At 41.9% G+C, this 144,179-nt stretch overlaps 1 long non-coding RNA gene across 2 annotated transcripts; it reads left to right on the forward strand.

Annotated features, from left to right (window-relative positions):
- Positions 1 to 6,212: 6,212 nt before the first annotated feature.
- Positions 6,213 to 83,482, forward strand: LOC134356321 (uncharacterized). Of its 2 annotated transcripts, none has more exons than XR_010020342.1 (3): positions 6,213 to 6,374; positions 54,683 to 54,793; positions 82,108 to 83,482. It is a non-coding gene; the product is annotated as an uncharacterized LOC134356321 (long non-coding RNA). The 2 variants fall into 2 exon arrangements; XR_010020339.1 differs by lacking the exon at positions 82,108 to 83,482 and adding an exon at positions 61,295 to 61,420.
- Positions 83,483 to 144,179: the final 60,697 nt, after the last annotated feature.

The raw sequence follows: 144,179 nt of genomic DNA on the forward strand, positions 1-144,179 counted from the left end.
TGCTCCCCATTCCCTACCAGTCAAACATCTCATCACATTTATTACTTTTTTACATTTCTCCTCAACTTTCCTGATATGGTCTGCCCATGTTAATCGTGAATCAAATATAACTCCCAGAAATTTAAATGATGCAACACTTTCTAATTCAACCCCATACATCCTTAACTTCTTCCCTACCTCAACCCTTTTCCTGGTAAAAAATACAGTTTGAGTTTTATCTACTGAAAATCTACATCCCCAATCATAACCCCACTCCATCACTTCATCAATTGCTTCTTGTAGTTTCCTGATTATATAGTCCATGTTCCTGCCTCTTTTCCACAAGGCCCCATCATCCGCAAACAGTGACCTACCTATATCCACTGGTACCTTTGTGAAGACATCATTGATCATAATCATGAAAAGTAATGGGCTAATCACACTACCTTGAGGTGTGCCATTTTCCACTATGTACTGTTTTGATAATTCTGATCCAATCCGAACTTGAATTTTTCTACCAAACAAAAAATCTTTAATCCAATTAAAAACTCTCCCACCAACCCCCATCTTGTGCAGTTTAATTAATAATCCTTCCTTCCACATCATATCATAGGCTTTTTCAATGTCAAAGAACACTGCCACTACTGACTCTCTATTTGCCTGGGCCTTCCTTATTTCAGTCTCTAACATAATCACTGAGTCCATGGAATTCCTTCCCTTTCTAAAACCACTCTGATAACTTGCCAGCATTCCCCTTTTCTCAAGCTCATATGATAACCTTTCTGTTATCATCCTTTCCATTATCTTACATATACTTGATGTTAATGCAATTGGTCTGTAGCTAGTGGGTTTTGACAGATCCTTGCCAGGCTTCCTCATTGGAATTACTACTGCTTCTTTCCATGCACTTGGTAATCTTCCCTCCTCCCACACTCTGTTATAAAAATGCAGCAACTTCAAGAGCGCTCCTTCTCCTAGATTTTTTAGCATCACAGAGCATATCAGATCTTTCCCTGGGGAAGTTGGTCTCGATCTCTTTATTGCTCTCACCATTTCTGCTAATGTAAATGGATCATCAATTATATCATCTGTTCCTTCCCTCCTGCTTAACACACCTGGGTGTTGGCTCATTATTCTTTCCCTCCTTCTTCTCCCTTCTTCAGACAAATTTTCTGAACTGTGTATCAGTACAAATGACTTGGCCGTGACCTCAGCCTTATCCCTACTGGAGACTGCAGTTTCCTCCTCAGATATCATTACTGGATATTCCCATTCCCTTCTATCTCCTCCCATCCTCTTAATCATTCCCCATATCTCTCCCACAGGTGTTGTTCTTCCTACCTTGTCGCAAAAACTCCTCCAACTTGCCCTTTTAGCTTGACGTATAGTTCTTCTCACCGCTGCCTGTGCTTTCTTATATTGAACCAAATGCTGCATATTATGGGTTCTTTTAACTAGCCTGAATGCTCTATTTCTGTTTTTTACAGCCTGACAACATTCCTCTGTCCACCATGGTACCAGTTTTCTATTCATCCTATTTTTACTCCTAGGTATAGACCCTTCTGCTGCCATGATAATTGCTGAAGTCACCTGACTGTTTAACTCATCTACATTTCCAGAAATATCAATCTTTGTCAACCCTTCTTCACTCAACTTCTGGAACTTAGCCCAATCAGCTTTTTCAAACACCCACTTTGGGGTTCCGCCACCTGGTCTTACTTCAACTCTTTCACCCACTGAACACAAAACTGGGTAGTGATCACTGCCTACTGTTGAAGCAGTCCAAACTCCCCAGTTACTAATGCCAGCCAAGGTATTAGACACTAACGTAATATCTAACACTGACTCAGTTCCTGTTGTTATATCTATCCTTGTGCCGCTACCATCATTCATACACACCAAATCCCTTTCTTCCATCAAATCTTCAATTACCTTTCCATTTGGATCTGTAACCTGATCCCCCCATATTGTGCTATGAGCATTGAAATCTGCACACCACACTACTTTATGTCTGTTTTGTCCTTGTATCTTTAATAGGCTGTCCAAATCCAATCTTTTACATGGATTGTTGTAGTTAATTATAACCACTCCCTCCCCTCTCTCCCACACTTCCACCACTATGTATTCCTGATCATCTCCTTTCTCCAGTACTCTATATGGTATACCTTGCTTGATTAACATAGCACAACCCCCTCCTCCCCCTAGATTTCTATCTTTCCTTATCATTGTATACCCATATACCACAAAGTCTAAAGTTGGTTTCAACCAAGTTTCCTGAATACACACTACATCCGGTTTTACAACCATTTCTTTAATAAAGTGCTTGAATTCCTGGCTATTGGCCAGTAAGCTCCTTGCATTCCATTGTAAAAAATCACCACAATTAGTATTAACCAACACATGACACTTCCTGGCTTCACTGATTACTGAGGTTCTCCCTCACTTCCTCCCATGTCAGTCCTACTAACCCTAAATGGTTTACTGCTGCTTTTACCACCAGCTGAATTTTGTCACTTTTTGACTTTACCTCGGCAGTACTATTAATCACTCCTGCAATGAATGTTACTAGAGCCTTTTTGTCTACATAAATCCTGTCATTTGTTCTTTGTTGCATCTCTCGTATCCCTATTGCTCCCTGTTCATTAGGAGCATTATTCTGTTCTCTTGACATTCTTACAGCTTCTGCATAAGTGATCTTTCTTTTCACTCTTATTTCTTGAATTTTAGTGTCCCGTCTCACAACCTCACACCCACTATATGCAACATTATGAGCTCCTCCACAATTGCAGCATTTTGGTTGAACTCCTGTTCCGCACTTTCCATATTCATGATCACCCCCACATCTAGCACATCTCCTCTGCCTTTTACAGTTTTTAGCCACGTGTCCAAACCTTTGACAATTATAGCACCTCAGTGGCTTTGGCACATACACCCTTACTGGGTAACTCATGAAACCCAGGAACACCTTCCTTGGCACTCTTTCTTCTTCAAATTCAATCAATACTGATTCACTTTCCTTTTTCACTCCCTGCTTTGTTGTTTTCAGTCTTTGAACATTCATTACTTTCCCTCCTTTGATATTCCTCTTGATCTCCTCCATATTTATACTCATTGGTATCCCCGTGATCACTCCTTTACAACCACTGTTTTGTGCTCCCACCCTCCCAGTGTATTCCACCTTGCATTTTCCTATCTCTTTTAGCTTGAGTGCTTTCTCAAGTTGTTCCTCACTCGCACATCTTACCAATAAGTTGCCATCATTAAGGACTTTTGCAAATACTATTTCCCCTATCTTATTTGTCAGAGTTGTTGTTAGCACAAACGGGTTAATTTTCTTCATATGTCCCTGAGCCTTCTCATTAAACCTAATTATGGCAACACCTCCTCTCTGAGCTTGTTCATCTTCCTCACTTTCAGAGTTTTCTCCACCATCATTTCTTATTCTTTTATTCCCTTTGTCTTGGTTTTTATTCATCCAACCCCTCACTACCTCCTCATTCCCTTTATTTCTCCCTTCACAATAATCCACCTCTCCCCAGCTGCCTACCTCTGGTCCCAAGTCTCTATCCCTCTCCTTCTCCACTTTCTTTCCCTCAACCCCGCCTCTTATCTTGTCCGCCATTACCAGACCCACACGACCCCCTCCCAGCAATTTCCGTTCCTTCCCCACTCTCTTTCCCAGAAACAGGTTCCAAAACACACTCACGCATCAAGCAAAACACAGCCAGCTTCCAGCAGCAGCCCACACTCCCCTCGACCCCGCCGATTCTCTGCCCACTGAGCCCTCCTCTCCAGATGTTCTTTCTTAAGGTATAATTATCCATGGAGTGGAGGCATTTAAAGGAACCATCCATTACCTAAGGTGATCCAGGGTCAGCTACAGACTGATGAGTAGAGTACCCTAACACTCAAGAGATGGGATAGTGCCTTTAAGAGATTCCAGGTTTAATGATAATTATACTTAGTCAGAACAACTGGAGAGGGAAGAAACCAACCTATTAAGGAGATGTTTTAGAAGCAATTTGATTTGGGATAGTTTAGTTTTGAAAATGCATTTATGCATTTAAAAATGATTGGAGCTGCTAAGTCTGAGCTCAAAACTCAGACCATCAACACACTTTTGCACATTAACTCCGCATAATAGGTGTCCTTGTTAGCACTATCTCCCACTTGTTAGATCGTGGAAGCATCAATCAATAATATATTAAATCCATGAGCTATGATGCCAACTTGTTACAGAAGAGAATTGCAGACAATTGCAGAGAGTTATCAGCAACTCTTTCTAATGAAATCGTACAAAATGACTGCTCCATAAATTATATGTGGACTGACAGAATGTGGAGTAGAACTTCAGTTCTTGCAATAATTCTTCAGCCCTTTTCACCTGTCTTTTCACAACATGTTACTTCTGACTTCATTTCCAATACTATTATGTTTCCTTTTGCAAGGTGCCTAATTATGGTTTCTAAACTAATTCATTTCAATACCTGTTTGCCTTTGATGCGTAAGTGCTGTTAGATGCGTCATTTGCATGTGGTATGGTAGCATATCATACTCCCAGACAGACTAATTGCTTTCTGAGACTCCATTCCCAATCTGAGTAAAAAAAAATACAAATTGACACAGATTTTGCAGTTAGAAGGAAAAGTAATTGGAAGTTAATAGTTGACAACTTAAGAAGTAGGCAAGTCAAAACACAGACGTCACTGAAGATGCAGGAATCTGAAATAAATGTTAAAGATTAGGCAGAATCTGGATTTATTGACATGAAATATTATCCCTATTTAGCAAAAATGCTGCACAAAATTGCTACTTGATAATTCTGATAATTTTTCATTTTTACTTGGGAAATATGTTAATTTAGTCACTTCTACAGGAAACTGCAGTTATTATGCATCATAATAAATCCAGATATTGGAATATGAATAATAAATAAGCCTCCTTTCCACGAATACATAATTGAATTGGTGGAAAACATATCATGAATTATTTGAAAATTTCAGTAGAAAAACAGATGATTTATTAATATCAAACATATTGGCTCAGAATGTCCTCCCAGGACCTGAACTATGCATAAGGAGATCCCAGCATCAACTTGTGCTTCCAAGCTGATAGTCTTCAGTAGTGAGGTGAGGGCCTGTATGGTGGGCTTGTCTTGCAGGCCATTGGACATCATGTGCAGTGGAGTTGGTGATGATGGAGCATGTCCTGCCAACAGAAATGAAGAAAAATCTGACTGGCCCAAGTTGTCAAATGTTCAAAATATCCAAAAACACATAAAAGCTGTGATTTAAATAAAAATTAAATTTAAATTCATTAAACTCTTCATACAGAAGTTATCTTTAAATTCATTAAAGCAATAACAAAAATATGAACCAATTAAAAACTTACCTTATATTGCCTGCAAATTGGGCTGTGCCTTGAAGTGAATGAGCACCTTATTCCTGTGTTTGCTGTAACTTGGCACAGGCTTGTGTGAGAGTGTTGGAAAATAGCAGCAACCTTCCCTTCAGTCTTGAGCTTGACTCTGAGCTGACTCCACAACCCTTTGACTCACTTTCAATAACCCTACAACTCTGTATTACTTATTTACTTTTTTATTATTTGCATGATTTGTCTTCTTTTACACATTGGTTGTTTGTCAGTCTTTGTTATTTATAGTTTTCATAAATTCTATTGCATTTCTTTATTTTCCTGTAAATGCCTGCAAGAAAATGAAGCTCAAAGTAGTATATGGTGACAAATGTTCATGTTCTATGATAATAAATTTACCCTGAACTTTGAACTTCAAAGAGTCCAACATCAGATACAAACAGTTGCTGGAAGTTCTGGCTGTTAACTACTTGGGGAGAATTTAAGGTCTATGGATGACAGCTGGTATTCCCTCAAAATCCAGATTAATAACCAATTTCAGAACAACTAGACTTTTACACACATCACTGCCTGCTAAAAGTGTCCTAGATCCTAATAGCCAGTACATACAGCAGTAATCCTTTCCCAAGTGCTGTTATGGATGTAACGCCCTGGTTAAGATTTTCACTGCTATGCTGTCGTAATTTTATTTTAGCAGTCTGTTCTGCTTTCAGCCTGTTTGGGTTTGAGCTGAGATAAGACGAGGCTTTGTTGATTAACTTGGGAATGTGGTGTCTACCAATCAGTACGGTGTAATTGGGAGAGGGTTCTGGAGAACACTGGTGTAGGGAGGTTTATTTTTACGGGAGCTGGGAGAAGACAGGAGGAGGCTGTCTCTATAGCACAAGGTGCTTTGTGCAGGGGAATAGCTGCAAGAAGGAAGGACCAATTTGTTCAAGGTGAATTTCGACTGATGTTCAGAAGGTTGTGTGTGCTTTCACACGGACCAAGGGTTCAGTGCATGAGTGACAGACGAGTTCAAGGTGAGCTCCAACTTGAGTGCATATTTGACTGTTTAAGAATAATGGACCCTTTTTGCTTTTTTTTTCTTTCTTTTCTCTAATAACTGTTTGCTTAAATTAACATTCTTAAATATATTTCCTTATAATTGAATGCAGTGTATGATCTGCTATTTATTGCCGAAGGGCGATTGCAGGGGGCAGTAAATCACACAGCAATCATACAAACCGGGGTTTGGGTGGGCAAGACATTCAGAGCTCAGAGATTTGGCTGGACCAGAGATGTACACACCCTAGGTGTACGAAGCCTGAGAAGGGTGGGTTTCTCGTCGCGGAGTCCAGTGGCTATTATCGAGGGGTTAACGAAGAGACAACCAATAAAAGTGGGTTTCATGAACCTTGTACTTTCCATAATGATTTGTAAATACAAGCTTCATAGTTGTACACCAAAGGTATATGTCTTGTTAATTTCTTTACTCCTCACAAGAAAAGGTAATTTGTACAACTCAGAATTAAACTATTTGGCACATCGAAATCTGCAAACTCTTAAGAAGAATGACTTGAAGATGGTGATAATACATTATTTTCAGCTAGGCATTTTTCTTTCCTTTATAGATTTTATTTAACTGATGTTTGAAAGGTACTATTAAATCTCCCTTCTGATATGAACTGAATGTTTACAGTGTCAACAAAATTACAATAATCCAAAACAGTACAATATTATTTTATCTTAAGTCTTTGCATATACATTGATATTGATGCAATCACAAAAAAATTAACCATTTAACTACCAGCTAAACTAGGAAGACAAATTGTCAAAGAATGAAATTAAGTTTGGAGGATAGATTTTCTCAGAAGTAGTAGTCCAACCTGAGTTATGTGTTGTGTCACATCTCGCTGGTCTACACTGATAATTATAATATTAGAGCTATAGAATTGTGCAGCATAGAAACTGGCCGACTAATCCACCATGGCCAATGGTTACCCTTCCATACTAATCCCATCTCTCAGCAAATAGCCCATAGGCTTCCATACCTTAATGATACAAGTGATTATCTAGACACTACTTAATGTTGTCAGCAACACTGCTTCAACCACATTTTCAGGCACATCATCCTCTGAGTGAAGACTGACCCTTCACATGCCCTCTAAATCAGAATCAGTTTTATTGTCATTGACCTACGTCATGAAATTCTTTCGTGGCAGCAGTACAGGACAATGCATCAAAAATACTCTGCTATAATAAGAAATAATAGATATAAATACATTGTGCAAAAAGAGAGTGAACTAGTGAGGAAGTTTTCATGGGTTTATGGACCATTCAGAAATCTAAAAGTGGAGGGGTTGAAGCTGCTCCTGAAATATTGAGCGCATGTCTTTAGGCTCCTGTACCTCCTCCCTGGGGCCAGGTGGTGGTGTAGAGCATCAGCACTGGATTTCAAGGCATATGGTCCTGAATTCAAACCCAGACGGGTCCCAAACTGGGCAGCAGCAGTATCTGTGTGGAAGAAAGGCCTGGTGACCTACTTCACTACCTTGCCATGAAAACCCTATGGACCCTACGGTCCATGAGGACACGAAGAGTTGGGCTCGACTGAACAACTGAACAACAACAGCAAGCCTCCACCCTGATGATATTTAAGAGACGAGGTCATATCCTGAACAGTGAGGGTCTTTAATGATGGGATGCCATCATCATGAGCATTGCCTTTTGAAGATGTCCTCAAAGGTACGGTGGCAAGTTCCCGTGATGGAACTGGCTGAGTTTATAACCCTCTGCAGCTTCTTTTGCTCCTGTGTATTGGAGCCTTCCTCCGAGATGGTGATGCAATAGCACATCTTAGAAATATGCTGGAATCTTTGATGACATACCTCCTCAAACTCCTAATGAAATATAGCTGCCTTTTCATTGATTGTAGTAATGTTCAGCCCAGGATAGATCCTCTGGGACAATGACACCAGGAACTTGAAGTTGTTCACCCTTCTCACTGCTGATCCCTCTAAAAGGACTGGTGTGTGCTTTCTGAACTTCCACTTCCTGAAATCCAGAATTAATTTCTAAGTTTTACTGACATTGAGAGCAAAGGTATTGTTGCAACACCACTCAACCAACCGATCTATTTTAGTCCTCCTCAGCACCATCTGAGATTCTTCCAACAAAAGTTGTATCATATGAGAATTTATAGATGGAATTTGAGAACATTTCTTCTCCCTTACTCTCTAGTTTTATCTACCTCCTGATATAAGAAAGTTTCCTGCAGTTTACTCTGTCTATACCCATCATAATCTTATGTTCTTTAATTTCTTCCCCCCTCAACTACCTCTGTTCCATGGAGAATAGACCTAGCTTTTCCAATTTCTCCTCTTAACCATTCTATCCCAGGCCACATCCTCTGCACATATTCAGTGCAAACACATCCCATCTATAACATGTTGACCAGAACTGCATGCAGTACCCCAGCTGAGATCTGGCCGAGGTTTTATAAAGTATGGAGCATAGCTTCCATCCTTCTGTGTTCAAATCCATTATTCACCTGTGATGCCACTTGTTTACTTGTATAAGGCTGTACCTATATTCCAAAATCTCTCTGTTTCTCAATATTCCATTGCTTCTGCCCTAGCCTCATTATTAACTCCAAAATCTTATTGCCTTGTATTGGATTTATCTGGATTAAACTCCATCTGACATTTTTCATCCCACTTCCCCCACACATCAATATCCTTCCTGCAGCCTAAAGATGCCTTCCACATCTACTGTATCTGTTAATGCTTAAACAACAAAGACAAAATTTTCTTTCATTTTAACAAATTTTCTTTCTCCATTCACATTCAATACTCAACGGCTACCATTTTCTCACCCCCAGTCCCTTTCCCTTCCACCTGTTTTGAATATTATTTCCTTAACCTTTTTATACCATTATATTAATGCATCTGCTAGACCATACAGACACTTTTTGTGTTTCCACAGTGTTCCTTCACATCTGGCTTTAGGCGGGGATTGAATGTAAATGTCACATGACAGCTCCAATCCCTGTAACAATGTGGATACTATGTCCAATGCAATGGGGTTGCCAATGCTTTTGATATATTACTGAGAGAAGTACTTGGAGAGACTTTAATGCACACGTTGGTGAACGTTTTTGGAGTTCTTTAATGTTCACTTCCTCAAATCTCTAGCCACCAGGTGTGCTTTTGGTGTAATTCCTGTTGGTGGTACTTTCAGAATGCCCACCCATCTTGTAGATACTATCTTTTGGCCAATGTCTCTGACTTCCTCAAACACTCCATTATTTTTCCAACTACTGATTTCATCCTGTTTTGCAGATTCAGGTGACACCTTCTTAGTTACTAGAACATATTCATCTTGACAATTCTCAGATGGTCCAGCTTGATCTATACTTGGTTCAATATGAAGTCTGTCTACACGTGAAATGTTGTCTGACCCTGCAGTACCTGTGACCATGCCTGGTTCTAGTCAGTTCAAGTTGTATCAATTTATGTTTCTCCTGAACAGTCCTGCCAAAGGGTGTCAGCCCGAAACTTGGACTGTACATTTATCCATAGATGTTGCCTGGTCTGTTGAGTTCTTCCAGCATTTTGTTTGTGTTGCTTTGTTTCTCTCAGTGGCTTTGCCTGTTCATCCTAAGACTTCAGCTTTGTATGAGGTAACAGTGTTTTGATCTACAAATCTTACAGTTTGTCCTGTTTTAAGACCAAAACTTTCATGTTGTTCTTGCACTTGTGATGATTTCTGTTCAAGCAGGTCTGTTGAGTCCCCAGCTGCACTCTCTTCAGGACTGCCAGTGTCACTGTTGAGCAATGTTGCTGGGTCCTCATCTGCACTCTCCTCAGCACTGTCTGTGCTATGTGACACTACCAGGTAAGTGCTTTTCATTTGCTTTGTGTCATTCTCCATGGAGTTCTGATCATCTTCAGTTTGTGCTTTACATAGTCTGGAATGATGCACTCTCACACATATTCCTCCATGTCTCACAAAAGCCACAACTCCATCCTGACCAATGACAACTCCAGGACCTTTCCATTCTGGACAGTCTGCTCTTTTATAATACAGTTTGTTCCCTGTCTCATATATCTCATCTGTGGGATGGAGTTATGCCGTCAGTTTTCTTCGAATTCTCTCGGAACGCTCTGCTTCAATGAAAGCCTTCCTTGATGCACGCAAAGCGGAAGTATGTAGGTGGTCTGTCAATCAGTGCAGAAGGGAAGGTTTGGATTCTGGCTGAACACAAGTCGATACCGGCTATAACCATGTACATTGTGCATGGTATTCTTTGGCATAAGGGCCCAGTCCAGGGCTCGGTTACAATCACAGCCATTGCTTTTCTTTACTTTCAGCATTATTTCATTAAGCATTTGATTTTGTCGCACCAGAAGTCCATTGCTCCAAGAATTGTATGCCACTGTTGTTTTTGTTTCAATGTTAATGTTCTCTGCCATATCTCTGAACTCAAAACAGAATGAAATCTGAATGATGGGCATGTAGAATGCAATGCTGGCAGCGGTGGTGGAAGCAGATACAATTGGGTCTTTTATGAGCTCCTTAGATAGGTACATGCTATAGGGGGCTATGAACTAGGGAAATTCTAGGCAGGCTCTTAGAGTAGGTAATATGGTGGGGCCAAAGGGCCTGTAATGTGTTGTAAACCTCTATATTCTATCTTCATCATTATTAAATTTACTACTCATTATTGCTGAAGCCTTTCTGAAGTGGGCCGTGTGCACCATGAAGTTTTTTACTATTTCTAAGGCTCTCTTTGTAATTACAATGCTATTGGCACAACAACGTGTGAACTCATCAGTGATGTGGAGATACCACACTCCTTGCTCCAGTTCATGTAGGCCTACGACTACTATTTCACTGTATTCAGATACTAGTGGCAGACCAACCTCAGTCTTGGGTTTGGACATTCCAAACGTTTGACATGCCTGACAGCTGTCAACTAGCTGCTTTACAATGGAAAAAATAGTCTGCATCTTTGTTTTCTGAACTCCTGAGCAGTTTCTGAGTCTATCAGTCGAAGCATGTCCAATCTGCTTGTGAAGCTTCAGCAACACTTTGCATTTCTCATCGGGGTTATGTTCTTTGTGACAGTTAGTACTTCATTCTCACATTGATTCTCAGTAATGTCTTTGTAATGTATAGATCTATTCCTATTAGAGCAATGACTCTCCTTAGCACTACATGTGATCTGTTGTCTATGCATGCATATTGATCTGTCGCCTGCGATGGTACGTTGTTCACTCTCCCTCTCTTGCTGCAATGTGAATACACCAGTTTAAACCATCTCCTGCATGAAGGCCTTTATTTAATTGATACACAACAAATTGGAAACAAGTACAGACCTGAATGTCAGAGAATAGCTGCAACGGCACCAACAGTTATGCAACAAAACAGTGAGAGGAAAGAGTTAAATAGTCCGGAGTAGGCCATCACAGATGCTAAAAAAGGCACATGTGAGTAACTGCATAGTGCACAGTGAAAGATGCACAATTAGCAAAGTTAAAGTGAAAATAACCTAGCAATAGCTTTAGTCGAGAAAGTTGATAAATTTGACCGTACTACTGAAGGCGGAGAGTCATATACTGTTAGAGTTGAACTGTATTGTAATGTGAACAACCTGGATGAGCAAAAGAAAGCCCCCACACTTCTTAGCACACTGGGTGCTAGGACACAGTCTCTTATGCAACCTAGTAACTCCTGAAAAACCAGCCAGCAAGATGATCAACAAAATTGCTACAATTTTACAAAATCATTGGGTCCCTAATCTGCTGGTAATAGCTGAGAGATTTAGATTTTACAAAAGGAACCTGTCAAAGGCTGAATGCATTTCTGAGTACATTGCAGAACTGCACAAACTTTCCCAGTACTGTGACTTTAGAGGTGGACTTCCTGGTGCACTAAGGGTCAGACTTGTATGTGGCATGCATAGTTGAAGCAAACAGAATAGGATACTGTCAGAAAAAGACCTAACCTTAGAATGGACATTGTCCATTTCAATATCATTGGAGACTGCAGCCAAGATGCAGCAGAACTACAGAAAGGTTTAGAATGTGAAATACACAAAATTGTCCTGAATGGTGCAAAATGCCAAAGATGTTATGCATGTGGCAAATCGTCCCATGATGCAATTAACTGCTGGTTCAAAGAAAAAGTCTGCAGGAAGTGCCACAGACTAGGTCACATAGAGAGAATAGGCAAGTCAGACAAAAAGCACAACCAAAGGGAAAAAACACACTGAGTGAAAAAGCTTCACACACAACACTAAGCAAATGCACAAAGTGACCGAATGCGAAACAGACAACACAGTGTATGGCAAGCATGAACTGTTGTGGCAAGAACTGCATAGTATTACTGAAGCAGATCACAAAATCATCTGGGTTGCAATAGATGTGTCTGGTGCAAAACTGAAAATGGAGCTGGTTACAGGGTCAGCTTTGTCTATAATATCAGACACTGACTACAACAGACTGCTTTCTAAGATATTATTAAAGAAGACCTCAGTGACGCTAAAGACTTACACCGGCGGAAAAAAAAAGTGTCTCCCAAAGACAGACTGAAAGTGAATGTGATGTATGGAGGCCAAACACTGCAGTGAGAACTTTATTTATTGAAAAGTGGAGGTCCAGTAGTTTTTGGATGTGAATGGTTGAGAAAAATACAACTAGACTGGCATTTAGTCAAAGGTCTCGAATGGGCATCACCAGGCAACTGCAGCCCAAATGGTAGGACTAACCAAAGGCTGTCACAGCTACTTAATGCTAATGAGAAGGTGTTTGAGAAGGGTATTGGTAAACTCAAAGGCACGAAGGCCAGAGTTGAACTGAATGAAGCAGCAACACCAAAATTCCATAAAGTGCGTCCAATACCTTACGCACTATGTCCTAACGTGGATGCTGGACTTCAGAAATTCTCTCTCCAAGGTTGAGTGGAGGAATTGGGCCATGCCCGTTGTCCCAATGATCAAGAAAGGGAAGGCCAGAGCCATTCGCATATGTGGGGAATTCAAAGTGAGCACCAACCCAATGCTGCTTACTGTGCAGTATCCCCTGCCATGAATAGAAGACATTTTGCTTCTTTGGCAGGCAGAGAATGTTTTTCAAAGATTGACTTGTCACAAGCCTATCTGCAAATGGAGATTGAGGTGTCAAGCATGAAGATCCGTACTCACAAGGGACTGTTCCATTATAATCATCTTGTCTTTGGTTTCACATCGTCTCCAGCAATTTGGCAAAGAGCAATGACCAAGCGCTCCAAGACATCCCATGAACACAAAGTCACATTGATGGCATCATTGTGACCAGCAAGGATGATGAAGTGCACCGCCAGAGCCTTGGTAAAGTGCTTACCAGGCTGAGTAAGTATAGCCTGCGTGCAAAGAGAGAGAAATGTGAGTTTTTCAAGAATGTAAAGGCTGGACAGGATGTCCTTGCACATGATTTCTGAGAAGACAAGTGGATACCCAGTAGGATAGCTACAAGAACTGGACCACCGATGTACACAGTGGATTTTGGAGATCACACATGGAGACATCATGTGGACCAGATATTGGATACTGAACCAAAGAACATACCTGAATTGATAGTATCCAACAAGATAGACACATTACAATCACCGAACTTACCTCTCTGAGATGATCATGTTACTGACAGTGATATGACACTGGCAACTAAAGATGTTGTCTTATTCAAGACACCTACCAAATCTTAAACACAAAATAATCTTCAGATGCTGTTGTCAAAGGAACACTCACAATGCACTGGAGGAACTCAGCAGGTCAGTCAGCATCAGTTGAAAAGATTAGTCAACGTTTCGGGCCGAAACCCTTCGTCAGGACTGAAGGAAGAACTTTGGGGAGGGTTTGAAGAATGCTGGTAGTTCAAAACAACAGCAATTTGAAAGACAAAGGGGTGGGGGAGGGGAAGCAGGGAGGTGATTGGCAGGAGAACAATGCGCAGTAGTAGAAAGGGGCGGAACTATGAGGAAGGTGATGTGAAATAGGGATAGAGGAAGGGAGGGGGAGGGAATTACCGGAAGTTGGAGAATTTTATGTTCATACCAAGGGGCTGGAGACTACCTAGACGCTATATGAGGTGTTGCTCCTCCAACTTGAGTTTAGCCTCATCGTGGCAGTAGAGGAGGCCATGTATGGACATATCTGAATGGGAATAGGAAGCAGAGTTGAAGTGTATGGCTACCGGGAGATCCTGTCTGTTGTGGTGGACGGAGTGGAGGTGCTCAACGAAGCGGTCCGCCAATCTGAGTCGGGTTTCACTGATGTAGAGGAGGCCGCACCGGGAGCACCGGATGCAATAGATGACCCCAACAGGTTTGCAAGTGAAGTGTTGCCTCACATGGAATGACTGTTTGGGGCCCTGAATGGTGGCAAGAGAGGAGGTGTAGGGACAGGTGTAGCACTTACGTTTACAGGGATAAGTGCCGGGTGGGAGATCCGTGGGGATGGATGTGCGGATAAGTGAGTCACGGAGGGATCGATCCCTGTGGAAAGCAGAGGGGGGTGGAGAGGGAAAGATGTGCTTAGTGGTGGGGTCCTGTTGAAGGTGGCGGAAGTTGCGGAGGATAATGTGCTGGATCCGGAGGCTGGTGGGGTGGTAGGTGAGGAAAAGGGGAACTCTGTCCCTGTTGTGGTGGCGGGAAGATGGGGTGAGGGCCAAAGTGCGGGAAATGGAGGAGATGCGGGTGAGGGCATCATTGATCACAGTAGAAGGGAAACCACGATCCTTAAAGAAAGAGGACATTTGAGATGTCCTGGAACGGAAAGCCTCATCCTGGGAGCAGATGTGGCAGAGACGGAGGAACTGGGAATACAGAATGGCATTTTTGCATGTGGCGGGGTGGGAAGAGGTATAGTCGAGGTAGTTATGAGAGTCAGTGGGCTTCAAGTCTGCTTCCCATTCCCATTCAGATATGTCCATACGTGGCCTCCTCTACTGCCATGATGAAGCTAAACTCAAGTTGGAGGAGCAACACCTCATATAGCGTCTAGGTAGTCTCCAGCCCCTTGGTATGAACATAAAATTCTCCAACTTCCGGTAATTCCCTCCCCCTCCCTTCCTCTATCCCTATTTCACATCACCTTCCTCATAGTTCCGCCCCTTTCTACTACTGCGCATTGTTCTCCTGCCAATCACCTCCCTGCTTCCCCTCCCCCACCCCTTTGTCTTTGAAATTACTGTTTTTTTTCAACTACCAGCATTCTTCAAACCCTCCCCAAAGTTCTTCCTTCAGTCCTGACGAAGGGTTTCGGCCCGAAACGTTGACTAATCTTTTCAACTGATGCTGACTGACCTGCGGAGTTCCTCCAGTGCATTGTGAGTGGTCCAGCTACCAACTCTGATGCCACTCCATAGCTTCAGAGGTGCTATCCTGAAAGGAAAACAGCGCCATCCAAAAGACTGAAACTTTAGGAGAGTGAGGTTAGTTATGGACTGTTTATTTGAATATGGTTTGTGAAAGGCAAATTGAATGTTCTGTAGATGTACTATTTAATATTACATTAACCTAAAGGGGGAGGAAGTGTAATGTATGGATCTATTTATTTTAGAACAATGATTTCCCTTAGCACTACATGTGATCTGTTGTCTACACATGCACATTGTTGTCTCTCTCTCTCGCTGCAACGTGAATACACCAGTTTAAGCCATCTCCCATATGCAATTTAATCGATATGTAGTTGCACAGACACAACAGTCTTTATCTAGAACGTCCATACAGTAACATCCAGAACAGGTGAGTTCAAGAGAGACCAGCTGTTGCAGTACCATTGCTTGGTCCTTCTCCATATCCTGTACTGTTCCTGCCATCTTTAGGGAAGTTTTGCTTAAGAGTAGTGGAATGTTCACTGGTACCACCTCCGTTTCAATGTAACGATTTGTATGCCTTATTATTGCGGGAATTTTCACTTTTAGTAGAATATACAATCCTTCTATCTCCAACTTCGAATGCTTCGTTACTGTGTGTATCTGTGTACACCAGTTCCTGCACTTCATTCTGGTTTAGTTCGCTTACACATCTTTCAAGCCTTTTTTCTCCACACACTGCACATGCGTGCTGTATCAATAACCAGCAGTTCCTAGAAATTCTATCACCAAGATCACTGCATTGGATGTCTGCATTAGTAAGTGATTCCTTCACAAACAATGTTTTATGGTACTCTTCTACATCTTCAGGTTTGTTATTCTCTTCAGTTTGCCTAACTTGTTCAGTTCTATGCTGTCAGTTTCTTGCCCAACCATACATTTGAACCTCCTGCCATACTTGCTTAGTGGATTTGTGCCAGGTAACGGTACCCTCGGCTGGTCACTCTGGGACCTACGCTTGCTGCACTCTCATTTCTGCTCAGTGAAGTATGTTTGTTGAATCAAACTAATTCCAACTGTCGTCCTGCTAGCTTTTTCTCCAAAATTCTTCTTCAATGCGATTTCACAGATACAAATGTAAGTTCTGTACATGCAGTTAATGCTAGCTGTCTGTCTTTTATGTATAGACATGCAGTATCCAACAATTTAAAAGCTAATACTGTGTCAGGAAGTTCCATTTTGTATTTATACATGTGACTGCACTTTTGTTCAAAATCAATAATATAATCCAGCCATATTTCTACAACTGTCTCTGGACATTTTGTCGAAGTCTGAATATGCTACATAAATCCACTCCTTTTCTTCCTGCAGAAAACTAAGTCAAGTGCATTTATTAGCATAGTCATAGAAACATAGAAAACCTATAGCACAATACTGGCCCTTCAGCCCACAAAGCTGTGCCAAACATGTCTTACCTTAGAACTAGCTAGGCTTCTCCATAGCCCTGTATTTTTCTAAGCTGCATGTACCTCTCGAGGAGTCTCTTAGAAGACCCTATTGCTTCCGCCTCCACCACCACCGCTGACAACCTATTTCATGCACTCACCATTCTCTGCGTAAAAAACTTACCCCTGACATCTCCACTGTACCTACTTCCAAGCACCTTAAAACTATGCCCTCTCTTGCTAACCATTTCACCTCTGGGAAAAAGCCCCTGACTATCCACATGATCAATACCTCTCATCATCTTATACACGTCTATCAGGTCACCTCTCATCCTCCGTCACTCCAAGGAGAAAAACCGAGTTCACTCATGCTATTTTCATAAGGCATGCTCCCCAATCCAGGCAAGATTCTTGTAAATCTCCTTTGCACGCTTTCTATGGTTTCCACGTCCTTCCTGTAGTGAGGCGACTAGAACTGAGCACAATGCTCCAAGTGGGGTCTGATCAGGATCCTATACAGCTGCAACATTACCTCTCGGCTCTTAAACTCAATCACACGGTTGATGAAAGCCAATGCACCATATGCCTTCTTAACCACACAGTCAACCTGCGTAGCAGCTTTGAGCATCCTATGGACTCGGACCCCAAGATCCCTCTGATCCTCCACACTGCCAAGAGTCTTCCCATTAATGCTATATTCTGCCATCAAGGTCGACCTTCCAAAATGAACCGCCTCACGCTTATGTGGGTTGAACTCCATCTGCTACTTCTCAGCCCAGTTTTGTATCCTATCAATGTCCCACTGTAACCTCTGATAGCCCTCCACAATATCCACAACACCCCCAACCATCATCTTCACCGAAATTCCCATTCTTCGCTCTTTCACTCTTCCCAAAAGTGACAGTATAACTGTAAGGGCTTGCTTCTTCTTTTTGAGCTCTATATTCAGTACACAAAGGCTCCCATTTTCTTACCCTTAATACGCTTACCTTCTCCCCTCGCATGCATGCCTTTAACAGGGAAAGTGCACATCCAGACTAAATGCTTACATTGCCTAATTGATGATCAACACCATCATCAATTCTGCAATCTTTTCATCATTTGCAAACTTGCTGATCATGCTGATCTGTGAGGCTTATTTCAGTGGTTGGTAAGTTGATGGAGAAGATCCTGAGAATCAGGATTTATGAACATTTGGAGAGGCATAATATGATCAGGAATAGTCAGCATGGCTTTGTCAAGGGAAGGTCATCCCTTACGAGCCTGATTAAACTTTTGAGGACATGACTAAACACATTGATGAAGGTAGAGCAGTGGATGTAGTGTATATAGATTTCAGCAAGGCATTTGATAAGGTACCCCATGCAAGGCTTATTGAGAAAGTAAGGAGGCATGGGATCCAAGGGGACGTTGCTTTGTGGATCCAGAACTGGCTTGCCCACAAAAGGCAAAGAGTGGTTGTAGACAGGTCATATTCTGCATGAAGGTTGTTGACCAGTGGTGTGCCTCGGGGATATGTTCTGGGACCCCCTCCTCTTTGTGATTTTTATAAATGACCTGGATGAGGAAGTGGAGGGATGGGTTAGTAAACTTGCTGATGACACAAAGGTTGGGGATGTTGTGGATGGTATAGAGGGCTGTCAGAGGTTACAGCAGGACATTGATAGGATGCAAAACTGGGCTGAGAAGTGACAGATGGAGTTCAACACAGATAAGTGTGAGGTTGTTCATTTTGGCGGGTCAAATATGATGGCAGAATATAGTATTAATGGTAAGACTCTTGGCAGTGTGGAGGATCAGAGGGATCTTGGGGTCCGAGTCCATAGGACACTCAAAGCTGCTGCGCAGGTTGGCCCTGTGGTTAAGAATGCATATGGTGCATTGGCCTTCATCAACCGTGGAAATCAGTTCAAGAGCCGAGAGGTAATGTTACAGCTGTATAGGATCCTGGTCAGTTCCCACTTGGAGTACTGTGCTCAGTTCTGATCACTTCACTACAGGAAGGATGTGGAAGCTTTAGAAAAGGTGCAGAGGAGATTTATAAGGATGTTGACTGGATTGGGAAGCATGCCTTATGAGAATAGATTGAGTGAACTCGGCCTTTTCTCTTTGGAGCGATGGAGGATAAGAGGTGACCTGATGGAGGTGTATAAGATGATGAGAGGCATTGATCATGTGGATAGTCAGAGGCTTTTTCCCAGAGCTGAAATGGCTAACTCAAGAGGCCACTGATTGAAGGTGCTTGGAAGTAGGTGCAGAGGAGATGTCAGGGGTATGTTTTTATGAAGAGAGTGGTGAGTGCATGGAATGGGCTGCCGGCGACGGTGGTGGAGACGGATACAATAGGCTCTTTTAAGAAACTCCTGGATCGGTACATGGAGCTTAAGAAAATAGAAGGCTATAGGTAACCCTAGGTAATTTCTAAAGTAAGTACATGTTCGGCACAGCATTGTGGGCTGAAGGGCCTGTATTGTGCTGAAGGTTTTCTATGGTTCTACCTTTCTATGACTCCCACATCCTCATCCAAGTCATTTATATTAGAAATATCAAGGATCTCTGCACATTACAAACACCAAGTCATTCACTTCAAATATCAATGCCAGCACCACTAGTTACGGTAGTTTGATCACAAAAAGAATGTTCCACCATCACTCCCTATCTCCTTTGGCTAACCTGCTTGAGCTCCTATGAACCCTAACCTTTTAAAACAGTCTTCCATGTAGGATCTTTTCAAACACCTTGCTAAAGCACATACAAATCACATCTATTACATTGACCTCACCATACATCTTATCTCTTCAAAGAATTCACTCAATTTTCTCAGGCAGGATCTGCCTTTAACAAACCCTGTTGGCTCTATCTTTCTTTTCAATTGATTATTAATTATTTCCTTTGTTTTTGAAAATTTTTTGCTCTTCCCTCCTGGTGAATTTAGTCTTAGTTATCAAGCTTTTCCCTACCTTTTTTTTGGGAAAGACAAACCACATTTGCTGTTCTCCTGTCATCTGGTACCTCACGTATGTCCAGGAAAACCTTAAAAATCCAGGCCAGAACCCCAGAAATCTCTTCCCTTGCCTCCTGTAGCAGACTGATACAAATCCCACACTGTTCTAGGATTTAACCATCTTCAAACTTCTTTATTCATGGTGATCTGGACTAGACTTTCACCTACCTTTTCACTGAATTCTCTAAATGTAAAGTTTGCTTTCTTTGTGAATACTACTGAAAAATGTTCATATTGGACTTTGCCTATACCTTCCGTCTTGACATGCAGATTAAACCTGTTGTCCCTAATTGGCTCTACTTTTTCTCTGGCTATTCTTTTGCCCGTAATTTAAGCCCTCCTGAAGACCTACCTTAATCTTGTCTGCCAATGATTTTCTTTGCCCCCCCCCCCCCCGCTTAACCATCTTGATTTACAGGTTAAGCACCTCCCTACAGTTACTCTATACTTGACAGGCTTTTCCTCTCATATAGTTCCTTTTCATTGTCCGCATGTGAAATGTCATGGAGAGAGGTCAGGAAAATCGGGTTGGGAGGGACAATAAATCATCTGTGATGGAATGGCGGAACAGACTCAATGGGCCCAATGGTTTAATACTTGTCCAGTTATGCATGCTCTCATATGCATGTCCTCTTTATCAGATCCCCTATATTCCTCAACATCTAGGATCCCAATACTTGTTACCCCTAACTTTTACCCTGACAGGTTACATCTTGGTTTGAAATCTTATTAATTCTCCTTTAAATGCTTTGCACTTTGCAGATATAGACATAACCGTAATAGGTTCATGCCGGTCAAACTTATCCTTTTATATAATCTATTAAAAATATATATTTATGGCCACTATCACTAAAATGCTCCTCCACTGACATTTGCTCCACTTGAGCAGTTACATTCCCCAGGATAAGAAAGAGTGATACCCTTTTCCCCATTGCTCTACCTATATACTGCTTCAAAAGGCTCTTCAGGACATACGTGAAAAGTTCCGCCTCCTTTAAGCCTTTAAACCTAAAGCAATCTCACTTAATAGTTAGAAAATTGAAATCCTTGAGTATGATAACCCTATTTTATCGATTTCCTGATATCTACCATTACATTTGTTCCTCTACTTCCTGTTGACTTTTAGGAGGTTGTAGTATTCTGCCCCTTGCCACCCCTAGCAAAGTGACATATTTTTGCTTTTAATTGAAACCTAGATAACCTCATTTGAGGGCCCCTCTAAAATATCCTCCTTCAGTACTGAAGTAATGAAATCATTGACTAACGTTGCAATATCTTCACTCATTTTTCCCTTTCTCCTTCTCCTCCTCAGTCTTGCCTGAAAATTCTATACACAAGAATACTTTTAACAGTCTTGCCCATCCTTCATCCATGTCATGGTAATAGCATTAATATCATAGACCTCCACTCCTTTTACTTTGAACTTTGCTTTAATCAATTTTACCAATTATACTCCTTGCATTCAAATAAATGCAATTTAGGTTTGAATTCCATTCTTGTTCATTTGTCTTTTTATCCTGCTGACTAGACTTACAGTTATCTAGAGGAAAATATTTAGTATCTCTCCATCTGAACAGCTACTCTCAGTCCTAACTTAATTTCAGTATAACCCAAGAGCACTTGCAAACCTCCAAGCAAGGATGTTGATCCCAAACTGTTCAAGATGCTGCTTGTATAGGTCCCATCTTCCCCAGAAATGGTCCCAATAGTCCGAGAACCTAAAGTCTAGCTTCCAGCACCATCCCCTCAGCCACATATTCATCCGACTTATCTTTCTAATACAGTACTATACTCAGTTCATCATAACATTGGAAGCAATCCAAAGATTAAAATTTTTGAGGTGTTGCTTTATAAATAGCTGCCCAGCTTTCTAAACTCATGTTGCAGGACCTCATTCCCACTCCTATGTAAATTATTGATACCAACATGTGCCACAACCTCTGGTTGTCCACCCTCCCCCTTCAGAATATCTGCAGCCAAAGACAATTTCTTGACTTTGGTACATGTGAAGAAACTTACCAACCTTCCACTTGCTCTGTCCCCTGGTCATATTAGCCAGCCCTCCCTCCCCCATACCTGCCCTTACTGCACACCCTTCATGGTGCCAACAACTGGACTGTTACTGCTTTTCTTCTCTGGGAGGATATCCTTCCCCCAAGTATGTCAGCTGGAGAGGGGGATGACTTACATTATCGCCTTGTCCTGACTTCTCTTCCTGGTGGTGACCTATCTTCACTCTTTCTGTACCTGTGGTGTGACCAGCTTGCAAGGCCTCTTTTCTGCTACATTTTCTATATTCTGCATGCTTCATATCAAGTCCACTGACAGTTCTATCTGCTCTCAGCAGTCAGGACAGAACATGCACCCGACTGATGGCTTAGTCGTCAGCAACACTGGAAATCGGTGAGCTCTAAGTGGAGAAAGCATCTGGAAGTAAAGGCAGACTTGCTATCAGTGGAGAAAATTATTCATTATCAATTATTCTAAAGCTATTACATTTTAGTGGTGCAGACAGAATACATTTTCCATATCCCTAAAGGAAAATTTCAGAAGCGGCAAAGTCTCAAAGACTGGTTTGTTGATAAGACTATTTTTGAATGAAATATCATGAGCAGGGTGTACTTACAGAATGAATATCAGAAGCAGTCAAAATAAGGATCAGAAAGAGGATACCAAACACTAACAACAGTGTTAATGCTCTGTGTACAAGAGACACCACTGAAAACAATTCAGTTGAACTTTACTGGTCTGCTGAAGCAAAAGAAAATCATTCTATAAATCAATGAACTTTTCATCAATACTACTTAAAATCAACACCTTATCGTAATGTCTTTAAGCACTTTCAGAACTTGCCATTAGAGTTCATAGCCTAACCTTCATCTGGACTTTTTCTTTCAATCATCTAATCAGCATTTGGCCTACAATAAATCTCCCAAGTAACGTGGCTTGTTATTGAATATACTTACCACATTCACTGTGGGGTTTCACACCGATAATTGGTTATTGTTGTACAGCATCTTAATAAGTGGAGCTTCTAATGTTTTGTAAAAGAAACAGAATATTTATTGACAACACTGTGTTGCAGTGCTATATGATTCTAAGTATGAAATTGTTCTCCAATTTTGACAGGCCAGGTTTCATCACAGGAAATAACCAACCATCTCCACTTAAGGCAGACATTGTTTTACAAGTAAAGCAGTCAATAAAACAATCCATTATAACCAGAGCTTCATCCTTCTTGACATCTGCCGTTGCACACTTGCACAGCTCTAATGATGTCCAATGAGAACTGAGAGACTGTTATATGCTAAGTCTCACTGAAATGTTGCTTGCACCTTTCAGCTGACTGTGCTATTCAACCTGAGGGCTTCTCAGTTCATTGTATGGACCATATGGCATTCTCAGGTAAAGTTAGAGGCAAAGGGTCTGCTTCTTAATCAACTGCTTATGGTGTTTGGGGGTGACAGTTCAGCCGAGCCCCTGTTCACCCAACTTGGAGTATCTAATGATGACGTGGCATCCACACATATTGTCATTAAAGTTTGTTTCAGCTATCCTGACAGCAGTCTACATCCCACCTCAGATACACATGAACCCTATACTCAATGAACTAAATTATTTTATCAGCAGATTTGAAACTGGAAACCCAGAAGTCCTCTTCATCATTGGCAGTAACTTCAACTAGGCCAACTTCAAGAGTGTGTATCACAATAGAACCAACATGTCTGCTGACCCACCAGGGGCCCAAGTACCTTTTCCCTTTGCTGTCCAACCAGCAAAAATACCGACAGAGCTACTCCCTGCAGATCAGACCACAGGCTGAGCTCCTTCTCCCTGCTTACAAACAGAAACTAAAACAAGAGAATCCAGGACAGGAAGTTGTACAGTTGTGGTCCTGAAGAAACAGATGATATTCGACGTGATTGCTTTGAGTTGGTAGACTGGTCTATGTTTAAAGATTGAGCTGCCAGCCTAGATGAGTAGGTCACTACCATCATTGACTTTATCAGCAAGTATGTTGAGGACTGTGTACAAAAGAGGACAGAAGCCAGAAACTACGGATGACCCGGGAGATCCACTCTCTCTCTCAAGTCCATGTCTGCAACTTTTAAATCAGGTGATGCTGACCTTTATAAGAAATCACAATATGACTTAAAAGGTGTCAGAGTTGCTAAGAGATAGTATCATTCCAAAATTCACTCCCAGTTCATCTGTCAGCTGTGGCAGAACTTACTTGCTATTACAGGCTACAAAAAAATTATCGTGCAACATCATTGACAGCAGCACATCACTTCCTGATGAATTTAACACCTTCCATACATCTCTTGAACAGAAGGGAATGACCTGAATTGATGTAAAATCAGTCTTCTGGAGAAATGAACCTGCAGTAAGCATTGGGCAATAAGATAGTGTCCACGGCTGTGTATTTAACTCCTGTGCAGATCAGCTACCAGGGGTATGTGTGGATGTGTTTCACTCTCCCACTTCAGCTTGTGGTTTCCTCCTGCACAAAGAAGATCACTATCATGACAGTACCCAAGAGAACTAATGTAATGTGCCTTGATGACTACTGCCCAGAGACTGTAACATCTACCATCATGAAGTGTTTTAAGAGGCTGGTCATGGAACACATCAACTCAAACATTCCAGACAATCTCAAGTCATTACAATTTGCCTACCACCGAAACATCATCTCCCTGGCCCTGCTGGAGCAGCTGAACAGTAAAGACACCTATGTCAGGCTACTATTTATTGACTATAGTTCTGTCTTAAATACCATTATTCCAAGCAAACCCATCACTAAACTCTGGATGCTGACAGTTAATGGCTCTCTCTACCACTGGATCCTTGACTTGATGATTAAGAAACACAATTAGTAAGGACAGGCAGCAACATCTCCAGCATGATTATTCTAAACACTAGTGAGGTTGCACCCTCAGCCCCTTACTCTACTCCCTATATACTCAGAAAATGGTTTTAGTCACGTACAGAATCTGTAGGAATCGAGATGTTATGGTGCATATGCACAAGGCATCAGTGAGTCTACATTTGGTATATTGTGTTGCGTTCTGGTCACCCTGCCACATAAAAGATAGATAGATAGATACTTTATTGATCCCAAAGGAAATTACAAGAGTCACAGTAGCATTACAAGTACACAGATATACAAATATTAGAAGAGAAGTAAGAAAGAATGAAAAAAAGCTATCTCAAACAGTCTAACAGGTGGGGGTCATCACTTCCCTGGCTATAGGTTGACTCATTATAGAGCCTAATGGCCGAGGATAAGGACATCTCAGTTCTCAACTCTGCCACAATCTCCTTTTCCACTCCTCAGGGCAGGCTATTCATGGTTATCTCACCACAGAGTACCACTATCGAGGACTGTACCCTGTTGACGGAAGCCTCCCATGCCTCTGATGCATTCTCTTCCTCTCATATTTTTCTAATCAGTTCAACAAACAAGGGAGGGGGACGCATCTTACGAGACAGTTGGAGAGCCCAAGCAACCAGATCTTGGTTTCGGCTAGCAAGGGGCCATTCAGGTGTCTGGTGGATCAGTTAACAATATTCGAAAGATGTAGGTATAAAGCTTCCCCCGCTTCTCCTGATGCATGTTCTGAAACCCCATCATGAGCTCCATTGGGCTTCCTGTCGTGCCAAAAGCATTTTCCAGTGCTCGTAAGTAATTGCCCATAGTTACTAGGGCATACCAGGGTTTGACGGCTCTCATGATGTCAGCAGCCCACCCACTCAAACTCTCAACCAATTTCTGTCACTTTACATCATCAGAGCACTGCCACTCATCTAACAACTGAGAGGTCTGCTCCACCCAAGTCTCATACTCCTCTTTCCCTTTAGGGGTGGGCGACATTCCAGAAAATGGTGGGAACCTACCATAGCTGGGACTTTGGAACTGGGGATTTTTCCATTTATTCACCAGAGCAGTCAGGGCAGATACTAACTTGGAATTCCTACTCTTCCCTCAGAGATGTGGGCTGATTAGACATTCCAAATCCGACCACTCTTTCCCCTTGCTTCTCAGAAATGATAAAACCCTGTCTTTGAAATCTCTACCCCCAGCTACAGGAAATTCGACTTGAGATTTGGTACACTCGGCTACCGTTATGTCAGTGGTAGTCTGCAGTAAAACAAAATCTGCGCCTGCTATTTTCTGCAATTTTTACGGTACTTAACAGGCGAATTAACAATTCATCCGGAGTACAAATAACTACCCAACCCAACACGCATGCATTAGTTACCGGTAACCCCTGTTGAAGAAAACCTCTGCTCCACCCCAGCAGCATCCATATTAGCACAAACTTAAAACACAATTCACTGGTTCAAAGCTCAGGGCAATCACACTGCGTCCAATGAAATCAATCCCGAACGATACCCGCACAATTGTAACAGAGAAACATAAAAACATGGAAAACCTACAGCACATATCCTTATCTTAGAAATTACCCAGGGTTACCCATACCACTCTATTTTGCTAAGCTCCATGTACCTATCCAGGAGTCTCTTAAAAGACCCTATCGTATCTGCCTCCACCACTGCCGCTGGCAGCCTATTCCATGCACTCACCACTCGCTGTGTAAAAATCATATCCCTGATATCTCCTCTGTACCTACTTCCAAGCACCTTAAAATGGTGCACTGTCATGGAACCCATTTCGCCCCTGGGAAAAAGCCTCTGACTATCCACACAATCAATAGCTCTCATCATCTTATATGCCTCTATCAGGTCACTTCTTATCCTCCATCGCTCCAAGGAGAAAAGGCTGAGTTCATTCAACCTATTTTCATAAAGCATACTCCCCAATCCAGGCAACATCCTTGTAAATCTCCTCTGCACCCTTCCTGTGGTTTCCACATCTTTTCTGTAGTGAGACGACCAGAACTGAACACAAGTGGGGTCTGACCAGAGTCCTATATAGCTGCAACATTACCTCTTGGCTCCGAAACTCAATCCCACTATTAATGAAGGCCAATGCACTGTATGCCTTCTTAACCACACAGACAACTTGCACTGCAGTTTTGAGGGTCCTATGGACTCGGACCCCAAGATCCCTCTGATTCTCCACACTGCCAAGAGTCTTACCATTAACATTATGTTCTGCCATCATATTTGACCTACCAAAATGAGCCACCTCACATTTATCTGTGAACTCCATTTGCCACTTCTCAGCCCAGTTTTGCATCCTATCGATATCCCACTCTAACCTCCGATAGCCCTCCACACTAACCACAACATCTCCAACATTTGTGTCAGCAGCAAATACACTAACCCATCCCTCCACTTCCTCATCTAAGTCATTTATAAAAGTCACGAAGAGTAGGGGTCCCAGAAGACAGCCCTGAGGCACACCACTGGTCACCCACCTCCATACAGAATATGACCCATCTATAACCACTCTTTGCCTTCTCTGGGAAAGCTAGTTCTGGATACATAAAGCAATGCCCCCTTGGATCCCATGCCACCTTACTTTCTCAATAAGCCTTGCATGGGGTACCTTATCAAATGCTTTGCTGAAATCTATATACACTACATCTAGTACTCTACCTTCAACAATGTGTTTAGTTACATCCTCAAAAAATTCAATCAGGCTCGTAAGGTACAACTTGCCTTTGACAAAGCCATGCTGACTATTCCTAATCATATTATGCCTCTCCAAATGTTCATACATCCTTCCTCTCAGGATCTTCTCCATCAACTTACCAACCACTGCAATAAGACTCACTGGTCTATAATATCCTGGGCTATCTGTACTCCCTTTCTTGAATAAGGAAGCAACATCTGCAACCTTCCAATCCTCCGGAACCTCTCCCATCCCCATTGATGATGCAAAGATCATTACCAGTGGCTCAGCAATCTCCTCCCTCACCTCCCACAATAGCCTGGGGTACATCTTGTCCGGTCCCGGTGACTTATCCAACTTGATGCTTTCCAACAGGTTTGGCCAACTGTGTTAATCTAAGGGCAGACAGCCTCCGGCTCAGACAAACTTGAGAAATCTTTTTTGGGTGGATGCTGCATGATGTATTCCCCTGTTACAAATCAGTACCATGAAGTAACAAAGTACAGAATATGCAATTAAACAATTGAGCTTTATAATTCTTAATTTGACTATAGGATTAGTAAAGAAAACAAAAAGAAAAATGGCCCATCTGAATGAAGCAGTCTAATGTACACATTGGAATTCATTGTTTTTGTCATGGTCTGGTCTTAAGTCCGCATTCCGGTTCACAGTCCGGTCTGTTTACTCAGGACTCCGGGTCTTCCAGCTGTCCCTTGTTTTGTTTGAGTTAATCATAGGCACCTGATTGCCATCTTGGGGCTCGGAATATAAGTAGCCTTAGGGTCGAGTGTGGGCTGTTGTGGTGGTAATGCACCAATAAGCTGGATGTCAACTGCTGTAAAACAAGATACAGACAGACAGACAGACAGACAGACAGACAGACAGACAGACAGAGTGGGCTGCTGGTTTGTCTTGTCAAGATCTCCTGGGAGCAACCTGCTGGTGGAAGGCTAGAGTGGCCACTTGTCATCTTTAGGCTGTGTTAGAGACCATCACTTCATGGAGCCTTGCTGTCAGTAGTTGGAGCTGTCTTTGCAGTATGGATTTGGCTGTTTCCCAGGACAGCTGAGTGGCTACCAGTCACTCTGAGCTAGGTAGGAATCTGGCTGTTTCTGTAGCCAGCTGAGGTTGCTGGCTGAACTGAGACTCAGAGCTACCCTGAAGCAGAGATGGAAATGTCTGTCATTCTTTAGTGTTTGTCTCTTCTTGTCCTCACCTCTGTGGGGTAAGCCAGGCTGTCTTGCTGTTGCCCTGTGGGGGGTTCTGTCTTGTCTTGTCCTTTCCTCTGCTGGGAAAGTCTGGCCATTCTGCTGTTACCCAACAGGTGGACCTGTTCTACCTTGGTGTGGAGATAAAGTTGAGTCCTGGCTTGTATATGGATGAGTCCTGGCTCTGTCTATGTACTGTCCAGTCTCATGTTAGTGTTGAGTTAAAGATGAGTCCTGACTTTTCGTAGGATAAGTCCTGGCTCTCTGTTGATGTACAGTTCCCAGTCTGTCTCTGAGCTCCACCCTCTGCATTCCAAGACTCAAGATTCCAGCTTGCAACCTCAAGACCCCAAACCTGTCTCCAAGCCTCCAGTCCTGCAGTCAAGTCATGTCCATGCCTGGTTCTGGGGCCCGAGCCCGAGGCAAGACCCAGATTCTAGGTCCTTGTCCAGTCTCTGGCTTGGGGTCCAAGCCCAAGTCTGCATTCTTGTCCCTATTCTAGTCAAGTCCTGTTACTTGTACTTCAGTGTCTGTGTCTTGCATTTGGGTCTGTTCCCAGTGCCTACATTGTGACAGTTTTCCCTTCTGGTCGTTCTCCATCAATTTCCCCTGGGCATCATCGGCTTCTGACCCCACTTGAAGTTCACTCAGTCCTGCAGTCTGTGACTTCCCCATTCTGACATCTCTCTCCATCTTCTCCCAAGCTGAAAGCCTGCAAATTCCCTTCTGTCAGGCACATAAGAAAGAAAAACATCTCACCTCATTGGCCAGCGCACATTCCAAAGCCCCCATTATCTCTAGTCATAACCCAACCTGCAGCTACAGAGAAACCATTACATTAGCAGTGAACCCTTTCCTTGGGTGTTACACTCCAAAGGAATTCAGTCTCCTCTGGAAGTAGAGGTGACTCTGGCCCTTCTGCGCAGCCTCTGTGTTGGTGCTCCACTCAAACTTGGAACCCAGGTGCACCCACAGATACTTGTAGTTCCTCACCATATCCACATCCTCACCTTCAACAGCAGCAGGGAGCAGTTCAGGCTTTGTCTTCCTAAAGTCCATCATCATCTCCTTGTCTTTTTGATGTTGAGCTGCAGATGATTTAACTTGCACCATATGACAAAGTGCTCCATGAGGGCCCTGTATTCACCTTCCTGTCCTCCTTTTATACACCCAATTATTGGTGACTCATCAGAGAATTACTGCAGATGACATGACTCAGTGTTGTGTTTAAAATCCAAGGTATACAGGGTATAAGATACTATTAAACAGGAAATAGCGCAGAGGAGACCTATGAAGATGTTGCCATGACTCACAGGACAGAATTATGGTGCGAGTCTGAACAGTTTGGGACTTTTTCATTGGACAGCAGAAAAATGAGTGAGCTCTCAGAAGTGCATAGAGGTGGCAGAATAGCATAATGGTTAGCACAACGCTTTACAATACCGACAATCTGGGTTCAATCCTCACTGCTGTCTGTAAGGAACTTGTACATTCTCCCTGTGCCCACGTGGGTGTCCTCTGAGTGCTCCAGTTTCCTTCTACAGTGCAAAGTTGTACTGGCTGGTTGGTTAATTGGCCATTGTAAATTGTCCTTTGATTAGGCTAGGGCCAAATTGTATTTTTTAGGTTGTGCGGCTGGAATGCCTGGAAGGACCTGTTCTGCACTGGACCTCAATAGGTATGATCAATGTGCACAGTCTTTTTCCCTGGGTTAGGGAATCAAGGTCATAGGATAAACGGTGAGCGAGGAGAGATTTATTAGGAAATCCTTTCTCCCAGAGGGTGGTCAATATATGAAAGGAATTGCCAGAGGAAATGGTTAAGACAGCTACATTAACACTTAATATGTACTTGGACAAGTACCGTACATGGACAGGAAAAGATTTGGAGTGATAGAAGTAAAACATGGGCAAATGGGTTAGATTCAATGGAAATTTTGGTCAGCACAAACTAATTAGCCAGAAGGGTCTGTTTTTGTGTTGTATAACTCTAATTAACAAAATATTATTACAAGTCTTCTGTATGTGGCTTCTAATCCAGCAAGTCATTTTAGAACAACACAGGCATGCCTAGGAGAGCTGCTGCCACTCATCAAAAGCAAACTGACTTACATCCTGACCTTGGTGGCTGTCTGTGTGTTTACAAGTTCTCTCTGTGACTGTGTAGGTTTCTTTCAGATGCTCTGATTTCCTCCCATTTCCCAAAGTTAAATGGCCTCTATAAATTGCCCCAAGTGTTGGCGTGTGGTACAGTTCAGGAGGAATTGATGGAAATGGTGGGAGAAAATAAGTGGATTTGGTGTAGACAGGTGGTTAATGGCCAGCACAGACATGGTGAAATGCAGGACCTAAGTCCAGCATGGTGTTTTCACATAATCTTCTTTTATAAGTTGTGGTTAACTGTACACCTTTTTAACAAAGAGCTGTTGTCCAAAAATCTGGCAATTATACACTAAAATTGAATGATAGAAATAGACAAAGTTGGTGCTTTCCTACAAGCATAGAGAAATTATAACTTATTGATGTCAAGGGTGTGTAATCATGTATAAAGAAAGCCATTATCATGATTATTTACAAAATTTGAAAGGAGTCTCTACTTCTATTATAAAATAAAATGTGAAAATTAACATATTTGTTAGTTCAACTTTAGTGCATCCATTTTCTAATTATTGCTTCGATGGAGCACAACTGTTGGAACAGGTAGTGCTTTTGGGATTACATTGAATGGAACTCAATTAATTATTAACCATCTATGGTAGTAGATATGATACCATCTTGATGTGTTTTGCGTTGTTTTATAACATCCTTTCAATAAAATCACTAACATGTTAAAGTAAACCTCCTAACACTTTCATTAATATGGTGGACATGAAAATACCATTTGTAAGAATAACATCACCAGCTAATGAATAACATTACCTGTCATTTCTAGGGTAAACGTGTGATCTTTAGAGTGTGTTAGCAGGGCAAACATTGGTGCATCATGTGATTATTTTCAAATCTGTTCCTGTGACAAGTACAGTATCTAGCTGCCAAATAATGCAATAGAATTATGTAGCCTCAACTCTATTTGGAATATTTGTTTTCTGCACACACTGCATAGCTAATAAAACAGGAGGTTTTGGATTTTAAATTAGAATACAAGTGTAGGTTAAGAATATAATCACAAGCAGAGAGAAGTTCTGTGTTTTAGGCATTTTCCTCAATGTCTTTTACCTGTGAGGATATAGAGAGCCCCGTTGGAGTATTGGCAATTAATCACTTTAGGAGTGGGCATATGGAAGGAAATAATTTATTTAACTAGAAAATACTTTTAGCACAGTCAGCAAGTACTTCAATTACACTTGGATCAAAAAGGGACAACAGATTTAATGAACATCAAGGAAATAAGTTAGTCTGCAGTTTGACATTTACTCTCACATGTGCTTCAGAGGGCGATTTAGGCCAATCAATAGCAACCAGTAATGTTTGTAATTGCATTAATGTTCCATCAGAGCCAGCTTCTTACTAAGGTCTAAATCTAGTGCTCTGAAATTTCCAATGTGACCTGTCTCAGTATCTGTTTCTATGTAATGTCATAGATATTGGAATAGTTGATAATTTAAACAAGCAACAAAAATACATTATTAATGAAGGAGCTTACAGTATGAACTAATCTTTCTTCCCGAGGCCTTCTTTCCAGTGCCTTCAGAAACAAATATGATGGGCACTTTCCTAATTGAGCATGGGCTAAGACCACAAGACAAAGAAGAAGAATTAGGCCATTCAACCCATTGAATCTGCTCTACTATTCCATATTGAATGACTTATTATCTCTCTCAACCCCATTCTTCTGCCTATTCCCCGTAACCTTTGATGCTGTTACTAAGAAACTATCAACCTCCACTTTAAATAAATCCAATGACTTGGCCACCACAGTCACCTGTAGCAATAACTACCACAGATTCACTATCCTCTTTCCAAAGAAATTCCTCCTTATCTCTATCCTAAAGGGACATCCTTGTATCCTGAGGCAGTGTCCTCAGGTCATGGACTGCCCCACAATGACAGATAACACATCCCCTATATCCAGGTCTTTCAATATACAATTGGTTTCAATGAAATCCTTCTCATTCTTTACTGATCAAGTTCCTGTCCAAAGCCATCAAACTCTCCTCATTCATTAACCCTTTCATTCATGGGATCATTCTGAATCTTGTCTGGACCTTCTCCAATGCTTGAACATTCTTTGTTTGATAAGGGGCCCAAAACTGTTTGCAATACTCCAAGAATGGCTGGAATAACACCTTATAAAGCTTCAGCGTCATATTATTACTGCTAGACCGTAAGACCATAAAACATCGGAGCCGAACTAGCCTTTCAGCCCATCAGGAGTGCTTCACCATTCTATTATGGCTGATTTGTTGTTCCATTCTCTTGCCTTCCTCCCAGCAATCTAGGACACATGATTAATCAAGAGCCAATCAACCCCCACTTTAAAATATACCCAATGACTTGGCCTCCCTTACCATCTGTAGGAAAGAATTTCAGATTCACCACCCTCCAGCTAATGAAATTCCTCCTCATCTCTGCCCTAAATTGACATCCCTCTATTCTAAAGCTATGGTCTCAGACTCCTTGACTATAGGAAACATCCTTGCCAAATCTAATTTAGCTGGGCCCAGAGCCATCAAAACCTCCTCATATTAAACATTTCATTCCTGGAATCATTCTTGTGAACCTCCTCTGGATCCTCTCTAATGCCAGCACATATTTTCTTATATAAGGGACTTAAAATTGCTCACAATACTCCAAGTGTGCTCTGACCAATGCCTTATAAAGCTTCTGTGGTAAAATTGTTATTCTAATCCTCTTGAAGTGAATGCTAACCTTGCATTTGCCTTGCTTATCAGCAACTCAACTTTAGGAAATCCTTGACAAGACTCCCAAGTCCCTTTTCACCTCTGATTTTTGAATTTTTGCCCCGTTTGGAAAATAGGCAAAGGTTTCAAAGGTACATTTAATGTCAGAGAAATGTATACAATATACATGTATACATACGTGTATCTATACATGTCTACGCATTTATTCCTTCTAAAGTGCATGAGCATACACTTCCCTACACTATTTTCCATCTGAAACTCCTTTGCCTTTTCTCCCAATCTGTCTGTCTTTCTGTAGACTCCCTGCTTCCTCAACACTACCTGCACCTCCACCTACCTTTGTATCATCTGCAAACTCGGCCACAAAGCCATAATTCCATCATCCAAATCACTGAAAAACAGTATAAACTGAAAAGAAGCGGTCCGAACACAGACCCTTGCGGAACACCACTAGTCACTGGCAGCCAACCAGAGACCAGAGGAGGTCCCTTTTATTCCCACTCTTTGTCTCTTGCCAGTCACTAATCTTCTATCCATTCTAGTATATTTCCTGTAACACGATGGGGTCTTATCTTGAAAAGCTATCTCATGTGCTGTACCTTATCAAAACCTTCTTGAAAATCCAAGTAAACAACATTCACTGAGTGACCTTTGAATATCCTGCTTTTTATTTCCTCAAAGAATTTCAACAGATTTGGCAAGTAACATTTCCCCTTAAGGAACCATGTTGACCTTGGCTTATTTTATCATGTTCCTCCAAGTATCCCTAAACCTCATCCTTATTATGGCCTCCAATATCTTCCCAATGACTGAAGTAAAGTTCACTATCTTATAATTTCCTTTATTCTGCCTCCAGTGGAGTGACTCCTTAGGAACCATTCCAGAATCTAGTGAATCTTGATAGATCATAACCTATGCCTCCACAATCTATTCATCCACCTCTTTCTGGACCCTTGTGCGTAGTCCATCTGGTCCTGGTGAATATCTACCTTCAGATCTTTCAGTTTCTCAAGCACCTTCTCCTAAGTAATACCAACTACACTGTCTTCTGCCCCTGAGACACTTGAATTTCTGGCATACTGCTACTGTCTTTCACAGAGAAGACTAATGCAAAATACTTACTAACTTTGTCCGTCATTTCTTTGTCCCACATTGCTACCTCTCCAGTATCATTTTTCAGCAGTCTGATATCAATTCTTGCTTCTCTTTTACTCCTTATACATCTGAAAAATCCTTTGGTATCATCTTTTATATTATTGGCTAGCTTACTATATTTAATCTTTTCTGTCCTTATGGCTTTTTATTTGCCTTCTGTTGGTTTTTAAAGGCCTCCCAATCCTCGAACTTCCCAGTAATTTTTGCTATAGTATATGACCTCTCCTTTGCTTTTATGCTGTCTTTGACTTTCTTTGTCTCCAACGGTTGCCTTATCCTCTCTTTCGAATACTTCTTCGGCTTTAGGATATATTTATTCTTCACCCTCCAAATTGCCCCAGAAAGTCCAGCCATTGCTGCTCTTGTCCCCTTCCAATCAGCTGCGGCCAGCTCCTCTCTCATGCCTTTGTAATCCCCTTTACTCCACTGTAATACTGATACAGATGATTTTAGTTTCCCCCTCTAAACCACAGGGTGAATTTTGTCATATTACAAACACTGTCTCCTAACTATTCCTTTATCTTAAGTTCCTTAATCATATCTGGTTCTTCACTCAACATCCCAATCCAGGAGTGCCTATTCCCTTATGGGCTCAACGGCAAGCTGCTTTTAAAAGCCATCCTGTACACATTCTACTGACTCCCACTCTTGGGATCCAGCACCAGCCTAGAGATTCCCAATCTACCTGCATGTTGAAATCCCTCATGACTATCATAACATTGCCCTTATTACAGGCTTTTTCCATCTCCCATTGTAATTTGTATCCCACATACTGCCTACTGTTTGGAGAGCTGTATATTACTCCCGTCAATGACTTTTTACCTTTTCCGTTTCTTAACTCTGCCGACAAGACTTCTACGTCTTCCAGTCCTATGTCACCTCTTTCTATGGATTTTATTTCAGTTTTTACCAACAAATCCATCCCATCCCCTCTGCCTACCTTCCTGTCCTTGATGTTAAGCTTCCAACTATGATCTTCTTTCAGCCATGACTTAGTGAAGCCCTTAATGTCATACCAGCCAATCTCTAACTGCCTTTTCATGGTATCCGGCATCAACCTAACTTTCTCAATCCACAAGCAACAGTTATTATTCACAGACTTGCATCATATATGAAGCGTATGTTGCATGTAACTTTTAATAAGGAAACAAGAGAAAAACTATATTTAAATAATAGTACAATCTCACCATAGGTTACTCAGGCATAAACTCCCCAGGATACTTGAATTGACAGACTGTCCATTCTGATCCTGATCTTAATTGACTGTCATTCTCCATAGGTCTTTTGCTGAGCTATATAATTGCTCTGCATCCTCAGCTGCTTTCTCTCAAGTTTCTGTCAAGTTTAAGACTCTGGTTTTCCTGAAATGACAGTTTCTCCACCACCTGAACTCTTATGATGTGTGTGACCTTCTATGATGTTTTTCAGACATGCTCTGACTCTTCCACAGGCACTTCTTTGCCCAAGGAGCAGTATGTCATCTACTTTGGTTTTACCCAACTGTGAATCTAGACTTAATTGACATTCTGTATATTTCAACTCCAAGCATCATTTTGTCAGGGTCAAAACAAAATTGTCCCCTTTTCTGACACTTTGTTAGAGATCAACTAGATGAATATAACCTCATTCCAAAGTTCTACATCCAATGTTCAAAGTATGTTTATTATCAAAGTACATATATTCATTTCCTTCTGGGCAGTAAATACAAGAAGCACAATAGCATCAATGAAAGATCATACCTAACGGGGCTTTCAATAACCAATTTGCAAAAGAAAATAAGAGCCTGATGGTTGAGGGGTACAATACTGTTTCTGAACCTGGCGGTGTGAGTCCTGTGGTTCGTGTACTTACTACTTGATGGCACCAGTGAGAAGAGAGCATGGCCTGGACAGTGGGGATGCTTCCTGTTCAACGTTGCTTTCCTGTGACAATGCTCCATGTAGATATGCTCAGTCGTGGGAGGGCTGTACCTGTAATGGACTGGGCTGTATCCACTACTTTTTGTAGGCTTTTCCATATAATGGTATAAGTGTTTCCATACCAGGCCATGATGCAACCAGTCGATATACTCTCCTACGCACATTGATAAATTTTCCAAGGTTTCAGATGACATGCTGAATTTTTGCAGACTTAGTAGAGGTGCTTCCGTGCTTTGTAATTGCACTGAAGTGCTGGACCCAAGACATATCATCTGAAATGATTACACCAAGGAATTTAAAGTTGATGACCCTCTTCACCTCTGATCCCCAGATGATGGCTTGCTCATGGACTTCCAGTTTGCTCCTTATCTCCTTGGTCTTTCTGGCATTAAGTGAGATTGTGTTGTCGTGGCACCACCAAACCAGATTTTCAATCTTCCTGCTGTATGCTGATTCAGCACCACCATGGATTCAGCCAATAATAGCAGTGTCGTCCGCAAACTTAAACACTGCAACTGTGCTTAGCCGCACGGCCATAAGTATAAACTGAGTAGGGTCGGGGGCTAAGCAAAGAGCCCTGTGGTGCATAACAGCTGGCAAGATGCTAAACTAGGAATGGAAATCAAATAATTGAAGGAAAAAGTGGACACACACATCGTATAGCAACCATTCACTAGGCTAATTCTCATTTACATCTGATGTGTTGAGTATGAACAAGCAGGTAGTTGTCATTTCTGAGGACAATATGAAAATTTAAAACTGTGAGTGCAAAGACAAACAATCTAAAATGCATGCAATATTGTAAAAACAATAAATAAATTCCCTAAATAAATGACTTAAAGAGTGTTAAAATGCTAGTTATGCATAAAAAAACTTTAAATATTTATATTAACTGAGCATGGTGTGGGTTATTTGAACAATACTTTATACTTCATGCTTTGTTGCCAAACAATTGATACTAGAGCATACAATCATCACAGCGACATTTGATTCTGCTCTTCGTGCTCCCTGGAGTACAAATCGAGAGTAAATATTAAAAATTTAAATTATAAATCATAAATAGAAAAGGGAAAGTAAGGTGGTCCAAAAAAACCGAGAGGCAGGTCCGGATATTTGGAGGGTATGGCCCAGATCCGGGTCAGGATCCGTTCAGCAGTCTTATCACAGTTGGAAAGAAGCTGTTCCCAAATCTGGCCGTACAAGTCTTCAAGCTCCTGAGCCTTCTCCCGGAGGGAAGAGGGACGAGAATTGTGTTGGCTGGGCGGGTCGTGTCCTTGATTATCCTGGCAGCACTGCTCTGACAGCCTGTGGTGTAAAGTGAGTCCACGGACGGAAGATTTGTTTGTGTGATGTGCTGCGCCGTGTTCACGATCTTCTGCAGCTTCTTTCGGTCTTGGTTAGGACAACTTCCATACCAGGTTGTGATGCACCCCAGAAGAATGCTTTCTACGGTGCATCTATAAAAATTAGCGAGGGTTTTAGGGGACAGGCCAAATTTCCTTAGCTTCCTCAGGAAGTAAAGGCGCTGGTGGGCCTTCTTGGCAGTGGACTCTGCTTGGTTGGACCAAGTCCGGTCATTTGTGATATTGACCCCGAGGAACTTAGAGCTTTTGACCTGTTCCACTTGCGCACCACCAATGTAAATGGGGTCGTGCGGTCCGCTACTCCTTCTGAAGTCAACAGCCAATTCCTTGGTCTTGCTGATGTTGAGGGATAGGTTATTGTCTTTGCACCATGCCACCAGGTTCTTAATTTCCTCTCTGTACTCAAACTCATCATTACCCGAGATACGGCCTACAATTGTCGTGTCATTAGCAAACTTACATATTGAGTTTGATGGAAACTTAGCTACACAATCATGGGTGTACAGTGAGTACAGCAGGGGGCTGAGTACACAGCCTTGTGGGGCACCGGTGCTCAGAGTGATTGTAGAGGAGAGCTTGTCCCCTATTTTTACAGTCTGGGTCCTGTCTGTGAGGAAGTTGAAGATCCAGCTGCAGATCTGAGTGCTAAGGCCCAGGTTCTGGAGCTTAGGAATCAGTTAATTTGAAATGATGGTATTAAAGGCAGAGATGTAGTCAATGAAAAGGAGCCTTATGTATGCATCTTTATTCTCCAGGTGTTCTAAGGAGGAACGTAGGGCCAGAGAGATGGCATCTGCCTTTGACCTGTTGCTCCGGTAGGCGAATTGCAAAGCATCGAGGTTGACCGGTAGGCTGTGGTTGATGTGTGCCATAACCAATCGCTCGAAGCACTTCATAGCAATTGATGTCAGAGCCACAGGTTGATAGCCTTGTAGTTCTCAATACCCAGGAACTCCATGTCCATGTTTTCTGGTAAACACGTACTTTTGGCACCAATAATAAAACCAAGAAAGGCTGCTATTGAGCTTACAATTGTCCTTGATCGGTGCCTTGAGATGCCTATAATTCTTTTCCCCCCAATGTATGTGATACTGAGAGAGCCAAAGTTATCTTTGAAATGCATACACATATTGAATACAGCAGCTTGGTCTTCATTCACATAGATGGTGTTTGGCATTCAGGCATGTCCTTTAAAATCTACAGTCCTTCTTACAAGGTACTGGAAGATTGGCAGCTCTTTCTAATATCCTAAAACACTTCCCCTTGGTGCCAGGTTCACTCCTCGTTTAGAGAAAAGTGAAATTTTATCTCTACTAAAACCACAAAAATCATGATTAAAACTGGGGATAGAGGAGCTAAAATTATTATTAAAATTATAGTTAAAAGAATTAGCTTTCAGATAACCCTTCTTTTTGGCAGCTCCCTCCTCTGCAGGTTCCCAACACTGGCATCACCACTTTCAACATTTATTCTTTGGACGGGTGACAAAGAACCTCTCTCACCCAGGTAGAGATAAATCTTGAGCAAAATCTCCTGCATCCATTTTCTGTTGTTGAATATTCGCCACTGAAGTCCAAAAACTTTAATGAAATTCTGTTCATTGATAATATCATAGCTAATCATGTCTCACTGAAGGCAGAATAGAGCAATGTGACAAGTGAGGCTGCCTTGTCAAAGACCAATCCGCCAAATAGTCATACTTGCAAATTTCTGATTCAAGCACTCTTTAGATTTTGGTATCAACTGAATGGTTTATTGAAACATGTCAAGTATGAATTTGTTCCATCAAATTTTTCTTTGCACCTAGCATTCTGAAGATGTTTGCTTCACTCAGGTCTGGTAAAGTAATTTCTAATTGCCTCCTCAGTCCATGGTTCCTTTTAAGATCTTTGTTGTATCTATACAAATGCAAGTTTTCAGTTTTTTTTCCTTTGAAAGCTGAGTACTAAAGAATATAGAACATGGAACTGTGCAGCACATTACAGGTCATTCGGCCCATAATGCTGTGCCTACATTTTAATCTACTCTGGTTCAGAAGGAAGGTGGGGAGAAGAGGAGTGCAGCAGTAATAGCATAGTTAGTGAAGCAGACAGGAGAATCTGTGGAAGTAACAAAGACATCCAGATGGTATTTCGCCTCTCAGTTGCCAGGGTCAAGGATGTCTCAAACCTGGTCCACAGTGTTCTAAAGGGGGAGGATGAAGAGCCAAAAGTTGTGGTACATATTGGTACCAATCACATGGGTAGGAAATAGAGTGAGGGCCTGAAGAGGGAATACAGGGAGTTGGGATAGTTATGATTGTCATAGGTGATTTCAATATGCAGGTAAATTGCGAAAATTATGTTGGTGCTGGATCCCAAGAGATGGAATTTGTAGAATGTCTATGAGATAGCTTTTTAGAGCAGCTTGTGGTTGAATCCACTAGGGGAATCACAATCCTAGATTGGGTGTGTAATGAACCAGATGTCAATAAGGAACTTAAGGTAACAGTACCGTTAGGAGGTAGTGATCATAACCTTATAGAATTCAACCTGCAGTTGGAGAGGGAAACATAAAGTTAGATATATCAGTGTTACATTTGAGAAAAGGAAATTACAAAGACATGAGAGAGGAATTGGCTACAGTTAGTACAAAAGGGTACATTATCAAGGATGAGAGCAGCTCAGCAATGGCTGGTGTTTCCGGGAGCAAATCAGAAGACACAGAATATATACATCCCAAAGGTGAAGTGGTATTCTAAAAAGAGGGTGAGGCAACCGTGGCCAACAAGGGGACTCAAAGAGAGCAAAAAAGCTAAAGAGAGGCCATATAATACAGCAAAAAAAAGTTCAAAGTACTTTTATTATCAAAGTATGTATGCAGTATGCAACTCTGAGATTCATTAACCCACAGACAGCTACAAAACAAGAAAACCCTGGAACCTATTCAAACAAAAACTGCAAAACCTCCACACACACACACACACACGATAAAACAAACTGTGCAAATGGCAAAAAAGGAGTGATAAAAATACACACACACACACACACACACACACACACACACGATAAAACAAACTGTGCAAATGGCAAAAAAGGAGTGATAAAAATATATGTAGCCTGGGGAAAAGTACACGCTCAGGACAACAAAGACTTCTTCGGGTTTTAATTCCTTTATTGGCTTTCGATACTTAAGTGCTAGAAGAGGGTCACGAAACAAAACGAACGAATTTACAACCAGTTCTTGCCGTTACTATCTCAGTTTAACTTTCTATCCACACCGTCGTGTATGGACAGAATTGCGTATGCAGTACAAGAATACCAGAACTAATACGGTAGTGGCAATCCTGAAGGAACAAAATACAAACAACATTAGAATCCCACCCACCCTGCATCTTATACATAACAGCAAAAAATGTAAGCGAATACATCTCATCGAAGACGTACACACGTGCTGGACTTCCGAACAGAGACTAAACATTCACGCTACACGGTTGCATGCACAATCAGTCCTGATGCAATAAAGTTCGACAAAAGGTACATTTTGGCACAACTTTTACAAGGTATTGCCTGGTAGTTAAATTACAGGAAGACTGACCTACCTGGATGGTGAGGAACTTGGTATAAGCCATGCAATACAGCGTTGAGTCACTTACTCAAGGAAAATCTTTCCTCACCATTCCCAGCCTCGGGAGGAACCCAATTTCCAACACCCTACCACGTCTTCAGCAGAAAGCAAAATGGTCTCTCCACTATCCTGCACGTGCGTAATGACATCACTGTCTCCCTTAAAGGCACAGACAACTATTCTAGCATTACCCAGATGGATGCCTAAGTACACTTTTAACAATACTGAGTAAGATCCAATGGTCGCCCGGTTACATATAAAATATAAAATTGAAAAGAGTTCAAGCATATTCAGTTCAGCTCAGTTCAGTTATCTACAGGTCTCCCAATCAAACTCACCCAAAATAGCAACAAAAAAAGGAGCAACCAGAACCCAGAAACACATCATAATGTGAACTGCAGAGCCCGATCCACAAACCGCATTGATTAAACCTCATTCTGGACCCAGGACTCCAGCACAACCTTCCAGCATAATCAAGAGGAAGAGAGAGATCATTGGAATACAGGGACTTCCTTCCAGCAGCAGCGAGCAAGAGGCTGGTAAATGGTGCTGAACATCCACTTACCTCAGTGATTTCAGTCTTCTGTGACTGCACGAAATGGAGTTGACCATGGGCTCACGCCCTGACTCCAGGCTCCTTGATGTCAAGAGAGCTGAAACTTCACTGAACGCCCTCGGAGACAGCAGAGCACCAGGTCACTCAGCTGGCCTGGAAACACACCACTAATATGTGGTTCACAGTCTCCAAAGATAGAAGAACCATGTTTGAAAGAGAAAGCAGATGTAAAAGAGATGAAAGAAGTAGTTTTGTGACCCATCTGAAGGATGTCGCCCTTGGTCACATTGGTTGTTGTAGCCATCCTCTTCCTTTTAGTGGGAAGATTGAGGATTGGGAAGATTTTAAAAATCAACAGAAGGCAACTGTAAAAAAATCATAAGGAGTGAAAAGATAAAATATGAAGTTAGGATACCTAATCATATAAAAGAATACCAAAAGTTTTTTCAGATGTATAAAGAGTAAAAGAGAGGCATGACTGGATATTTGAGTGCTGGAAAATGATGCTGGAGAGATAGTAATGGGGGACAAAGAAATGACAGACAAACTTAAGTACATGTTTTGCATCAGTCTTCACTTTGGAAGACACAAGCAGAATGTTAGAAATTCGACAGTGTCAGGGTTGAGTGAGTGTAGTTACTATTACTAAGGAGAGCCTATTTGGGAAGCTGAAAGTGCTAGAGATAGGTGAGTCACCTAAACCAGATGGACTCCACTGCAGTGTTCTGAAAGAGGTAGCTGAGAGAGTGTGGAGGCACTAGTGGTGATTTTTCAAAAGAAGCTAGATTCTAGAAGAGTTCTGGAGGACTGGAAAATTGCAAATGCCACTCCACTTTTTAAGCAGGGAGGGAGGCAGACGAAAGGAATTACAGACCTGTTAGCTTGACTTCAGTGGTTGGAAAGATGTTGGTTTCTATTAGTAGTGATGAGGTTTCAGGGCACTTAAAGGCACAAGGTAAAATAGGACAGTAAAATAGCGTGGTTTCCTTACGGGGAAAAACATATTTGACAAATCTGTTGGAATTCTTTGAGGCAAAAACAGATGGGATAGACAAAGGAAATTCAGTGAACATTGTTTATTTAGACTTTCAGAAGGCCTTTGACAAAGTGCCACACATGAGGCTGCTAAACAAGATAAGATCCCATAGTATTACAGGAAAGATACTTACCTGGATAGAAGATTGGCTGACTGGCAGAATGCAAAGGGTGGTAATAAAGGGGTCCTATTCTGGTTTGCTGCCAGTGTCTAGTGGTGTTTCCCAGGGGTTGGTATTGGGATTTCTTTTCTCACATTATTTATTAATGTTTTGGAGGACAGAATTGATGGCTTTCTGGCCAAGGTTTCAGATTATACAAAGGTAAGTGAATGGTCAGGTAGTGCTGAGAAAGCAGGAGTCTGCAGAAGGACTTACACAGATTGGGAGAATAGTCAAAGAAGTGGCAGATGGAATATAGCATCGGGAAGTGTATGGTCATACACTTTGGTCGAAGGAATGAATGCATGGCTATTTCCTAAACATGGAGAAAATTAAAAAATCGGGGGTGCAAAGGGACTTTGGAACCCTTGTGCAGGATCTCCTTACAATAAACTTGCAGGTTGAGTTGGTGTTAAGGAAGACAAATGCTATGTAGCATTTCTTTCAAGAGAACTAGAATATAAGAGCAAGGATGTGAAGCTGAGGCTTTATAAGACACTGGAGTGTTGCAAGCAGGTTTGGGCACATTATCTGTGAAAAGATGTGCTGACATTGGAGAGGGTCCAGCGCAGATTCTCAAGAATGATTCCAGGAATAAAAGGGTTAACACATGAGCGTTTGATGGTTCTGGGCCTGCACTCATCAGAAATTAGAAGAATGGTGGGGGGCATCTCATTGAAATCTATCAAATATTGAAATATCTAGATAGTGTGAATGTAGAGAGAATGTTTCCCGCAGTGGGTGAGTTTAGGACCAGAGGGCATAGCTTCAGAATAAAGGACATCCATGTAGCACAGAGATGAGGAGGAATTTCTTTAGCCAGAGGGTAGTGAATCTATGAATTTCATTGCTATTGGTGGTTATGGAGGTCAAGTCGTTGAATATGTTTAAAGCAGACATTGATAGGTTCCTGATTAGTCAAGACATCATAGGTTTTGGGGAGAAGGCAGGAGAATGGGATTGAGGGGGATAATAATTAAGCAATGATGGAATGGTGGAGCAGACTTGATGGACCATGAGGCCTAATTCTGCTCCTATGTCTTATGGTCTTTTCAAACCTGTAATGTCACATTTAATCCCCAGCAGCCTTCTATACAACCTGCTAACTTTCATGTCATCTGTAATTGTATTAACCCACTTCCTCATCCAAGTCATATATAATATTCTCAATGAGCAGGGATCCCACTATTGATCCTTGTGGAACATTACTGGTTAACTACCTCCAGGCAGAATACACTCTATCTACTGCCATCCTCTGCCTTCTGTGACTAAGGTCATCTTGAATTCATACAGTCAAGTTTCATTCCATGTCTCTTGACTTTTTGAATGGGGAACCATGGGCAGCCTTGCCAAATTGCTTACTAAAATCCATGTACTCCACATCCACTGCTTCTCTTCAATGTCTGAAAGTCAATCAGAAGTCTGGAAGTTGAAGTCGAATGCCTGAAGACTGGAGACAGGAATCTCTGGAGACAGGCCTGGAGGCCCTGAGGCCTATCCTGGAGTTGGAGGTCTATCTGTGTGAGTGGGTAGGTGGAAGGAAGGGAGGTGGCTTTGTTTTGTTGTTGTTTCTTGATATGTTCTGATTTGTTGTGTACAACTTTGTTCTGCTGAGCATGTTCCTTTGGTGCTAGAATATGTGTTGACACTTGTGCACTGCCCCCAATATATCCTAGGGTGTATTGCCTGTTAATGCAAATGACACTGTATGTTTCATTTAAATAAATTTGAATCCAAATTAATGTTTTCCCCACATCTAACATAAGACTTACTTGTCCCCAGTTCCCAGGGTTATCTCTACGCGGTTTCTTGAACAAAGGAATAACGTTTGTCACCCTTAGTCCACTGGCACTCATCCAATGGCCAATGAAGGTATAATGATCATTACAATCTCTTCCCTCACTTCCCGTCATAACCTGGAGTATACCCCTTCTACTTCCAGGACTTACTATGTATATCCTAATGATTTTCAAAAGTTTCAGTACACCCTCTTTCTTAAAGTTGACATGTTGCAGAGTAACATTCTATTCCAAGGTAACCTTGTATTCATCAAGATCCCGCCCAAAGGTGAATACTGAAGAAACGTATTCATCAAGGAGTTCCCTATCTCCTCAAACACCAGGCACATGTTTCCTCTTTTCTCCTAGATAAATCTTGTCCTCACTCTAGACTTCTTTCTGTTCTTCACATACATGTAAAGTACTTTAGGATTTTCCTTAATCCTATTCTCTTAGACTTTGCCTTTAGCTCTCCTAAATCCATTCTTAAGCTCCCTTCTAGCTACCTTGAAACTCTCAAGATACCTATTTGAGCGTTGCCTTGTAAACCTTAAGTATGTTTCATTCTTCCTCTTGACTACATGTCCCACTGTGGTTCCTTCAAACTAGTTTCCTTCCCCTGTCTCAATGGGGCAAACTTATTCAGAATGTCATGGAAGTGATCCTTAAACAACTTCCACATTCCCAGTAAGTGTATAAGTGAAACAAAAATTTCTGAAAATCAGTTGGAATTCATAGAGAGGGAAACAGAGTTAATATCTCTGGCAGATAAGCTTTCACTAGAACTCACAAGATGTTAGTTTTCTGCAGGAGTTTAATCTACTACTGAGTTATAAGAGCTACATTGTGTCCAGACAGGAGATGAGGTGCTTTTTCTCAAACCGTTCAACAAATGCTTGGGGAAATCAGTTCATCTTGTATCTAGGTATGTGGAATCTCTTATGACTCAATATTAGATTCAACAATTTCACCAGACTTTCCTGGTAATGTTAAAAGAAGCCTATTCTTATGTCAGGCCTTTCACTTGTGACATGAATGTCTCTCTCCACAGCTGGTGCCTGATTTGCAGAGTACATACAGCCTTCTCTTTGACTTTAGATTTCATGAGCTACTGTCCTCTGCACCCCATATTTCAAACACTTCTTTTTCTCTTTTCCCCTCATCAATTTCCCTCTATTTACACTCCTGCATATATATCAGCTGAATTTGATAAGCATACATCACCATCGCTTGATCAGAATCTAGTGTGTTTGTGTCTCCAGGGCAAATTTGGTTTCCCTGTCACAGGTTTTCTTATGTTAATTCTATGCCTTTTCTTAGCAAATGGCTTCTTGCTTTTCCAGTTTTGATGAAATATCATTGATCTAAGGTGTCAATTCTGTTTTCCCCTCTTCAGATGTTGTTTTATATGCTGAGTATCTCCAGCGATATATGTATTTCTTTCAGATTTCCAAAATGCACAGTTCTTTGTTTGAATTTCCATGGAGAAGGCATGTTTCCTCGGCATACAATCTTGCTCTTAATTTCTCCAACTCAGCTTCACTTAGCTTCAATGAAACATACCCTGGAAGTGATTCCTTTCATCCAGAGGTGTCTATTACTTGTGTTTGTATCCTTGTTCTGTGGAAAGCACACAAATGCCCACGTGTTGTATGGAAAAAAGTAATCAATTGCAATGAAGCGGTCTTGTTGATTTTATTTTGCTATTCTTTTTATCAACTCTACTGAACCACTTCCAGATATGGATGTAACATCTTTTTGATCTTCTCCCTTGATTGTTCTGGTTCGGGTTCACATGTCTTTCTTGATTCATTGGTTTCAATGGCCTCATCTTAAGTTTGATAGCTTGCTGCAGAAGGTCACTACACACTGTTTCCAAGTCAATTTGAAATGTCACTGGTTACTTTTGTACCAACATCTTGGTGTAAATATATTTAGTGTGAGTTTTCAGCAAAATTGACCATTGCTTTTATCTCTGTCCATTTATGCTTTACCGTGCCTGTTCCATGGATTTCCTGATCCTCTTTATTGTGCACTGTCTGTGGAAATGATTTGGAATCCTTGTTGCACATGCATCTTCTAAAGTTATAGGACATTTTCATTTCAGTCTTTCTTGCCATGCACAATACTTGCACACCTATGCTTGTTTGACCATCAGAACAGGGAGGAACCATTACGAACTCTCACATCTCCATGATGATCCTATCATTTAACTTTTTGAAGCTGATATGGGGGCTGCATTCAGAAGGGTGAATCCACAGGAAGCTTCCGGACTGAACAGGGTATTTGGCCATATATTAAAGACATGTGCTGACCAACTGTTTGGTGTGTTCACGAAAATTTTCAACCTCTCGCTTCACCAGTGTGTGGTACCAATCTGCTTCAAGCAGACTTAGATTATACTGGTGCCCAAGAAGAGCATGGTGACCTGCCTCAATGATTATCACAGTTCCATGTTTATACACAGTAATGAAGTGTTTTGAGAGGTTGGTGATGATACATGTAAGCTCCTGCCTCAGAGGGACTTGGATCCATTTTGCCGACCAGAGCACCAGGACCACAGCAGATGCCATCTCATTAGCACTTCACTCAACCCTGGAACATCTGGAGAGCAAAGATACATACATCAGGATGCTCTTTATCAACTATAGCTCAGCATTCAATATCATCATTGCCTCCAATCTAATCAATAAGCTTCAGTACCTTCTTGTGCAATTGAATCCTGCATTTCCTCACTTGTAGACCCCAGTCAGTTTAGATTGATAACAAAATCTCCTCCACAATCTCCATCAACACTGGTGCATCACAGGGCTTCGTGCTTAGCACCCTGCTCTACTCACTTTACACTTATGACTGTGTGACTAAGTACAACTCCAATGTCGTGGGCCCAATCAAAGGTGGTGATGAATCAGCATACAGAAGGGAGACTGAAAACCTGGCTGAGTGTTGTTGTAACAATGGCCTCTCATTCAATGTCAGCAAGACCAAGGAACTGATTTAGACTTCAGATGAGGCAAACCAGAGGTCATGAGCCAGTCCTCATCGGAGTATCAGAGATAGAGAGGGGTAACAACTTTAAGTTCCTGGGTGTTAATATTTCAGAGGCCCTGACCTGAACCCAGCACATAAGTGCAATGCAATGAAAGCATGACAGCTCCTCTACTTTTGTGAATAGTTGGCATAACACATAAAACTTTGGCAAATATATAGATGTGTAGTGGAGAGCATATTGACTGGCTGCATCACAGCCTCGTGTGGAAACACCAATACCCTTGAACAGAAAATCCTACAAAAAGTAATGGTTAGAGCCCTCCCGACCACTGAGCACATCTACGTGAAATAAGACCACAAGACAAAGGAGCAGAAGTCGGCCATTCGGTCCATCATGTCTGCTCCGCCATTTTATCATGAGCTGATCAAATACTGTTGTAGGAAAGTAGCATTCATCATCAGAGATCCCCACCACCCAGGTCATGCTCTCTTCTCACTGCTGCCATCAGGTACAAGGTACAAGAGCCTCAGAACCTGCACTATCAGTACAGTTACTATCCCTCAACCGTCAGGGTCTTGAATAAAATGGGATAAATACATTCAGCCTCACCTACCCCATCATTGAAATGTTCCCCACAAACAGTGATCTCACTTTCAAGGACTCTTTGTCTCATTATCTCATTATTTATTGCTATGTTCATAATTTATTTGCATTTGCACAGTTTGTTGTGTTCTGCATTTTGCCTGATCTTTCATTTATCCTGTTATAGTTACTAGTCTATAGATTGGCTGAGTATGCCCACAAGAAAATGAATATGCTGACTGATGTGTACTTTGATAATGAAATTTACTTTGAGCTTTGAACATCTAAGCAACCTTTCTACATTTTTTTTACCTTCTTCCTCATGTTTCACCTTATACAATTTCTGCCTTCAGCCAGTCAGCATTTCGACACTGGATCTGGACAGCTCAGGAACTTTGCATTTCTATATGCACTTTGCTAGTTATGCGCTTCATGTTCCCTTAGGCTGGATTCATTATTTCTACAAAAAATCCAATCATTCTCTGATATGTGAGTACTTCAAATTTGTGAAAAGGTTAAATTTTAACCTATTTGTTTTATTAAGAGTATATCAAAGGGTTCTTCGTGCTCCTGATTGCAAGTAAAACAAAACAACTATTTCATTCTAGGTGGGTTGCACTATGCTTGTAAAGCATTTATTCATTCTGCAAGGTCTAATTCATAGGCTTTGTATTCTGGTACAAGTCTTTCCCCTTGTGGCCATAGAGATACAATAACATATTTGTTTTCATCTGCTCTAGCTTATTTGCCACAGCTAGTTCAATGTGTTCTGTAAACCCTTCCTTCAACTCTCTCCATTCTTTAGACAATTTAGTTTTTTTTCCCTGAAAATGCAGTGGCGTCTGTGGCTTTATCTTTTTGCTTTGTTTACTATCAGTTGAATCACACAGTTCATTGACGCATTCATGTGTTACGACAAGTGGGAACGATCATATCTGCTATTCATTTTACAGACTGAGACACAATCTTTCAATTTTCATAATTCTAATTAATAAGAATTTTCAACACCATGCTTCAGCATCTCCCTGATTTATTCTCTATGATATGAGAAATGCTTAATAATTTAACAAAGTTAATTCTTTAATGAAGAGTGCAGTAACTTCCAAAGCCTCTTTTTGTGTCTTGCAAGCAGAATTGCCTCTGCAATTTACTGCATTAACATTATCGCAATTCTACCACAATAAGTCACAGAACGCTGGGGTGAGGAGTTAGGGTAACAATTGATATCCACAGATTGATATCATACATGGCGCAGGAAGGTCTCTGCAGACCAACAACAGTTTCAGCAAAAGACTGACAAAAAGGCTGTACAATGGTCTAAGTGGCCAAAATTCAGGTGGCATTTGAACATAAGGTTATAAGAAATAGATAGATAGAAAATAGGTGCAGGAGTAGGCCATTCGGCCCTTCGAGCCTGCACCGCCATTCAGTATGATCATGGGTGATCATCCAACTCAGAACCCTGCACCAGCCTTCCCTAGCAGTAGGAGAGAATCTCTTGACTTATTGTGTCACTTCTGCAATTCTGTAATAAGGCAATATGGCTGAACATTTGACTCTAAGCTTTAATTCTATAATTTATTTACTATCTCCCTCTGCATCTGGAAGAGCCTAAATGAAAATACCACTCGTCTTCTTTTCAACAGCAAAGGGATGCATCTCTATTAAATAAAATGTACTGAATTACCTTGTGATTACTGTTTTTCAAGTAAGAATTAAAAAATATAGAAACACTGGAGCAGATTTGTTCAGACTCTGTCATATATCTAATAAAATGGAAATCAAATGCAAGGAATTAAATAGCCTTATGTTCCAATGTTCTCATTTGTACGTTTGTAATTGTTGTCAAGTAGACCTATTTGATTTTTCCGTGGTTTTCAAATTTTGTTAATTCCTAATCACCTGTTTTGCATCTCTGTGTGGTTGTGATCAGTTATGTTGTGTTCAGAATAGCTGCCATATAAGCAACAACACAGTAATGACAGTGCTGACCCTGGAGAGAGAACACAGCATGATCCTGACAATAATTATCCTTTACTGCTCTTGTCATTTTCCCAATTAGTTCTGACCCAATAAGTTGTTCCATGATAACATTTATTTAGAACAAATTAATTTATTTGCGGTGATGGTGTGCAAGGAAAGGCTTGAATACTTGCTTTTTTTCCCCATATGTTTACCTCTATTCTCTTCTCCCAGACAAAGCTGTGCATGCGGTTGAAAAAACTTGAAGTCATCAGAGGTAACAAAGGTCATTTGATGCCAAAACTAATACAAATGCAGTCAAACTGTGTGTTTACAGCAGGAATTGAAACCTGTTCTTTGGGTACCTTCATCTATTGAACTTTACTCCAGTGTTAATGTTGAATCCAGTTCTATCCACTATCCAGGACACAAGATCTTAGGAATTACTTTTTCACTCATGCCATTGAAGGATTTTCTATCAACTACCTGAATTTTGTATCCCCTACCTATCTACCACTGAAGTAAATTCTATTCATTTATTTATTGAGGTACAATGTGGAATAGGCCATTCCAGCTCCTTGAGCCACCCCACCCAGCAACCTCAGATTTAACCCTAATCTAATCGGCAATTTACCATGACCAATTAACCTGGGGAACCTGGAAGAAACACACATTAGACTTGCATCAAAGATCCTATTCTAAATACTATAAAATATCCTTTTAATATACTCTGCTGTTAGAAGAACAATGCTGCTATCTGTAACAGTTCCATGCAACTGAAATCTATAATCACTATACCATTCTGGAAAAACTCCCGTCTATCCCCTCAAAAGCCAATAACTAAAATGATTATAATTTCCCACAGTATCCCAATCAAATGAGAAATATTTCTGATGTGTCATTAAGAACATAAAGAATAGGAACAGGAATGTGCCACCTGGTCCATTGTACCTGCTCTGCTAGGGTACCTTGACTGATCAGTCTGTGGGCTCTGCTCCACCTACCTGTCTTTTCCCCATCACCCTTAATTCCCCTGTTATGCCCAAATTTATCAAACTCTATCTTAAGTATATTGAATAAAATGGCTTCTACAGCTTTCTTGGGCAGAGAATGACACAGATTCATTACTTTTAAGGGGAAAAGCACTTTCTTCTCACCTTCATCCTAAATCTTTTCCCTTGAATCTTGAGGCTATATCCCCTAGTTTTAGGTTCACTTACCAGTGGTATCAGCTTTCCTGCCTCTATCTTATCCACTGGTTTCATAATTCTTTATACTTTTTTAATATCCCATCTCATTCTTCTGATTCCAGTGAACATAGTTTCAGGCAACTTAGACTCTTCATAGGCCAACCCCCTCATTTCTGGTGAACTTCCTCTGTACCACCTCCAAATCCAATGTATCTTTCCTCAAGTAAGGAGACCAGAGTTGTGCACAGGATTCCAGGTGTGGCCTCACCAGTACCTGGCAGTTGCAGCACAACTTCCCTGCTCTTAAATTATTTTTTTAACAATATCTTGTTGAATTTTCCTCTTCTGTTCTTTTAAAGATACTGATAATAGAAATTTTTATTAATCTCCTATTAGCCATTACTTGAGATCATAAAATTACTTATATCAGCAAAAATCTGGATTTAAAGTAAAAACCTTTCCATTAATTTTCTGACATTTTTTTTTTGCTTTCATTCTCTTCTTGCATAAAAGGACCAGTACAAAATGTTCTTAATTCCAAACTTAATTAGATTTCTAATGTGCACTTTAAACCAGCTAATTGGTTTGTCGAACTTTATGATCTTCATAACTGACCTTTGCCAGTAAAGCATTTACAAATGTAAGAGCTGTCAATAAAGGGAATATTTTGTGGGTTTTCCTTTTAAGATCTGAAGATACAAAGTAAGTATAATGTTTCTGGTAGCGCATTGATGAGCAATAAGCAAGTCTGCTGAATTTCAATTGTTTTTACTCCTATCATAAGATACTTTCAGACAAAGGTATAACCAATAATGGATTTCACCTTGCAGATTTAGATAAATTTAAATAATGGTGGTCAACTTCTGGAATTATCCTAAATAAAATGTTGTTTTTAACCACTTGCATCATTTTGTGTCAAAGACTAACAGGTTAAGGGGGCAGCCTATAAGTGTTGCCATGTTTCTGGTGACAACATAGCATTGCCACCAATCTAGTTCAACAATTACCTGTGATTTACCAATTTACCATCAATTTTTAAAGGTGACACAAAATATTGAAAGGTAAGATAGAAAGTGGATTTGTTTTGATTAATGTTGATGGAGCCTAATTTTTACTTTTGTTCTTGTACACTTAGAGTTACATTATTGATATTGGGTGATATAGGAGCATCTCATAGAGTGCTCTCAATCCTTTCAATTGAATCAGAACAGATTGTTTGCATTAAGGCAAAAGGTACTTGAGATAGGACTAATGATAAATAAAGATTTATTTAACACATGTTTTTTAATACAAAAGCATAAAGCTTCAAGCCATGATTCTTCAGCACATAGCAACCACCTAAATGAAGATGAACTGCTCAATATCAATGACGTCACAGAAGTAAAACCCCAACGTAAATTTCTGTCCGAGTCTCATTTCAATCACACCTCAACAAACATCTGACAAAATAAGAAGGGAAAATTTCTAATTGGATTAGAACCTGATAATGTCAGGATCTGATCTACTTGACAGCAATAACACCAAACTAGACAAGGTCAGAGAATGGCAAGCATGATTCAGTTGTACTTTTCAAAAATACACCCAAATGCCTGCCCTGTGGCATTGATCTGTAATGATATTTTTTGTAAGCATCATGTTAAAAGGGCTGTTAGATATTTCTGCAGGCTTAATTTCTTTCACTATAATCTCTTCTAAAGATAATCCACATCCCTAAAGGGGCAGATTTGCCTTGGCTGGAGGAAGCATCGTCCACGATGCAGAAAGTTAATCATGCCCGGAGTAGATATCCAGTGTAAAATGGGGGAAAGCAGCTGCAAGGTTTTCAATTGTTGCAACAAAAGCTTCAGAAAAGAGGGAAAGTAGGAGGGCTGTCCTTTTTCCAGATGTCTGTGTGACCTTTAGATGTGCACTCAACACCCAGTGAGAACTGACAGCAATAGAGGACCATATCAGAAATCAGGCCCTAAGAACCTTTTCACAGTGTCATAAGCTGATGATCTCACAAGTGTTTGGCAGTGATTGTAACTTTAAATATGACAACCTACCAACCATACCAATACCAAAGCAGAATGCTCAATACACTACGTCCTTATCATCCACCTACTAACAATGTTTATTGATCAAGTATTATATCAATATTCTAGTACTTCATTGCAATCTCACACACATTGCTCTGCAGTTTGCATCACATTTCATAGCCTGGACACCTCTCCGTCTCTACCTTTTCCCTCTGAGGAGTAGATAGTGATCTGTCACCTGTCATTTCATCCATCCCCTTGTTGTTAACCAACGGTTTGCCAGCCCAGAGTGTATTCTCTTGGTATCGAGGGCAACAATCTACATCAGCTCTTCTCAGTGCATAGCAGCTTCAGGTTGTCCTCTAACACTTGCAACCTTCTTTGCAAATCACCAGCCTTCCACGAACCATACACATGAAGCACAGCCACTAGCGATGCACAAAAGAATAATCAGCTGATTTATCTTTGTAAATCTGATGAAGGGTCTCACTCCTGAAATGTTAATTCTGCTTCACTTTCCTCAAATTCTGCCTGATTTGTTGAGTGTTTAAGAACATTTTCTGTTTTTGTTTCAGATTATTTGTTGTGACCAAGTTGGATTGCATTTGTGACATGGACTGGAATATTTTGTGTTGGTCGGAGATGTGACAGTCAGCAAAAGGGGTGTATGGGAACGTCTTTAAAAGGTTAGTGAAATAAAAATGAGGTATTGATTGCAGGTATCAGGTTAACATTTAATTCTCAGTCTCATTAGAAACTATCATCTGCTGCCTTCCTTTTTTCCCCTTTATTCTCCTGCACATTCTCTGTCCCAGTGCTGAATGCCATAGAGCTGTACAGTACAAAAAAAGGCCCTTTGGCCCAACATGCATCTCGACAAAATTGTCAAACTGAGCATTTGTCTGTATTTGGCCATAAAAATTTCCTATCCATGTATCTGTCCAAATGTCTTTAATTGCGTAATTGTATCCAACACTACCACTTATGCTGGAACTTCATTTCATATACTCATCTTTCTCAGTGTGAAAAAAATGACCCTGAGATGGAATCATGGACTCACAGAACACTACAGTGCAGGAGCAAAGCCTTTAGTCCATCTGATCCATGCCAACGCAGTAATCTGCCAAGGCCCATCGACCTGCACCCCGACCATAGCCCACCATACTCCTCCCCTCCATGTAACTAAACAAATTTCTCTGAAATGCTGATGTCAAACCCGCATCCACCACTTAAGCTGACAGCTCGTTCCACACTCTCACCGGCCTCTATTTGAAGAGGCTCCCCCACCATTTTCCCCTTAAACATTTCACCTTCCACCCTTAACCCATGACCTGTAGTTGTAGTGTCACCCAACTTCAGTGGAAAAACCCTGCTGCAATTACTCTATCTTTACTCCTCATAATTTTGTAATTCCATTAAATCTCCCCGCATTCTTATACACTGCAGGGAATAAAGTTCTAAACTATTCAATCTTTTCCTATAACTCTCGTCCACAAGTCCTGGAAACTTCCTTGTAAATTTTCTCTGCACATCTTCAAACTTATTGACATCTTTCCTCTAGGTGATGAACAAAACTGCACACAGTAGGCCACACCAAGGTCTTAGACAACTTCAACATAGCATCTCAACTCTGGTACACAATATGTTGATTTATGAAGGCCAATGTGCCGAAAGTTTTCATTATGGCCATGTCTACCTGGGACACCACTTCCAATGAATTATGGACCTGTATTTCTAGATCCCTTAGATCTACCACACTCCCCAGTGCCCTACCACTCACTGTGTATGACCTACCTTGGTTTGTCCTCCTGAAGTGCAACACCTGTCACTTGTCTGCATTAAATACCATCTGTCATTCTTCAGCCCATTTTCCAGCTGGTCCAGATCATGCTGTATGCTATGATTGTCTTCCTCGCTGTCCACTACACTCCCAATCTTGGTGTCATCTGCACATTCGGCAATTCAGTTTACAACATTATCATCCAGATTATTGATACAGATGACAAACAACAATCAACACAGCACTGATCCCTGGAAACTTCACTCATCATAAGCCTCCAGTTAGAAAAGAAACCATCTAATACCATTCTCTGGCTTCCCCCATGAAGCCCATTTTCTATCTTATCTTGAATGCCAAGTGAGTGAACCTTCTTGACCCATATCTTATGCAGGACCTTGTCAAATACCTTACTAAAGTCTATGACACAGCATCCACTGCCTTGACTTCATCAACATTCCTGGTAACTTCCTCGAAACCCTCTATAATATTGATTAATCATGACCTACAATTCACAAAGCCACGTTGACTATCCCTAATCATTCCCTGTCTATCCAAATAATTATATATATCCAGTCCCTGAGAATACCTTCTCATAACTTACATCAGGCTCGCCAGCCTATGATCTACTGGCTTAAGATCTTTCTCAAACAATGAAACAGCATCAGCTGTCCTCCAATCCTCCATCTCAACCAGGGCTAAGGATGCTTTAAATATGTCTGCTAGGGAGCCTGCATTACTGCACTTGCCCTTCACAATTTCTGAGGGTACACCTTGTCAGGCCTGGGGATTTATCCACACTAATTTGCCTCAAGAAAGCAAATTCTCCTCATCTGACACCTGTATGGGGTTCTTGACTTCATTGCTGCTATGCTTCACTTCTATAGACTCTAAGACCATCTCCCAAGTAAACAGAGATACAAAAAATCCATTTAAGATCTCTCCATCTCCATTGGCTTCATGCATAGACAACCACTCTTTTCTTACCTGCCAGTCAACAGCTGTCCCTGCCATGCTGGTCACAGATTTTCCCTTTTGTAGGATGTGACAGCTTCTTCCATTGACTGGCTCTCTCAGTCCCAGCTTCTGGTATTAGGCACCCTAGCAGTATAAGAATAGTGTGGGTGCGATGCTCTGTGTCCTTTTACTAGTGACTCCCTTCAGACTGGTTCATGACCATGGCTGAACCATTGGGAAAGGTGCGGCAGATAGGAGGACCAATGCATACAATTAGATAAGTGTCAGTTTGTTGAATGTTCAGTGCTGTGGTTGTGTAACTTGGGATTTAACAAAGTACCTGTTAGAGTTCAAAGTATTATTCAATGTTTAGTGCTGTAGTTTTGTAACAAGAGGCTTAGATAAGTACTTGTTTCACCTACATGTCACTCCACTCTTTAAGAAGGGAGGAAGCCAAAAGAAAGTATATTATAGGCCACTTAGCCTAACCTCAGTGGTTGGGAAAGCATTGGAATCCATTATTAAGGATGAAGATTCAGGGTACTTGGAGACTAAAGCTAAGTCAAAGTCAACGAGGTTTCTGTAAAGGGAAATCTTGCCAGACAAATCTGTTAGAGTTTTTCGAGGAAATAACAACCAGAGTGGATATGGAAGAGGCAATGGATGTCACTTCCGTGGATTTTCAGAAGGCATTCGATAAGGTGCCACACGTGAGACTGCATCCATGGCATTACAGGAAAAATACTGGCAGGGATAGAGGAATGGCTGAGAGAAAGGAGGCAGGGAGTGGGAATAAAAGGGGCCTTTTCTGGTTGTTTGCCAGTAACTAGCTGTGTTCGTCAGGAGTCAGTATTGGGACGACTACCTTTCACATTGTTTGTCAATGATTTAGATAATGGAATTGATGGCTTTGTGTAAAGGTTTGCAGATGATATGAAGAAAGGTGGAGGGGTAAGTGTTGAGGAAGCAATGTGATTGCAGAAGGCTTAGACAATTTGGAAGAATGGACAAAAAGTAGCAGATGAAATACTGTGTTGGGACATGCATGATAATGCATTTTGGTAAAAGGAACAGAAGTGCAGACTATTATCTAAATGGGGAGAAAATTCAAACATCAGAGGTGCAAAGCAACTTGAAAGTCCTCTTGAAAGTCTCCCAGAAGGTTAATTTACAGGTTGAGTCTGTGGTAAAGAAAGGGAATAGAATATAAAAACAAGGAGATAATGTCGAGTCTTTATAAGACACTGGCCAGGCCGCACTTGGAGTTTTGTCAACAGTTTTGGGCCCCAAATCTCAGAAAGAATATGTTCTCATTGGAGATAGTCCAGAGGAAGCTCACAAGGATAATTCCGAAAATAAAGGGGTTAACTTATGAGGAGCATTTGGCAGCTTTGGGTCTGTACTCAGTGGAATTTGGAAGAAAGTGGGGGGAATCTCATTGAAACCTACAAAATGTTGAAAGGACTAGGAAAGGATGTTTCCTATGGTGGAGAACTAGGGGACACAGCCTCAAAATTAAGTGATGACACTTTCCAACAGAGTTTAAGAGGATTTTTTTTTTGCCAGAGAGTAGTGAATCTGTGGAATGCTCTGCCACAGACAGCTATGGAAGTATAGACCCTGGGAATATTTTAAATGGAAATTGATAGTTTCCTGATTGGTCAGGTTATGGTGAGAAGGGAGGTGTATGGGGTTGAGCGGAATCTGGGATCAGCCATGATGGAATAGTGGAGCAGACTTGATGGGCTGAATGGCCTAATTCTGTTCCTATATCTTAGGGTCTTAGATGCTTGGTTGAGTGTTTCTTTGTTTGTAAATAAATAGTTAATGTGCTGACTTGGATTCAATGTCTTCTGTCCCACTTACTGAATCTGCAAATCTGCTTCCATTTGGCATAGTGAGCAAGATTCAATGAGTGTAACAGGAGTTTAAAATGTTCGGAGTTAAGAGAAAGTGAGAGCACCACTTGTGTGAGGAGTACTGAGTCCTAGGGTGGACAGACAATAATGCTGGGTTTGGCAGTCTCAGCTATCTAGTAGCGGGCCATGACACGTCAATGGATTGGTTAGACAAGCTGAACTCCCATGGGGAGAGATTGGACATCATGTTGTGTCCATGCTAAAAGAGGTAGGTTTCCCAGACAAAAAGGGTAGCCAAATGGATGCTTTTTTCAGTGCTGGAAGCCATCGTAAATTATCAGCATGAGATGACTGCACAGAGAGAGCAGGAGATAGTAAGTCTAAAGAACGAGGTGGAGGTGCTGCACCAGTGCTGTACCACTATGGGGGAAGCTGCTCGGTCAGCACAGATTGGGCCAAAGAGCTTGAAGACAAGGATACAGACATAGTCTGTCAACTAGTGAAGGTGCAACCAATAGAGTCTGCTCGACAAGCTAATTGGCAGTTGGATCCCATTAAGGTCTGAACCTTGATGCTGTGGGGAGATGACCCCAACACATGGATTGGGGATGAGGATATCTGGCTGGATAGTGAGAAGTGGGAAGAGAGAGTAGAGTGGAGTCTATAACTCTCCCCTAAAATGATCAATCTCACTCTGTGTACCCAGAACAGTACAGGCCAGACCAGTGATCATGCTGTCCCATACCCATCATAGGGTGCTTCTCCCTCACGGGATAGGAGGAGGACAGGGAACACAGAGGGAGCATTACACTGATCAGGAGTTCTCTGTCAAGGAACTAGTGGGATTGGGGGATAGGTACAGACAGAAGCCAGGAGAACCTCTGGCCACATGGTTGTTGAGGATATGATATTATGGTGCCACCGGAATGAGCCCATCTATTAGAGATGGGTACCCTAATGGGGGGGGGAGGGGTGTTGTAGTGAATAATGCCTGGAGGATACCATTCTGTCCGCTTAAGGATAGTAAATTGGGTGGCAATCGAGGACAGGTACCCTTCTGTTTTTGAGTGGGATTTAAAGCACCGTGCAAGAAGAGGAAGGGACCAGAGCCGTCACCAATGGGCTCTAATTACAGGTTTATACAGTGATAGTGATTGCCTGCCAGGCGATTCTGATCTATCTGCTGTCATGGTAGGGCATTTGGTAATGACAGTGGCTTACCACTTGAAAGGGGTGGTTCTGCCTTTAATGTGACCGGCAGTCAGGGGTACAATAAAAGCAGCAATTTGGTGGCTTGTGGCAGAAGTAATGGATAGCGGTACTGGAATTCAAGTAAACAGACGGGGAATGGGGGATTCTGTGTAACCTGGAAGGAGATGTTTAGAGCACTGCTTAGGGCAGAGGTCCTGGTCGAACAGGTCGATGGGGTTCCCACTCCCACCTGCTATGTGATGTGGAGGGAATACTGAGAGGGATAGTTGGGCAAGGGAATTGTTAAGGGAGGTTGTTCATCTTTTCAGCCCTTCCTGGATAAGGGTTCGTTTGCTCCCTCATCAGTTTCTGTGTCTCTGGATCAGAGTTCCCTATATCCCCTGCTGGAGGCCCTACAAAGGGCACTGGTGGACCTCCAGTGGCAACAAGGATCAGGCAGTGGGTGGTGTTCTCACGTTCCACTCACATATGGATGAGGACAGGGGTCCCAGCAGATATGGTCAGCAGCCCGTTCCTGGCAGGGAGGCCTCAGTCCTTATGTACCCATTGCAGGTATTAAAGGAAAGGGAATGTGCAGCGATTTGTTTTGCCATTGGTGAACATCGGTGCCAAGCATCTTATCATTCCAGGTAACCCCCGACAGCTGGCAGGTCCCCTGGGGTACAACAAAGTTTGGGGGTTCCCCTTTTGCCATCTGGGAGGTTACCCTCCAGGTGGTCATTGGACCAGGACAGTGAGAACCCTTGACTGTCTTTGCAGCGGCGTCTCCCGAGTGCATTCAGAGTATGAATGTGCAAAAGGGTATATCCCTGTGAACAAGAAAGGGTCATTTTAACTTTGGGGTAGCCAGGGCGAAGCTACTGGAGGGACTGGCCAAGTAGGAGCCTTTGGTAAATTTGTTTCCTTGGAAGGTAGTCAACACCAAACAGTACCGGATCCCAGGAGGCACCAAAAAGATTGGAGAGGCTGTAGATGCCCTGCTGAAGAAGAAAGTCATTCACCCCATCATCTCCCCCTATAATAGCTCGGCTTCAATGCGGAAGTGGGGGGTGGGATATGATGAATGATGGTTGACTATAGAGAATGGAACAAGCATGAGTCGCTCCTCACAGCATCTGTTCCAGGTATGGTGACCTTTATCGAGGACTTAGAATGTAAGGAGGGGGAGCATTGGTACGTGGTAGTGGACCTGGACCTGGCCAATGCTTTTTTCCTCCATTTCCTGAGACTGGAGTCACAGGACCAATTCAACGTCACATGGGAGGGTCAGAGTTTGCCTTTTGTCACCTCCCCTGGGGGTATATACACATTGTGCACGGCTTGGTAGCTCAAGATTTACAGGGGATACAGCTAGACCCTAACATCTCAATGTTCCATTACAGGAACCTTTGCATGATGTAGTGAGGCAGGCACTGGATGAATTGATTACCTTCCTGAGGGAGCGGTGTTGGTCTATCAACCCTGATAAGATACAGGACCCCAGTCTGTGCATACACTGGGCATACAGTGGCATTCTGTGCAACAGGAAGTACCTGATAAGGCCAAGCACAAGAAGATGAATGCAATGGTCCCCACTTCCAAGGAGAAGACTCAATGCTTTTTAAGACTTTTTGGGTATTGGTGCCAATGTATCCCCTTCCTGATCATATTATTCCTCTATATCAGGCCTCTTGCAAAAAGACTGCTTTCCGATCGGGTCCCATAAAGCAAGCGGCCTTCAAAGATGCTAAGCAGTCCGTGGCATAGGCTCTCCCATTAGCCCCCAGACGGAATGGGGTACCCTTTGAGCTCCAGGTTTCAGCTACCACTAGAGTGGTCAAGGTGGAGCCCATGGCAGGTGTTGAAGGGGTATTATGTCCCCTTAGGATTTTGGACGAAGACTTTTCCCTAGGCAGTGACCTAATACACCCCTTCAAGAGGCAGTTGTTGTCCGGCAGTTGGGCCCTCCTGGCTATTGAACACCAGACAGCCTCTTAGCCAGTCACGTTGTGACCTCATCTCCTTACGATGCATAGGATTCGAACAATGCGATTCACAAGGAGGGCCATGCCCAACGGCCTTCAATCATTAAATAGAAATGGTATATCACGGACAGGGCTGAGGATATACAGTACAGTCCAGATCCTTCGGCCCACTATATTGTGCTGACTTACAGAGTACACAAAGAACATACCACTACCTCCAAACCCACTCTCAGAGCACTGGCTTTGTCCTAAGAGGAAACAAAAACTTACTAGACACTTACAGTACTTAGAACCTCTACCTGTGCTTGCCCAAGCCTATTCTCTTCTCAGCCTGTTGAGCCAAAGCCAGACCACTCTGATATTGCCCCACTACAACAGTGTCTGCTGAAACGATTTTTTTTTTATTGACCCCGTGTTGACTGCAGCCCACTACAGAAGAGCTCTCTTTAAGCTTTGCACTGGGTATTGTAGTCTTACATTTTGTATGTAGTTTCGTGGAGCATTTGCAGGGGTTATACTGGCCTGAGGGCTGAATTATCACAGTGTAACATCTTTCAAGAGGAGGAATATAACACAAAGGGTTATCTTACCTGGCAGTTGAAAGCCTCTTCCACAGTTCTAGCTGCTGATTGGCCAGTTCAAAGGATGTGGCAGCTCTCTCCATTAGCTGGCTTTCACCAACAGCACTGGCTTCCGTTTTTGGGCACCTCAGGGGTATAAGAATTGTTCATTCAGGATGTTCTGTCTCTTTTCGCAAAGGGCTCCCTTCCCCTTGGATCACAGCCAGCACTGAAGAACCATTGGGAAAGTGTGATGCAGATAGGAGGGTCCGCACACACACACCTTGATAAGTACCTACTTGTTGAATGTAGTTGGGTAACTTGAGACTTAACAAAGTACCTGTTCAAGTTAGAAGTGTTATTAAATGTTTAGTGTAATTTAAGGGGCTTAGATAAGTACTTGCTTGACATAGATGCTTGACTGCATGTTTCAATAGGTTCAATAGGTACATTTAATGTCAGAAATGTATACAATATACATCCTGAAATTGTTTTTTTTTCACTGTTTGTTTGTAAATAAATAGTTAACAGTGCTTACTCAATGTCCTCTGTCCCACTTACCGAATCTGCAAATATGATTTTGCGAGACAACGATCCCTTAAGATTGTCCTTCACCTTGTCTGCTAGGGCAACTTCATGCCTTCTTTTAGCTCTCCTAACTTCTCAATTTTCTTCTTAATATAGTATTCTCTTGGATTTCTTATACTCCTCAAGTTCCTTATTTGCTCCATCCTGCCTATACCTGCTATGCATCTCATTCTTTTTCTTAACAAGGGCTTCCAAATCTCTCAAAAAGCAAGGTTCCCTGAACCTGTTAGCTTTGCTTTTTATTCTGACAGAAACATACAAACTGTACTCTCAAAAATTTCACTTTTGAAGGAATCCCACTTAGTAATTACACCTTTGCCAGAAAGCAACCGGTCCAAATCTACACTTGCCAGATCCAATCAAAGTGGCATTTCTACAATTTGAAATCTCAACCCAAGGACCAGACCTATCCTTCTCCATAACCATCTTGAAACTGATGGCATTATGATCACTAGATGCAAACTGTTCCCTTACACAAACTTTTGTCTTCTACCCCGTCTCATTCCCTAACGAGAGATCTAGTATCACACTCTCTCCATTTTAGAACATCTATGCACTGACTAAGGAAACTTTCCTGAGCACACTTGACAGACTGTCCGCTCCAGCCTTTTACAGCACTAGATTCCTAGTCAATATATGGAAAGTTAAAATCACCATCATAACTTTGTTTCTTCCAAGAGTCTGTGAACTCTCGACAAATTTGTTCCTCTAAATCCCGCAGGCTGTTGGCTGGTCTATAATATAATCCCATTAATGTGGTCATATCTTTCTTATTCCACAGTTCCACCCATACAGCCTCAATAGATGAGCTCTTCAGTCTGTCCCACATGAACGCTGCTGTGACATTTTCCCTGACTAGTAATTCCACCCCTTCTCCTTTAATCCCTCCTGCTCTAATCTGTCTAAAACAGAACATTGGAATATTCAGCTGCCGATCCTGCTTCTCCTGCAACCAACTCTCGCTGATGGCTACAATGTCATAATTCCATGTGCTGATCCATGCCTAACCATACTCTACTGTACTCTACTCTTCTGCATTGAAATGTACACAACTCAGAACGTTAGTTCCACCATGCTCAACTTTTCAAATTATGACTGTTTATGTCAGCTTAACAACGTCTTTCCTCGCAACCACTCCACTCTCTGTGCAGGTGCTCTGGTTCCCATCCCCTGAAACTCTATTTTAAATCCACCCAGTACAACACTAGTAAACCTCTCCTTCAAAAATATACAATTTAAAAAATATTAATTTAATAATAATATTTGGTAAGTCATTTGATAAGGATACTTGATAAGTCTTTCAGACCCATGTGACCTCAATAGCTCAGTAAATAAAATGGTTGATTCTTTCAACAATAACTTGGCAAATATATTAAACACAGTGGCCCCACTTAGGGCGAAAAAGAAATCATTCAGCAATATGGTCACCATGGTAAAGCAATACTGTCTGTGAACTCAAGAGCTCATGCAGAGTAGCTGAAAGAAATTGGAGGAAAACAGGGCTAGAGGTCCACCATAATATATTTGAAGAAAAACTAGCCTCCTTTAATGCTGCTATACGCTCTGCAAGTAGAACCCATTTTCCCAAGATTATTACAGAAAATAGCAGCGATTTAAGAATATTGTTCTCAACTATAAACCAACTGTTGAACCCTGCCCCAACCTATCATCATCATCATCACAGCTTGTCACACCAGCCAGCCAGCCACTCTAGTGTTGTTTGTTTGATGTTGAGAAGGTCAGTGTCAGCTAAATCAGGTGAGAGTGGGCAGTTGCGCAGAATGTGTTCAATGTTCTGCACGCTTTTGCCACACTCACAGTATTCGCTGGTCTTTAAACCCCACTTCACCATATTGTCTCCCATCCTACAAACTCCCGCTCTCGCTCTGTTGAGAGTGCCCCACTTCCGTTTGTTAAGCAGTGCCCTGTCTGGCAATGTTTCTGTGGGGTCTTGCACTACATTGTTTGGTTGGGTTCTGGCTTCTGTTTGCTACCAGAGGTCAATCCTGTATGTTTGCAGGGGGGGGGGGTGGGGGGGATGTTCCATGTGGTAGTTCTTCCACTGTAGCAAAGCTTTTCCTCGATTTTAGGTGGTTGGAATCTGGCACATGATGCTGTAGTGGGTCCCATGGATCCGAGTTCTGTTTACCTTATTCAATTTTTGTTGTAGTGTGCATTCGGATTTCTGGGGGAGCAATGCCTGCAAGTCTGTAAATGATGTTAGTGGGTGTGGGGCGCAGTGTGCCCGTGATTATTCAGCAGGCTTCGTTAAGCAACGGGTCTATTTTCTTCACATGGGCTGATCTGCCCAACACAGGTGCACAGTATTCTGTACAGTTTGTGGCAGATGCTTGAGTGAGGACATCATAAGTTAGATTGGGGCTGAAAATCATTAGCCCCAGCCTATAATGTCCTCACTCAAGCATCTGCCACAAAATGTGAGGAATGTGCAATATTTTTTATCAACAAAATTACTTCCATTCAGGAGAGTATAGCTACACATACTGGTAATCTCTACAGACAAACTCTTAAAAAGACAGCAACCTTGTCAAAATTCACAAGTATTTCTGATTCAGAACTCTACAAGATTGTAACAAAAAGTAAACCGCCTACTTGCTGTCTTGACCCAGCATCGCCACACATTTTAATAGTGTTTTCAATTCTGTTAGGAAAATTATTAACATATCCCTTGAAACTGGAGTTTTTCCAGATGCCTTCAAAAATCAGTCGTCAAACCACTAGTTACAAAGCCAAATCTTAATTGTGAGATACTAAATATATCAGATCATCTCTGCTTGGGCAAGGGCAAGGTTGATTTTCAACTAACTCAATAACTTTCTGAATGAGAACAATATCCTAGGATAGTTTCAGTCAGGTTTTAGAGTAAACCACAGCAAGGAGATAGACAAACATACGGAACTACAGTAACATGCTGCTGTCATGCGTGGTGCACAAACAACAGATGTACAGACTTTACCAACATCATCAGCAACCTTGGGCCAACTGATGCCAACAGAGTATCAATTCTAAATTTTCTAGATCTAAGTACTGCTTTTGACACAATTGACCACAACATTCTCCTAGATCTCCTTGTGAACTGATTGGCCTCTCTGGTAGTGCTCTTAAATGGTTTCATTCATGTATTTTAGAAATTTGTTGTCTCTCCTGGAGACCAATTTTCTAATTTCCAATTATCTTATGCTGTTGCTCGGAAAAGCTGTTTTAGTCCCTTACTCTTCTCCTTTTATATGCTTCCCTAAGGAGACATCATTAGAGAGTATAGACTTCATTTCCACAGTTATGCAGAAGACACACGATTGTATACATGGGTTGAGTCCGATGATGATAACACCCTATCTTCTCTGACTTCTGGTATGGCTGCAATAAACAAATTGATGAGGAAAAATTGCCTAAAACTAAATGAAGATAAAATGGAAATACTTTTGGTTGGTCCCAAAGCCAAAAGAGATGAACTTCTTGATAATCCTGGAAACCTGGATCCCCTTGTAAAATCAGAAGTAACTGGCCTGGGTTTTATCGCCAATTCAGATTTGAATTTTAAATCCCAAATAAAAAAGTGACCAGAATTCTACACTTAAGAAATATTGCAAAGATACATTGGGTTCTGTTATACAATGATGTTCAAAAACTAATTCATGCCTTTATATTGAATAGACTCATTCAGAAGGCCACTGATAAACTTTTAAACAAAACCAAGATGAGGGAGCATATCAATCTCGTACTAGTTACCCTGCATTGGCCTCTTGTATCATTTTAGAATTGATTTTAAAGTTTTCTTACTTGTTTTTAAAGCTCTTAATGGTCTGAGACTGGAGTACATCACAGAATCAGTTTTGTTTTATAACTGTTCACAAGCTCTCAGGTCTTCTTTTACCAGTCTTTTAAGTTTAAATAATCTCCCTCAAAAGATTATTGGCAGGTCAGTTTTTTTGAATTATACTCCTAAACTGTAGAATTTAATACCTAAATCTATAAGGGATGCAGACTCAGTTGACACTTTTAAACACCAGTTCAAAACCTATTTATTTAACCTTGTTTTTAACAAACATCTTTTTATCCATTATTTTCATGTCTATTTTTAATTTAATTTTTTAATTTTATTTTCATGTTTGCACTTTTATCCCATTATAAAGCACATTGAACTACATCATCTGTCTGAAAAGTGCATGATAAATCAAGTTATTAATGTTCCTATATGAGCCCCACTTCAGTTCAAGTGCAAACCATCCCTTCTGTACAATTACCACCTTCCCTGAAAGAGAGTCCGATGATCCAAAAACTGAAGTCTTCCCTCCTGAACCATATCCTTAGCCACGTGTTAAAATGTATGATCTTTCTACTTCTGGCCTCACCAGCAAGTGGCAAGTATCAGTCCCAAGATCACAGCCCTGGACGTCCTACCCTTTAACTTAGCACCTAACACCCTGAATTATATTGTAGGACCTGGTCACCCTTCCAACGTATGTTATCTGTGCTGACATGAACATAACCTCTGGGTATTCACCCTCCAGCTTAAAAATGCTGCAGGCGCGATCCAAGATGTCCCTGATGCTGGCAACCGGAGGCAACATACTATCTGGGAACTTCATTCTCGTCCACTGAACCTTATGTTTGTTCCTTTAACCAATAAATCTCCTATCACTGCAGCTTGTCTCTTCTCTGCTGTTCTCTTCTAAACCACAGAAGCAGACTCAGTTGCAGAGACCTGACCACTGTGGCTTTCCTCTGCTGGATCATCCTGCAACAGTATCCAAAGTGGTGTGTCTCTTGTTGTGGGGAATGGCCACAGGGGTACTCTGCACTGGCTGCCTATCCCCTTTCCACCTCCTGACAGATACCTGTGTCTTGCACCTTGGGTGTAGCTATCTCTCTGCATGTACTGTAGATCAACCCCTCAGCCTCCCAAATAGACTCATAGAACACTATGGCTCAGTACCAGGTTCATTGTCCCATCCATGCCAAATCATTAATCTGTCTAGTCCCTTCGACCTGCACCTGGGTCATAGCCCTGCATACTACATCCTCCACTTGTGGTGGCAACTCATTCCACACTCTGACCATCCTCAGAGTGGAGAAGTCCACCCTCATGTTCCCCTTAAACATTTTGTCTCTCACCCTTAACCCATAACCACTAGTTGCAGAGTTACCCAACTACAGCGAAAAATGCCTGCTTGCATCTATCACTCTCCTAATTTTGTATACCTCTATCTCCCTCAATCTTTTACGTTTTAGGGAATAAAGCCCTAATCTGTTTAACCTTTCCCTATAACTCAGGTCCTCAAGTCCCAGCAACATCCTTGTAAATTTTCTCTGCACTCTTTCAATCTTACTTACGTCTTTCCTATAGGTAGGTGATCAAAACTGGACACGATACTCCAAATCAGGCCTTATCAATGTCTTATACAATTCCAGCATAACATCCCAAAGCCTGTACTCAATACATTGATTTCTGATGGCCAATGTGCCAAAAGTTTTCTTTATATCCCTATCTACCTTAAAGAAATTATGGACCTGTATTCACTGATCCTCCTGTTCTACCACACTCCTCAGTGCCCTACCACTCACTATGTAAGGCCTACCATGGTGGATCCTCCTGACTTTTCTGCATTAAATTCCATCTGACATTTTACAGCCCCCTTTCTTCAGCTAGTCCAGATCCCACTGCAAGCTTTGATCATCTTCCTTTCTCTCTACTATACCCTCAATCTTGGAGTCATCCACAAATTTGCTGATCCAATTTACTACATTATCATCCAGATCACTGATATAGGTAAACTGCAAAGGACCCAGCATCAATCCTTGTGGCACACCACTAGTCACAGGCCTCCTGTCAGAAAAAAACAACCACTTATTACTCTCTGGCTTCTCCTAAAAAGCCAATGTCTAATCCAATTTACTACTTTATCTTCAATGCCAAGCAACTGAACCTTCTTAACAAATCTCCCATGTGGGACCTTGTCAAAAGCCTTGCTAAAGTCTATGTAGACGACATCCACTGCCTAGCCTTCATCAGCTTTACTAGGAACTTCCTCAAAAAGCTCTATAAGATTGATTAGATATGACCTACAACACACAAAGCCATATTGACTATCCTTAATCAGTTCCTGTCTATCCAAATACTTATACGTTGGGTCCCTTAGAATACCTTCCAATAACTTTCCCACTACTGATGTTAGGCTCACTGGCCTATAACATCCTGGCTTATTCTCAGAGTTTTTGGTAAATAACGGAACAACATTAGGAACCCTCCGATCCTCCAGCACCTCACCTTGGCTAAGGATGTTTCAAATATCTCTTCTGGGACACCTGCAATTTCTGCACTAGCCTTGCATAGAGTATGAAGGAACACATTGTCAGGCCCTGGGATTTATCCACCTTAGCTTGGCTCAAGACATCAAACACCTTCTCATCTGTAATCTCCTCACCCGTGACATTGTTGCTGCTTTGCCTTACATATATACAATTATATAAGAACTTGGTGTGACCCCACTTGGATTATTGTGTTCAGTTCTGGTCACCTCACAATAGGAAGGATGTGGATACTATAGAGACAGTGTAGAGAAGTTTTACAAGTATGTTACCTGGATTGGAGAGGGTGCCTTATAAGAATAGGTTGAGTGAACTCGGCCTTTTCTCCTTGGAGCAATAGAGGATGAGAGGTGACCTGATAGAGGTGTATAAGATAATGAGAGACATTGATCGTGTGGATAGCCAGAGGCTTTTTCTCAGGGCTGAAATGACTAATGTGAGGGGGCATAGTTTTAAGGTGCTTGGAAGTAGGTACAGAGGGGATGTCAGGAGTACATTTTGCACACAGAGTGGTGGGTGTGTGGATTACACTGCCGGTGACGGTGATGGAGACGGACACAATTGCGGCTTTTAAGAGACTCCTGGATAGGTACGTGGAGCTTAGAAAAATATAGGGCTATGCGGTAGGGTAATTCTAGAGTAGGTTATATGGTTGGCTCCACATTGTGGGCTGCAGGGCCTGTAATGTGCTGTAGATTTCTATGTTCTATATTGACTCTATACCATCGCCCAAGTAAATAGAGATGCAAACATTTCAGTTAAGATCTCCCCTATCTCTTTTGACTCTTTGCATTTTGAACGAGGTTGGAGGAGACATCGGATGTACAACAACTCTGGCAGGGTTTGCAAGACATTTATTTCCTACAAAGCAAAACCCAATAGCATGAATGGCAGTGATGCTTCACTACCAGATGAAATTAATGCCTTCTATGCTGGCTTGAAAGGAAGAAGACAACTACAGCATTGAAGATCCTTGCTGCACCTGATGACCCTGTGATCTTTGTCTCAGAGGCTGATGTTAGGCTGTCTTTAAAAAGGGTGAATCCTCTCAAGGTAGAAGGTCATGATGGAGTACTTGTTAAGGCTCTGAAAACCTATGCCAAACAACTGCTGGGAGTATTCAAGGACATTTCCAACCTCTCACTGCTACAGGCGGAAGTTCCCACTTCGTTCAAAAAGGCAACAATTATACCATTGCCTGACAAGAATAATGTGAGCTGCTTAATGATTATCACTCAGTAGCACTCACATTTACAGTGATGAAATGCTTTGAGAGGTTGGTCATGACTAGACTGAGGGGACTCCATATCAGCAAGGACCTGAACCCATTGCAATTTGCCTATCACCACAATAGGTCAATGACAGATGCAATCTCAATGGCTCTTCACACAGTTTTCGACCACCTGGACAACACAAACACTTATGTCAGAATGCTGTTGATCGACGAAAGCTCAGCATTTAACACCATCTTTCCCACAATCCTGATTGAGAAGTTACAGAACCTGGGCCTCTGTACCTTCCTCTGTAATTGGATTCTCGACTTCCTAACCAGAAGACCACAGTCTGTGCGGATTGGTGATAACATTTGCTCCTCGCTGACAATCAACACTGGTGCACCTCAGGGTGTGTGCTTAGCCCACTGCTCTACTCTCTCTTTACCAATGACTGTGTGGGTAGACACAGCTCAAATACCATCTATAAATTTGCTGATGATACAACCATTGTTCGTAGAATGTCAGATGGTAATGAGAGAGTGCACAGGAGCGAAATATGCCAACTAGTGGAATGGTGTCGCAGCAACAACCTAGCACTCAGCGCCAGTAAGACAAAAGAGCTGATTGTGGACTTCAGGAAGGGTAAGACAGACGAACACATACCAATCCTCATAGAGGGATCAGAGGTGGAGAGAGTGAGCAGTTTCAAGTTCCTGGTTGTCAAGATCTCTGAGAACCTAACCTGGTCCCAACATAATGATGCAGTTATAAAGAAGACAAGACAGCAACTATACTTCATTAGGAGTTTGAAGAGATTTAATATGTCAACAAATACACTCAAAAACTTGTATAGATGTACCGTGGAGAGCATTCTGACAGGGTTCATCACTGTCTGGTATGGGAGGACTACTGCACAGGACCGAAAGAAGCTGCAGAAAGTTGTAAATTTAGTGGGCTCCATCTTGGGTACTAGCCTACAAAGTGCCCAGGACATCTTCAAGGAGCAGTGACTCAGAAAGGCAGCGTCTATTATTAAGCACCTACAGCACCCAGAGCATGCCCGTTTCTCACTGTTACCATCTGGATGGACGTACAGAAGCTAGAAAGCACACACTCAGCAATTCAGGAACACTTCTTCCCCTCTGCCATCAGATTCCTAAATAGACATTGAACCCTTGAACACTACCTCACTTTTCAAATTTATATTATTTCTGTTTTCTGCACAATTTTTAATCTATTCAATACATGTTGTTACGAGAATACACATAAAATTAAGATGTTTGCTGGCCTGGGCTAGCATCAGTGGCATCAGCGGTTGGTCTGCCACCTGCCCTCAGGGGAAGGAGAGATAAGCAACAGTGGAGCAGCGTCTGGAGATGTGTGGTGAGGGGACGTGGGAGAGAGAGCTGTCTGGAGCGGCTCCCCCTTTGAACCCTGAACTGTTTGAAGTGATGGACAGGCGATACCCCAGCAGGGGGATAAAAAGGGACAGGTTCGCTAAGGCGGGGACACACGCCACCCGAGGTAACGAGACCCTGGAAGCGGTGCGCCTCTCACGAGTGGGTGAGAAGTACCAGACAACGACAAGGGTGGAAAGGTACGATCAGCGGGAACCCGGTGTGTGTCCGCCCTTGCCTGGGTGCCGGGTTCACTGCAGAGGATCGACCGCATCTGGAGGGGGGGGTCACAGTCGGTGACCTCAGGTGACATCACCAAGGACCTGCCCAAAAGCTGTTTTGTGAGCCATCTCGCTGGTCTGTGAGCCATCTTGCTGGTCTGTGAGTGAAGCCGTTCTGAATGATGAGTTGTTCCTGTTCTATGTCTCTCTTCCCCCACGTTGTCCATCGCCATGGCAACGATTACTGCGAACTGAACTTTGAGTCATTTTGAAATTGGTCATTTACCCCTAGACAACGATAGAGCTTGATTGATGCTGTTATCTTAATTCTGTGCACATGTATGGTTATCATTGTTGAATTGTTGCATTTATTATCCTTTCGATTACTGTGTTGCTTGTTTCTTTAATAAAACTTTCTTAGTTCTAGTACTCCAGACTCCAACTGAGTGATCCATTTCTGCTGGTTTGGCAACCCAGTTACGGGGTACGTAACATAAGTGGGGGCTCGTCCGGGATTTTGAATGCTAAATTTGGGACGGAGTAAATTGATTGGGTTAAAATTCCCGAAAGAAAGAAAAGACAAACAGCAGAAATGGAGGTTGAGGAATTTATAAAGGCGCCGACCTTGGAGGCATTAGAGGATGCCAGGAAATCGGAATTGATAGCTGTGGCCAAACGGGTGAATCTTGCTAAGGTGAAGTCGACAATGAGGAGAGAGGAGATACACAGAGCTATTGTAGAGCACTATGTATCTAAAGGTGTGTTTCCCCAAGGTGAGCTGGGGGAGGTGTCTATTGAAAAACCTGCTGGAGACGCGGTACAGGTACAGCTTGAAAAACTGAGACTCGAGCACGAGTTCCGGGTACGGCAGTTAGAACACGAAGAGAGACGGTTAGAAAGGCAGGAGAGAGAGTTAGAAAGGCGGGAGAAAGAGAAAGAGGTAGAAAGGCAAGAGAGAGAAAGACAGTTGGAGAGAGAGGAGAAACAGAGGGAAAGGGAATTTGAGCTGCAGAAGTTAAAGATAAGGGCCGAGCAGGGGCTCGTGCCGAACCAAGGTGGAGGGTTCCGGGCGACCCAGGAGGTTAGGCTAGTTCCCCCATTTGATGATACCGACGTGGATCGGTACTTCCTCCACTTCGAAAAAGTGGCTATAAGTCAGGACTGGCCGAGGGATAAGTGGGTTGTTTTACTTCAGAGTGTACTGAAAGGGAAGGCCCAAGAAGCTTACTCAGCTTTGTCCGCGGAAGATGCCCAGAGGTATGAGGTGGTGAAAGAGGCCATCCTCAGGATTTATGAGTTGGTCCCGGAGGCATACCGGCAGAGGTTCCGGAATGCGAGGAAGCAGTGGGACCGCACGTATTTGGAGTTTGCTCGTGAGATGCAAACATATTGTGAGCGTTGGTGCGCCTCGAAAGGGGTAGAGGGGGATTATGACAGACTGCTGCAGCTGATTCTGATTGAGCAGTTTAAAGGTTGTGTCCCTGAGGGTATGAGACCCTACCTCGATGAGAAAGAGGCAGCCACGTTAGCCGCAACTGCTAAGTTAGCGGATGAGTATGCGTTGACGCATAAAATGAAGTTTGCCCCGAGTAAAGGCTACCAGAAGGGTAGTCAGGACGGAGGGGAGAGTCCGCCGGAAAAGTCAGAAAGTAAGCCGGGGACTAGTGAAAAGGATAGGGTAGACCGGGAGCAGTCTGGTAGGAAGTCTCCTGGGGTCGTCTGTTATAATTGTGGGAAAGTCGGACACTTTGCGTCCAGGTGCTTTGCCCCAAGGAAGGAGACGGGGAAAGGAAAAGCGGAAATTTGGAATGGCTGTATCGAGCTGTTAAGCGAACCGCTAGGGAAGGACAGGTCTGAAAAAGTCCAGGAAGGGCGCGAGAGGTTTATCTCGGCCGGACTGGTGTCAGTGAAGGAGGGGTTAAAACCAGTTCCAGTGCGGATCTGGAGAGACACGGGAGCGTGTCAGTCACTAATATTGAAGAGTGTATTAGAGTTTAGCTCAGAGACCCAGACTGGGGAGGAAGAGGTCAAAGGTGTTGGGGCAGGGACAGAGTCAGTCCCTGTGCACCAGATACACTTACAGAGCAACCTGGTCTCTGGACTAGTCACGATCGGGGTGAGGTCCGAATTACCGATGAAAGACGTGGAAGTCTTGCTCGGTAATGACATCGTCGGAGGAATTGTGTTCCCAGTCGTGAGATTGACGGGTCAGCCTGCCAGCATTGAGGCCCGGCCCATGGACTCACAGGTTCATCGTGGGCCCCCGATGGTGAATTTGGCTGAAACATTTCTGCCAACCTTGTATGAGACAGGGTGTAGTGAGATAAGAGGTAGTGAGGGAGCTGGGACAGACGTGGCAGTAGCCAGGAAAGAATTTGTGCAGACGCAGGAGCGAGACGAGGGGCTGATGGTTTTGGCAGAGACCGCTCTCTCTGACACAGCCTTGACAAGCTATTGTGCGGAGGAGGAAGTGCTAAGGAAGAAAGGGAAATCAAGTACAGTACCCGCAGATGAGGAATGGGGGGTGGTGCAAAAGAGTTATGGGGATGAGGTTTTTAACATGGCCCACGAAGTACCCCCCGGTGGACATTTTGCGGTGCTGGAGGAAACAGTTGGTGGAATCATGAAAGAGATTTACCGGCTGCCCAGGGAAAAAAAATGTTATTGATCATGACCGACGCGAACTGAGACGGTCACCGGCTTTTGATATGCTAACAAACCTAGTCGGTGTTAGCGTGGAAATCAATGAAGCTAGGGGCCCCCTGATAAGAGAAAAGAACCATTTTGAAAAGATTAGGATGGGATCGGTCAGATGGGAGAAGGCTATTGTTTTGGCCAGGTCTACTGATAAGGTCTCTCCCTTAATCCCCGAACAAAGCGAATCTTTAGAAGGAGTAATTAAACGACTCGCACCTATGTGTTTGATTGTCCCGAGGAAATGCAAAGAACTGGGACGTTGGGTTATGTCTGTTACAATAGGGCAGCCCAGTAAAGAACACTCATATATATTGAGTAATTCAGTGACTAAAGGGCTGATGACCACAGAGGTGTGTATTGGCAATTTAATACGGCTGTCTGAAGCCAGCTTGATAGTGAACCTTGAAAAAAATGAATTCGGCCACACGAGGGTCACTTACCTGGAAATTGTGGTGACACAGGGGCAGCTGGCAGCGATGCAAGCTACAGTGCAGGCTATCGCTGACCTCCCAACCCCGATAGACAAGAGGGCCCTCAGAAGGCTTTTGGAGATGGTGGGGTACTGCAGGAAGTTTTGCAATAACTCTGCGGTCAATACCCGTTCCCCTCCTACTAAGCCCTTGCGAGAGAAAACTGAGTCGGAATGGGACAACCCTTGTTGTTGTGGTCCGGGACAAAACAAAATGAGAGGGTACATTGGTCGCAATTCATCAGTATTTTTGGCCACTATGAAGTTTGCTGAGTTGGAGCCTGGTCTAAGGGATTATTAATAACACGTGTAAAAGGAACAGAAAATGTGATGACTGTCTGTCAAGGTGTTGACAGCTTCAAATTCTCTGTATTAGCTAAATAACTGTTAAAGATATATATTGTGTATGTATCAGATAATGTAGTCATGTTTGTAATTTTTACCTCCCGGTAAAAATCCTTAAAGGGGGGAAGTGTTACGAGAATACACATAAAATTAAGATGTTTGCTGGCCTGGGCTAGCATCAGTGGCATCAGCGGTTGGTCTGCCACCTGCCCTCAGGGGAAGGAGAGATAAGCAACAGTGGAGCAGCGTCTGGAGATGTGTGGTGAGGGGACGTGGGAGAGAGAGCTGTCTGGAGCGGCTCCCCCTTTGAACCCTGAACTGTTTGAAGTGATGGACAGGCGATGCCCCAGCAGGGGGATAAAAAGGGACAGGTTCGCTAAGACGGGGACACACGCCACCCGAGGTAACGAGACCCTGGAAGCGGTGCGCCTCTCACGAGTGGGTGAGAAGTACCAGACAACGACAAGGGTGGAAAGGTACGATCAGCGGGAACCCGGTGTGTGTCCGCCCTTGCCTGGGTGCCGGGTTCACTGCAGAGGATCGACCGCATCTGGAGGAGGGGTCACAGTCGGTGACCTCAGGTGACATCACCAAGGACCCGCCCAAAAGCTGTTTGTGAGCCATCTCGCTGGTCTGTGAGCCATCTCGCTGGTCTGTGAGTGAAGCAGTGTTCTGAATGATCAGTTGTCCCTGTTCTCTCTGTCTCTCTTCCCCCACGTTGTCCATCGCCATGGCAACGATTACTGCGAACTGAACTTTGAGTCATTTTGAAATTTGGTCATTTACCCCTAGACAACGATAGAGCTTGATTGATGCTGTTATTTTAATTCTGTGCACATGTGTGTTTATCATCGCTGAACTGTTGCATTTATTATCCTTTCGATTACTGTGTTGCTTGTTTCTTTAATAAAACTTTCTTAGTTCTAGTACTCCAGACTCCAACTGAGTGATCCATTTCTGCTGGTTTGGCAACCCAGTTACGGGGTACGTAACAATGTATACTGTAATTGATTTACTTATTTATTATTATTATTTTTATTTTTTCCTTCTATATTACATATTGTATTGAACTGCTGCTGCTAAGTTAACAAATTTCATGACACATGCCGGTGATAATAAACCTGATTCTGAGTCAGATTACCACTCTCGTTATCCAGAGGACCAAATTTGTCCCTTGCTATCCTTTTGCTCTTAATATAATATTGGACACCCTAAGGACTTTCCTTTATCTTGTTTGCTCGAGCGACCTGAAGCCTTACCTTAGCCCTCCTGACTTCCTTCTTAAATGCTGTCTTGCATCTTTTATACTCGTCAAGTATCTCATTTGTTCTACCCGCCTATACCTGCTATGCATTACCTTTTCATGTTTCTGTCCATGAACTAAACTTCAGCTCATGTGAATACATCATTCCCAGTCCCACTTTCCCTACTGGTGTTTATAACCTATTTTGTGGCACTGTAAAGCACGTTGGATGTCCCAAGCAAAGAGCTCGTCAACACTTCGAGTTGATCAGGATCGGGATGTCAGGTTCTGACCTAAAACATCATCTGTGCTGCCTGCTGCAGGTAAGTTCCTCCAACAGTAAGATTTTTTTTTGCTTGAAAGAGTATTTTCCGACCCTTGGAGTATTTTTAAGATGTATATAAATGTAACTTCTTCTGTATAAACAACAATAAGAGGTTATGTTGTGAGGGAGTTTAGGAGGTGGGGTTCATGCATTTCTTCTGAGGTGAGAAACCAGGTCTTGCTCTGAAGGCAGTGTCTCTGTATCATGGCAAGTAAGAATGAGGGATAACATGTTAATTATTTCACCTCCTGCTATGCTGGAAAGTTTGGTTCTGAAATTCACTCTTGTGTATCATGCATTATCTCTAACTGCTAAAGTTATCTGTTTAATAATGCATTAAGACAAGTGGCAGCTTTCCAACAGAAAATGCACTTCCTGCTATCTAGCTTCAGATTTCCAAAAAAAAATTCCCAGGTTTGCATAAATTTAGGGAGTTTGATACTTATGTAGGTAGGAAAACCATTGAATTAATTGGAAGCATGTGGTGAGTCTGAGGTTTCTATAATAGAAATCAAGACACCATATTGTGCAAGAAGAACATTTCTTCTTTGATTAAGTAAATGGCCGTGTGAAAAGTTGCAGCCTATGGGATTTGTTCCTTACTCTTTCAGAAATTAGAAATTAATTTTCCAGAATTTAGCTGAAATTTGCTGAGGTTTTCATTCTGCTTGTTTTTTTTTAATCTCCTTTATCTAATGAGTTTGGCAGTGAAACAGACTTTACAAGAGGGGTGTGTTAATGATCAGAAGGATCTGAGTAAACACAAACCTCAAAGTAAGCAATACCAACAGAAGTAGAGGTTACGAACTGCCAGTACTTAAAGTGTAAATCTGATTAAGGACAGAACATGGGTTATTAAAATAATACAGTAGAACATAATGTTTTTTTTCCATGACTCTGGGTGAACAAAGAAAAGCTTAAAATGAACTGAGAATAATCAGAATTAGGTTTCTTTTAACTGGCATATGATGTGAAATGTGTTTGTCTTGTGGCAGCAATACCTTGTAATACACAAAAAATAACACTACAATAGAAAATATCAAAAATTAAGTAAGTAGTGCCAAATAAGACAGCAACAAATGAGGTAGTGTCGATGGGTTCATGGTCTATTCAGATGATGGAGGGAAGAAGTTATTCCTTAAGTATTGAGTGAGTGAATTCAGGCTCTTGTCCCTCCTCCCTGATGGTAACAACGAAAAGGAAGGTTGTCCTGGGTCCTTAAGAATGATGCCACTGCCTTGAGGCTTTGCCTTTTGAAGATGTCCTCAATGTTGGGGAGGCCTGTGCTCATTATGGAGCTGACTGAGTTTACAATCCTCTGCAGTTTGTTCTGATCTTGTGTATCGGCGACTCCATATCAAATAATTTAAAAGGACAGTTGGAAAATATATGATCCAATAGTGTCTAATATTAATATTGTCAAAAGGTGATTGTCAACAGTTAATTTTCAAATACGTTCAAAAGAAGGCCGAGAAGGCGTAAGTAACAATGGGTAACCTAAAGCTTCATTTTGTGAATGCCGCGTCTTTGCCTATGAAGAATAGAAACTTAAAGGAACTACAACTGTTAATGAGAATATGAGAAAGGGAAAAAACAGTGGAATAAGTTGCAAGCAATATTCAATACTTTACTAATCACCAGTACAATAGTAAGATGCAGTAAATTCCAATAAGTTCATTAGGGATGTTTGAGATCTGTGGAGATACTCAGGCCATTGGGGCTTTCAGCCGTCGCAATGATATCTAGATACTGTAATGTAATCTACTACTTATAATAACATCTCAGCACAGTAAGTGTTATCAGAATTATGTCTTTGGATTTAGATGCCAGAGTGTTGTTTGGAGCAGGAGCGATATCTTCACACTATAAGAATGTCTAGGGTACAGAAACAAATACATATTATAGGTGCTTTAATGATATCCAGTGTTGCTATGATAATCAGAAATGTGATGTTATCTAGGCCTACAGTAATATCTGTGGCTTCAATGCTATCTAGGATTATAGTTCTGGTTAGGTACTTCAGTAATATCCAGGTGGAGTGCAGTATTATTAAGGTAGTGTTATGATTACGAGGACTGTTTTGCTATCCTGGACGGTAATGACACTTGTGTGCTTCAGTAATTACTGAAATGGTATTAACTGGAATACCAACATGTGTTACTGCAGGGCTGTACCAATTGCCAATTCCATAGTAAGGGCCAGCAAGCTCCCAAAAGTGCAGCGAACAAGAATAATTCTTTTTCTGCTGAAAGCCCGGGGCATTCTTATGACTACAATTGAAAGTAGGCTGTCCATTTGCTTATTCAGACCTATAGCCCACTGGGATCCAGCAGCTGAGTGAGTTTTTATGTTTAGAGATTACAATATTTTGGCCATATTTCTTGCTAGTTTTGCTCAAATAGTCGGCACAAAAATACTGCAAAACAGATGAGAGCAGAATATTGAGGATCATTGGCAAAGAACAGTGTGAAATGGCAGAAAGAGAAACGAGTGATCTTAAGACTCAGGATGTAATACTTGGATCACATGTATTGGATTTTAGTTTACTGGGGGTGTACTGTTGGTATTTAGAACAGTGTCTTGCACAGACAAAACACTTGAAGCACTGTTGAGGATCCCTACCACCCGTCCCACAATCTATTTGATCCACTGCCATCAGGGGAAAGGTACAGAAGCATCAGCATTAGGACTAACAGACTGGGTAAGAGCATGTTCCCCCAGACTATAGGACTAATGAATGCCTGCCAGCACTGAGTTCTTGTCACGAGGACAGTGAGCTGCTCACTGTTTAATGTACATTTTACTGTTTGCATTTTACCAGTGCACTGTTTCCACTTTGAAGTACATCTTATTAACTGACCTGTGGTATCATTTTGTTTTATGTACTGTGTGTGATATATGTTTTGTGGGGGCACCATGGTCTGGAGGAATGTTGTTTCATTTGGCTTTAAACATCTGCAGCCAGATGGCAATAAACCTGATATTCAACTTGAACTTGAACTGGTTCAGTGACCCATGTTCTCAGTTGACGAGACTTCTTAGTGGCAGTAGAAGACTATAACATTCGATTTCTTAGGACATAAACAGTATAGTCGAGATTTGTTATAGGCCTTTTCAATGAAAAATCTGTAGATCTGTCTGTATCTGCCCAATATGGGGCCTTCAAATTGGGTAGGCTTTCCTGAATGTTAAGGAAAGAGAGCTTGACATTGAATGGACTGTCTCCAGGAAGTTCCAGCTTCATTCTTTAAAGCATATTCACATTTATAGTATTAATCCAGCGAGCACTCCCATCACATGTTTATCAATCCCCAATCACCCTCACAGAATCCTTTTCCTTACCCAAATATTTCCCTGACAGCTCCCTCTGATACTTGTGTCTGAATCTTATTCCCCATATTTACTTCCTTGCAAAATGCTCTGCACTGATGCATTCCATCTTCTGTATTTCTCTCCATCCATCTCTGTAATACCCTCTGTATACATTTGCACTGCCCTCCAATCTGCAGTCCAAACTACTTCTCAAGTAAACTCAGAGCACTCTTTTAACAAATATTGCCACAGGACTCAATGCTTCAGTTAAGACTTCACTGCAAAACACTTTTGTATAAGTGACATCAAATCATTGCAATGCATTCTTTTTGACCCTAGTTATGTACATATAAGATAATATGATCTAGGAATAGAATTAAGCTATTCAGATGGGTTCTGCTCCATTATAGCTGATCTATTATCCCTTTCAACCACATTCTCCTGCCTGCTCCTCATAACCTTTGACACCCTGATTGATCATACACCTATCAACCTCTGCCTTAAATATACCCAAAGATTTTGCCTTCACAGTCATTTGGGGCAAAGAATTGTACAAATTCACCACCCTCTGGCTGAAGAAATTTTTCCTCATCTCTGTTCTAAATGGATGCCCTTCAATTCTGTGACTGTGCCATCTTGTCCTAGACTTATCCAGTATAGGAAATATCCTCTCCACATCATCTCTATCCAGACCTTTCAATATTCAATAGGTTTCAATGAGATTCCCTCTCATTCTTCTTAAGTGTGTTAAAAACCTAAGGGATCCAGAACAAGTGTGTAGGAGTGCATTACCAAACATTGTATATTGTACAAAATATTGTAAAACATGAAAGAACTTCCTGAGCACTGGACATATCTACACAATAAACTACTGAACTAGAAGATTTATTGAAAAACTCCTTAAAAAGCATGGCAATTTAAAAATGTCTGTTGTGAATAAAAGCTATAATAATACAGGCATAATTACTCAAAGTATATATTTTCAATACGTTATTCTCCTTTATTTTAAAGCTGCATTCTGGATGGCCGTAGCAAAAGATCTAGAGTGCACATGCAGCTGGGATCCAAACTATAGGCTGGGTGTGAGTTTGGAACTGGAAGTGGGGTCTGTAACATTAGGGGTCAAGAACAAATCTGTTGGAATTCTTTGAAGAAATAACAGGCAGGACTGACAAAGGAGAGTCAGTGAATGTTGTTTACTTGGATTTTCAGAAGATCTTTGAGAAGCTGATGCACAGAAGGCTTGTTAGATACAACTGTTTAATTTTAGTTGTCATTTTCTTTGCAGTAATGCAATCAATTATCTGATTGTATTTTAGGTAGACTTTTTATACATAACATTCTAATATGCCTTTACTGTAATTCTGGAAGCTTCTTAGCTTCTTTGTCCTTTCATTTTCTCACTGGTTAACTGTCTACTGCAGTATTAAATAAGTATTTTCTTATTTGTGGCATTTTTCTTGTCTGCATCAAAGGTTCAAAGATTAAATTATTATCAAAGTATCCAACTCTAAAATTCCACTTCTCCAGGTAGCCATGAAGCCAAGAAAGAAAGGAAAGACAGCACAATCATCAACCCCAAATCCCCCTCCATGCATGAAAGAAAATAAAAAAGATTGGGTGAAAAACACAGACTATAAAAAAAACCTATCAGACTGAAAGAAAATTCTATAGTCCAAGTCCACAACCAAAACACAGAAAACCTGTGCAACACTCTCCAGGCACAGCGGCAGGTTCTCCCTGCTCTGGTGCAGGGCAATCAAAAGGCAGGCAGTCGGCGCTTTCCCTCCACACTAGCCTCAATACTTATATCTCCCTCTTTGATTCAGTTGGCAAACAATGGAAGCTTTCATCAATGAAATGGAGTTGATCATTGGCTTGTGCCCTGTCCCGCAACCTGCCCACTATGAGATTCATGCACGCTGCCTCTGTATCCTGGAATTCTCTCAAAATTGCAGAGCGCTGGAACACTCAGATGATCTTTAAACTTCTGCATTGGCCTTGATGTTTCAACCTCCCTCATCACTTTAATTAGCAAAAAAAACAGAAGCTTTAATCAGCAAAATGAAGTTGTACACTGGCTCCCACGCTGTCCCGCAGACTGCCTGCCATGATATTCCGTCATGCTACCTCTGCCTCCCGGAATCCTCTTGAAGGCTGCAGAATGCTGGAACATCCAAACAATCTCCAAACAGAAAATTACAGGCTCTAATAGTTCCAGAATCACATTTGTGACGAATACACATAGATAAGATGTTAACTGTCCTGTGTGATCAGCAGTTGGTCTGCCACCTGTCTTCAAGAGAGAGATAAGGGACACAATGAAACAGCACCTGGAGATGTGTAGAGAGCTGTCTGGAGCGGCTGCCCCTTTGAACCCTGAACTGTTTGAAGTGATGGACAGGCGATACCCCAGCAGGGGGATAAAAAGGGACCGGTTCGCTAAGGCAGGACACACACGACACCCGAGGTAACGAGACCCTGGAGCGGTGCGCCTCTCACGAGTCGGTGGGAAGTATCGGACAACGCACAGGGTGGAAAGGTACGATCAGCGGGAACCCGGTGTGTGTCCGCCCTTGCTTGAGTGCCGGGTTCACTGCAGAGGATCGACCGCATCTGGAGGAGGGGTCACAGTCGGTGACCTCAGGTGACATCACCAAGGACCTGCCCAAAAGCTGCTTGTGAGCAATTATTGCCGGTCTGTGAGTGGAAGCCGTGTTTGAATGATCAGTCGTTCCCGTTCTCTCTCTCCCTCCCCCCACGTTGTCCATCGCCATGGCAACGATTACTGCGAACTGAACTAAATTGGACTGAACTTTTGTGTCACTTTGAAATTGGTCATTTATCCCTAGACAACGATAGAGCTTGATTGCTGTTGTTATCTTAATTCAGTGCACATGTGTGTTTATCATTGCTGAACTGTTGCATTTATTATCCGTTCGATTACTGCATTGCTTGTTTCTTTAATAAAACTTCCTTAGTTCTAGTAATCCAGACTCCAACTGAGTGATCCATTTCTGCTGGCCAGTTACGGGGTACGTAACACTTTCAAGATGAAAAACAAATGTAAAAGACATAGATGTGACCAGCAGCCAATCTGGACATCAGAAGTTTGGAGAGAGGGGGACTTCAAACAGGTCCACTGCCCAATGATAAAAGGCAATAGTGGGTTATGTCAGCATAATAGAACTTTGACCAGCAACCATTCGGCATCTGGATTTGATTAGTAAGAGCAAATTAAAGTAAGGCAGGGCAAGTGCAGCAGCCACCATCTGAGAGAACATAGTTAAGGGGGCGATCTTGAGGCTTTAGCTCTTCAAGGCTTCTGCAAAGAGAGGCCTCACTCAGAGAAAGCAAAGGAAAGAAAAGCTCAAGTTTTTTTCCTTCCCTGCTTTATACTGCTCTGCTAGGACGGTAGAAATGCCAGGGAGTATAATGAAAAACTCCTCTTGTGGGTTGGGGGATGGCAGGGAGACCTCCAGTGTCCCTGACAACTACAACTGCAGGAAGTGCATCCAGTTGCAGCTTCTAACAAACCGTGTTAAGGAGTTGGAGCTGGAGCTGGGTGAACTTTGGTCATTAGGGAGGATGAAGAGGTGATAGATATGACATATAGAGAGGTAGGTACACCCAAGGTGCAGGATGCAGCAAACTGGATGACAATCAGGAAGGGGTTAAGGAGCCAGTGCAGAGATCCCCTGTTGCCATCCCCTCAACAACAGGTATATTATTTTGGATACTGTTGCAGGGGAATGACCTAACAGAGCAGAGTCATAGTGGTCGGGTCTCTGGAACTGAGATCTGCCTCTGTGACTCAGCTGGGAAGGGGGAAGAAGAGGCACGTTGTGGTGATAGGTGATTCATTAATTAGGGGAACAGACAGGAGGTTCTGTGGGTGAGAAGAAGATTTCCAGATAGTATGTTGCTTCCTGGATGCCAGTGTCAAGGATATCTCTGATCAGGTCCTCAGCATTCTTAAGTGGGAGGGTGAGCAGCCAGAGGTCATGTTCCATGTAGGTACCAATGACATGGGTAGGACGAGTGACGAGGTTCTGTGAGTTAGGTGCTAATATAAAGGACAGGAGCTCCAGGGTTGTGATCTCAGCATTGCTACCTGTGCCACTTGCTAGTGAGACTAGAACTAGTAAGATTATACAGTTTAATATGTGGCTAGAGAGTTGGTGTAGGAGCGAGGGTATAAGAGTTCTGGATCATTCAGCTCTCTTCCAGGGAAGGTGAGACCTGTACAGAAGGAATAGTTTGACCTTATCTGGAGGGGGACTAATATCTTAGTGGAAAGCTTTGTTAATGCTGCACGGTAGGGTTTAAGCTAGATTTGCAGGGAGGTGGGAACCAGAATGCCAGAACAGTTAGTGGAGATGTTGTGGAGGCAGATGTTGATAAAACCTCAGGTGAAGTTAGAAATCAAAAGGTTGAGCATGGGGCAACTAATGTCCTGAGTTGCCTATATTTCAATGCAAGAAGTATTGTAGGAAAGGTGGATAACAGTGCTGAAGATGAGGTAGCTGGTTTACAGACAGAGGCAATGCTTAGTGAAAAGACAATTTCGATGGGGCAAAACTGCAGTCAACAGGATGAGATGCAATATAAAATGTGGACAAAATAGAAAAGAGTAAATACGGGGCTGAAGGTGTTGTATCTGAATGTGCGCAGTATATGGAATCAGTTAGATGAACAGTTGCAGATTGGCAGGTATGATGTTGTAGGCATCACTGAATCATAGCAGAATGATTATAGTTGGGAGCTTAATGTCCAAAGACACTCGTTGTATTGAAAGGACAGGCAGGAAGGCAGCGGGGGCTATGCTGCTCTGTTGGTAAAAATTTAAATCAAATCATTAGACAGAGGTGACATAGGATTGGAAAGAGTTGAATCATTGTGGATAGAGTTAAGGAGCTGAAATGGTAAAAGGATCCTGATAGGATTGTATACAGACCCCCAAACAGTTATAAGGATGTGGCCTACAAATTACAATGGGAGATAGAAAATTCATGTCAAAAAGGCAATGTTACAATAGTCATGGGGGAATTCAATATGCAGGTAGATTGGGTGCTTTATTACAGGATGGGTTAATTTCTAGAGTGCCTACAAAATGGCTTTTTAGAGCAGCTCATGGTCAAGCCAACTGGAGGATTGGCTATTCTGGATTGGGTGTTGTGCAATGAACCAGAATTGATTAGAGAGCTTAAGGTAAATAACCCTTAGGGGAGAGTAATCATAATATGATCAAATTCATACTGAAATTTGAGAAGGAGAAGATAAAGTCAGATGTATCAGTATTACAGTGTAGTAAGGGGAATTACAGAGGCATAATGGAGGAGTTGGTCAGAGCTGATTGGAAAAGAACACTGGCAGGGCTGATGGCAGAGCTGCAATGGCTGGAATTTCCGAAAGCAATTTGGAAGGCACAGGATATATACATCCGAAAGAGATATAAGTATTCTAAAGGAACAATGACACATCCATGACTATCAAGAGAAATCAAAGCCAACATAAAAGCCAAGGAGAGGGCAAAGAATAAAGCAAAATATAGTGAGAAATTAGAAGATTAGGAGATTAAGATTTCTTCCGCCGTCTCCGTCTCCGAGCCTACTTCTTCGGCAAGGACTCTTCCACCCCCACCGATGACCCTTTCTCCGGTCTTCAACCCTCCTCTTCTTCATGGACACCCCGCTCTGGTCTTCTGCCTGCTCTGGATCTCTTTATCGCTAATTGCCGACGGGACATCAACCGTCTCAACTTCACCGCACCTTGTCCCCATTCCAACCTCACTCCTTCGGAACGCTCTGCTCTCCACTCCCTCCGTACTAATCCTAACCTTATTATTAAACCCGCCTATAAGGGGGGTGTTGTTGTAGTCTGGCGTACTGACCTCTACCTTGCCGAGGCACAGCGACAACTCGCGGATACCTCCTCTTATTTACCCCTCAATCGTGACCCCACTAAGGAGCACCAGGCCATTGTCTCCCACACCATCACCGACTTTATCCGCTCAGGGGATCTCCCATCCACTGCTACCAACCTTATAGTTCCCACACCTCGCACTTCCCGTTTCTACCTCCTACCCAAGATCCACAAACCTGCCTGTCCTGGCCGACCTATTGTCTCAGCTTGCTCCTGCCCCACCGAACTCGTTTCTGCATACCTCGACACGGTTTTATCACCCCTTGTTCAATCCCTTCCGACCTATGTTCGTGATACTTCTCATGCTCTTAAACTTTTCGATGATTTTAAGTTCCCTGGCCCCCACCGCTTTATTTTCACCATGGATGTCCAGTCCTTATATACTTCCATCCCCCATCAGGATGGTCTCAAAGCTCTACGCTTCTTTTTGGATTCCAGACCTAATCAGTTCCCCTCTACCACCACTCTGCTCCGTCTAGCGGAATTAGTCCTTACTCTTAATAATTTCTCTTTGGCTCCTCCCACTTCCTCCAAACTAAAGGTGTAGATATGGGCACCCGTATGGGTCCTAGCTATGCCTGCCTTTTTGTTGGCTTTGTGAAACAATCTATGTTCCGTGCCTATTCTGGTATCTGTCCCCCACTTTTCCTTCGCTACATCGACGACTGCATTGGCGCTGCTTCCTGCACGCATGCAGAACTCGTTGACTTTATTAACTTTGTCTCCAACTTTCACCCTGCCCTCAAGTTTACCTGGTCCATGTCCGACACCTCCCTCCCCTTTCTAGATCTTTCTGTCTCTGTCTCTGGAGACAGCTTATCCACTGATGTCTACTATAAGCCTACTGACTCTCACAGCTATCTGGACTATTCCTCTTCTCACCCTGTCTCTTGCAAAAACGCCATCCCCTTCTCGCAATTCCTCCGTCTCTGCCGCATCTGCTCTCAGGATGAGGCTTTTCACTCTAGGACGAGGGAGATGTCTTCCTTTTTTAAAGAAAGGGGCTTCCCTTCCTCCACTATCAACTCTGCTCTTAAAAGCATCTCCCCCATTTCACATACATCTGCTCTCACTCCATCCTCCCGCTACCCCACTAGGAATAGGGTTCCCCTGGTCCTCACCTACCACCCCACCAGCCTCCGGGTCCAACATATTATTCTCCGTAACTTCCGCCACCTCCAACGGGATCCCACCACTAAGCACATCTTTCCCTCCCCCCCCCCTGCATTCCGCAGGGATCGCTCCCTACACAACTCCCTTGTCCATTCGTTCCCCCCCATCCCTCCCCACTGATCTCCCTCCTGGCACTTATCCGTGTAAGCGGAACAAATGCTACACATGCCCTTACACTTCCTCCCTTACCGCCATTCAGGGCCCCAAACAGTCCTTCCACGTGAGGCAACACTTCACCTGTTAGTCGACTGGGGTGATATACTGCGTCCGGTGCTCCCGATGTGGCCTTTGATATATTGGCGAGACCCGACGCAGACTGGGAGACCGCTTTGCTGAACACCTACGCTCTGTCCGTCAGAGAAAGCAGGATCTCCCAGTGGCCACACATTTTAATTCCACATCACATTCCCATTCCCATTCTGACATGTCTATCTATGGCCTCCTCTACTGTAAAGATGAAGCCGCACTCAGGTTGGAGGAACAACACCTTATATTCCGTCTGGGTAGCCTCCAACCTGATGGCATGAACATCGACTTCTCTAACTTCTGCTAAGGCCCCACTTCCCCCTCGTACCCCATCTGTTACTTATTTTTATGCACACATTCTTTCTCTCACTCTCCTTTTTCTCCCTCTGTCCCTCTGAATATACCTCTTGCCCATCCTCTGGGTCCCCTCCCCCCTTGTCTTTCTTCCCGGACCTCCTGTCCCATGATCCTCTCGTATCTCCTTTTGCCTATCACCTGTCCAGCTCTCGGCTCTATCCCTCTCCCTCCTGTCTTCTCCTATCATTTTGGATCTCCCTCTCCCCCTCTAACTTTCAAATCCCTTACTCACTCTTCCTTCAGTTAGTCCTGACGAAGGGTCTCGGCCTGAAACGTTGACTGCACCTCTTCCTACAGATGCTGCCTGGCCCGCTGCGTTCACCAGCAACTTTGATGTGTGTTGCTAGAAGATTAGGAGCTTTCTTTTTCAATATTTTTGTTAATTACTTGCATAGACAAATACAAAATACATTATGATATTATGGAAACAGAAACAAGATTGAATTGCCCCATAACCATGTATAATAAATTAACCATAAAATTGAAAAGGTATATTTTATTCTAATCTAAAGCAAAATCAAAACCCCACAACAAAACAGAAAAAAAAGAGGAAAAAACAGCTGTTTGGTTAAAAGAAAAGAAAAAAAAACTTTGACATATAGTCGTAAATTCAAACATATAAAAGCTATGATCATTGCTGACCAAATCAAAAATTGTGAAAGTAGTTCTGAAAAAGTCCCCATAATGTGAAAAAATCTTGTCTAGGTATAGAAATAGAACACCTAATCTTCTCTAGACTTAAACATGACATAACATCAATCAACCAATGGGCTTGAGTAGGTGGAGTGGCATCTTTCCATTTAAGCAACAGCACTCTTCTGGCTAAAAGAGAAATAAAAGCCAAAATATGCAAATTATTTGGCTTACGAGTAAAATTATTTCCTCCACCAATGCCAAACAAGATAGTCAGTGGGTTGGGTTTAAAGTTTACTTTAAAAAGCTCCAAGAAAGTTTGAAATACTTCTTTCCAAAATTTGTCAAGCCGCTGACAGGATCAAAACATATGAATTAGAGAGGCCTCTTCGACATTACACTTATAACAGTATGGAGAAAAATCTGAGTAAAAATGAGAGAGCTTATCTTTAGTCATATAGGCTCTATGGACCACTTTAAATTGTGAAAGACAGTGACACGCACATAACGAAGAGGTGTGAACAAGTTTAAAAATTTCATTCCAAGTATCCTCTTCAATTGAAATCTGTAGGTCATGTTCCCAGAGGTTTTTAATTTTGTCTAATGGAATGTTTCTCAATACCAACATCATACTATAAATATTAAAAATAGATCATTATGAAAAGGATTCAAAGTAAAAGTTGTATCAGTTAAACTCTTATCTGGACATTTAGGAAATGCATAAAGTTGAGAATGCAAGAAGTCTCTAATTTGTAAATATCTAAAAATGTGAGCTTTATGAAGATTATACTTAATAGATAGTTGATCAAATGAGGAAACGTTATTTCCAACAAACGGATCCTGAAAACATTTAATACCTAGTCTATTCCACTCTTTAAAAACCACATCAGTCAAAGAAGGTTTAAAAAAAATTAGAAAAAATGGGACTAGAGAGTGAAAAATCAATTAACCCAAAGAATTTTCTAAATTGTAACCAAATTCTTAAAGAATATTTAACTACAAAATTATCAGTTAAATTGTTTTAGGATAGAGGAAATGAACAACCAAGAAGCTAAATAATAGAAAATTTATTAACAGAATTAACTTCTGAAGAAACCCAAACCGGACAGTCTTCACAATTAATCTAGTATATCCAAAACGTAAGGTAGTGTATGTTGACTGCCCAGTAGTAAAACCTAAAATTGGGTAGGGCTAATCCCCTATTTTTTTAGCTTTCTGAAGATGAACTTATTTAATCGGGGAAGGGGGAGGGGTTGCTATTCTTCCATCAGTAAGAAGATATAATTGAATCCAAAGAGTCGAAAAAGGATTTAGGAATAAAAACAGGTAGGGCTTGAAATAAGTATAGAAATTTAGGCAAAATATTCATTTTAATAGAATTAATACATCCAATCAGCGATAAAGAAAGGGGAGACCAATTTGATAGTACCTTCTTAACATATTCCAAAAGAGTGATAAAGTTTTCTTTAAAAATTAATTTATAATTCTTAGTAATTGTTATACCCAATTATGTAAGTTGTTTTCTTACAATTTTAAAAGGAAGGTCAGAGTTGACTGATACCAAATTATTCAAAGGAAAAAATTCACTCTTATGAAGATTAAGTTTATATCCTGAGAACTGACTAAATTCAGAAAGTAAAGAGAGTACTGAGGGTAGAGAGGACTCCACGTTATAAATATAATGCAAAGGTCATCAGCATAAAGCGACACCTTATGAGTGATACCCCTCCTTAAAATACCCGAGATGACCACAGATTCACGAAACGCGATGGCTAAAGGCTCTATAGCAAATCAAAAAAGCAAAGGACTCAAAGGACATCCTTGTCTGGTTCCACATTGCGATTAAATGGTTTAGAACTCAGACAGTTAGTAGGAACCTGTGCAGTGGGAGATGAATAAAATAATTTAATCCATTGAATAAAATTGGAGCCAAATTTAAATTTTTCTAATATTTTAAATAAATAATTCTATTCAACCCATCAAAGGCTTTCTCAGTATCCAAAGAAATTACACAATCCAAAGTTTCTTTAGAGGCAGAATAAATAACATTCAGTTAATGACGAATGTTAAAATGAGAATAACGATTTTTAACAAATCCAGTCTGGTCATCAGAGATAATAAAAGGAAGAATGTTTTCCATCCTATGAGCTAAAAGTTTAGATAAAATTTTAGTGTCAACATTAAATAAAGCTATCGGTCTGTAGGAAGAGCAATCAGTTGGGTCTTTATTCTTTCTGAGGATAAGTGAAAGAGAGGCATCATAAAAAGACTGTGGCAACCTACCTAATTTAAAAGAGTCAGAAAGAACAGAAAGTAAGTGAGGAATAAGCAAAGGAGCAAAAGCCTTGTAGAACTCTCCAGAAAATCCTTCAGGACCAGGAGCCTTCCCCGAACTCAGAAAATGGACAACCCGGTCAATTTCCTCGGAAGAAAAAGGTTTTCAATTTTCAATTAAGCTCAGAAAGTGAGGGAATGTTTAAATGATCTAGAAAATTATTCATAGCAAAATTGGCTTTAAGGGAATCTGAACTATACAGTTTAGAGTAAAATTCTCTAAAAGTATCATTTATTTCTAATTGATCAGAAGTTTTATCACCATTTGCTTTGGAAATTTCCTTAATTCGATGTTTAACTGTTAAAGTTTTAAGTTGATTAGTCAAAAGTTTGCCCGTTTTATCACCATGAACATAAATTCACTTTTATCTTTTAAAAGTTGAGTTTCAACAGGGTAAGTTAAAAACAGATCATATTTAGTTTTAACTTCCACACATCTTTTATACAAAACAGGATCCAGATCAGCAGTATATTTTTGATCTAAATGTTTCAGCTGATTGGCTAAATCACTTTGCTCCTTATTAGCTTTTTTCTTAATACTTGCTGTATAGGAAATAACATGGCCTCTAATATAAGCCTTGAAAGCATCCCAAATAATAAGGCCAGAAGTGCCATCTAGCATATTCTCTTCAAAAAAAAAGTAATTTAACTCTCTAAAAATTGTAAAACAAAAGCCTTATCCGATAGTAAAATTGAATTAAAACGCCAAAATCTGTTTGATCAAGAAACACCCGGAAGATTTAAAGATTAATAAACGGGGGCATGATCAAGCAGCAATTTCTTTGTAATCACAGGATTGAACAGAGGGGATTAAATGACTATTGACAAAAAAAATAATCCTGGAGTACGTATGATGAACATGAGAATAAAAGGAATATTCTCTACTTGATGGGTATAAAAAAAACGCCAAACATCAATAATGTCACATTTCATTGCAAAAAATTGGATATAGGAGGCAGATCTACTAACATTCAATCGTTTCGAAGATGAATGGTCTAAAACAGGGTCAAGACAACAATTAAAATCCCCTCCCAAGATTAAAGAGTACAAATTTAAGTCTGGTAAAAAAAGGGAAAAAAGCATTCAAAAAAGCCAGGATCATCTATATTCGAAGCATAGAGATTAGCAAAAACCATTAGTTTGTTATCCAGTTTCCCTGAGACTATAACGAACCGCCCATCGGGGTTAGACATTACATCATGTTGAACTAAAGCAACTGAATTATCAATCAAAATCAAAGTACCTCTGGCCTTGGCTTGAAAGGAAGAATGAAAAGCTAGACTATTCCAATGTTTGAACAAATGCCCATAGTCAGATCGGTGAACATGTGTCTCTTGTGAAAAAACAATTGAGGCATTCAATTTCTTAATATAGGTAAAAAGCTTCTTACATTTCACAGGGTGGTTTAAACCTTTCACATTTAAACTAAGAAAATTAATATTGTATCCCGTTTAATTATGTTTAAAACAGAGGTTAAACATATAAACCATTGGAGTATACTAAAAATCCAAACCTTAAAATTCAAAATACTTGTCCAAGCAATAGATGAGGCAGGGATAACCATACAGCTAATAAAAAAGAAAAAGAAAAAAAAAACCCACTCCTGTCCACCCCCCTCCCAAGGAAAAAAATCACCCAAGCGAGGGTGAAAGCTAATCTACTGATAAATCCCACCCCCTACATCCTACTGGCAAAGATCCAAGAGAAGAAAAGATTAGTACAGAACGAATTCCAACCTAGACGAAATAACTTTCAAAAGAACTGTAACAATCAAAACATAATGTTTGCAAAAAATAATTACAAAGAAAACTTACTGAAGTGAAGTCTATTAATTTCCTAAACAGAAAAAATAAAAAAGAAGACAAAGAAGAATTATTTATGAAAATATATCAAAAAAAGAATTATTCCAAGAAGAAAAGTAATAAACAAATAAACTGCACAATGAATTAATCAGACAAACTGAGGGAACAAGGTTATATGAAGCAGATATAAACATTTAAACTTCTGGGGTTGAGAGACTAAATATTATTCCAAAGAGTTAAAGAAGAGTTCAAAACATCATGTTGAAAAAAAATTAGCTCAGCAAAGAAAATATGATAAGAACAGAAACTAATTATAAGAGTATACGAGAATAGAAGAGAGAATTGTTCAAAAAAAAGAAAAAAGAAAAATGAGAAAAAAGAATTATTTATGGAACTATATCGAAAAAAGAACTATTCAAAGAAAAATAATAAACAAATAAACTGTACACTTACAACGAATTAATCAGTCAAACTGAGGGATCAAGGTTATATGAAGCAAAAATAGATATTTAAACTTCTGGAGTTGATAAAATAAATGTTATTCCAAAGAACTAAAGAAGAGTTCAAAACATCACGTTGAAGAAAAAATTACTCAGCAAAGAAAACACGATAAGAACAGAAACTAATTATAAGAGTTTACGAGAATAGACGAGAAAATTGTTCAACAAAAGACGTACTAAACCATTAGATTGCAAACTTCCAACAACAAAGAATTGGTAAAACTAAGGAAGCGTAATTTATATAATACAGTATTAAACAATTACTTCTGTGGACTTGATTTGGCCTGAAGAAAATTGTGCACTTCCTGAATCGAACGAAACCACTTAGGAGATCCATTTTCCAAAATGATCCTGAGGCAAGTGGGGTAATTTAGAGAAGTTTTATAGCCTTTGTTGTATAACTCTGCCATAACCTTTTTATACTTAAATTGTTTGTTTAATACCTCAGGTGAATAATCTTCAACCAGCCTTATCTTATAATCTTCAAAGTTAATCATACCTAAACAACAAGATTGGCGAATTATAGAAACCTTAGTTTGGAAGTCATGAAAAGCAATTATCATAGGTTGAGGTTTTCTTTGAGCAGTGGCTCTAAACATTGAGATTCGGCGTGCCCGGTCTATTCTTGGTGGAGTATCCAAAACATCAGAAAACAAATGAGCCAACAGATTTGCAAAAATTCTGCAGGTCGCTTGCCTTCGACCCAATCAGGAAGAATTTGTATATACAAATTTTGGGTCTTCCTTCTTGATCTATTCTCCAAAACGACAATCTTTTGTCTTAAGGATTCAACGATTTTTGATTGTTGATCTCCAAGCTTTTCCAATTCATCCATCTTAGTGTCCAGTCTGGTTAAAGCATCTTCATATCCTTGAATCTGAGTAGTATGTTCCTGCAAAGTTTTTTTGCAAAGTCTGCAGCAGAATCTCCATTTGTTTTGGTAACTTTTAAACATACTTCTGAAAGTTGTTCAGACGTTTCGCTCTGAGCTTTCTGAATTAACTCCGCAATAACTTCCCTTGTCACAGAAGGATCTTCTTCGTTTTTTGAAGTTTTAGCATGAGATATCATAATACTCCAAAAGTAAGTTTGTCGAAGCAGATTGGATTGAGTAATTTAAAAAGAACAGAGCTGTTCGAGAAAACGTCTACTCCATGCCAGTAGGAAGAGTCAGGAGCTTAAAACGCCAACAGAAGGAAACTAAAAAAGTCATTAAGAAGGTAAAGATGGAATACAAAGGTAAACTAGCTAATAATATTAAAGAAAATGCCTGAAGTTTCTTCAGATACATAAATTGTAAGAGAGAGGTGAGAGTGGATATTAGATCACTGGAAAAAATGCTGGAGAGGTAGTTATGGGGGACAAAGAAATGGTGGATAAACTGAACAATTATTTTGCATCAGTGTTCACTGTGGAAGTCACTAGAAGTATGGTAGAAGCTTGAGGTGTCAGACAGCATGAAGTGTGTGAAGTTACCATAACTAGAGAGAAGGTTCTTGGTAAAATGAAAGTTCTGAAGTACCTAAGTCACCTAGACCAGATAGTGTATACCCCAGAGTGCAAGAGATAACTGAAAGATCGTGAAGGCATTAGTAATGATATTTCAAGAATCACTAGATTTTGGAATCGTTCTGGAAGAGTGGAAATTTGCAAATGTCACTCCACTCTTCAAAAATGGAGAGAGACAGAAAAAGGAAACTATAAGCCAGTTAATCTGACCTCAGTGATTGGAAAGATGTTAGACTTGATTATTAAGGATGAAATCTCAGGGCTTTCTGGAGGCACTTGATAAAATAAGCCATAGTCAGGATGCTTTCCTGAAGGGAAAATTTTCCCTGCTAAATCTGTTGGAATTCTTTGAAGAAATAACGGGCAGGATAGACAATGGGGAATCAGTTGAGGTTGTGTATTTGTTTTTTCAGAAGGCCTTTGACAAGGTGCTGCAGACTAGGCTGCTTCATAAGCTACAAACCCATGGTATTGAAGGAAATATTTTAGCATGAATAAACCAGTGGCTGTTTGGCAGGAGTGAAAGAATGGGAATAAAGGGAGCCTTTTCTGGCTGGCTGCCGGTGACCAGTGGTGTTCCACAGGGGATTGTGTTGGGATTGATTCTTTTTGCATTATATGTCGCAGATTTGAATGATGGAATTGATGGCTTTGTTGAAAATTTGCAGACGATATGATGATAGGTGGATGGGGCAAGAGAAGCTACAGATGGACTTAGACAGATTAGAAGAATGGTCAAAGAAATGGCGGGTGGAATACTGTGTTGGGAAGTGTATGGTCATGCATTTTGGTAGAATAAACAAAAGAGTTAACTAATTTTTAAATGGAGAGCAAATACAAAAAAACGAGGTGCAAAGGGACTTGGAAGTCCTTGTGCAGGATTCCCTAAGGGTTAATTTGCAGGTTGAACTGTGGTGAGGAAGGCAAATGCAATGTTAGCATTCATTTCAAGAGGACTAGAATATAAAAAGTAAGGATGTAATGTTGAAACTATAAAGCACTGGTGAGACCTCAGTGGGAGTATTTTGTGCAGTTTTGAGGACTTTATCTTAGAAAGGATCTGTTGAAACTGGAGAAGATTCAAAGGAGATTCACAAAAATGATTGAAGGTTAAATGGCTTGTCATACAAAAAGCTTTTGATGGCTCTGGGTCTGTATTCACTAGAATTGAGAAGAATAATGGGTGACCTCATTGAAACCGATCAAATGGTGAAAGGCCTTGTTGGAGTGGATGTGGAGAGGATGTTTCCTATAGTGGAAGACTCTAAGACAGAAGACACAGCCTCAGAATAGAGGGGTGTCCTTCTAGAACAGGAATAAGGAGGATTTTCTTTCACCAGAAAGTGGTGAATTTGTAGAATTGTTTACAACAGAAATGTGGAGACCAAGTCTTTATGTAATATAAGGCAGCAGTTGATAGATTCTTGATTGATCAGGGCACAAAGGGATATGGGGAGAAGACAGTAGACTGGGGCTGAGAGGAAACTTGGGTCAGCCACGATGATATGGTGGAGCAGACTTAATGGGCCAAATGGCCTAATTCTGCTCCCATATCTTATCGTCTTATAAAAGAAGTGAAATATATGGTTTCATGGTCTATCCAGAGGATGTCAACTGAAGGAGCATTGTACTTAGGCACCATCTTGAACTGGAATCTGCATAGGTATAAGAGTAGCCGCTTTTTCTGCTTGGCACCATCTACAGATGCTCTTTTCTTCGAGTAGTTAGACCCCCGTCACTGTTCTACTCGTTCTCTTTGTTCTATCAACTCTTAATAAAATGAGTGTGAAGAAACAGGTTTTATGTTCCATTCCTGTCAACTAAAAGAACCTTAGATTTAAACAGCAGAATGGAAAAAAATTGGCATAGTCGGCTGCAGGATCTTCTGACATTTAAAATTTGTTACACTTGAAGACAAAAGTGGGAATTTTCTGTGCCTAAACTAAAGGTGTATGAAGTTCTTCAATATGTTCTTCTACTGTCTGAGAGAAAAACTCATTCTGGCTTGTATATCATCAGACTGGAATCTGGGGATTGAGGACTGCTGCATTGCTATTTAAAATAAAAAGCAGATCTATAAAAATAAACAGAACCTGGTAAAGTTATGTGCAAAATTGGGAGAGCACATACTAAATATGCAAGCTGGTAGAGAATTAAACATTAAATTTGTACAAGCAATAAATTTGTACAAGCATGGATAAAAAGATAGAAAATTTGCATGTGTCAATACAGTGCCTGAGAAAACTTAATACTTGTAAGTTAGCTGAGCATTTGGGGAAAAGAATTAATTTGTGTTGCAAGAGCACCTGTTAAGATTTCAACTGCAAACTAATAACATTTCAAGATCATAGTCAAAGTAATAAAAAGTACACACAAATTAATATCAAATTAAGACAATGGTCAATATCATGAAAGTTACAAACTTACTAAGAACTTTTACCTGAATTAAACATCCCAGTTTGATAATGTTAATGAAAAATTCCAGACAAAAAACACTAACGATGTTAAGTTTATTAAGATCCAAGAAATGCCTGAGTTTGAGAAAATGGCTGCTAATGATTTGTAGATAAGACCACATGATCAGTTTGATTGGATGTGTGAGTGATTGAAAGAGCTAAAAGAATGAGTGAAGTCTTTTAGTAATTGAAAAAAAACACAATACTTACAATAAACTACAAAGTCAGAATGATAAAGACAATGGAAAGTCAAAAGATAAATCATTGTATCTGAATTCCAAAGAATTACAGGATGGGCATGACAAGGACAGTACTGGTAATAGACAATAAGTTTTCAATATGGATGGAAGCTCTTCCAGCAAAAATGTCTGCCTCACACACAGAGTTAAAACTCTGATCAAAGGTTATATTCCTAGATGGAGATTGCCCTGTCACATTGACTCTGACCAAGGAACACATTTCACTGGGAGTGATTGTCAGGAATTATGTTGACTGATGTACAGTGAATGGTCTTTTCATTGTTCACATCACTCAGTCATCAGGACAAGTTGAGTGATAGAATTGAACCATCAAACTTTGATTGACTCAGTATCATAAAGAAGGGGTACCATAGCCTACAGCTCTTTCTATGTTCTTATGTAGCATATGAGCAACCCCAAACAGGAAAAGTAAACTAAATCCATTCAAGGTGGTGTCACTGCCGGGAGCTCTCGATTTCAGCAAGGGTGGTATACAGTATGCATTATGGCAGATGGTTTAACTAACTATTGTGTGAATGAACTCAGACAGTACAACCTACTTCTCAACAGGTTTTTGCCACTTGAAGAGATCCAGTAGAAGGAAGGCATACCTGATTCCCAGCAAGACGGTCCTGATTAAGAAACCACCTAAAGAACCACTAGGAGCTGGATCGGAATGTCCTTATGAAGTGTTGTTAATTACCAACTCGACGGTGAAGATAGAAGTCAGTGGATACACACCAGCTAGTGCAAGCAAACTAAAGTGGTATCCGACAAGAACAAGAAGCAGTATGGTTAATGTGCTAGTAACCTCTTGACCCAGTGCCTACATTGCTAGATTACAGTGAGCAAATCACTAATCAGCCAGGAGACTTCAAAAAGCTGACAACTACTGGATATCATGAAGATTATTCCAATATTATTTGTAGTAATATTTTTGTCAATTTTCCCTACTCAGTTGAGGTGACTCATAATGTATATTTCTATTATGGATAATCAGAAATATTACAAATCAATAAAGCTCCTGCCAAGTAGTAAGAAATGGTCTGTTCATGGAACAATACATGTTCTATGTGTGGAAATTGAGCATATGCTTCTCTTCCATGTAACTGGTTAGGATCTTGTTGCTTCAGATATGCTTTACCTGACATGAGACAAACATACACTTTACCTTTACCTCCTGGGTCTTGGAGTAAATGAGACATTTCAGAATGAGATTATTTTGCATCAATTTTATTCCTATTTTGTGGTGCTGCAAGGAATATAAGTGAGATTAAAAATGTTGCTGCAGCATTAGAAAGGGAAAGCCTCCACACTGCCGAAACCTTGGGAAAAGTAACATCAGAAATGGTCACCATGTGTAAGATGGTTTGTCAAAATCAGATGGCATTAGATCTTCTCTTAGCAGTTAAGGGGGGAACATATGCATTTATATGCAAGGAGTGTTATACTTACATAGCTGATGAGTCTGATGATACAACTAATTTGGCTGATCATATTCATAAAGAAGCAGCTATAATACAATCACCTGATGATTGTGATTTCTTTGATTGGATTCATTGGATCTTGGAACATCGTTTTACTCAATATGACGAGTCATTTTATTCATACTAATATGCCTGATCACAGTTTACATATTTTTACTTGTTTAAAGACATTCATAAATTGAATAGTTCAAACTTATGTAAGCATGCCTACTAATCTGCCTAAGCATGACAAAAGCTTATGAATACTTTGAAGAATATATATACTCTTTGATATTTCACGACCTAAGTTGATTTTTGATAATTTTATATGCAACATAGATACTACAAGTTTTTCCACCTCTGAATTTTCCGATGCAATTATTCTAAGTGTATGATTTAGAATCAAAGGAGGGATTGTTTTATCCAACTGTTTAATGTTAATTGTCATTTTGTTTGCAGATTAACAATCAAATATTCACTTGCATTTTAAGTAGCCCTTATATGCATAACAGTTTTAATATGCTTCTAGTGGTTATACAAAGTATAAATCTGGAAGATTTGAGGTTCCTTTGTTCTTTCATTTAGAGGCTAACATTTACTCATTGGTTGACTCTAAGCTATGGAATTTTTCTTATCTCTGTGGTAATAAAGTAGCTGTTTCATGCTATGTGCCATCTTTAGATCTTCTCTTCTTCAAGTAGTAAAACCCCCTCACTGTTCTATTCTTGTTCTGTTAACTCATAATAAACAATAGTGAAGCAACACATTTTAAGCTTTGTACCTCACTTCTAAAAGAAACTTGGATTTAAATACCAGAATCTGACAAACTGCTAAACAAGGTAAGAGCTCATAGTATTACAAGGAACTTACTAGCATAGGCAGAAGATGGGCTGACTTGCAGAAGGATAACAGTTGGAATAAAGGGAGCCATTTCTGGTTGGCTGCTAGTGAGTACTGGTGTTTCCTCAGGGGTTGTTGTTGGATCTGCTGCTTCTCACATTCTATGTTAATGATCTGGATGATAGAATTCATAACTTTGTAGCCAAGGTTATGGATGATACAAAAATAGGTAGGGGGCAGGTAATATTGAGGAAGCAGAGAATCTGCAGAAGGACTTGGACAGATTAGGAGAATGGGCAAGGAAGTAGCATATTGAATACAGTTTAGGGAAGTGTATTGTCATGCACTTTAGTAGAAGCTATAAAGGCTATTTTCTTAATGGGGAATAGATTTAGAAATCTAATGTGTAAGGGAATTGAGAGTCCTGGTGCAAGTTGAGTCTGTAATAAAGAAGACAAATACAATGTTAGTGTTCATTTGAGAGGACTAGAATATGAAGGCAAGCATGTAATGCTGAGGTTTTATAATGCATTGGTCAGATGCATTCAGAGTATTGTGAGCTGATTTTGACCCCATATCTAAGAAAGGATGTGTTGACATTGATAAGGGTCCAGAGGAAGATCATAAGAATAACCTCTAGAATGTAAGGGATAACATATAAGGAGCGTTTGATGGTTTAAGCCCCGTACTCACTGGAGCTTAGAAGTATGAGGGTGGATCTCATTGAAACCTATCAAATATTGAAAGATCCAGATAGAGTGGACATGCAGAGGATGTTTTCAATGGTAGGAGAGTCTAAGACCAGAGATCACAGCCTTAGAATAGAGGGACTTTCCTTTAGAACAGAGCTGGGGAGGAATTTCTTTAGCTAGAGGGTGGTGAATCTGTGGAATTTGTTGCTAGACATCGGTAGAAGCCAAGTCACAAGGTATTTAAAGTGGAAGTTGATAGGTTTTTAATTAGTAAGTGCAACAACTGTTATGGGATAGGGCAGGAGGATGGGTTTGAGAGAAAAATAAATCATCTATGATCGAATGGCAGAGGAGACTCAATGGGTTGAATGGCTTAATTCTGCTCCTTTGTATATGGTCTTGTGATCTTAACATGGATGGGTTTGTGTATGGAACCAGGATATGGAGTGTTTGTATATTTCCAGCTGCCTGTAAACTCAATTGATTTTCTGAAATATGTTTACACCACTGTATGACACGTTTTAAAAGAAAAAAGTGCACTTTTGGGCTATTATTTTATGACAGATGAACTTCCAATCGTCTGTAAAGTCTGCCTGCCCTGCACTTCCTAATTTGAAGGATGATAGATTATCAGAGCCATACAGCTCCTTCATCTCAGTCATTTTTCCTCTGCAAAATCAAGAAGGGTCAGTAGAGAGAATCATCCTGCTCTTGGGTCTTGCACAGCCTCATATTAGCTGAGGTAAATAGTGGGAAACCCTGGAAACTATGCATATTCCACTGCAATCCCCATCTAATGAAATAATTTTACTTCCAAACTATTTATTGCAGCTTAATTCTTTTATGCTAAAGGTTTCTGTGGAGAATCAATATGGCCTTGAATCACAAATATGATTTAGTAAATAAATATGGTATATAGTCTGCTCTTTTCAGAAGTAATGGCTCATACCTCTTCTAATGGAAAGCAGACAGAGCTGTTGTCTAGAAAAGTATCTCATTAATATAGGCTTCTTAAACAAAACTATTACACATATTACAAGTGAGTGATTTAATAGGAATTGCATTGCAAGAATACCATGTCTGTTAATTTGCTAACTGATGGAACATGCTGAACAAGCCATTTATGCAGGTCTTTGTGAAAGAGCTCGCTAAAATCAATGTAGACAATGTCCACTGGCTGTCCTCCATCAACTTTCCTGGTCACTTCTTTGAAAAACGCAGTAAGCTTGGTTAGACACGACATACCACACACAAAGCCACATTGACTATCCCTTATCAGACCCAAGTTTTTTTTTAATTCTTTCCCTTATAGTACCTTCCAATAATTTCCCCACTACTGATTATAGGCTTATTCGTAGAGCCTTTCCTGAACAACCAATCCTCCAATCCTCTGGAACCTCACCCACTGCTAAGGATATTTTAAATTTCTCTGTTAGGGCCCATCCAGTTTCCGCACTAGCCTTCCACAAAGTCCAAGAGGACACCTTGTTATGCCCTGGTGACTTAAATACCCTAATTTACACTTACCTCATGACAGCAAGCACCCCTCCTTCTGTTATCCAGATATGATCCATGACTACACTACTGTTTTCCCTCAGATCTGTAGACCCTGTAATAATCTACTGAGTAAACAAAAATACAAAAAAATATCCATTTATGGTCTCCCCATCTCTTTTGGCTTCCCAGAACCTCTTGACTGTTCCCTTAGCCAATTAATCCAATAGTACTACTGCTCTCCTCTTCTTCCTGCTTCCTCCCCCCACCCCACCACCATCCTTCCTTCCAAACCATACAGCCAGACTCATTGCCAGAGATCTGGTCATTGCATCCTTCCCTTGGTAGATAATTTCACTCCCCACCCCCTTTGCCTAAGTGGTATACTTGTTATTGAGGGGACAGCCGCTGGGGTTCTCTGCACTATCTGCCTATTCTAATTCCATACCCAAAAGCCACCTAGCTCATTCAACTTAGGCATGACTACCTCCCTGTGGCTCCTATTTATTACCTTGTCATTCTCCCGATAGATCCAAAGGCATCCAGCTCCAGCTCCAGTTCCATTTCCCTCACGTGGCCCATTTGTCAGAAGCCGCAGCTGGATGCAAATCTCACAGGTGTATTCCTCAGAGATAATGGAGGTTCTCTGCCTTCCTACATCCCACAGGACAAGCTCTCCGTTGTTCTTACTGTCCTTCCCAATGCACTAACTGTGCAATATGAAAGAAAGACAGAAACAAACAAACAAACAAGAGAAACCTGACAGTAACCTGAGAACCTTAGGCTCTTGCTGAAACCTCTTGACCCAAAGATTCAGTTCCACACTCTAACCTGTCCCATTCTAGTTATGGCTGCTCAGCTCGAACCAAATGATTATGTGCACTAGCCAAGTGCCTAATGACCCAGATGACCTTAAGCACTATTGAAAGTTCGGACAGGCCCCACTTGCTTTTTAAAACTGACGCTTAAACTTCACAAGCAACTGTCTCCAACTTAAAAGAAATGATAATCCTGACACATCCTGTCAGCCTCACTGACCTTGTATCTTCTGCTTCATGTATCAAGCATTTTTAAGTTAATTGATAGAAGTCTTCTTTACAATAATTGAGCCATGGCAGGTATATGGCATGGAAACAGGCCTTCAGCCCAACCACTTCTTGCCAGTGCACCCTCCTGAGTTCGTCTCATTTGCTTCCCCATTGTCCAAATCTCTCTTACACGTTGTAATTGTACCCACCTCTATCGTTTCACTTGCATCTTGTTCCACATACTCATTGCCCTCTGTGTGGAAAAACTTACAGTCTGTGTCCCCTTCTTACCTTTATCCTCTTATTTTAAATTGATTCCCTTTCGATTCAAAACCACTTATGTTGGAATACGGCTGTAACCATTCATCATTATCCATGCCCCTCGTGAATTTATAAATCTCTACAAGATCATCTTTCAACTTCCTGTTCTCCAAAGGAAATAGTTCCAGACTTTCCAGTCACTCATAACTTAAGTCCCCTAGACCTGTCATAAAGTGCACTGCAGTTGCTTACTGAAGTCCATGACTTCAACCACCTACGTCAGCAGTTACAGGGGAGCACCAGCCGCCACAGGTTTTTCCGCTTCCTACTACACATAGGATAGGTGAATTGAAATCGCATCACCAATTACTCTCAAGGTTATTAGGTTCTTCCTGGGTGTCTGAAAGTGCCATGGCTGCCTTGGACCTACTGTACCTTTAGATTTTGCACTATAGTGTGCAATCTCCATCCTTTCCTTTCTATATTGGACTGACGGTTCCCCATGTTCCTAATTAAGGCCTATATCACACTGGAATTTGACTTTGCTTTCTGAAGTGAAATTATTTCAAGTTTCCAGCTTCCACAGAAACTCATTTACTTTATCACACAAACATAAACAAATTATCTAGCAAAACTGGATATCTTAGAATAAATTGTTCATTTTCTTTTCACTCTGTTAATCTTTTTATATACTTTGGAGACAAGTTATGTTCCTCCAGCAGATTATGTGTTGTTTAATATACTTAAGATTGAGGTAATTCTGTTGACACAGTCAAAAATTGATTTATCATCAAAAATAAGCAAACATAATCCATCAGCCATGACTAATTCAGCTTTATCTAATTGAAAATTACTTCTGAAGAAATTTATAGAGCCATTCTCTTTTAATTTTATTGACATCCACATGTCAATTTCTTTCTATTGAGTATGTCTATCGGTGAAATCTAGTTAACTTTATAATCTTACGCAACATCTGCAAATGGATATAATTCAGTACATAAGAACAACAGAATATCAAAGCAGGAATTAGCTATAAGCCCCCTCAAGCCTCATCAATCGGCAAGGTCATGGGTGACCCTTTGGCTTGGGTCCATTTTGCTGCTGAATCCCTCTTTATCATGTTTCCTTGTCCAACTGTCTATGGGTTTCAGCCTTCAGTAAGCCAATGACTGAGGATCCACAGGCTCCGTAGCTGAAGAGTCCCAAAGACCCCTCAGCCGCTGTCAAGGGAAATTTCTCCGTTTCTCATTTTGAAATGGCTGACGCCTCTGAGACTCTCAGATGCCTTACTGAGATTAGCAAACCCTTGTCATGGTGATTTATGCAATCCAGAGTATGAAAATTTTGTGAGTGGAAATCGTTCTTGGGTGATGGTTAAATTACACTGGACACATTTTTTTTTTTTGGATATGTTGCTTCCTCAGAAATTTGTTGTAATTATGGTAAATCACTTGAAGCTGAATACAAATATACTTCCAGACTATTGTATCACATAGCGATTTGGAGAAACAAGAAATTAACTTTTATTGAATTATCATGCATAAAGGCCCTGACGCTTTGCAATTTTCAACTTAGCCAAAAATGTTTTGTTGATGATTTTCATTTGTACTCTGTGTGTGAGCCTTCTCACTTAAGTGTCCAACAATAATCAGCTAGCATTTATGCATTCTAGTTGCCCTGATACCATTTCTCCATGACCGCACACTCCTGGTAAAACCTTTCACCGTGTTCATCACTGACAGAGCCACGTATTGCAAGGAGGAAGCCTAATAGGAAACAAATATAGACAATTTTTTAAACAAGTGCATGTTAGGGAAATTTTATGGCAATTTTCATGATCAGCAGTCCAAAATCCGTAAGATATACACAAAAGTATATACACTTTATTTGTCGCAATTGCTTAAAGGCAAAGACAGCAGATTTTTGAACTGCAAATATGGAAGTATGGAAACTGATTTATTTCAAGGTGGCATTTAGGTGGATGAAATAGCAAAGCGAAGAAAATAACACTGGCACAAACACCTCTGCCTGTGTTTATTATCCCAAACTAGGAAATGAAGGTGAGCCCATTTTTGGGGAATGAAGCAATAAGGCTATTCAAAGGAGTTGGTAGTGGTTTATTATTATCATACGTACCGAGATACAGTGAAGAAACTTAGATTTTCAAGCCATCAATACGGAACATTGCTAAAACATAAGTACTTAGAGGTAGTTCATATAATGCAGAACATGGATACAGTTACAGAAAACGTGAAAATGGCAGGCAGACAATAAAGTGTAAGGGCTATGATGAGATAGATTGTGAGGTCAAGAGTTCACCTTTACCATTCAATAGCCTTTAGTGCACTGTTTTGCCTATTTTCACTGGGCATCGGTGTACTTTCAGCAAATTGTCAGGAGATCCTCTGTGCCATTCCACTTACTCCTTCTCCATTTTAATTGGTCACAGGCCAAGAATTTCTATAGGTTCTTGAAGAATTTTTCTATGCCTCTGTTGCCTTTATGGAGCTCAAATTAAAGTACAAATTTCAGGTACCTGACCTCTGGCTTACAAGGCAGTTTACCCATGAGAGCTGGCTGAGTTTAACTAGAAACTTGGTGCCAGAGCCGGTGGCCAAGGAAAGCCGGCTGGCGTTGGCCTGGGAGTTGACACTGAATCTGAGTGTGTGGTGGTCCTAGCTTGGGAGAAGGCACAGGTGTTGGTTCACTTGGGGAAGTAGGACAAGTGTCATTTGCAGATCCATCTTCTGGTTATGTTCTGTGATGGAGATTCACTTCATTATTTTTTGCTAAGCTTGCTTTCTAAATAGCAGCTGCCATTTAAAAGGTCACAAGCAGATGTAAGTAAACATCCGACTAACAGCTTCTCCAGTTTCTGGCCATAAATGGAAGTCAGACTTCAGTTCTTAAAATAGAAATAAAAAATAGCAATCGGTTTGAAGTTAAAAAACACACTTTGCAAACAAGCTCTGCATTTTACAGATGCTCTGACTGTGTAGAAGCAGATGTTAGTTGCTGCACTGGCTTTATCACTGCTGGAAGTAGAGTATTTGACAACAGGTTGTTCATTTTGAGTTGTTTCAAACAGGCAAGCTGACTCAAGGAAACTTGTCAGTGGTGTTTGTAGTTGAAAGGCATTATTTGCGCAAAGAAGTTAGCTTTACAAGTCAAGTCAAGTCAAGTTGTTTTTTATTGTCATTTCGACCATAAACTGCTGGTACAGTATACAGTAAAAACGAAACAACGTTCCTCCAGGACCATGGTGCTACATGAAACAACACAAAACTACACTAGACTACAGACCTGCACAGGACTACATAAAGTGCACAAAACAGTGCAGGGCAGTACAATAAATAATAAACAAGACAATAGGCACAGTAGAGGACAAATTACAATATAATAATAAATGATGTTGATGTCAGTCTAGTCTCTGGGTATTAAGGAGTCTGATGGTTTGGGGGAAGAAACTGTTGTACAGTCTGGTCGTGAAAGCCCGACTGCTTTGGTACCGTTTGCCAGATGGCAGAAGGGAGAAGAGTTTGTATGAGGGGTGCATGGGGTCCTTCACAATGCTGTTGGCTTTATGGGTGCAGCATGTAGTGTAAATGTCTGTAATGGCGGGAAGAGAGACCCAGGTGATTTTCTCAGCTGACCTCACTTTCTGCTGCAGGGTCTTGCGATCTGAGACGGTGCAATTCCCGAACCAGGCAGTGATGCAGCTGCTCAGGATGCTCTCGATACAACCTCTGTAGAAAGTGGTGAGGATGCTGGGTGGGAAATGGACCTTTCTCAGCCTTCGCAGAAAGTAGAGACGCTGTTGGGCTTTCTTGGCTATGGAGCTGGTGTTGAGGGACCAGGTGAGATTTTCCGCCAGGTGAAAACCAAGAAATTTGGTGCTCTTAACGATCTCAACAGAGCAGCCGTCAATGTTCAGCGGAGAGTGGTCGCTCCGTGCTCTCCTGAAGTCAACAACATCTCTTTTGTTCACATTCAGAGACAGGTTGTTGGCTCTGCACCAGTTCGTGAGCCGCTGCACCTCCTCTCTGTATGCTGACTCATCGTTCTTGCTGATGAGACCCACCACAGTCGTGTCATTGGTGAACTTGATGTTGTGGTTCGAGCTGTGTGTTGCAGCACAGTCGTGGGTCAGCAGAGTGAACAGCAGTGGACTGAGCCCTGGGGGGCCCCGTGCTCAGTGTGATGGTGTTGGAGATGCTGCTTCCAATCCAGACTGACTGTGGTCTCCCAGTCAGGAAGTCTAGGATCCAGTTGCAGAGGGAGGTGTTCAGGCCCAGTAGGCTCAGCTTTCCAATCAGTTTCTGAGGAATGATTGTGTTGAATGCTGGACTGAAGTCTCTGAACAGCATTTGAACGTACTTGTCTTTTTTGTCCAGGTGGGTTAGGGCCAGGTGGAGCGTGCTGGCGATGGCGTCGTCTGTTGAACGGTTAGGACGATACGCAAACTGCAGGGGGCCCAGTGAAGGAGGCAGCAGGGTCTTGATGTGCCTCATGACGAGCCTCTCGAAACGCTTCCTGATGATGGATGTGAGTGCGACGGGACAGTAGTCGTTGAGGCAGGACACTGAAGACTTCTTCAGCACGGGGACGATGGTCGCGGCCTTAAAGCATGTTGGAACGATGGCATTGCTCAGGGAGATATTGAAGATGTCAGTGAGAACATCTGCCAGCTGGTCTGCATATCCTCTGAGCACTCTGCCAGGAATATTGTCTGGTCCCGCAGCCTTCCGTGGGTTGACCCTGCATACAGTTTTCCTCACATCAGCCACGGTAAGACACAGCACCTGGTCATTGGGAGGAGGAGTGGTCTTCCTTGCCACCACATCATTTTCCACCTCGAAACAAGCATAAAAGTTGTTCAACACATCTGGGAGGGAGGCATCACCAGCACAGGAAGGTGGTGTTGTCTTGTAGTTGGTGATGTCCTGAATGCACTTCCACATGTGCCGCGTGTCGCCGCTGTCCTGGAAGTGGCTGTGGATGCACTGGGCGTCTGCACGCTTTGCCTTTCTGATGGCCCAGGACAGTTTGGCCCTCGCTGTTGTTAGGGCTGCCATGTCCCCTGCTCTGAAGGCGGAGTCACGGGTTCTCAGCAGTTCACGCACCTCCGCGGTCATCCATGGCTTCTGATTAGCGCATATAGTGATGGTCTTGGACACAGTGACATCATCAATGCACTTGCTGATGTAGCTAGTCACTGATGCCGTGTACTCCTCTAAGTTGGTGGAGTTGCCATCGGTTACAGCCTCCCTGAATATGTGCCAGTCAGTGTGCTCAAAGCAGTCTTGAAGAGCAGAGATGGCTCCTGCTGGCCAGGTTTTCACCTGCTTCTGAACCGGTCTGGAGCGTCTGACAAGTGGTCTGTATGCAGGGATAAGCATAACAGAGATGTGGTCTGAGTAACTGAGGTGGGGGCAGAGTTCCGCACGGTACACATCAGGGATGTTTGTACAAACAAGTTCCAACGTGTTCGCCCCTCTCGTTGCAAAGTCTACATGCTGATAGAATTTGGGGAGAACTGACTCATGGTTCGTGTGGTTAAAATCTCCAGCGACAATAAACAGTCCCTCAGTATGTGCATTCTGCAGTTTGCTAATAGCCCCATACATTTCACAGAGCACCTCCTCAGCATTAGCACTGGGGGGAATGTACACACCGACTATAAGGACAGTGGTGAATTCCCATGGTAAATAAAATGGTCTGCATCTAACAGTCATAAACTCCACTAGTGATGAGCAGTAACTAGAGACCAGCACACAGTTCTTGCACCATTCCATGTTAATGTATATACACAAGCCACCACTGCGAGCCTTACTGCATAGAGCTGCATCTCTGTCAGCCCGAAACAAAGCGAGCCCGTCTAACTGAAAGACGGCGTCTGGAACTCTGTCGCTAAGCCACATTTCCATGAAAACGAAAGCACAGCAGACTCTGAACTCCTGCCAAGTAGTCAACTGGAGTCGTATGTGGTCCAATTTACAGCAATAATGGTAACTGGATAATGTCTACAGTGTGTCTCAGCAAGTGCTTTTTTTCCGTTAGTGTTAAAAGGATATCTGAGGAAATATCACAAGTGTGTGAAGTTATCCAATTAGGAGAAAAAGTATATAAATATTGAGAGTCATTCAGGTTTATCAGGAATATGGTAAAGAACATCAAGAAGCCATGAAAGAAACAAGTTGTAAGTCTGTTTCTCCAGCTTCGGTTTTTGCAATAGACAACTTGCTTGTCTGTAACTTGATAGAATGTCATTTTAGTTTATAGGAATTGTACTTGTATCTTGGAAATCCTTAATCCTTTAAGCTTAATGTTTATGGTTTAGAATTGGCTTGAAATTTGGAAATGTTTTATAATGTTCCAAGATTCAAGATAATAATTCAATGGATCAAGATAAGGTAGGAATCCCCCGTGAATTTTAAACGAGTTTTAAGAATATTGTTTGGATTTAAATGTATATCAATAAAAATAGTGAACTGTGTTTCAAACTACTTTGATAACTCAAAATATTTTCTCCTTGGTAGGGAGAGGGGACCCACCACTCAGATAGTGCGCATTGGCAGCTAAACTCACCATGGAGAATAGACCCATCGGCAGTTCCACTTCTTGCTGCTGTGGCACACTTAATTTGTCATCCTTGTGAAAATGTACACATTAGTGCAAAATGCAGGGTGACTCAGCTATCCCTGCTGACCAACAGGAATTCTGCAGATGCTGGAAATTCAAGCAACACACATCAAAGTTGCTGGTGAATGCAGCAGGCCAGGCAGCATCTGTAGGAAGAGGTGCAGTCGACGTTTCGGTCCTGACGAAGGGTCTAACGCCTAGTCCTGAGGAAGGGTCTCGGCCTGAAACGTCGACTGCACCTCTTCCTACAGATGCTGCCTGGCCTGCTGCGTTCACCAGCAACTTTGATGTGTATCCCTGCTGACCTTCTTGTTTCTCAGTCCTCCTAAATATACCAATACACACAGAGAAAAGACAGGAAGAATAATCTGACCTCATGTTCAAATTCTGCCAGTATCATTTTCCTTGCATTATTAATCACCTTCATGCTCTGCAGAGATCTCCCTGTATTCCATCTTTTCGTTATTGTTGACACCTTCCATTAGCCGTTGCAATATACAGGCTTCTTTGCTTCCACGCCAAAGCTTCTTCGTCCGCCCTTCAGCCAGATGTAACTTGCCTGAGGTGTCAATAAATTCTGCTGCACTTGACAAACCTTCCCGGGCCAGAAGCTGCTTCTTGTGCTGCAAGTCCTGCTGCTTGATATGTGTGCTGTTGGGATTTTCAAAGTCTGCTTGCATTTTCAGTGGCTGTAACAATTTATAGACGGAATTTCCCCTTTCAAGGTTACTGCTAGCCGTACGGCCTTGAATGCTAAAGCAGCTTTGCATCAGGAAAAGGAGCGAGGATTGAGTGAGGAGATGGAAATTCCATTCCTACAAGTCGACTTGGCCCATGATTCACTTTAGATGTCATTATTAAAGGCAGCCACTTACATTATATTATTTTGTTTTGCAATTCCACTTAAGTACCAATCATAAAAGAAAGGTGGGCACTCATTGCAAACTGCATAAGTCTTGCAGTTTTGCTTCTGATTTTCTCTATGCATCAATTCACACAGGACACTGAACAGACCAAACATGTGACAACCACCAGAATCCTGGGCGTTGCCAGTGTGACCATACACACAGTAGCCACTTTATTAGGTAAACCTGTATACCTGTTCATTAATACAAATATCTAATCAGCCAGTAATGTTGCAGCAACTCAATGCATAAAAGCATGGAGACACTTTCAAGAGATTCAATTGTTGTTCAGATCAAACATCAGAATGGGAAAGAAATGAGATCTAAGTCATTTGATGGTAGAATAATTATTGGTGTTAGACAGGATGGTTTGAGTATCACAAATGAGTATCACAGGATGGTTTGCTTATTACTTGGAATTTTCATACACAATGGTCTCTATAGTTTATAGAGAGTAGTGCGTAAAACAAAAAAACATAAGGATAAGTAGCAGTTCTGTGGTAAATATGCCATGTTACTGAGAGAGGACAGAACAGAATTGTGCATTTAATATTTCAATAATATTTTAGTAATGTAAATATTTTATTTCACCAAGCATGCTTGTTCATTTAAATAATTCATTATGGATTATAGGCATGCCTCACTTACAGTAAAAATTACATTAAATTAGACTCACATTCCAGGCTCCTTGTTTCCTTTGAGTTAGTTTTATATTTTATGTTTTAGAGTTACAAAACATAACAGTGTTGATGAGAAAGTTTAAACAAACCACAAAGACTCCCCTCCTGTTGAAGTGCAGTGAGATGATTGAGTTTTATAAAAGCACAGTGAGTAAAAAAAATCTGTGCAGCATGTACTTCTTCAGGAAGAGACAGAGACCATCAAGTTAAAAAAAAGGCAGAGAACAGAAGAATTCACAGATTCATAAACAGTGAGTACTGGGTGATAATAATCATAAAAAAAGAGCTGAAAGGACTGGCTACTTGGAAAGATTGACATACTTAATTACGCAACAGATAACTGGCTCCTGCAAAGTGTACTAATTGAGCAGTGTTTCGAAGCAAATGAAATAGCCAATAAGAACGAATGTCAATTTTGCTGAGTGCATTGGATTTAAAGGCCTACAGTTTGCTTAGAAGTTTGACTGCTTCAATTAAACCAGCAGAAATGAGCTTTGCTAATATTATGAAAGTAATGCATGAATATTCAGAAATGAACCCATTTTTGATTGCAGAATGCCTTAGGTTTCATAAGTGAAATCAAAAGGAAATGAGTCCATTTCAGCATACATGGCTGAATGGATGAACTTGTCTGAGCATTGTCAGTTCAATGATGGGCTTAATAAGACAATGAGAGATTGTTTAGTTTGTGGAATCTTACAAGAAAGCATTCAAAAAACATTCCTAACTGAAGCACCACTCATATTTATTTTTTTTTAGATTATGAGAACATTCAGTCCTCTTTTATTGCCATTTAGAAATGCATACATGCATTAAGGAATGATACAATGTTTAAAGGAGAAGTGGAAATAGCTGTATCAATAAAGTCAGCAGAGAAGCAATTGAGTTGCAATCAGGAGTGAAAATGAACGTGTACATAATTACAGCATCTAAACAGAAACCAACCAGGCTGAATAAATTTTGATTCCATTGTGGCAGGGGTTCAAAGAGACCAGGCCAAACTAAATTTAAAGATGAAACTTGCAGAAAATACAACAAAGTAGGACACACACAAAAAGCATTTTAGGCTGATAAAAATAAATGACCTGCACGGGGAAGAGAAAAAGATAAAATGTCAAGTTGCAGTTTCATAAAGAGCACTAACCAGTATGTCATTAATGAAAAATCTGATAGTGATGAGTGTGACACAGGGCTGAGTAGCCTGAGGATTTCCAATGTGAAAACTAACAACAAACATAGAAACATAGAAACATAGAAAATAGGTGCAGGAGTAGGCCATTCGGCCCTTCGAGCCTGCACCTCCATTTATTATGATCATGGCTGATCATCCAACTCAGAACCCCGCCCCAGCCTTCTCTCCATACCCCTTGACCCCTGTAGCCACAAGGGCCATATCTAACTCCCTCTTAAACATAGCCAATGAACTGGCCTCAACAGTTTGCTGTGGCAGAGAATTCCACAGATTCACCACTCTCTGTGTGAAGAAGTTTTTCCTAATCTCGGTCCTAAAAGGCTTCCCCTCTATCCTCAAACTGTGACCCCTCGTTCTGGACTTCCCCAACATCGGGAACAATCTTCCTGCATCTAGCCTGTCCAATCCCTTTAGGATCTTATACGTTTCAATCAGATCCCCCCTCAATCTTCTAAATTCCAACGAGTACAAGCCCAGTTCATCCAGTCTTTCTTCATATGAAAGTCCTGCCATCCCAGGAATCAATCTGGTGAACCTTCTTTGTACTCCCTCTATGGCAAAGATGTCTTTCCTCAGATTAGGGGACCAAAACTGCACACAATACTCCAGGTGTGGTCTCACCAAGGCCTTGTACAACTGCAGTAGTAGCTCCCTGCTCCTGTACTCGAATCCTCTCGCTATAAATGCCAGCATACCATTCGCCTTTTTCACCGCCTGCTGTACCTGCATGCCCACTTTCAATGACTGGTGTATAATGACACCCAGGTCTCGTTGCACCTCCCCTTTTCCTAATCGGCCACCATTCAGATAATAATCTGTTTTCCTATTTTTGCCACCAAAGTGGATAACTTCACATTTATCCACATTAAATTGCATCTGCCATGAGTTTGCCCACTCACCCAACCTATCCAAGTCACCCTGCATCCTCTTAGCATCCTCCTCACTGCTAACACTGCCGCCCAGCTTCGTGTCATCCACTAACTTGGAGATGTTGCATTTAATTCCCTCATCCAAGTCATTAATATATATTGTAAACAACTGGGGTCCCAGCACTGAGCCTTGCGGTACCCCACTAGTCACCGCCTGCCATTCTGAAAAGGTCCCGTTTATTCCCACTCTTTGCTTCCTGTCTGCTAACCAATTCTCCACCCACACCAATACCTTACCCCCAATACCGTGTGCTTTAAGTTTGCACACTAATCTCCTGTGTGGGACCTTGTCAAAAGCCTTTTGAAAATCCAAATATACCACATCCACTGGTTCTCCCCTATCCACTCTACCAGTTACATCCTCAAAAAATTCTATGAGATTTGTCAGACATGATTTTCCTTTCACAAATCCATGCTGACTTTGTCCGATCATATCTCCGCTTTCCAAATGTGCTGTTATCACATCCTTGATAACTGACTCCAGCAGTTTCCCCACCACCGACGTTAGGCTAACCGGTCTATAATTCCCCGGTTTCTCTCTCCCTCCTTTTTTAAAAATTGGGGTTACATTAGCCACCCTCCAATCCTCAGGAACTAGTCCAGAATCTAACGAGTTTTGAAAAATTATCACTAATGCATCCACTATTTCTTGGGCTACTTCCTTAAGCACTCTAGGATGCAGACCATCTGGCCCTGGGGATTTATCTGCCTTCAAACCCTTCAATTTACCTAACACCACTTCCCTACAAACATGTATTTCACTCAGTTCCTCCATCTCACTAGACCCTCTGTCCCTTACTATTTCTGGAAGATTATTTATGTCCTCCTTAGTGAAGACAGAACCAAAGTAATTATTCAATTGGTCTGCCATGTCCTTGCTTCCCATAATCAATTCACCTGTTTCTGTCTGCAGGGGACCTACATTTGTCTTTACCAGTCTTTTCCTTTTTACATATCTATAAAAGCTTTTACAGTCCGTTTTTATGTTCTCTGCCAGTTTTCTCTCATAATCTTTTTTCCCCTTCCTAATTAAGCCCTTTGTCCTCCTCTGCTGAACTCTGAATTTCTCCCAGTCCTCAGGTGAGCCACTTTCTCTGGCTAATTTGTATGCTACTTCTTTGGAATTGATACTATCCCTAATTTCTCTTGTCAGCCACGGGTGCACTACCTTCCTTGATTTATTCTTTTGCCAAACTGGGATGAACAATTGTTGTAGTTCATCCATGCAAGCTTTAAGTGCTTGCCATTGCATATCCACCGTCAATCCTTTAAGTGTCATTTGCCAGTCTATCTTAGCTAATTCACGTCTCATACCTTCAAAGTTACCCCTCTTTAAGTTCAGAACCTTTGTTTCTGAATTAATTATGTCACTCTCCATATTAATGAAGAATTCCACCATATTATGGTCACTCTTACCCAAGAGGCCTCTCACGACAAGATCGCTAATTAACCCTTCCTCATTGCTCAAAACCCAGTCCAGAATAGCCTGCTCTCTAGTTGGTTCCTCGACATGTTGGTTCAAAAAACCATCCCGCATACATTCCAAGAAATCCTCTTCCTCAGCACCTTTACCAATTTGGTTCACCCAGTCTACATGTAGATTGAAGTCACCCATTATAACTGCTGTTCCTTTATTGCACACATTTCTAATTTCCTGTTTAATACCATCTCCGACCTCACTACTACTGTTAGGTGGCCTGTACACAACTCCCACCAGTGTCTTCTGCCCCTTAGTGTTACGCAGCTCTACCCATATCGATTCCACATCTTCCCGGCTTATGTCCTTCCTTTCTATTGCGTTAATCTCTTCTTTAACCAGCAACGCCACCCCACCTCCCCTTCCTTCATGTCTATCCCTCCTGAATATTGAATATCCCTGAACGTTGAGTTCCCATCCCTGGTCACCCTGGAGCCATGTCTCTGTGATCCCAACTATATCATAATCATTAATAACAATCTGCACTTTCAATTCATCCACCTTATTACGAATGCTCCTTGCATTGACACATAAAGCCTTCAGGCGCTCTTTTACAACTCTCTTAGCCCTTGTACAATTATGTTGAAAAGTGGCCCTTTTTAATGCTTGCCCTGGATTTGTCGGCCTGCCACTTTTACTTTTCTCCTTTGTACTTTTTGCTTCTACGCTCACTTTACACCCCTCTGTCTCTCTGCACTGGTTCCCATCCCTCTGTTGTGAACTAACCTCCTCACGCCTAGCCTCTTTAATTTGATTCCCACCCCCCAACCATTCTAGATTAAAGTCACCTCAGTAGCCCCCGCCAATCTCCCCGCCAGGATATTGGTCCCCCTAGGATTCAAGTGTAACCCGTCCTTTTTGTACAGGTCACGCCTGCGCCTGAGGTCCCAATGATCCAAAAACTTGAATCCCTGCCCCCTGCTCCAATCCCTCAGCCACGCATTTATCCTCCACCTCATCGCATTCCTACTCTCACTGTCGCGTGGCACAGGCAGTAATCCCGAGATTACTACCTTTGCGGTCCTTTTTCTCAACTCCCTTCCTAGCTCCCTATATTCTCCTTTCAGGACCTCATCCCTTTTCCTACCTATGTCAAGAAATATGGCTTATATCAGAAGTGGACATCATATTAATTAAAATGGAATTGGATACTGTCTCAGCTGTTTATGTAATTTCATAAAACGTCTTTGAACAACAGTTTGAAGATGCCGAACTGAAGCCTTCAGATATCTAACTAAGAGCTTATACTAAATAAAAAGGTAACTCCTGTGGGAATGATATTCGTAACAGTTAAATACAATGACCAACAAGCTACATTGGGCTTGTTTGTGGTAAAAACAAGAGGGCCAGCATTGGTGGGATGGGATTAGCTAAGACAGTTATACTGTAACTTGATTGGAAATCCATCCACAATTGAAAGCAAATTTAAGAAAGTACTGGATGATGCCACACCAATCTCCATGCTGTACACCATGAACCATTGCCCAACAGCTGGAAAACAGGTGTTGCTTCCAACGTCCATGCCTTGGTGGGAAAGCATATTGGATGAAGGAAAGACAATGTTGCTCAGGGCTAGGAGGAAACATAAAAGTACCAAAAGCAGAGGTCTTACACAACAGCTTTGTAGGCAACATATCAAAGAATGCTTCTGATACATTAATCAGGCAGTTATTTGCAAAATGTGGCTTGTTTCTAAGATGGAAGACAATTCAAGGAGCTTCAGGAAAGTTGCAAGCATTTGGGTTTTGTGAGCATACAGAATCAGAATCTAATCTGGTTGCATTAAGATTATTGTATGAATTTCATGGGAGTCAAAAAAACTGCTTGTAAGAGTATATGCAAAAACTTGATGCATGGGAAGACAAAAAGAAAGGAGTCAATGGAGATACAAAAACAAAGTTTTCATTATATAATGTTGTGGATCAGGAAACAAAGAGGTGAGATCAGATCATAAAGGGAGCAACAGAAAGATTAATAAGAGAATACTCTAGTGAACTAAATGCACCTTCCCAAGATCAAGATGCACATTATAGAAAGAAGAAAAAGGAATTGGAAGAGCATAAACAAGATCTAATTTCTCAAGAAATTAGCAAATTCAGAGATACTCACAAGACCTAAAAGAAAAGGGAAGGCAAGAAAGAGAAAGACAAGCAATTAAAAAGGAGAAGAAAGGTATCCAGAGCTATCAGAACCACTTCCTTCAGTCCCAGAGTCCACCACGGAGGAGGGATCAGACTCTGAGTTTGTTCCACGTTTCACCTGCCAAACAAATTTGATCCCACTTGTCAGGAAAGACATTATCTCACAAGAGTGAGAAAGCCTTCACAGCAATTAAATATTTAGGACTGAATGGGACAATTTAAATGCACTATGCTGTGGATGTCTGTATAGTTGTTACATTATATATTATACAGTGTATATAGTTGAGATGCATTCTATATTGAGTTGGAGTTTATAGCTAAGCAGGGAGGAGTGTTGTGTATTAGATATTACAGTAATATTTAAGTAATATTGCAAATATATTGTTTGATTAAGCATTCTTGTTCATTTAAATATTTCATTATGGATCATACGTAAAAGTACATAAATGGCATATGTCACCATGCCATCATACGTGCACACCTCCCTTAAAGTAAAAATGAAGTTAGACACACTTTTTCAGCTCCTTGTTTCCTTTGAATTAGTTTTATGTTTTGGAGTGACAAAGCACAGCAAGAATGATCACACCAGTTAAAACTGACAGAAAAGTAACAGTAACACAAATAACCATGCATTGCAACTGTGGTGTACGGAAGTGCATCTCTGAGCACACAACACGTCAAACATTGAAGTGGAGGGGCAACAGCAGCAGAAGACCATGAATATATACTTAGTGGCTACTCTATTATGTACAGGAGTGTCATGATCCTGACTGAACAGTGACAGGCATCGAAGTTCCAGTACTCCAGTTCCCCGGAGAATGGTTAGCTGCCTTGTCCTATTAAGACTCAAACTGGCAATTACTGCCTGTCACATCTCTTCATGGAAGTCTGTACTTGAAAAGCATCTTGCTAAACACACAGTGCTCAATCATAGGAGTTCTACTTCTATTACTACTGTTTGTGATTTTGTTTGTTTTGTCTTGTTTATTTTGGGTCTGAGTCTGAGTTAATTCTAGACTTCACTCTGCACTTGGGTTCACTCCCATCCATAGCTCTCTCATCACAGCATGATTGAGCCATCATGAGCCCAGCAGAGTATGACTGTCTGTGAACAGCATCAGCCTACTAGGGAGTTACTGTAGGTAGACATGACAACATGCTTCAGAAACTTACCACTCTCCAAAAATCCCTCTGACTCCAGTAGGCAGTATCTGAGTTCAGCAAGAGTGGTTGCCAGCTCTGGGCACGTTCAAGGTGGACACTCCATCAATACTTGTGAGGGATCACTGCACCTACCATCTCCCGAGTGGTATGACGGTAACCCCAAATTATGTTGAGGATTCCTGGTACAATGCTCCTTGGCCTTTGAGTTACAGCCATCCAAGTTCCCATCAGAATGCAGCAAGGTAGCCTATATCAACTTGTTCCTTATTCAAAGAGTCCTTATCTGGGCCACCGCACTCTGGGAAAAGGATTCACCAGCTTGTGCCAGTGCAGACCTCTTCAGAGATTTTGAGGAGGGTGTGCTACCATGCTGCTGGAGGACATGGGCCTGTAATAAAGCTCAACTTGGGTCAGGGGAATCGGTCTGTGGCTGATTATTCCATAGAATTTTGTACCTTGGCTGCAGAGAGTGATAGAAAGCACGAACCGCTTTCTGACATAATGGACTGAGTGACAAGCTAAAGGTACCCTTGTGGCCTGAGACTCAGTGGAGGATCAGAAAGTATTATGGACCTGACAATTCTACTCGATAACCGATTAATGGAAATGAGAAGGGATAAGGCAAAGGGAGTTACTTCAAACAGATTCTTCCCCTGGCTATTCTCCATCTTTCCTCTCCTTTTCCCCAGTTAAGACTCCTCCTCAACCGTCGCCAATCTCAGCATCTGAGGAACCTGTGCAAATAGGTCGAACCAGGCTCCCTCGAACTGAAAGAGAGAGAGGAAGGAGGGAAAGGTGCTGAATTTACAGTGGAGAGACCAAACATTGTCGGACCTCTTGTCTCAAGCAGCAGGGAGGGCTGTGACAGTTGTTAGCCACACTCGTGGTTCAGCTCCCTCCAGAGTGGTGCTCCCATATCGCCTCATGGGGAGACCAAAAACACTCCCTTGATGTCTTTATTATCTTCAGTGTAGCCTGGAAAATTTTGGACCTTGAACTGGCCAGAAGATTGACAAGCCCCCTTTTGCATCTCAACCAGTGGCTCATTACCATGGTCCTGAATGGGAGATCATTGGTGCTAGGGCGGATCAACTACCAAACATCCCCGCTCAAGCTCAAGATTGGCCAGCATGTGGAATCATACCAGCTCCATCTAGTTTGCTCCCCATAAATACCCTCACTCTGGGTCATCCCTGGCTGTCATCCCAGAACCCAAGAATCAATTGGACTACTTGTGTTGTTCTGGGTTGATCTAACCAGTGCAAAAAGAAATTCCTCCAACACGGGCCTAAGACATCTTCCAAGGTACCTTCCAAGATATCTCCTGAGTTTACTTCTGAGGCAAAGTCCGAGACTACTTCCAATATTGAGTGAACTTTTGAACCTTCCACCTCTAACCCCAGGTAAAGGTCCTCCCGGATACATCTTTGTTCCTAAAGCTGTTTGTTTGGAAGTGCCTAACTGGGCACACACTTCAAACCTGGATAAGCATCCAAAGGTGGCTCACATGCTAGAGTTCATCAAGAGATGATACTGGTGACCCAGCGTGAGTGTCTCTTAGCATGTGATATCTGCACACAAAAAAAAAGAAGTCCAAGCACAGCCTTGAGATCTGCTTCAGCCTCTCCTCATTCCTACTCACCTTTGGTCCCACATTTCTATGCAATTTGTCAAAGTCTTCAGGCATATTGGGGTAATACAGCAATCATGGTGGTCGTAGGCCCATTCCTCAAGGTCTGCTGTTTTGTACCCCTTCTCGAACTACCATTGGCTTCAGAGACCCACAAGCTCATGTTACAGGCCATCTTCAGGATTCACAGTTTCCCCCAGGACATCATCTTTGATCATGGTCCCCACTTTGCCTCTAGGTTTTGCAAGGCCTCTTGTGGGGTCATTGGGGCTTCTACCAATATGTTGTCGAGGTTCTGCAGACTAATGGGAAAATGCAGACAGTCAACCAGGACCCATAGAGAACACTCAAGTGTCTAGCCTCAGGGAATCCAAAACCAAGACACTAAAACGTAGAGTAACAACCTGATCTGGGCAGAGCTTGCGGACAAATCATTTCAGCATTGCTCTATCAGGATGCCCACTTTTGATTGCTAATTTTGATACCACCTCTACTGTTTCTAGAACAAGAAACGGAGGTGGGGAGTTTCCATTAGTGGACTAATTGGTCCAGATGTGTCACTTGAAATGGATCAAGATGAGAGAGACATTGTTGGCCAATTTGTGGCAACAGCAAGACCAGGCCAACTGCCGGAGTAAACAGGTGCTAACACTACTTCCCAGTGAAAAGGTCTGGCTCTCAGCTAGAGATCTTCCCATGTGTACTGAATCCAGAAATCAGACCCCTCATTACATCAGTCCATTCAAAATTCTGTGACGCATCAACTCAGTTACTTATCATCTCCATTTCCAGGGAACCATGTGGATTCACTCCACAGTCCAAGTATTTCCCCCCGCCCCAGCCCTTGAGTGCCAGCCCCTTGGCTCCATTTCCCAAACCTCCTTGGCCTCCACGAATTATTGAGGGGCAACCCACCTACAAAGTCTGGTGGCTTTTGAACGTCTGCATTGTCAGAGGTGAAAGGCAATGCCTTATAGATTGGAGGGATATGGCACAGAAGAAAGATGCTGATTTCCTGCATGGGACATTCTAGATCCTCTGTTAATAGAGCACTTTTGCCCTTGGCCATCAGGAGCTGACCATATGAGAGGGTTTCTATCATGTTCCTGAATGAACAGCAGCAGTCATCAAAGTTTCAGTGCTCCAATTCCCCAGGGAGTGATTAGCTCCCTCTGTTCCTTTAAATCTCAGACTACCAATTATTGCCTTTCACACTTCTTCATGGAAAGTCTGTACTTAAAGGCCCCATGTTCAGCACTCAGTGCTCAATTGTAAGAGTTCCATTTCTAGTAGTACTGTTTGTACTTTTGCCTTTGGATTTTGTTTGCATCATCTTCTATATTTTGAGTCTGACTCTGAGTTAATTCTAGACCTTACTCCGCACTTTGTTTCACCGCCATCCATAACTCTCTCGTTACGCAGGAGGTATGAAATGGGCCATTCTAATCAAAATAAGCCATTGTAGTTCTTCTAAAGAGCCTGCTCATGGGTTCTGCCACTAGGATACTGCTTTATCTGGGTTGCCAACAATATACATGCATTTTATGTTATCTCTGTCTCAGGCAGTGCTCCCTCTAGGCTATGACACTTGCTCTGCTCTGTAACGCTTGTCTGGCACACACAGAACAGTAGAGCGCAGAACAGACTCTTCAGTCAAGATAATGTTTGGTAACCTTTTAACCTGCTCTAAGATTAACCTAGCCCTCCATTTCCTTTCAGCCATGTGCTTCTTTAAGAATCTATGAAATCTCCCTAATGTTTCCATCTGTACCTGCAGTGTGTTCCATGCAAAAAGTAAAAATTGGATTCTGATATCCTACCTATACTTTCATCCAATCACCTTAAAATTATGCCCTTTCATATTAGCCACTTCTATCCTGGGCAAAAGGTGCTGGCCATCCATTCTACCTATGCTCCTTACCGTCTTGTATACCACTACGAAGTTGCCTTTCATCCTCCTTCACTCCAAAGAGAAAAGTGCTACCTTGCTCAAACTTTCCTCATAAAACATGATCATTCATCCTAGTAAATCTCCTCTGCACCCTCTCTGAAGCCTCCACATCTTTCCTGTACTGAGATGATCAGAACTACTCCTAGTATGGTCCAACATTACCTTGCAGCTCTTCTCCGACTAAAGAAGGCCAACATACTATATGCCTTTTAACCACCCTATTGATTTGTGCGTGAACTTTGGGGGAATCTATCAACACGGACTCCAAGATCCTTCTACTCCTTCACACTGCTAGGAATTCTGCCACTAACTTTGTACTCTACCTTCAAGTTCAATCTTCTATAGTAGAGTCCAGATTGAACTCCATCCACCAACTTTTAACTCAGCTCTGCATCCTATCACTGTCCCATGGTAACCTATGACAACCTTCTACAACTCAACTGACCTTTGTCATCTACAGACGTATTAAAGTACTTTTCCATTTCCCCATACAAGTAATTTATAAATATCATAAAGAACAGGGGTCCTAGAGCAGATCTCTGCAGGACACTAGTCACCAGCCTACAAGCAGAATATGGTTCATCTACTACCATTCTCTTTGAGCAAGCCAATGCTGAATCCATGCATTTTCCCTTAGCCCCATGCCTTCTGTCATTCTGTATGAGCCTACCATGGGGAACCTTAACAAACACTTCACTAAAATCCATCTTCACCATATCCACTGCTGTATATTCATCAATTTGCTTTGTCAGTATCCAGAGAATATTGAAGAATTCAATCAGGCTTATGAGGCACAACCTACCTTCGCAAAGTTGACTATCCCTATTCTGATTATGCTTCCCTAAATGTTCATAAATCCTTTCTGTATGAATTATCCCCAATAGTTTTCCCACCACTGGTGTAATGCTCACTGGTCTATAATTCCCACTGGTCTATAATTGCCCGGGGTGTATGGGGTGTCAGGGAGGGGTAGCACCTCTGGTGGGGGAACATGTCACGTCCTTTTCAGGGTGGTTAGTCCACCTTTGGTCCCCACCTGGCACTCAGCTCTCACCTGTGGCTCCCCGTAGCTGTTTGCATGCGACAGTGGCCACACCCCGGGCAACAGCTTCGACAAGCCGGCTAAACCAGGTGAGGGTAGCCGACGGGTCTCAAACCCTCGGTGAGATAGGGAGTTGTCTATCCCAGCATGTGAAGACAGACTCCGGCGGATTGAGCGGACGAGACCAATGGAAGGTCCAACGATCAAGAAGGCGGTCTCTGCAAGCGTCGTGTAACGTGTAGAGCAGGACAAGACACAGGACGTCTTCTGTGTCTTGTGCTGCTCTACACGTTCCACGATGCTTGCAGAGACAGCCTTCTTGACTCTGACCAGCCATCTTGACTCTGTCTTGCCACTGGATCCAGATGGGAATTGGGAAGAGAGAGTGAGGCTGACGCTGTGCAACTCTCCCTCACTTAAATCCAAATCACGCGCTAGTCTCGACACCATCAATAATGGTGTCGAGGTCCTCATCGACATACGATGGACGAACAACAACAAAACAACAACATAATTCCCAGGATTATCCCTATTACCTTTCTGGAACAAAGGAATAACACTTGCCACCTTCCAATCTTCTGGTACTACTGCGTCTGGTGAGGGATCACTGCCAAAGACACAGCAATCTCTTCTTTTGTTTCCAATAATAACCTGGAGTATATCTTTTCCTCCCCAGGGACACATCCACCCTTCTGTTATTCACAAGTTCCAGCACACTTCCTTTCTTAACATCAAAAGGGTCCAACATTGTAGCCTGTTTCACAATGTCCTCACATTAGTCAAGGTCCCTCTCACTGGTGAACACTGAAGCAAGTATTCCTTAAGGACCACCCTAACTCATTTGTCCTCTGGCACGTTTCCCCCTTTTATCACTGATCAGTCGTACCCTCACTCCATTCCACTCATATATGAATGAAATGCCTTGGGTATTTCCTTATCCTGCTCATCAACGTCTTCTCATGACTCCTTCTAGTTTGCATAAGTTCCTTCTTAAGCTCTCACTGGCTATTTTATAACCCTCGGGAGCCCTGTTTTCCTAAATTTTAAATATCTTTCTTCCTCTTCACTAGATATTCTACTTCACTTGTCAACCATGTTTTCTTCACCCTACCATCCTTTCCCTGCCTCAAAGGAACAACCTATCCAGAATGCCATGCAAGTGCTCCCTAAATACCTCAGCATTTCTATTGCACATTTCTGTGATTACATCTCTTCCCAATTTATCCTCCCAAATTCTTGCCTTAATGCATCATAATTAGTCATCCCCAAATTAAATACTTTCCCATACCATCTGCTCCTATTCCTGAGCTGTGTTTTGTCTCCAAAATGCTCACTCACTGAGAGATCTGTCACCTTCTCAGGCTCATTGCTTATTTCTGGACTCAGTATGACCTCTCCTCTAGTCAACATTTCCACATAATGTGTCAGGAATCCTTCCTGTTCACACACAACATATTCTGTCCCATTTAAACCTTTTGCATTGAGGCAGCCCCAATCAATATTATTTAAATTGAAGTCAACCCTGCTATTTTTGCACTTTTACATAATCTGCCTTCCAATGTGTTTTTCAGTATTTCTATTTCTAAGGGGAGTGGGGGTCAGGGTTCTACAGAATACCCCCGACAGAACAGGGGCCCCCAACCTCTTTTGCACTGCGGACCGGTTTAATATTGACAATATTCTTGCTGACCGGCCAAGGGGGGTGAGGGCGGGTGGGGGTGCGGGAGGAGCTGGAAGTGGTGTTCAAGTTCAACAGTGCGTGACCGGGAATGAGGAAAGGTGCAGCTGACTCATGTTGTTTCATATCGCCAAATCATATCGTCTCCTCGCAGCCCAGTAGCACATGCTTTGCGGCCCGGTGGTTGGAAACCACTGCAATAATGATTGCTTCTTTCCAGTTTCTGATTTCTACCCACAATGACTCAGTAGATGATCCCTCTACAACTTCCTCCCTTTCTATAGCTGATTCCTGATTAGCAATGCCAACCCTCCACCTCTTTTATATCCTTGCCCCTTTTGAAACATCTAAACTCCCAAAAATTCGGCAGCCATTTCTGCCCCCGTGATAGCCAAATCTCTGTTATGGCCACAGTTGCGTTGTCCCATGTACAGATACATGCTCTAAGTCCACCCTCTTCGTTTGTCATACATCCTGCATTAAAGTAAATATAATTCAACCTATCCAACTGACTGCAGTTATGCCCTGTCCTCTACCTATACTTCTCCACACCCTCTACATGTTACATTTACACCAACTTAACATTCCCTGACCTATCACTGTGCTTCAAATCCTCCTGACTACCTATTTAAACCCTCCTCAACTGCTTAGCAAATTTGCCCCAAGAGTATTTCTAACCTCAAGTTCATCTGCAAACTTTTTGCACAGGTCATACCTTCCCCAATGATCCACAAGTCTGAAACCTTGCATCCTGCACCAACTTTCAGCTACACATTCATCTGCCATATCATCTTGTTCTTACACTCACTGGCATGGTGCACACTCCTTTATCAATATGACAGTTCACCAGCAACAACAGATGCAGTGACTCCTGACCTTACTTTCCTAAACAAGGGCCTTCTTATAACTCCTTATAATTCTCAAGAGAAAACCTTTATCCATAAATCCTTACATCATTCTTAGAACAACCACCCAACCAACTCTCAACATTCAGTGTACTGCTATTATTTTAGCCTACCCTCCAAACCAGCTTCCAGCTGATGCCAACCCTCCAGCACATTGCTAGTTTGAGATCCTACTTCTCTCTGTTCAACAGTAGTTCCACACTTGACAACTTGTGGTCCAATCTCTGCCCCTGCCCTAATTCTGGCCCTATCTCCACCACCCTCCAGCACACTGACACAAGGCCACATTTGCTTTCTGTGTATGATAGACATTTGTTACAGTAAGTCCTATTCAGTAACACTGGATACTTCAGGCCTAGGCAATGACAAGTTTTGATGAAGTCACCTTTTCAACAAGATTTCTGTTGGCCAACTGTATTCTCATATACACCATTAGTAACCACTCCCATCTGTTTCCTTATTTTCCCGTTCTCCTATTTTCCCTCATTTTAACAAGCCTCTAACCATTTCTCTTCAATCAATGGTCTATGTCTTCTCTGTTGTTTATTTAATATTTCAGTAATATTTGATTAATATTGTAAATATATTATTTGATTATGCATTCTTTGTTGTTTACATAATTCATTACAGATTATATGTAAAAGCACATGAATGGCACACGTTATTTTGCCACCACATCAAAGTTCGTTTCTCACTAAAAGTAAAATGGAATGCAGACATTTTCCCAGGGCTTTTGTCCTTTTCTTTCAGATTAATTTCTGCATTTACGAAACATAACAGTGATGATCAGTAGGTTTTAAAAGGAACCTGAGTTGACTATCTAACTGATGAAGCGCAATGCATTTTTCGTCACAAAAGGAAAGGGCTGGTCAAGTTAAAATAAAATGCAGCATGAGTCTCTCCAGAAAAGGAGAAGAAAGATGGTTGAATTAAAAAAGGGCAGAAAATGGTTGGAAATCACAGTGACTACCTGTGATAATAACCATAAATAAAAAAAAGAGCAGAAATGGTTGGCTACATCAGAAAGATAGACATGTTCATTACAAAACTGATAACTGTTGATTTATAAAATGAATTGAGCATTATTTTGAACCAAATGAAATAGCCAATGAGAATAGCTAATAACTATGTGCAATAGGTGGAAGAGCATACAGTTTGCTTAGAAATTTGATTGCTCTAACAAAACCAGCCAAAATGAGCTTTGCTGATATCATAAAAGTAATACAGGGTCATTTAGAACTGAAACCATAGTTGTTTGCAGAACACTTTATGCTTCATAAGCAGAATTAAGAGGAAGGGAAGTCCACTTCAGCTTACATGGCTGAATTGAAGAGATTTTCTGAGCATTATTGTTTCAGTGACGTGCTTAATGATGCACTGAGAGATCATATAGTTTGTGATATTTAACAACAAATCATGCAAAAATGGCTCCTAAGTGAAGCACAACCGGCATTTAAAAGAGCAGTTGAAATTATAGCATCAATGAAAACTGCAGCCACAGATGCATTTCAATTGCAGTCCGGAATGAAAGTGAGTGTGAACAAAATTGCAACGTCTAAACAGAAACCTGCCTGGCTGAACATATTGTGTTACCATTGTTACAGGGGCTCACATTCACCAGACCAGTGTAGTTTTAAAGGTGAAACTTGCAGAAAATGCTACAAAGTAGGATACATAAATGTCAAGTCAAATCGAGTTTCTTTGCATTTAACTACATACATGAACACTGTCAAATGAGACAACTTTTCTCTAAACCTGGTGTAAAGCACAGTAGTACACATAGCGCACATAAAACACACAATAACTTAGGAAAGAGAGAATAACATCTACAGATGAATTACACATAAATAAACAAAGTAAAGTACATAAATTAAATATTGTCAGTTACAGAACAGTTTAACTGGTGACATTTTGAATGCAATGCAGCAGGGAGTTCAGAAGTCTAATGGCCTGAGAAAAGAAGCTGTTTCCCATCCTGGCCATTCTAGTCTTTGTGCATCAGAGTCTCCTGCCTGATGATAGAAGATCAAAGAGGATACTGGATGAATGGATGAGATCCTTGGTAATACTAAGGAGCTGTGTATGCAGTACTCCTGATAAATCTCACCAATTTATGGTATGGAGACCACCATGATCCTCTCAGCAATTCTCACAGTCCTTTGTAGAGACTTTCAGTCTGATGCTCAGCTGCTCCATATCAGATGGAGATCAGCTTGTCAGGATGCTCTCAATGGTGCTCCTGTAAAATTCAGTTAAGAGGGAGGGTGGGGCCTCACGCCTCAATCTTCTGAGGAAGTGGAGGTGCTGCTGTGCCTTCTTGTTCAGGGAGGCGATATTCAGAGACAGGTGAGGTCATCTGTGATGTGAATTCCCAGGAGCTTGGTGCACTTAATTCTCCCTTCGGAGGAACCATGTATTCACATAGGGGGATGGTTCGTCTGCATCTTCCTGAAGTCCACAATGATTTTCTTTGTCTTCTCCACATCAGACTTAGGTTGATCCTATCACACCAGTCCACCTGCTGCTCCATTTCCCCTCTGTACTCCGACTCATCATTGTTGTTGATGAGGCCAACCTCATCAACAAACTTGATGACACAGTTTGAGCTAAATCCTGCGACATAGTCATGCGTCAGCAGTGCGAACATCAGTGAAAAGCAGGCTGGGCAAACAAAAATAAATGAACTACACAGGGAAGAGAAAAGCTAGAAAGTCACGTTGCACTTTCAAAAAGAGCACTGATTTTCATGTTGCTGCTGCAAATCTAATAATGATGAAACTGACGCAAGAATGGGTAGCCTTGAGATTTATAACGTGTAAACTAACAATAGACAAGCAATTTGGCTTACACCAGAAGTGAACGTCAAATTAATAAAAATAGAATTGGACATCGAATTGACTGTTTCAGTCAATCCACAAAATGAGTTAGAATGTCATTTCAAAGGTACTGAACTGAAGCCTGCATTTATCAACTAACAACTTACACTGGAGAAAATAACTCTTGTGGGAATGACATTCGTAACTGTGAAAAACGAAAACTAACAAGCCACAATGGACTTGTATGTGGTAAAACAGGACCGCCAGCATTGCGAAGGTGTGATCGGCTGAGAGAACTATGACTTGATTAAAGATCAGTCCACTATTTGATGTCACATCCCCTACAATCGAGACAACTGGAAGCGAACTTAGAAAGGTACTGGATGACGCCACAGCGGTGTTCAAGGATGCTATTGGAAAACTCAAACATATCGAGGGTAAAGTAGAGTTAAATGAAAATGTCGAGCCTACGTTTTACAAAGTTTACCTGGTCCCACATTCCATCTATAATAAAGTAACCAGCGAGCCACATCGTATGGAGGCTGAAGAAATTCTTACCAAGGTTGAATGGAGCCCATAAGCAATACCAGTCATCCCAGTATTCAAAAAGAATGGGTCTGTCCTGATCTGTGATGATTTAAAGGCCACAATCAACTCAGTTCTGAAAAAAATACCCTCATCTCTGTATAGAGGATGTTTTTGCAAACCTTTTTTGAGGAAAACACTTCAGTAATGTTGACTTAGCTAAGGCAAATCTACAGATGGAGAGGGGCTTATTCACTATAATAGACTTATTTTTTGAGAAGCATTTGCACCTGCACTCTGGCAGAAAGCTATGGGCCAGGTGCAACAAGGTTGCCCAAACACTCAGTGTTATCTGGATGACATCATTGTTACTGGTGAGGATGTCAAGGAATATCTCCAAAAACTCAAAAGAGTGTTTAAAAGATTAGAAGATCCATAATTCATTGAAAGTGCCATCACATGTAGATAGGGTCGTAAAGAAAGCTATTGGCACATGGACCTTTATAAATCAAAGTATTAAGTACAGGAAATGGGATTTTATGTTGAAGTTGTATGAGACATTGGTGAGGCCTAATTTGAATTGAATTGACTTTATTTCTAACATCCTTCACATACATAAGGAGTAAAAATCTTTACATTATGTCTCCATCCAAATGTACGATATGCAATTTATAGTAATTTATAATAAGTAGTAGTAAACAACAAGACAGTCAATATAACATTGAAATACAATTGTATTAGCATGAATTAATTAATCTGATGGCCTGGAGGAAGAAGCTGTCCCAGAGCCTGTTGGTCCTGGCTTTTATACTGTGGTAGTGTTTCCCGGATGGTAGAAGCTGGAGCAGTTTGTGGTAGGGGTGACTTGGTTCCCCAATGCTCCTTCAGGCCATTTTTATGCACCTATCTCTGTAAATGTCCTGAATATTGGGAAGTCCAAATCTACAGATGTGCTGAGCTGTCTGCACCACTCTCTGCAGAGTCCTGCGATTGAGGAAAGCACAATCCCCATAACAGGCAGTGATGCAGCCAGTCAGGAGGTTTTCAATTGTGCCCCTGTATCCCAAGCCCTTAGGATTTGGGGACTCATGCCAAATTTCTTCAACCATCTGAGGTGAAAGAGGTGCTGTTGTGCTCTTGTGCTATGTACAGACCATATGAGATACTTGGTGATATGTATGCCGAGGTACTTAAAGCTGTTCATCCTCTCAACCCCAGATACATTGATGTCAATAGGGGTTAGCCTGTCCTGACGAAGGGTCTCGGCCTGAAACGTTGACTGCTCCTCTTCCTATAGATGCTGCCTGGCCTGCTGCGTTCACCAGCAACTTTGATGTATGTTGCTTGAATTTCCAGCATCTGCAGAATTCCTGTTGTTAGGGGTTAGCCTGTCTCCATTCCTTCTGTTGTCCACAACCAGCTCCTTTGTTTTTGTGATATTGAGGGAGAGATTGTTGACATCACCATGATGACTTCTTCTTTGGCGGCTGACTCTTTATTATTTGAGATAAGGCCAATCAATGTAGTATCATCAGCAAATTTAATCAGCAGATTCAAGCAGTGGGTGGTGACACAGTCATGGGTATACAGAGAGTAAAGGAGGGGGCATAGGATGTAGCCCTGAGGGGCACCTGTGTTGAGGGTCCAGGGGGCAGAGGTGAGGGATCCCACACTTACCATCTGCCGGCGATCTGATAGGAAGTCCAGGATCCAGCTACAAAGGCAGGGTGAACTTAGAGTATTGTGTGCCATTTTGGTCAACTGCCTACAGGAAAGATGTAAATAAGAGTGAAAGGATACAGAGAAAATTAAATATAAAGTTGCTGAGTTGGAGGACCTGAGTTATAAGGAAAGATGAACTAGGTCAGGACTATTCCTTAGAACATAGAAGATTGAGAGGAGATTTGATAGATGTATAAAAATTTACGAGGGGCTAGATAAGGTAAATGCAAGTAGGCTTTTTCCACTGATGTTGTGTGGGGCTACAAACAGAGGTCATAGGTTAAGGCTGAAAGGTGAAGTGTTTGCAGTAGATGTAATGTATATGGATTTCAGCAAGGTATTTGATAAGGTACCCCATGCCAGGCTTATTGAGAAAGTGAGGAGGCATGGGATCCAAGGGAACACTGTTTTGTGGATTGCCCACAGAAGGATGGGTTGGTAAATTTGCTGATGACACAAAGGTTGGGGGTGTTGTGGATAGTGTGGAAGGCAGTCAGAGGCTACAGAGGGACATTGATAGGATGCAAAACTAGGCAGAGAAGTGACAGATGGAGTTCAACACAAATAAGTGTCAGGTGGTTTATTTTGGTAGGTCAAATATGATGGCAAAATATAGTATTTATGGTAAGACTCTTGGCAGTGTGGAGGATCAGAGGGATCTTGGGGTCCGTGTCCATAAGATGCTTAAAGCTGCTCCACAGGTTGACTCTATGGTTAAGAAGGCATACAGTGCATTGGCCTTCATCAATCATGGGATTGAGTTTCGGAGCCAGGAGATAATGTTGCAGCTATATAGGATGCTGGTCAGACACCACTTGGAGTACTGTGCTCAATTCTGGTCGCCTCACTACGGGAAGGATGTGGAAACCATAGAAATTGTGCAGAGGAAATTTACAAGGATGTTGCCTGGATTGGGGAGCATGCCTTATGAAAATAGGTAGAGTAAACTTGGCCTTTTCTCCTTGGAGCGACAGGATGAGAGGTGACCTGATAGAGGTGTAGAAGATGATGAGAGGCATTGATCATGTGGATAGTCAGAGGTTTCTTCCCAGGGCTGAAATGGTTGCCACAAGAGGACACAGTTTTAAGGAGCTTGGACGTTTTTTATGCAGAGAGTGGTGAGTGCATGGAATGGGCTGCCGGCAACAGTGCCAGAGGCAGATACAATAGGGTCTTTTAAGAGACTCCTGGACAGATACATGCAGCTCAGAAAAATAGAGGGCTATGGGTAACCCTAGGTAATTTTTATAGTAAGGACATAGTCGGCACTGCTTTTTGGCCTGTATTGGGCTGAGAATGTGGAACAAGCTGCCAGCACAAGTGCTGCATTCGAGCTCATTTGGTTAAACACATAGATGGTAGGGGTATGGAGGGCTCTTTTTCCAGTGGAGGTCGACTAGGGCAGGCATTTTAAATAGTTTTCATGAAGGTCCTGTTTCCATGCTGTACATTTCTATGACTCTATGACTCTGTTATGGGCTTAGAGTATGGCATGATGTGTGTGAATTCTTTAAGCCAAGCATCATTTATTGTGGTCAAACCTTGATGCACAAGTATTATACAAGTGTGCTGAGAAAACTCAAACAGTGGTGTATGCTCCAAGGTCAAAGATGTGTCACAGTTGTGTTTTTTTTTAGGATTTATCAACTACTGGTTCACTCTTTGAACTTATTACTACAGATCAGGAAGGAATGTCAATGAACAAAGCAGAGTGATGTGACTTTCAAAAGCTAAAGGAAATGCTGCTGTCAAACACTATACTCACACATTATGATCCACATTGCCCAGTGACATCTGCCAGTGATGGCCTACCTTATTGTACAGGTACAGTCACGTCACATGTTGTGATGGAAGTGAACATCCTGAAAGCCTTTGCATCATGTTCCCTTACTGCTGCAGAGAAATATTATGCACAGATTTACAGAGTGGCATGGAGTCTGATTTGGGATGTAAAACTTTTCAACCTTTACTTGTATGGCAGAGAGAAGAGGTGGTTCTGGTGGTCTCCCTTGCATGGCTTGTCTACACAATGCCACCATCATCCTCACCAAGATGTTGTCTTTAACCCTTGCCTTACCACAACTCCTACAGTTCTTTCTTCTTCTTCTTCGGCCCTTTGAACTTTACACCTATTACCTCCCAGCTTCTCACATCATTCCCTTTCATCTCCCCTCAGCCACCCACCTCCCTTCGGCATTCACTTATCACCCACGTCCTCATGCTTTTCCGTCTCCAGCACCTCTTACTCTAGCATCCGCCTTTTTCCAATTCTAATGGAACGTCTCACCCAAACTGCTGATTGTTCCTCCCGCTCCATAAGTGCTGTCTGGCCTGTGAATTTCCCCAGTATTTTGTGGGTGTTACTTAATGTTTCCAGCATCTGCAGAATTTGTATCCCTATTCATAAAATATACAATTTTGGGCAATTTTGCTTCCCATTGTTATGGAAATCTCCTTCTTGCAACATTTTGATTTGATAGTGTCAGGTGAGCTGGTGCTCAACTGCCTGAAGAACAGGGACTTGCACCACATAGCTGGACTCTAAAATGATGTATGCTTATTCAAAGCATTTGGATTGGGATATCTGATGCACCTACTCCAGAGAGCTTATCTGATCATTAAATCTTGAAGGAGTGCTGCACCGGAGGATTTCTCCCACCACCCCCATTACCTGTGTGCTAACTGTTTATAAGAATTCCATAGACACTCTTTCTTGTGCAATTTTTTATCACCAAATATTTTTTTCAGTTTTGTTTTGAAAGCCACTATTCAAATTCACTGACAACCAAGATTTCAAGTATTCATTGCTGAAAAGAGTATTTCCTCACATTGTTACTTGTTTATCTGTTTGTTTCAATCTTACCCTCTATTTATCAGTCCTCCTGACACTTAAGATAGTTTTTCTTTATTTGGACTCTTCATGATCTTTAAATACCTCTTCCAATCTCCTGTCAGTCTTCACTGGTATAAGAAAAAAATAAATCAAGCTTCTTCAATCTTACCACATGAATACATGCCTGAGACTTTCATGTACATCTATTTGGTGTCCTCTCCAAAAGCTTCTCAGCCTTTCTAAAGTGTGATATCCAGAAATGGACCAAGTACTCTAGCTGAGGATGAACTTGTGTTTTAAGTAGGTTTAGTAAAATGTAGTCCTTAATGACACTTTTTAATCTATTGGGCCAAATATAATTGTCCATTGTAAATCATCTGTGATTGGGCTAAGGTTAAGTAGGTGAGTTGCTGGGTGATACAGCTCAATGAGCTAGAAGCGCTATGTCTCTAAATAAAATAAAGAATAAAACTAATTCAATGATTTGTGTGGAAAATCTCTAAATGCCTCAGCTACCTCTGCTTTTGAGTTGTACCATGTAAGATCGCTTGCCTCTCCACATTCTTACACAAAAACATCTATGTACACCCTGAACAGGAACAAATCCAGCTTTGTATTGTTCTTTGTGCCTGCTATGCCACTGACATTTAGGGCAGCAATGAAAGTCCTCCATCTCTGTCTGTCCTTAGCCATCTTCTCTATTGTGCCCCACGTATGGTTCAGGGTTCTCATTTCTGGCTCTTCAATACGCTGCTGAGTTATCTTTTGTCCCCATGTGTCCTCTCAGTTATCACTATTGTCAGTCATGCAGTCCCAGGTGGAAACTCAGGAATAGTCTTGCTCAGATAGAGAGTTCTTCATTGCTATTTCTCTAACAATATTCTTTGACCAGTCAGGGTGGTTAGCCCTGAGCTGAACCAAAATCTAGAGGACTGGTGGACCACTCTGAGCCTGGCCTCTAGTCTTCAACTTATTTGGCATGAGTGATCCTACCAAGAATCCAAGGCTCTTAACTCCCACCGCATAGCTCCCTGGGTCATTCAGGCATGCAAGCTTCCAAACCCTATGACAAGCTTGTGGTCCTCTTGGAGGATCTTTACATTGTGCTTGTAGTGAACCTATAACAATGATTTCTCACTGTCTTTTCCGTATAATCTGACCACTGCTTAGTGGTTTGGCAGTATTTTTTTTAAACAATTAACTTCATACGATGTCAATTTTCTTGACATCACTGTATTAAAGTAAATGAATTTTATTGGTAAACTAGTAAGGGAATCAAGTTCTTCAGATTGAATAATGATGCACCTAAATTAGATTTATATAAACACAGTAGTCTCTCAATAATTTAAACATGCAGTTCTGAAATATTATATCAAATATATTTATTACTTGTCTTTGTAAATCAAAGTGCTCATACCTCCGACTAAATTCTCTTTAGGACTCTGCATATCATTTTGTCTTTGTCTTGACATCTTCCTTTCTTCCAGAAATGATGGCTGTGTCTCAGCTTTGCTCCCTGTCAAGATATTGTCTTTATTCTCCTGCCACATAAACCTGCTTTGAGCATCATTAACAAAATATTCACTGAATGTTGGAAGAGTATAACTGAATTAATGGCTGAACCATGTTAGACTGTGTGGATAAGATAAAATATGTGGTCATGAACAGACATTCTCAGACAAGGGTTATTGGAAAGCAAGAATAAATCTTTAGACTGAGTGGGACTCTGGTACAATCATGAAATAAAACGCCCATTAATCAGAAGAGGACAAAATAAGTTACCACACTGAACCTTGAAGAAAGCAAGAAAACAAGTATTTTGCAACCGCAAATTACCAATCATTGCAGATCATGTAAATAAGAGATATAAATATTGATTTTAATTTTGTATTTCCATGAGTCAGAACAAATGGGGCTTAGGCTAACAAATCAAGTTATGACTAGCATTGATATAATTAGATTGGCACTTAGCAATACTAGGACTAGCCTAACGGTATTTCGCATTTAATCCATGTGATGTGGTGGCATCAGCACTGGATTTCAAGGCAGATGGCCCTGAGTTCAAACCTAGCCGGGTCCCAAACTGGGCAGCAGCACTATCTGCACGGAAGAAAGGCCTGGCAATCTGCTTCCATATCTTGCAATGAAAAGCCTATGGACTCTACAGTCAATGAGGTTATGAAGAGTCGGACTCGACTTAACGACTGAACAACAAATAGTTCATTAAATAAGGGCTATCTCCATGACTGAAGGCATTATCTGTGTATTGCTGTCAGGGCAAATTCAAGTCTTTAGACTCCAATCTTATGCCTGCCCTAGAATAATTTCTTTCTCTCTCTGCAGTTTTTGTCCTATATCCAAACTTCCCTAGTTTTACAAACCAGCCTGTCCTGGCAGACCTGTTGTCTCAGCTTGCTCCTGCCCCACCGAACTCGTTTCTGCATACCTCGACACAGTTTTATCCCCCCTTGTTCAATCCCTTCCTACCTATGTTCGTGAAACTTCTCGCACTCTTAAACTTTTCGATGATTTTAAGTTCCCTGGCCCCCACTGCTTTATTTTCACCATGGATGTCCAGTCCCTATATACTTCCATCCTCCAACAGGAAGGTCTCAAAGCTCTCCTCTTCTTTTTGGATTCCAGACCTAATCAGTTCCCCTCTACCACCATTCTGCTCCGTCTAGTGGAATTAGTCCTTACTCTTAATAATTTCTGCTTTGGCTTCTCCCACTTCCTCTAAACTAAAGGTGTAGCTATGGGCACCCGTATGGGTCCTAGCTATGCCTGCCTTTTGTTGACTTTGTGGAACAATCTATGTTCTGAAACTATTCTGGTATCTATCCCCCACTTTTCCTTCGCTACATCGACGACTGCATTGGCGCTGCTTCCTGCACACATGCTGAGCTCGTTGACTTTATTAACTTTGCCTCCAACTTTCACCTTGCCCTCAAGTTTGTCTGGTCCATTACCGACACCTCCCTCCCCTTCTAGATCTTTCTGTCTCTATCTCTGGAGACAGCTTATCCGCTGATGTTTACTATAAGCCTACTGACTCTCACAGCTATCTGCACTATTCCTCTTCTCACTCTGTCTCTTGCAAAAATGCCATCCCTTTCTTGCAATTCCTCTGTCTCCGCCGCACCTGCTCTCAGGATGAGGCTTTTCATTCCAGGACGAGGGAGATGTTCTCCTTTTTTAAAGAAAGGGGCTTCCCTTCCTCCACCATAAACTCTGCTCTCAAACGCATCTCCCCCATTTCACGCACATTTGCTCTCACTCCATCCTCCCGCCACCCCACTAGGAATAGGGTTCCCCTGGTCCTCACCTACCACCCCACCGGCCTCCGGGTCCAACATATTATTCTCCGTAACTTCCGCCACCTCCAACGGGATCGCACCACTAAGCACATCTTTCCCACCCCCTCCCTCTGTTTTCCGCAGGGATCACTCCCTACACAACTCCCTTGTCCATTCGTCCACCACATCCCTCCCCACTGATCTCCCTCCTGGCACTTAGCCTTGTAAGCGGAAAAAATGCTACACATGCCCTTACACTTCCTCCCTTACCACCATTCAGGGCCCCAGACAGTCCTTCCAGGTGAGGCGATATTTCACCTCTGAGTTGGCTGGGGTGATATACTGCGTCCGCTGCTCCTGATGTGGCTTTCTATATATTGGCGAGACCCGACGCAGACTGGGAGATCATTTGGCTGAACACCTACGCTCTGTCCGCTGGAGAAAGCAGGATCTCCCAGTGGCCACACATTTTAATTCCACATCCCATTCCCATTCTGACATGTCTATCCATGGCCTCCTCTACTGTAAAAATGAAGCCACACTCAGGTTGGAGGAACAACACCTTATATTCCATCTGGGTAGCCTCCAACCTGATGGCATAAACATTGACTTCTCTAACTTCCGCTAATGCCCCACCTCCCCCTCGTACCCCATCCGTTATTTATTTTTATACACACATTCTTTCTCTCACTCTCCTTTTTATCCCTCTGTCCCTCTGACTATACCCCTTGCCCATCCAGTGGGTTCCCCCCTCGTCCTCTTTCCTTCTCCCTGGGCCTCCTGTCCCATGATTCTCTCATATTCCCTTTGCCAATCAACTGTCCAGCTCTTGGCTCCATCCCTCCCCCTCCTGTCTTCTCCTATCATTTTGGATCTCCCCCTCCCCCTCCCACTTTCAAATCTCTTACTAACTCTTCCTTCAGTTAGTCCTGAACGAAGGGTCTCAGCCCGAAACATCGTCTGTACCTCTTCCTAGAGATGCTGCCTGGCCTGCTGCGTTCACCAGCAACTTTGATGTGTGTTGCTAGTTTTATAATTGGGTTTGCTTCACCAGTGCTCTCATTACTCAAAGTCATGGGTCCTAATTGTCAATGGGATGAATAGAAAGGGGCTCAGTCACATCACATCCATTTGCCGTTATTTCCAACAGGAAGTCACCTGGGAATCACCCACGTTGACAAACCTCTATCACTATAGAGTATATGAGATCTCAGCTCCCGAGCAATGAAGGTTCTTATTTCTGGAAAATAATTTTACAGATACCCAAATATCTCAGTAGATAAATACTGGGAATCAAAAACAATGTGGTTGCTGATCATGTGAAAAGGGAGTCACTAATCACAAGGGACGTCAATTATAGTGGGCATTTTGGTGATTGCAGCGGGCAGTATTCACAGCAATCATACAGGAATGATATGATCATGGATTGAGAGCAAATGACTACAAGATGGGTGTTGTTTCTGGTGAGTTGTTAACCCTTTCTTGATCATCTGACCGAGGTAAGGTAAGTGACCAAATGAATCCTAATTAATTCAAACACACAACTTTATTGTATCAAAGTTATTGTATCAATGCAAATATCCATGCAAGTTGTATTCACTGAGTTAATGATTCCTGAATGTTATTGTTCCTCCTGTACCAGTACTCACCCAAAGTAGTTTTCCCACAACAATAAAATAGCCTATTAGCCAAACAATCAATCGTTCTTTTCCCTGCCCAAGCAGTGGGGGTTTCTCTTGCAATAGTTCTCTGTTCTACCTCAGAAATTCTTCACTTTAATTTTTCTTCTTTTTCCTTATCTGCTCTGCACCGTTATACTCAATTCCATGGATTCTGACTTATTGGGTAGCCGAGCTCCACTTTTCATTGGCTCAGGCCCAAGACAATAGGTTCTTCCAGGTTTCATCTATTACCTTGTGGTTCTCTTTCTGCTACCCCCTCCTCCAACCTTTTAAATCTACTCCTCAGCTTTTTTTCTTCAGTCCTGCTGAAGGGTTTCAGCCTGAAACACTGACAGTACTTTTTTTTTTCCATAGGTGCTGCCTGGCCTGCTGAGTTCCTCCAGCATTTTGTGTGTGTTGTTTAGATTTCCAGCATCTGCAGATTTTCTCTTGTAGGTAGTGTTATCTCATTGTTTGTCTCCTAAATTAGGACATGCCTCTGATGTCATTCCTTTGTTTTCCCCCTAAGTCAGTCTATTGCAAAGAGACACACATAAAAATTGCTGGTGAACGCAGCAGGCCAGGCAGCATCTATAGGAAGAGGTACAGTCGACATTTCGGGCCGAGACCCTTCATCAGGATTGGAAAAAAAGAGGAGTCAGAGTCATCAGGATGGGAAAGAAATGTGATCTAAGCAACTTTGAACGTGGAGTGATTGTTGATGCCAGACTCTGTGGTTTGAGTATCTTCGAACCTGCTGATCTCCTGGGATTTTCACACACAGTAGTTATCTCTAGAATTTACAGCGAATGGTGTGAGAAACAAAAAAAAATGTCCAATGAGCACCAGTTTTGTGGGTAAAAGTTTGTGTCACTTGGGAATGGCAAATCCAGGGCAAAAATCAAAAAGGCCACTTTTCAACATAATTGTATAAGGGCTAAGAGTGTTGTAAAAGTGAGCCTGAAGGCTTTGTCTGTCAATGAAAGGAGCATTCATAACAAGGTGGATGAATTGAATGTGCAGATAGTTATTAATGAATATGATATAGTTGGGATCACAGAGACATGGCTCCAGGGTGACCAAGGATGAGAGCTCAACATAAAGGGATATTCAACATTCAGGAGGGATAGACATGAAAGAAAAGGTGGGGTGGCATTGCTGGTTAGAGAGGAGATTAATGCAATAGAAAGGAAGGACATTACTCATAGTCATAGTCACAGTCATACTTTATTGATCCCGAGGGAAATTGGTTTTTGTTACAGTTGCACCATAAATAATAGTAATAAAATCATAAATAATTAAATAGTAATAAAACCATAAATAATTAAATAGTAATATGTAAATTATGCCAGGAAATAAGTCCAGGACCAGCCTATTGGCTCAGGCTGTCTGACCCTCCAAGGGAGGAGTTGTAAAGTTTGATGGCCACAGGCAGGAATGACTTCCTATGACGCTCCGTGTTGCATCTCGGTGGAATGAGTCTCTGGCTTAATGTACTCCTGTGCCCAACCAGTCCATTATGTAGTGGATGGGAGACATTGTCCAAGATGGTATGCAACTTGGACAGCATCGTCTTTTCAGACACCACTGTCAGAGAGTCCAGTTCCATCCCCACAACATCACTGGCCTTACGAATGAGGTTGTTGATTCTGTTATGTCTGCTACCCTCAGTCTGCTGCCCCAGCACACAACAGCAATCAACAACAACACAAAACACAGCCAGGAGGATGTGGAATCGATATGTGTAGAGCTGCATAACACTAAGGGGCAGAAACTACTCGTGAGAGTTGTGTACAGGCCACCTAACAGTAGTAGTAATGTTGGGGATGGCATTAATCTGGAAATTAGAAATGCGTGCAATAAAGGAACAGCAGTTATAATGGGTGACTTCAATCTACATATAGATTGAGTGAACCAAATTGGTAAGGGTGCTGAAGAAGAGGATTTCTTGGAATGTATGCGGGAGAGCTTTCTGAACCAACATGTCAAAGAACCAACTAGAGAGCAGGCCATTCTAGACTGGGTATTGGGCAATGAGGAAGGGTTAGTTAGCAATCTTGTCGTGCGAGGCCCCTTGGGTAAGAGTAAGCATAATATGGTGGAATTCTTCATTAAGGTGGAGGGTGATATAGTTAATTCAGTAACAAAGGTTCTGAACTTAAAGAAAGGTAACTTTGAAGGTATGAGACGTGAATTAGCTAAGATAGACTGGCAAATGACACTTAAAGGGTTGAAGGTGGATATGCAATGGCAAGCACTTAAAGATCGCATGGATCAACTGCAAAAATTGTTCATCCCAGTTTGGCAATAGAATAAACTAGGGAAGGTAGTGCACCCATGGCTGACAAGGGAAATTAGGGATAGTATCAATTCCAAAGAATAAACATACAAATTAGCCAGAAAAAGTGGCACACCTGAGGACTGGGAGAAATTCAGATTCCAGCAGAGGAGCGCAAAGGGCTTAATTAGGAAAGGGAAAAAAGATTATGAGAGAAAGCTGGCAGGGAACATAAAAACTGACTGTAAAAGCTTTTATAGATATGTGAAAAGAAAGAGATTGGTTAAGACAAATGTAGGCCCTTTACAGTCAGAAACAGATGAATTGATCATGGGGAACAAGGACATGGCAGACCAATTGAATAACTACTTTGGTTCTGTCTTCACTAAGGAGGACGTAAATAATCTTCCAGAAATAGTAGGGGACCGAGGGTCTAGTGAGATGAAAGAATTGAGGGAAATACATGTTAGTAGGGAAGTGGTGTTAGGTAAATTGAAGGGATTAAAGGCAGATAAATCCCCAGGGCCAGATGGTCTGCATCCCAAAGTGCTTAAGGAAGTAACCTAAGAAATAGTGGATGCATTAGTGATAATTTTTCAAAACTCTTTAGATTCTGGATTAGTTCCTGAGGATTGGAGGGTGGCTAATGTAACCCCACTTTTTAAAAATGGAGGGAGAGAGAAACCGGGGAATTATAGACCAGTAAGCCTGACATCGGTGGTGGGGAAACTGTTGGAGTCAGTTATTAAAGATGTGATAACAGCACATTTGGAAAGCGGTGAAATCATTGGACAAAGTCAGCATGGATTTGTGAAAGGAAAATCATGTCTGACGAATCTCATAGAATTTTTTGAGGATGTAACTAGTAGAGTGGATAGGGGAGAACCAGTGGATGTGGTATAGTTGGATTTTTAAAAGGCTTTTGACAAGGTCCCACACAGGAGATTAGTGTGCGAACTTAAAGCACACAGTATTGGGGGTATGGTATTGATGTGGATAGAGAATTGGTTGGCAGACAGGAAGCAGAGAATGGGAATAAATGGGACCTTTTCAGAATGGCAGACAGTGACTAGTGGGGTACCGCAAGGCTCAGTGCTGGGACCCCAATTGTTTACAATATATATTAATGACTTAGACGAGGGAATTAAATGCACTATCTCCAAGTTTGCGGATGACACGAAGCTGGGCGGCAGTGTTAGCTGTGAGGAGGATGCTAAGAGGATGCAGGGTGACTTGGATAGGTTAGGTGAGTGGGCAAATTCATGGCAGATACAATTTAATGTGGATAAATGTGAGGTTATCCACTTTGGTGGCAAGAACAGGAAAACAGATTATTATCTGAATGGTGGCCGATTAGGAAAAGAGGAGGTGCAACAAGACCTGGGTGTCATTGTACACCCATCATTGAAAGTGGGCATGCAGGTACAGCAGGCGGTGAAAAAGGTGTGGTAAACCATATATATATGTTGTAACTGGGTTAACTGTCTGGACATGCCCCTCTGCTGACTGCCCCAGTGGCTCCCCCCACAGGTTCCTGTATAAAGGTGTTTCACCTTGCCCCTCCCCCTCAGTCCAGGGTCAGACACTCACCGTGGAGGTCGTATTGTACAGCGAATAAAAGCCTTTCAGTATTTTACCAAATCTCAGTCTTTTGGAGTTATTGAAGGTGCTTCAACTTTATTCGCTGTACATTTCAAAGCATGGAACAACCATTGAGACCAGACAAATTAGACCTCGATCCGCCAACACCTGAAGCTGGAAACGCTTTTGAACTCTGGCTGGCCTGCTTCAAAGCGTACCTGGAGGAGATTAAAGCAACCAACCCCATAGCAAAGTGCAGAGTTCTACTCTCCAGGGTCAGTCCACGGGTCTATTCGCTGATCAGAGACCAGCCGAACTACGATGGCGCAATGAGTGCCCTCAAAGGACAGTACCTGCGGCCGATAAACAGCGTCAATGCTCAGCACCGCTTAGCTACTCGGCAACAATGCCCCGGGGAATCGAGTGCTGAGTTCGTCCAGGCCCTACGGACACTTGTGCCGGCCTGCAATTGCCAGGAGCTGACCGCGGCGCAACATGCAGAGCTCCTAGTGAGAGACGCCTTCGTCACGGGGACCAGGTCAGTGTATGTGTGCCAGCGGCTGCTGGAAATAGCCGATCTTACCTTAAGTCTGGCGATCGAGCTGACCAATATGCTGGAGGCCGCTCTGCACAACTCTGAGGCTCTCCAGGCATGCGACCCCCCTCATGGCCTCGTGGGCATCGCAGACCCCGCAACCCGCCGGCGAATCGACCTCGGCTGCCGTCAGTCGTGAATCCACGAAGTGCTACTTCTGCGGACTGGAGAAGCACCCCCGGAAACGCAGCCCGGTCCAACAAGCTACCTGCTCCAGCTGCGGAAAGAAGGGCCACTTCGCCAAGGTCTGTAAGTCCAAACCGCGAGCGGGATCGAGCAGCATCACTTGCAAGACGTGGGGGTCGCCATCTTGCCTGCCGCTATCTTCCCCGCACGCCGCCACCACGTGCGAGACATGGGGGCGGCCATCTTGGTCGGTGCCACCTCCAACGGCCTGTGACCAACGGGTGCTCACGGGGCACCCCACCGCGCCGGACCAAGACAGCGACCCAACATTGGCTTCCATGACCCTCGACCAAAGCGCTCCCCACCAGCTCGCAAGGTCAATGATGGACATCCTAGTGGAGGGGCGCAGGACAAGCTGCCTGTTTGACACAGGCAGCATGGAGAGTTTTATCCACCCGGCCATGGTGCAGCATTGCGGACTCGTGATATGGCCTGTAAGTCAGAGGGTCACCATGGCTGTCGCATACAACAGACATCAAGGGGGGTTGTGTAGCGACACTAGTGGTGCAGGGCACAGAATATCGAGACTTTACGTTACTGGTCTTGCCTCAACTGTGTGCCCCTGTGCAGTTGGGGTTGGGCTTCCAGAGCCACCTGAAAAGCATGACAATGAAGTATGATGGGCCCCTCCCACCAATTACTGTCGTAAGTCCCCAGTTTTGTAGAGATATGTCACGTACCCCGCTACTGACCACACACACACACCGACCCGCACATCCCACCCAACACCATGCCAACTGCCACACTACCAACACCACTTGCGGCCTCTCCACCCTCAGGATCCCTCCCCCACCGCTGTTCGCCAACCTGACCCCCGA

This window comes from Mobula hypostoma, chromosome 1, assembly GCF_963921235.1.
Source record: "Mobula hypostoma chromosome 1, sMobHyp1.1, whole genome shotgun sequence".
NCBI classification, from domain to species: Eukaryota; Metazoa; Chordata; class Chondrichthyes; order Myliobatiformes; family Myliobatidae; genus Mobula; species Mobula hypostoma.